At 38.4% G+C, this 120244-nt stretch overlaps 6 protein-coding genes and 1 pseudogene across 7 annotated transcripts; 4 read left to right on the plus strand and 3 right to left on the minus strand.

The window, feature by feature from the left end:
- Nucleotides 1-393: 393 nt before the first annotated feature.
- Nucleotides 394-41857, plus strand: LOC306845379 (acid-sensing ion channel 4-B). The gene is made up of 10 exons (XM_079378148.1): nucleotides 394-1574; nucleotides 29734-29878; nucleotides 36021-36148; nucleotides 36403-36556; nucleotides 36839-36892; nucleotides 38029-38182; nucleotides 38710-38801; nucleotides 40034-40113; nucleotides 40227-40406; nucleotides 40499-41857. Exons 1-10 carry the CDS (start codon nucleotides 987-989, stop codon nucleotides 40598-40600), a joined length of 1677 nt encoding a protein of 558 aa, XP_079234274.1. The 5' UTR covers nucleotides 394-986; the 3' UTR covers nucleotides 40601-41857.
- A 2330-nt stretch (nucleotides 41858-44187) lies between these two features.
- On the minus strand, nucleotides 44188-52072 carry LOC306845380 (chondroitin sulfate synthase 2-like; the record flags this gene model as incomplete). Its single annotated transcript, XM_079378149.1, has 4 exons — nucleotides 44188-45450; nucleotides 46634-46816; nucleotides 49307-49874; nucleotides 51771-52072. 4 exons carry the CDS (start codon nucleotides 52070-52072, stop codon nucleotides 44188-44190), a joined length of 2316 nt encoding a protein of 771 aa, XP_079234275.1.
- A 4094-nt stretch (nucleotides 52073-56166) lies between these two features.
- LOC306845181 (protein Wnt-6-like) lies at nucleotides 56167-61561 on the plus strand. The gene is made up of 4 exons (XM_079377828.1): nucleotides 56167-56634; nucleotides 57119-57339; nucleotides 58173-58498; nucleotides 59633-61561. Exons 1-4 carry the CDS (start codon nucleotides 56558-56560, stop codon nucleotides 60092-60094), a joined length of 1086 nt encoding a protein of 361 aa, XP_079233954.1. The 5' UTR covers nucleotides 56167-56557; the 3' UTR covers nucleotides 60095-61561.
- An 888-nt stretch (nucleotides 61562-62449) lies between these two features.
- On the plus strand, nucleotides 62450-63376 carry LOC306844821 (cyclin-dependent kinase 5 activator 1-like; the record flags this gene model as incomplete). The annotated part of the gene is made up of 1 exon (XM_079377215.1): nucleotides 62450-63376. The coding sequence occupies one exon, from the start codon at nucleotides 62450-62452 to the stop codon at nucleotides 63374-63376; it is 927 nt and encodes a 308-aa protein (XP_079233341.1).
- A 12452-nt stretch (nucleotides 63377-75828) lies between these two features.
- LOC306844976 (beta-crystallin A2-like) lies at nucleotides 75829-76972 on the minus strand (the record flags this gene model as incomplete). Its single annotated transcript, XM_079377446.1, has 4 exons — nucleotides 75829-75976; nucleotides 76089-76231; nucleotides 76457-76598; nucleotides 76812-76972. 4 exons carry the CDS (start codon nucleotides 76970-76972, stop codon nucleotides 75829-75831), a joined length of 594 nt encoding a protein of 197 aa, XP_079233572.1.
- A 10977-nt stretch (nucleotides 76973-87949) lies between these two features.
- On the plus strand, nucleotides 87950-110762 carry LOC306844901 (transmembrane protein 198). Its single transcript, XM_079377329.1, has 5 exons — nucleotides 87950-88352; nucleotides 102093-102370; nucleotides 104954-105535; nucleotides 107392-107594; nucleotides 108785-110762. The coding sequence occupies exons 2-5, from the start codon at nucleotides 102202-102204 to the stop codon at nucleotides 108938-108940; spliced, it is 1110 nt and encodes a 369-aa protein (XP_079233455.1). The 5' UTR covers nucleotides 87950-88352; nucleotides 102093-102201; the 3' UTR covers nucleotides 108941-110762.
- Nucleotides 110527-118893, minus strand: LOC306844900 (desmin-like; annotated as a pseudogene). The gene is made up of 9 exons: nucleotides 118235-118893; nucleotides 115927-115987; nucleotides 115714-115809; nucleotides 114580-114741; nucleotides 113395-113520; nucleotides 113086-113306; nucleotides 112928-112971; nucleotides 111530-111618; nucleotides 110527-110968 (listed from the first exon to the last, which is right to left on the minus strand). The product of its transcript is annotated as a desmin-like (transcript).
- Nucleotides 118894-120244: the final 1351 nt, after the last annotated feature.

Consider the following 120244-nt stretch of genomic DNA (forward strand, 5'->3'; position numbering starts at 1 on the left):
TTCACACCTGCTGAGTAAAAGAAAGATAAAGAAATAGCATAGAGAGTGGAAGAAAGAGAGTGTCGTGGAAGAGACAGTGAGTGACCGTTGTAAGTGGATGTAACAACCTGCTTCTGTGAGAGAAATAAAAGCTCTAGTGTGGGTTGGAACGGCTCTTCTCCACTGAAGGGGAAATAACCCCTGCCTTCTCTGCTCATGTAATATTAAATATCTCTCCTTCCACTTCTCTCTCTTCCCCTCCTCTTTCTTGTAGGGCATGTAGAAAGGGCAGCATTTGTACTCCCTGTCTTTAATATCGGCGCTCTCTCCGGTTCCCTTACTCTCTCCATCGCTCTCTCGCTCTCTTTCCCTGAGTGTGCGAGAGGAGTTCGGGTAGCAGCTACGTCAGCCGTCAGTGAGCAGCTGAGGAGAGCTGTGGAACTCACATGTGTGTGTGTTTCTCTCTCATCTTTCTCTCATAGTCTCCAGCTCATGCCTCTACTCTCTCTGGAGTCTACGGCTGTGGCACATCCTGGGGCACTGACACGGAGAACGAAGCACCTCCTCTTACCATCTGCACTCTGCTCCTCAAACAGCAGCAGACCACAGCACAAACCAAGGAGAAAAGAAGGAGAGAGTGGAAGCAAAGGATGGAAGAGAAGAAGAGAGAGATGGGAATCTGAAGGAAAAGTGCGGAGGTAGGAGAGACTCATGGACAGAGTAGAAAAAGTAAGTGAAGTAATAGTATTGGAAGAATGAAACAGAGATGAAGTGAGGAACGTAGAGCTGATAAAGTTGAAACTGAAAAGAGAAATATTTGTTGTAAATAGGAACGTAGCTGGGTCCGGGAAAGAAAAACAACCTAAGAGAGAAGATTTAGGAAAAAAAATGTTCAAACAGCTACAGCGTGGTTGAATATAGCTGGTGAAACGAAAAGAGCAAAGGCTCAGGGAGAGATCAGCAGGAGGGATCAGAGTCATTTGCAAAGGACAGCCCTGGCCAACCACATGCCCATCGAATTTGTTTGTAAAATCAAGTTTGCTGAGGGTGACGAAGCCAAGGGGGCCTCGACAGAAGGAGGCGGAACCGTTATGCTAGATGAAGGCCTTCGGCGGCAAAAGGGAGGCATGGCTGACCTGGCGTCCTTTGCAAGCGCCTCTTCGCTACACGGTCTGGCTCGGGTGTTGGGGACCTCAGGGCGCTTGGGGTTCAGACAGACCCTCTGGGGACTGGCACTATTGGCCTCGCTTGGTCTCTTCCTGTACCAGGCGACACGGAGCACGGCTACTTATCTAGAGCGACCCCACCTCGCAGCTATGAGGGAAGAAACCCGCCGTGAGCTCACCTTCCCGGCCATCACGCTCTGCAACGTCAACCGATTCCGCTTCTCAGCCCTTACTGACGCGGACATTTATCACTTGGCTAACCTCACCGGCTTGCCGCCCAAGAGCCGTAAAGGACACCGGCCAAGTGAGCTCCAGTACCCACCCCCTGACATGCTAGACATTTTCCAGAGGACTGGCCACCAGCTGGAAGACATGCTGAAGAGTTGCAACTTCAGCGGGCAGAACTGCTCGAGCGAAGACTTCAGCGTGGTGAGTAGCACAGGCTATGACTGGCTACCAGGATTGCTTGTTTGTCTTGAAAATCTTCTCTTTGCATGCATCTCTTTGTTTTGCCTCCTTTAGTCTTTTCTCTATAAGAGACAGCTAACTGCTAAACGATTTGTTTGGAAAGAGGAAATTAAACCCCATCCATCTGTGTCTAACCTCCATGCTGGGGCAACAGAGAGTAGAGCGATGCAGTTATTTGCCCTCTCAATTCAAGATCTGCCACATTTCTCTCTCCCCGCTTTCTACATCCTTTTCTTTTCCTGTTACATCATAGTCTGTCCCATCTGATGCCGAGTCTTATTTTGGCCAGAGAATGGATGAAAAATTCAGGAGAGGGACAAGCGACATGATTCCTGCATTAGCCCAATCAGCCTTGAGGAGACATGCGCTCAACTCTCCAAAGAAAGTTCCTTCCCTTACTTTGACATTTTTTGCTTGTCAAGATGGTGCAATTCTCTTTAGTTTTGCTGTTGTTGTTGTAATTCAGTCAGTAATTTCCTTTTAGGGCTCTTGCTATCAGTCTAAACAGGATTAGATACTTGAGATATCTGTGATATAGATCATGAGACTTCTGTCAAGGATATCAGCTCTCTCTAGAGTTCGAGCCCTCCTCATATAACTAATTTACTCCTTTTCTTTTCTCTGCTACCTCCTTCACTCTGTTTAGTCTTGGTTTCTTATGCAGAATTTTGAAATATAATCAATGTTTAGGCAGGTGATTTACTTTATTGTCCTGTTCACAAATTTGTTTGCCAGTATAAATTTTCATTGTGCCCCATGACCCGGGAGTTACCATAATTTCTGGTTTCTCTTTTCATATGGATATGCGCATCCAAATTGCTGCAGTTTTGTGCATATTGCTGACAATCTGTTTTTCAGTGATTGACATCGTAACCTGTGCTTATTAAAGTATTTTCCCATGTGTACTTAGAGAGCTATATCCTATTCTACAGATCTACAGTATTTTAAATAAGCTTGCATTTAGCAAAATCTTTGGAAGTAGTTTAACCTTAAAGTGTATTTTAATTGTTATATTATTTTAGAGATTGTTTTATTTTTGTATATTTGCATTATTATTTAGTTTTACCCCATTATAATGGAAAAAATATTTTTTGCTTGACAATTAGTGTCTCTCTGTTTGTATTTCTTTGGCTTGATTTACTCATTTAGATACATCAGAACAAATGCAATGGTCACCAGACTTATTTGCACATTGGGATTTAACCCCTTTATTATGTTGCAGTTGCTAAAACTGCTGCCAGTTGCTGTGTTATCGAATTACCAAAGCCAATTTTTATTCACATTTGTTGCTTGTTGTATGTTTGTTCTGTTGACATTCTATTTAGTTTAGCGTTTCATGCTCGTTCATCTTAGAAGTCACTAGCAGCTGTGATCTCTCTCTGATGTCTTCAGATCTTGATCCGTCCTTATTAGGCTCCTTTGTTGCTCAGTCATGATTTCCTGTTTTGTCAACAGTTCATGTAGTAGTGCCAAAACACATTTAATACAGTACCTGTGAGGTTAGCACATCATAGTTTTGACATAAAGCCCTTGTTATGTTCTGACATTGCAGCAGGATGTTCTAGTCATAAAGTCTGCAGAATTTGAGGTTGCTTGATGCAGTAATGCATCTGGAGACATCTCGTTGCACAGATATGAAATAGTGCTGCTATACTATTTGTTATTTAAAAATTAGGTCATAACTACATTCTGTCAAAATGAATGTCTGTAAATTAGGGCTTTAAAATGGAAGAAAGTTCCATGTGAGAAAGACTGAACATAAAAATCTTCTGCGTCGTCAATACAATCATTTGCTTAGATTGTTGCGCCATTACTGGCATGAGTTATAACAGCCTATCTATTTTAAAATCTACCTGCCTGTCATGTAAAAGAAAGGAACAATGATTGATGGTTTTGGTATACAGTATTGGATCAGCCTTTTCCTGTCAAATCGAAAAGTTATTGTCGAGAATAATGCTTTTGTCCGTTGAAAAGTCTGTTCTGTGTTACTGTAAACCACAGTCACATCTTGCACTAACCAGAAGTGCCAGATGTAAGCCAGTTTTGGCATAAACTATTGTTATCTGGGTAGTTTTTGTATCTGTTTATTTACTGGATGATCTAGTGCTGAATAAATGTGCCTTCATTTTTTTTTTTCAACCATCTAAGCTTTTTGGATCAATATTCAGTAGAGATGTGAAATAGACTTCTTTCTACAAGCCAAATGCTCTGTAATTTACACGTTGATCTATCTGTTCTCCTGTCTTCAGAGATCGTAATGGCCCTTTTTATGGCTCTTACACAAAAATTGCGCCTGTCTAGTTGTCCATCTCTTAGAATGAACCTATTAAAGTGCCTTTAAAATCATTATAATTTTTTCAGTTCCAAAAATAGACTGCTGTAAAGGCTTAAGGGTGACAAACTGTGCATGAACTCTTTGTCGACACCCTCGCTGACCAAAAAAGAATGTATGTAATCCAACCTTATGCAGTCCACCTGGCACTTCTAAAGAATGACCATCATGTTATTTAGAATCAATGAACATTAAAATTTCAAGTGCATTAAATAATAATAATAACAATAGGGATAATAATAATGCCTTATTTTATCCCTTTGAGTAAAAATGCATCTTAAATATGTATTTATTTACATATTTATGCACTGTAAAAAGTGATAAGTTGACTTAACTTAATCACTCCAAAAAGTGATAAGTTGACTTAACTTAAAAAAATTGAGGAAACCCCTTGCCTTAAAATTATCAAGTAAATAATAAAAAAAATACATTAAGTGAATTGTCAAGTTCACTTAACTTTATTTTTTAAAATGATTATTTACTTAAATTTTTTTAAGGCAACGGGTTTCCTCAATTTTTTAAGTTAAGTCAACTTATCATTTTTTACAGTGTAGGAAACCCGTTGCCTTAAAATTATTAAGTAAAAAATAAGTTAAAAAAATAAGTTAAGTGAATTGTACTGTATTAAACGGGTTTCCTAAATTTTTTTAAGTTAAGTCAACTTATCACTTTTTACAGTGTGTAAATGTATGTCTTAAATATTCCAAAACAAACAACCAGATATCTATAGTACACCTCTTGTGACACTAATGCTCCTACCCTTACAAAACATATAAGAATATTCTGGAATAGCTATATTAAATAATACATTTACATACAGGAAACTATAGTGCTTATATTATTCAGTGTACTGCAATATTTGCATGGACCATGTATGTAAATACATCACAGTGAAGACAATCCTGCACTATATTTTTCCTCACTTTAATGAAGCTCTCGATTATTTAATTTCTCTTTCACGAGTTAACACACGTTTAGATACGTACTGTAAAAAGTGATTGACAATTCACTCAACTTATTTTTTTAAAATGACTAAGTAAATAAGGCAACGGGTTTCCTACACTGCAAAAAAGTGATAAGTTGACATAACTTAAAAAAATTGAGGAAACCCGTTGCCTTAAAATTTTTTTAAGTAAATAATCCTTTAAAAAAATAAGTTAAGTAAACCTGACAATTCACTTCACTTAATTTTTTTAATTATTATTTACTTGATAATTTTAAGGCAACGGGTTTCCTCAATTTTTTTTAAGTTAAGTCAACTTATCACTTTTTGGAGTGATTAAGTTAAGTCAACTTATCACTTTTTACAGTGTATAAACGTACTCATATTTCAATTTATTGTTTACATAATTACACATTTCATATATGGAAATATATGTGATGTAGCCTATTAAAATGTGTCTATACTGAAAAGAAATATTAAGGTATATTTCAGTTTTTTTTTGGACAATTGGATGGATTTTATATATATATATATTTTACACACACACACACACACACACACACACACACACACACACACACACACACACACACACACACACACACACACACATCACATATACATTTCCCTCATAGTTGTTTATGTTGCACGTACATTTATGTAAATACATATAGTACATATATCAAATATATTTATATACGAACAGTACTAGATTTTATTACATTACCGAATACAAAATTACATACATTACAATGTATAGAAGAAAATATATTGTTTTTATTTTCAGTATATAAAAACTGGCAGTTCTTTATGTATTACTCAATGCATTGTAACATGTTAACACAATATATTATTCTGAATATTTTCAATATACATTAAATACTTTAATACATGAATGCCAATATATAAGGACATTTCTTAGCATAAGGGTGAAATATTCTTGTTACAAAATTTTCCCATACAGATACAGATCTAATTTTCATACACTCAACAATAATTAGATGCTTTATAATGATATGATATTATTCATCCAATAGCCAAAATGCATTATATGTAAACCAGTTTGCTTATACAGTGCCACTCAGAAAACACTTCCAATTTGCATTTCCATTCGATTTCCATTCAAATCAGACCGGTTGAAATTTTTTAAGCAGCCAGTGGTTCAGGTGCAAAGGTTGCAACATCCCGGTTGTCAGAGATAAATGTAATTACTATTTTTGGCATGCAAGAAAGTCAGCAGTAATCATTTCTATAAAATAATGACCACACAACGACCTTGGGGGAACAAGAATAAACAAGCCCACTGGAGGTCAATGGATCAGTTCTCCCTTTTCCCTCCATCCTTTAGCTCGGTAATGATTTTGCATGCTTGATTTTCCACAATAGAGTGGCATAGATTAGTGAAACTCACATGAAACATTCATCAGAGCTCCCAGCCACTGAGATGGCAATGGATGGCTCCTTCCTGCCACTCACTGGATTTAGCTGATCACTCACACATACTCGCCACTGAAACACTTATGCTGAACATAAATTTAAAGCAAGATTCTCTTGCATTAAACAAAAATCTCATTCCATGCATGAACATAAACATTTTTTTTTGTTCGCACAAAAACAAATAACTTACAGATCTCAGATGTGATATACCATAAACAGTTACTGCACTTCACACATTCTTTCCTCTCTTCTCTGTCTTTCTCCATTAATCTATGTTTCCACTTAAATATATGACTTTATCTCTAATGTAGTTTTAAGAAAAAAAAGAAAGAAAAGAAAACAACAAAATCTCCCAGCAGCAGATATGTCAGCTGTAGTCTCAGACTGCAGATGACTAATGTGTGCGCAGTGGGTGATGTTAACAAACTCTTTGGCTTTCACAGAGCTTTTACAGTTCAGTTAGTTCAAACATGAGACATCAAACTGAGATAATGTTTCATTTCCTTAATTTTCCCATCCAAGAAACAGATTTTACTTAAATTCATTTGTTTTATTTCTCATCTCAGAAACAGGTTTTCACATGGAGAAGTAATTGAGGGCTTCTGGTCTAAGTCCAGGGAATGTTAATAATTTCTTCCCATTAACGTCAAGAAAGGGAACTGTGTTGGACTGCTAGTTTTCTCTGACTTTAATGCTCTGCTGTTTTTTTTTTTTTTTTTTGGCAGAGGAGGTTTATAAAAATGTTCTGTGATGCTTTGATTGTTGAATAGTTATGAGTTTCACATAGCAAGGTTGCAAAACACTCTGTTTCGTTTTAGCAAAATAATAGATAATCTTGATTTTTTTTTTTTAACACAACAAATGCCATTTGAGATAATTTTGAATTATTGACATAGGACTTTATTGCACTAGGCTGGAGGGAGTCTGTGGCTCCTGGCAGGTTCAACCATACCATATTGGTCTTGGGTGAGGAGAGAGATGAAAGGCAGCACCTGGTCCTCCAGGTTGGGGGTTGTGCGTGGCGCTAACAACACCACCACGTAAAAAACCTATTGTTACAGAAACTACAATGAGCAATCCTACCGACATCAGGCCCGTAGTAGACCCTGACCACCCAAACTCTTTGGATGGCAGTATGACCACCTCTGATGAAATCCGAAAGGAAGTCAGGAGTACGAAAGAGGGCCTACTAGGTCCTAAAACCAAGATCCGCATTGGAGCATGGAACGTCCGAACCATGTATGCGACTACCAAGACAGCACAAGTCCTCAGTGAGATGAAAAGGTATCACCTGGACATCCTGGGGATAAGTGAGAGTCACTGGACCAGCTCCGGTTGTCAAGTCCTATATGATGGGTCTGTCATCCTCCATTCTGGACACGAGAACACCCATACACATGGTGTAGCCATCTTAATCTCCAAAGAGAAGGCAAAAACCTTGCTGGAGTGGGAACCAGTAAGTGAAAGGCTGATCCGAGTATGCCTCAACTCAAAGTTTTGTAAACTCACCATCTTACAGTGCTATGCACCAACCAACGAGGCTGAGGAGGAGGTCAAAGAAGACTGGTCTGAACAACTGCAAATGACGGTTTCAAAGGTACCCCAACGCGACATTTTTCTCCTAACTGGTGACATGAATGCCAAAGTGGGAACTGACAATTCCAACAACTAGAGGGCAATGGGCAGATATGGATGTGGTGAAAGAAACAACAATGGTGAACACCTTGTTGATTTCTGCACGAACAACAACCTGGTCATCGGAGGTACCATCTTCCCACACAAGAACATCCACAAGCTCACATGGCAGTCATCTGATGGTAGGACCATCAACCAAATCGACCATATCATCATTAATGGTAAATGGCGCAGGTCACTGCAAGATGTTAGAGCTTACCGGGGAGCAGATGCCTATAGCGACCACTACCTAATTGCTGCCACCATTAAACTCACGTTGAAGAGGTCATTCCCACAAGGCCATTGGCAGAAGAAACTGGACATTGCAAAACTCCAGTATCCAAAGGAAAACAAGGAATTTCTTTTGGAACTTAGAAACCGTTTCAGCATGACAGAGACCTCCTCTGAAATGGAAGAAGAACCCACCATAAATAGCAAATGGAATGCTATCAAGAACTACTCTGAAACAGCACAAAAGATCCTGGGCTTTAAATCAGCTAGCACATGGCAGAAAGTTGAAGAGAGGAAGCAGCTGAAGGCTAAGATGCTGAACTCCAAGTCCCAACGACTCCTCGAGAAAACCAAAATGTCCTATAAAAACAAGGACAGAGAGGTGAAGAGGAGTGCTAGGAGAGACAAAAGGGTCTTTGTTGAACATCTGGCAAGTGAAGCCGAGAAAGCTGCAGCCATTGGAAAGCTGGGCATAGTGTACAAAATCACAAAGCGACTCTGCGGCAAATGTACAAACCAAACTACCCATGTTATGGATAAGAGTGGCAACATATGTACATCAGAGAGTGAACAAGCAGCCAGATGGGTTCAACACTTCCACAAAGTACTCAATCTCCCTGAGCCAGAACAATTAGCCAACATTACAACAACAAACGATATCCTGGAAATCAACACCAACCCCCCTGACTCTGTTGAGGCTAAAGTTGCAATCCAAACCCTGAAAAGCGGTAAGGCATGTGGCATTGATGCTATTTATGCTGAGATGCTCAAGGCCGACAATCTAACATCTACACGAGTGCTGATGGACCTATTCCAAGACATTTGGAACAGTGATACCATCCCTGAAGACTGGTCCAAAGGTCTTATTGTCAAAGTCCCTAAGAAAGGCAACATTAAGAACTGCGACAACTGGCGTGGAATCACCCTTCTATCTATTCCAAGCAAGGTGTTTTGCAGAGTCCTTCTTAATCAGATGGAGACAGCCATTGACACCGGGATTAGACAGGAGCAAGCAGGCTTCAGGAAGGGAAGAGGATACATGGACCAGATTTTTGCTCTGTGTAACATCATAGAGCAATGTTTGGAATGGAATACACCCCTTTACATCAGTTTCGTGGACTTCAGGAAGGCCTTCGACAGTGTCCACCGAAACACCCTCTGGAAGATACTGCACTCCTATGGAATACCATCAAAGATCATCTCAATCATAAAAACATTCTATGAACATTTTGAGTGTAGTGTCATCACGGGAAATTACCTCTCTGAGTGGTTTCCCATACAGTCCGGAGTGAGACAGGGGTGCATTATATCCCCTATCCTCTTCCTGGTCGCCATAGACTGGATTACAACCAACACCACAGCAGACAGACCCAGAGGCATCCAGTGGACTCTGTTCTCCCAGCTGGAAGATCTTGACTTCGCTAACGATCTTGCTCTCCTATCAACCAACCAGTACGACATGCAGGTAAAGACTGATAGGCTGAACAACTTTGCTACACAAGTTGTGCTCAGTGTCAATACTTCCAAAACACAAGTGATGTGTGTCAACTCTGTCCCCACAGCACCCATACTTGTTAATGATGAACCACTTGAGTTTGTGGAAGATTTAACCTATCTGGGCAGTCTTATCAGTAAGGACAGCGGGGCATCTAAAGATATTTAAACAAGACTTGGAAAAGCTCAGGGTGCCTTCTCCCAACTCTGGCCTATCTGGAGACCAAAACAATACAGCCTTAAAACGAAGATGCTCCTATATAACAGCAATGTAAAATCCATTCTGCTGTACGGTTCTGAGAGCTGGCGAGCTGTCAAAACGGACACGAAGAGGAAGAGTTCCATAATGGATGCCTCCGACAAATATGTTACATTATTTTTGAATGAATAACATAGGCTTTGACACAACTTTTGAACTAGCAACAGTAGATCCTGAAGAAAGTAGTTCCACACACATTTTTTGTTGTTGGAGGGGTTGTACCTTAAATAGAGATGTGCATCTCCATAACTAAGGTGATGCGATACGCATCTAGATGCGAGCAAACGATACGATACATTAAAGATATATACGAAACAGCTATGCGTTACAATTCAAATGCAGTGTGATCCAATTTCGATTAGATTAAATAATTCAGTCAGTGCAATTCAATGCAATACGATGCAATAGAAAAAAAATATGATGCTATGCAATTCAATATGTTACAAATAGTTCACATTTATTTGTTTGGTTCAACAGACAGCATAAATTAACTTAACTGCCTTCTGACTTCTAACGCCTCGGTTGTAATACGTCATATTCACATAGAAGCAGTGGTAATAAGAGAATGCACTTGAAAAATAGTTTAGAGATAAACCAATCTACATATAAAATATTGGTCACAAAAAATAATAAACAATAAAAGTATAGCACATCTTCTAATAATTATATATAAATAAATCGATTTTTACCAGTGCAAATATGTTAGAAATGATGCATCGCGATACAAATGCCAACTTGTATCAGATGCACAGTTTTTTAAATTGATGCATCACATAACTTTTATGCTGATGCACCAATGCGAATCGGTGAAACTTACCATGCCTAGTATATACTTGTCTGTTGAACTATTGACTATTGTAAAAGTTAACAGATAAAAAAAGTTTAAGTTAACAGATAAAAGTTAGTGTTACGTGTGTGTTCTTCCTTAGTTTCCTTTTTGCCCTTATTTGGTATTTCCTGTTCTAGTTTCCAGTCATTAGTTAATCATTCATTCTATTCACCTGTTTTGTGTTAATTATCTTCTTTACTCCTTTGTTCCTGTTCCTTTATAAGCACTCAGTTTGATTTGTATCTTCGTCCTGTCTACACGTTTAATAAAGGGAAAAGAGTGAGTTGATGCATCATCGTGCTCCTTATCTTTCCTTATCCTACCTACAACGAGGTTGGAAATAGCCTCCATAAACGTGCGGCCCAGAGAAGAGGATAATCTTTCCGGGGGATGCACTATCTTTCTCTTCCAGAATGGACGGTGTGTGGAGGAGTACGTGGAGGAATTCATAGCGACAAGCCACCAAGCCTTCTGCAACGATCTCACGCTTATGGAGGGTTTTAGTGTCGGGCTGGATGAAGAAATTCAGATGATGATGCCGTTAGGTGATCCCTGCTGGTGTTTGGCTCAATATCTGAATATCGCCCTATGGATTGCCGGATCCTCATATCTAGCAGGGGAAAGGAAAGATCCACCAGCTCCTGATCCCAGCCCATTGACCGCCCATCAATCCAGCCCGTCTCATTCAAGCCCTGAACCATCCGTGATTCCCTCATGCCTGCCACCGTCCGAGGTCACCACAGTTCAGCCGCCGTATGCGGCAAGGTTAGTGGCCCCACCGTTCGCGGGGAAATCAAGCCCGCCACCGTTCGCGGCCAACACAAGCTCGTCGGCCGAAAATATGGCAAGCCCGCCGTCCGAAAATATGGCAAGCCCGCCGTCCGAGAATATGGCAAGCCCGCCGTCCGAGAATATGGCAAGCCTGCCGTCCGAGTATATGGCAAGCCCGCCATCCGGGAATATGGCAAGCCCACCAGAGAAGCACAAGTGCCCTCCAGTGCCTGCTCCTCGCAAGTGCCCTCCAGTGCCTGCTCCTCGCAAGTGCCCTCCAGTGCCTGCTCCTCGCAAGTGCCCTCAAGTGCCTGCACCTCGCAAGTGCTCTCCTGCGTCTCCGCTGGTCCCGTCCAGCTCTCCTGTGTCTCCGCTGGTCCCGTCCAGCTCTCCTGTGTCTCCGCTGGTCCCGTCCAGCTCTCCTGTGTCTCCGCTGGTTCCGTCCAGCTCTCCTATGTCTCCGCTGGTTCCGTCCAGCTCCACGCTGCCCAAGAGTCTGCGCTGCCTGAGTGCCCCAAAGAATACGCTTCTCCAGAGCGCCCTCGAGTGCCCGCTCCTCCAGAGCGCCCCACAGAACCCACTCCTCCAGAGCACCCCACAGAGCCCGCTCCTCCTCAATGGCTCCCAGAGGGGAACTTCCCCAAGAAGTTTTTTTGGGGGTGCCATATAGTCACGGCCTGTGTGGCCAGGCCAAGGCCACAGAGCTCCCTGATCCGCCATGGCCGTCCAAGCTCCCTGATCCGCCATGGCCATCCAAGCTCCCTGATCCGCCATGGCCTCCGAGTCTCCAGTCCCGCCATGGCCTCCCGAGTCTCCTGTCCCGCCATGGCCCTCCGAGTCCCCGGATCCGCCATGGTCTCCCGAGTCCCTGGATCCGCCCTGTCCCCAGAGGCTTCCCCTGTGTCCCTGCCCTGCAAAAGCCTCCAGGGTGCCCACCAACCTGGTGTTACTATTACCGCGCGGGACGCGCCTTCCGGGAGGGGGGAGTACTTGTTACGTGTGTTCTTCCTTAGTTTCCTTTTTGCCCTTATTTGGTATTTCCTGTTCTAGTTTCCAGTCATTAGTTAATCATTCATTCTATTCACCTGTTTTGTGTTAATTATCTCGTTTACTCTTTTGTTCCTGTTCCTTTATAAGCACTCAGTTTGATTTGTATCTTCGACCTGTCACCTACACGTTTAATAAAGGGAAAAGAGTGAGTTGATGCATCGTCTTGTTCCTTATCTTTCCTTATCCTACCTACAACTACATATCCCGTAACAGTTAGCAGCAGCTACCCTCTTCTCATCTTCCTTGATCCTGCCCGACTATCAAGTGAATTAAATTCACGTTTATTTGTATAGTGCTTTGCAAAGCAGCTTTACAAGTTTCTACAATATATTTATGTTTGGTCATCTCAGATCATTTAAGGGTTGGATCCAGACTGAAACTTCTAGTTACAGAAAATTCCTAGTTACAGAAACAGAGAAACAAATAGAGACATAATTAGCACCGCTGCTGTTCCATCAAAGCAAAAATGATTTGTTCAACCCCAGCTAAAGAATAATAATGTGTGTTTGATCAGATATAACTGCAGTACAAGATTATAAGATGCATTATTGGCTCGAGCGGGACGGTTTGGTATGCAATTATGTCCATTTCCATTGTCAGAAGTTGTGAATGGTACCAAAATAGCGAACTGTACCGTACCACTTTTTTGGTATCCTTCCATTGGGGTACCTAGCACAGCAAAGGGTATCAAAAGGGTGGAGCTAAACTCACTGCAGAACATTGATTGGTTTACTAGAATCGTCACTTTTGTGTGATACAAGGGGATAAAGCTTCTCCTTCACTCGTTCCGCTCTACTGTGTTTGGCTAATTGCATCAGAGTGCGCAAACATAAAAAAATATAAAAGTGTATTTTAGCATTTTATATTTTCACACAGACAATAGACATTTCTCAATATGCGTCTGTTCTTGTGGACTTGTGAAACGTCATTGCCCAAAAGCCCACGTAATTTTCAAAATATTACTGTTATTGTCATGAAATGTAGTTTTAAGAGTTTTTCAGGCGAGAATGTAGTTGTTTAAAACTCAAATCTGCGGTTTATTTATGAATATATAGCGCCTATTTGAAAATTTGCTATGCTCGAGGCGATCATCGGGTGCTCAGTGCTCATATATCCGCCTCGAGCAGCCTTACGCTCGGCTAGTCCTTCCCACATTTGCCGCTGGCTCTGATGTCTCTGTAGTGATTAGACATGAGATACAAATCGTTTTGTGTATATTTAACAGGCATTCGTGGTTTCATGAATCTATTATTTGTTCCTGGTCATATCATTATCAGGAAGGCTATTCCAGAGTTTGGGAGCCAAATGTGAAAAAGCTATACCTCCTTTAGTAGACTTTGCTATCCTAGGTACTACCATAAGTCCAGAGTTTTGCGACCTTAAGCCCGGTACACACCAAGCCGATGGTCGGCAATCGGGCAGTTTTTGTTCGTCGGCCGACAAAGTTTTCTCAGTGTGTTCCGTGGCGTCGGCTGAAGTTGGTCCTCGTCTGCTTTTTTTCGGCCGATTCGACATGATGAATCGGCGTCGGAGCTCGTTGGTGAGTCGGGTCATCTGATCATTCTGATTGGCTGTTCAGCTGGTGAACCAGTGCACGAGAAAAGCTCAGAACGGAGCGCTACTTGGCCGTCGTGTGTCGAGCGTCGGCTTGGTGTGTCAAGGCAACTTTGGACCCAGACGCTACCGATGTGAGCCGACCCCGCAGTCTGCTCTCGTCCAAACTAGTTCGTCGGTGTTGGCTTGGTGTGTACCGGGGTTTAGGAAGAGGGTTGGATTGTAGCATGGTGGAAGACTAGCTAGGTATGCAGGAGCTAAACCATTTAGGGCCTTAACGGCAAGTAATAATTTTTGTAATTGATACGGAACTTAATAGGTAGCCAATGCAGAGACTGTAAAATTGGGGTAATATGATCATATTTTCTTGACCTGATAAGGACTCTAGCCGCTGCATTTTGGACTACCTGTATCTTGTTTATTGAAGATGCAGAACAACCAGCTAGCAGTGCATTACAATAGTCCAGTCTAGAGGTCATGAATGCATGAATTAGCTTTTCTGCATCAGAAACAGGTAACATGTTTCGTTGCTTGGCAATTTTTCTAAGATGGAAGAATGCTGTTTTGTAACATTGGAAATATGATTTTCAAAAGACAAGTTGCTGTCTAATATAAAACCCAGATTTTTGACTGTAGAGGAAGTAACAGTACATCCGTCTAGTTGCAAATTGTAATCCAAGAGATTCTGTATACTGTTTTTTAGTCCAATAAGTAATATCTCTGTCTTAACTGAATTTAATAGGAGAAAATTATTGGTCATTTTTAACACATTCTGTTAGCTTAGATAATTTAGAAGTTTCATCTGGTCTTGTTGATATATATAGTTGAGTATCATTAGCATAACAATGGAAACTAATCCCGTATTTTCTAATAATATACCAAGGGGCAACATATATATTGAAAATAGCAGCGGACCTAGGACAGATCCTTGTGGTACTCCATACTTTACTGGTGAAAATTGAGATGACACCCCATTTAAATAAACAAAGTGGTAGCGATCTGACAGGTAGGATGTAAACCATCTAAAAGCCTGCCCTTGAATACCCGTATAGTTTTGTAATCGATCTATGAGTATGTCATGATCTATAGTGTCGAACGCAGCACTAAGATCAAGTAAAACTAGCAATGAGATGAAGCCTTGGTCTGACGCAAGAAGCAAGTCATTTATAATTTTAACAAGTGCAGTTTCTGTGCTGTGATGGGGCCTGAAACCTGACTGAATATCTATGTTTTAGCTCTGAGAGAACTCAAACAATTAGTGTTTGAGCGTTTGTGTGTCACATCCATTTTATACAATTCGCATTGCACATCACAAGTGTAAACTGCTTGATGGTCACGTCTTTCATTGAACTAGTTTGTGCAGCTTTTAAAAAAAACAAAAAAAACTTTAAATCGTTGTTTGCTTTTGCAGCTACTAAAGTGTGAATGTGTTTGCACGCATGCAAAATTCTTGTTGTTTTCTGACTGCTAATGGGAGTTTTGTTTGCTGTTTGATGGAGGGAGTGAAGTACAAATGCCATAACAAACTTCTGTGACTGAATATGTTCTTGTATGTCTTAGTATGTAGGGCATTTTAGGCTTTTTTATAATAAAATAGTCTTCAGTTACACATTAATAAATCAATGTGTTTATTGTACCTTTGTGTTTCAATTTGCAACAGACTTTGTGTTTAAAAGGAGCACAGAATAACTCATGAAATATTATACATTGTATTTGATAGAAAAACACAAATGTGTTCAGGGTACAGTGCATGTGTGCATAATTTAAGACAGAAAGTGAGCTGAAACAGCAAGCTTTCAGGTGCTTATTTCCCAGTTATTCACTTGGATGACACTTGGTGTGGTGAGTAATCTACACATTGTTTATGCACACTGAGCACTCTATACTTCAGTTCTCATAGCCAGAATCAAGCTATGTAGAATCAAATCAGTGATGTGGTATAGATGACTGGTGTTTTCACTCATCGTGACTCTGATTGGCTCAGCGGGATCTGTGATAGCATTGGTGACTAGGTAAGTCCCTGAGACAAGCTTATTGCATTACTGAGTTATTTTTGCATTACACCTGTGAGGGAGACACTGATCTCACCTGGTTTTCAGACCCACTTCTTACTCTCTAGAGCAATGTGACATACAGGTCCTTTTCAAAAAATTAGCATATTGTGATAAAGTTCATTATTTTCTGTAATGTACTGATAAACATTAGACTTTCATATATTTTAGATTCATTACAACACAACTGAAGTAGTTCAAGCCTTTTATTGTTTTAATATTGATGATTTTGGCATACAGCTCATGAAAACCCAAAATTCCTATCTCAAAAAATTAGCATATCATGAAAAGGTTCTCTAAACGAGCTATTAACCTAATCATCTGAATCAACTAATTAACTCTAAACACCTGCAAAAGATTCCTGAGGCTTTTAAAAACTCCCAGCCTGGTTCATTACTCAAAACCGCAATCATGGGTAAGACTGCCGACCTGACTGCTGTCCAGAAGGCCATCATTGACACCCTCAAGCAAGAGGGTAAGACACAGAAAGAAATTTCTGAACGAATAGGCTGTTCTCAGAGTGCTGTATCAAGGCACCTCAGTGGGAAGTCTGTGGGAAGGAAAAAGTGTGGCAGAAAACGTAGCACAACGAGAAGAGGTGACCGGACCCTGAGGAAGATTGTGGAGAAGGACCGATTCCAGACCTTGGGGGACCTGCGGAAGCAGTGGACTGAGTCTGGAGTAGAAACATCCAGAGCCACCGTGTACAGGCGTGTGCAGGAAATGGGCTACAGGTGCCGCATTCCCCAGGTCAAGCCACTTTTGAACCAGAAACAGCGGCAGAAGCGCCTGACCTGGGCTACAGAGAAGCAGCACTGGACTGTTGCTCAGTGGTCCAAAGTACTTTTTTCGGATGAAAGCAAATTTTGCATGTCATTCGGAAATCAAGGTGCCAGAGTCTGGAGGAAGACTGGGGAGAGGGAAATGCCAAAATGCCTGAAGTCCAGTGTCAAGTACCCACAGTCAGTGATGCTGGTGTTGGTCCACTGTGTTTTATCAAGGGCAGGGTCAATGCAGCTAGCTATCAGGAGATTTTGGAGCACTTCATGCTTCCATCTGCTGAAAAGCTTTATGGAGATGAAGATTTCATTTTTCAGCACGACCTGGCACCTGCTCACAGTGCCAAAACCACTGGTAAATGGTTTACTGACCATGGTATTACTGTGCTCAATTGGCCTGCCAACTCTCCTGACCTGAACCCCATAGAGAATCTGTGGGATATTGTGAAGAGAAAGTTGAGAGACGCAAGACCCAACACTCTGGATGAGCTTAAGGCCGCTATCGAAGCATCCTGGGCCTCCATAACACCTCAGCAGTGCCACAGGCTGATTGCCTCCATGCCACGCCGCATTGAAGCAGTCATTTCTGCAAAAGGATTCCCGACCAAGTATTGAGTGCATAACTGAACATAATTATTTGAAGGTTGACTTTTTTTGTATTAAAAACACTTTTCTTTTATTGGTCGGATCAAATATGCTAATTTTTTGAGATAGGAATTTTGGGTTTTCATGAGCTGTATGCCAAAATCATCAATATTAAAACAATAAAAGGCTTGAACTACTTCAGTTGTGTTGTAATGAATCTAAAATATATGAAAGTCTAATGTTTATCAGTACATTACAGAAAATAATGAACTTTATCACAATATGCTAATTTTTTGAAAAGGACCTGTACATCTTAAAACCACATAGGTTTTGTGCACCCTTAAACCTTAATAAAAAAAAAAATACATCATTGAATAAATAATACATATTTTATAATAAATAAATAATAATATATTGATATATTTTATTTACTGGTGGCCAAAAGTTTGGAATAATTACGCTTTGTAAATGTTTTTTGAAAAAAGTCAGTTTGATCAAAAATACTGTAAAACAGCAATATTCTGAAACATTATTACAAATTAAAATAAGTGTTTTCTATTTGAATATATTTTAAAATGCAGTTTATTCCTGCGATGGCAAAGCTGATTTTTTGTTTATTTTTTAATTATCAGCCATTACTCTAGTCTTTAGTGTCCCATAATCCTTCAGGATATGTTGATTTGGTTCTCAATTAATATTGGTGCTCATCTAATTATTATTATTTTTGCGGATTAATATTTTTCTGGAAACTGTGAAACATCTTTTTCAGGATTCTTTGATGAATAGAATGTTCAATGAATGGCATTTATATATATTTTTTGTAACAGTATAAATGTCTTTACTATCAAATTAATGCGTCCTTGCTGAATAATAGTATTGTTTTTTTGTTTTTTTTTATCGCACTTAGCCACAACTTTTGAATACAAGTGTAGCACAATTTCCATAAAAATATTATATATATATGTGTGTATATACACACACACACACACTGAAGACTGGAGTAATGGCCACTGAAAATTCAGCTTTCCATCAAAGGAATAAATTAAAGAAAATATTTTAGAATATATTCAAATATAAAACAGTTTAAATTGTAATATTTCACAGTAGTACGGTTATAACTGTATGTTTTGATCATATAAATGCAGCCTTGGTGAGCATAAGACAATTAAAAAAACAATTTAAAAAATCTTAATTTCAAAAACAAAGCAACATTCTCTCAGAATGATTTTATATATCTCTTCTCTAACTATAGGGTTCTGGATGTGGTAGTCTCAAGAAAAAGTGATTTGAGATACAGATGATAAATATGATAAAATGAGATAGAGATGATGAACATGGACAGATTATAAAGAGATAGAGCAATAAAGAACAATAAAGAACAAATCCTCAGGAGGTTAAATGCAGGTCAGTTTTGCAAAATGCACACCGTATGACTTTAATAACATAATTGAGATCACACAGTGGTCACTGTCATTTCATCTCTTTGCGAGCACAATCATGGAAATATATCATAGCAAAAACACACAGTGCTATGATTATAGCTCTTGGGACCAATCACAAAATGTATTAATTTGGCTTTTTTATTGCTGTATGATTGTCTCAGTTGCCGTAGGAATAACAGGGCAGCAGTGAATCCAGGATCCTGTCCTTTCCCTCTGTTTTGGACTTTGGAATTATGATGATTCCTCCTAGACGGTGCTCTTCACTCGTGACAACTTCAAAGGCAAACTCAGTATAGCAACAGGATTTAGAGATTACATTCTGGGCTTGCTCTAAAATCAATTGCGTGTTTGAAGTTGCTTTAGTATGAATGTAACGTTTCCCATTACTCAGCAACATGCAAATTGAGGGGCATGGAGAGGATGAGAGAGAAAGAGATGGATAGATAGATACTAAGCAAGTGTGTGAGAGAGATCTGATGAACTCTACCACTGCCTTTTGATGATTTAAAACACTAATCACATCTCCATCAAAGAGTGCTTGAGATAAAAGGAAATCACTTCGCTTTTATTAATACAATCACTTTCAATTGGCATCTCATTAACGTCTAATCACCTTTCATTATCTGAGGTGTCTGGAGATTTTATTCTGTAGTACAATGTTCAAGCCTTTTTTTGGCACATAGACATTTTTATGGAATAATGACAAAATTAACACATCACATTTTATTTCTTTTCCAAGACTCATCAATGGATTGAAATTTGTTTTTGTGTGGCATCTAAAGTGGTTTATTGACATTCTCTGTGTAAACAGTCTGAATGCGCAAACTAACTGCCTGAACAAATTTCCTGTTCCTCAATTCTGATTGCTTGTTTGATGAAGCATATCCGAGCATTTAACCACATGCTCGAAAATAAACTGTAATGTGGCACTAAATATCAGACTTGTTAGATAAATATCACACAATCACGTTCATCTGTTTACACGCCAAGACTGTCAATGTCAAATATATCAGAGAAGATATGTAACCACAGAGATATGAACAAATCAGTAAATAGAATTGGATGAAAAATATTCATTTGTTTATTGTAGAACATGTTATTATTGCTTGTTAATTAACCAACATGCTGTCATTTTGTGAAAAAGCAGAATGGGAGATGTATGGATGACATTTTGGTAAGTTTTTTTTGGTAACACTTTAGTATAACCAATTCACACGGTTAACAAGTTAAGCATGCCTATTTTTTACATACTGGCCGTTTATTAGTGCTTATAAAGTACATATTTGCATGACCATATTCTACATCCCTAATCCTATACCTAAATTTAACAACAACCTTACTATTAATAAGCAGCAAATTAGGAGTTTATTGGGGCAAAAGTCATAGTTAATGGTTTGTTAATGGCGAGAATTGGCCCTTAAAATAAAGTTAGTTAGAGAGAGAAAAAACCTTGATAACATCAATGTATTAGTATGTATTAGAATGATTTCTGAAGGATCATGTGACATTGAAGACTGGAGTAATGGCTGCTGCCATGACATGAATAAATTACAAATTTATTCATAAATTAATAAATACATTTAAATTATGTAAAACAATTTCAGTTTTACTCTTTGTACTGTATTTTTCATCAAATAACTAACTTCTTTCAGCAAATAAATAAAATCTACGACCCCATTCCTTTAAAGGTATAGTGCATAAAGGGAACATTTAAAAAAATAAATCATTGATGAAGTCGATAAAATTAAACTTAAAAGCCAGTTGTCAATTAACTTCCATGAACATCTATTGTTGTTTTTTTACAGTGTACTGTTGTTTTCTCTCTTTTTCCATTGACTTTGTTTAATCTGTTTTATTTTTGCTCTGTTTCTCATCGTCTTTTCTTTTAATAATCTTCTCCCCCCTTAGATATCAGTGTAAATAACCCATTATATCACAGATATGGCAGTTCGGGTGCTGCGGTATGCTGACACCCTCTGTCACCCAAATGGCCGTAACCAACCACGGCTGTCATAATTACACAGAAATGACCTGTCACCAAGCAGACGCATTATGCACGACACAAACACAAAAGATTCCACACTGTCATTGGGTGCTTTGATCTGTTTCCTGATATGTGGTGGAAAACGCTCTTGTTCAGACAGGTTTTAAATTGCTGAAGGAAATCATTTTTAGATCAAAACAAATTCAGACAGTTTTAATGTTTGGAGCCTTGAAGACGTCAGACATGAGCATGTGATTCACTAGAAGGAATTGAAGCAATACAGAGCTCTCTTTTTTCGTTATCTTCTACGCATGCAGCAGTAAATGTGGAGATTTTATGGTGTTATATGTAAAAGTCTCAGATGTGGTTCATGTGCTCGGTCCATATCACATTTCCCCTCCTCTCAGCGACAGGACAGAAGTGCTGACATTTCTTTTGACTCTAGGCTGATTCTCTGTGATGTCAGTGCAGTGTCCCGATTGGTTGGTCCCAACAGACAGGACAAATACATGTGCAGAATTTTATTTCTGCTGTGTCTGGTCTGCAGTATAGCATTATGTGTGTGTAATAAACATTGAGATGTAACTGACACTTTGTTAGGTCTAACCTTTACGTCAAATCGATGGGACATTATCTCTTTAATGAAAGGTTCGAAGGCTGAGACTGACAGATGAGATGATTGCTGATCTTTGTGCTCAGGAAAAAATGGCCAAAAAAATACACAACAAACACAGACAGATATGTGAGTAATAGCAAGCTGTCCCAGTGAGAGGTCATTATAAGGACAGGAAGAGAGAGAGAGCGACAGACAGAGAGAGTAAAAGAGGGGGAATGTGATCCAGGTGGTTTCAAAGTGGGACACTGAGGTGTTTTTGTACATCTCGCCAACTTTCCAATTGCAGATTGACAAATCTCTTGTTTCAGACTGCAAGTGAACATATCTAAACAGAGCCTACCGTAAATAAAAAGAAACAGGTCAAACAATGTCTCCAAATTTTATTGACTCTAAAAGACTAAGTAGCATTTCTGTCAACACCTGCCTGTTTCTGAGCAGTAAAAAATGAGCTAAAAACAAGCCCTCCAGCTCTGATGCAACATCTGTCTCTGAGTCCAGGATGTCTTGAACTGCCCAAGGCAAAATGAGAGCACATTTTCAAAACATTCAGCTCAAGGACAGGAACAAGTCATGAGAGGAGTAAACTACACATACACACACACAAATGCTTGACACACTCATTAACAATCAGACAGGTATAATCAAATTTTGATTATGGGTTGTTTAGACTCAGTTTGAGGCATTTATTGTTATTAAGTTATGAGAATCCATCAGTGTTTTGCATAGTCTCATAATAATTTGTCTATGGGAGATCATGATTGTTAATAAACAAAAGCCAGTGCTGTTTGTGTGTACTCTATTGTTCACATGACAAGTTGAAATGAAAATGATCTTACGGTCACACTTTATTTTAAGGTCCAATTCTTGCTATTAACAAACCATTAACTCTGACTTTTACCTAATATGTTAATAATAAGCATTCTAATAAGGAACTAGTTAATAGTAAGAACTGGTTCCTATACTAAAGTGTCACTGATCTTTCCTTTACCTTAGTATTACAGCAATGTTTTGAATTAGAAATGCCCCTTTGTCTTTTTCGCCAATACATTTCTTCATTTTTTGTACTTATAATTGAATGAATGTCATGTGCACAGTTCAAAAGTCTGAGTTTTTTAAAAGAAATTGATATTTTACTCAGCAGTGATGCGTTAAATTGATCATAAGTGACAATAAAGACATTTATAATGTTACTAAATGTTTTGTTTTAAGGAAATGACATTCTTTTAAACTTTTAAACTACTGTTTCTACTGTATTTTTGATCAAATAATGCAGGTAAGCATGGAAGACTTTGCCCAAAAACATTGAAAATCTTACCAATGCCAAACTTTTAAACAGTAGTAAATAAATATAAAAATACCAAATAAATACCAAAACAACCTTCAGCGTCATGCACATTTATTACTAAAGAAATGCATTTGAAACATTTTCTGTAGTTGTGCTGTAATGTATAAAGCACGCTCTGTATATAAGGTAAGCAGATGCGGTGCTAAACACAGCGTGATGTGTGAGTCAGGATGGCAGAGAGACAGAGGTTCTAACCTCAGCAGGGGATCAATCAAGCGATCATTAAGTGTGATGTTGTGCATTGATTAACCCCAGCATGTGGTCGAGAGAGTGATGGAACAGATTCCATATAACCTTCAGCTTTAAACATACACACACTGGTGGAAAATTAAACGGGTCAATGTTAGCTAACCTGAAGCAAAGCAAACACACACATATTCCTGCAGATATTCTCAGGCAGGCATATACATGCTTTACAGATGGTATGTATGATGGACAGACATGATTGACAGCTAGCCCACTCAAGCAGAAGGGGGCCAGAAGGCTTGTGCTGCAGTTGTGTGCTGCAATTGATTACTGGGTTGCTTTGAAGAATTAGCTACAAATAAAAGAATATTATTTTTTGAATTAATTGTACTAAGATAAGCAGCGTGCGTGTACAATTGCCTGCCTCTTTGTGACAAAATCTCAAGGCTGTTCACCTCCAGTATACAGTATGTTGCTCTCCTCAGACATTCAAGCTTTTAGCCTAATGGTGTTCATTAATTAAAATAGTCTTTAATTAATCAGATACGCCTACTTAGACGTGTCTTATTTGCACATTTCTGCCGTGACTCTCAATAGGGACCCAAACATGTGAATGAAAACCCGACTCCACTTACACCACAAAACTGCATGGCCATGAACATTCACAAATCTAAACTTTAATTGCACATCCAAATTCATTTTCATCATGGTAAATTGGGTCTGTACCTCTAGAGTGCATACAATTGAGGCTGTGAATGGTGATGAATGCTTTCGTTTGGGTTACTTTCTGGAATCCTCGTGACTTGTATATGTTATAGGCAGGGAAAAGAGTGAAAGATAGATACTTTCTATAATCGCAGGGCTCAATAACGTGTCTGTCTCCACAAATCTGTGGGCAGTCAAGCAGCTGGTGAACATATCTGTGTCTGTGGAGGGTTTTAGAGAACATGGAACGGAACTACCATTTTTCATTACAGTTGTTTAGATCACTGGAGCAGAAAACCTGAGGCAAGACGGCATGGCTGTGGATATGTGTACATGCCGGTGTGTGTTTGTTTATGTGTTTTAGGAGGGTGTGTGAACCAGTGCTGTACGATGTTGCCATTTCAAGCTTTTCGTCTTTTATGGCAGAATGAATGAAGGAAATATTTCAATTAATTAAAAACATTCTTCTAATATTCATTCAGATAAAATAAAAAAGTGAATTGACTTTGTGCTGTAAACTGTATAAATTAATTTTTTAAACAATCATGACAAATTTTTAAATTAATTTTAAAAACTTAAGTAACAACATACAATTCTATTATTAATTACTCACCCTCATGTTGACTTTTGCTTATCTTCAAAACACAATTAAAAGATGTTTTTAATGAAACCTGAGAGATTTCTGTCCCTCCAAGTCAATTCCACCTACATTTTGACACTTCAAAAAGTTCATAAAGACATCGTAAAAGTAATTCATATGAAGGTTTAATCGGAGTCTTCTGAAGGGATATGATCACTTTATATGATGAAAAGGTTTAGTTTAGGCTTTTATTTACATATATACAATGATTAATGCACATCCATTGAGCATATATCATAAACAGAGGCTCAACTGTACTTGCTTGATGCACGAGAACAAATCTCATTGGTTCTCATATGGTTTTATTTTATGATCTTTTACATGCCAATGTTTTGGTTTAATGGACTTTCAGTGGAGGGACATAAATCTCTTAGGTTTCATTAATAATATCGTAATTTGTGTTGCACAGATAGGCAACAGTTTTATGGCTTTGAAACAATGTGAGCAATTGGTGACTTTATTTTTTTATTTATTTTAATTTTTTTGGGTGAACTATCCTTTTAAGTCCGGCATGCATTGTGTCCCAAGCCCATAATTAAACAATTATTAAAAAAAATGTTTAATGGATAAAATGAATTAATGCTTTGGGTATGAATATTTAAGTCATGTAGTAATATAACCCTGACTCACTTGTAGCCTTTTAAAAGTATTATAGTTCATTTACATAATTTGGAAAGGAGTGAAAAAAATTCTAAAAATATATAGTAGTTGGACTGCACTGAATTGAACGAAAAAACAACAGCTTGTAATAAAGAGCTAGAAATGCGATGCTGTGTTAACAAACGTGAGGAGTTAATTAGAAACAGGAAATCACAAATGAAAGAGAACGCCTGAGGCAGACCTACTGGCAACAGTGGTGTCCTGTTAGTAACACACACGCACACAGAATCCATGTCTCCTTTGTTCACTTCCACCTGTTTTTCGAAACTACATTTAGCCAATTAACTTGTCATAACCATGAAAACAGTATTTCAAAACGTATAAAAATGATCTACGGTGTATTATGAGAATCTGTTCAAATACAGTATACAGTAAAGATAAGGCTGTTTTTACAATGAATGTAGTGCTTTGGTTATATAAGACTGTTAAGGTATGTTTCTGAGGAAACAGCACAGTGTACACTGGTTCCGTGAAGAACCTTTAACATCCATGAGATTACAGGTTCTTTAAGGAACCAAAATGGCTCTTCAATGGTATTGCTGTGCCCCTTTTTGGTACCTTAATTTTTAATAGTGTAAGTAAAGAATCATCGTTAGGACTCAAAAAATAAGACGGTCTGGGCCTCAGGTGCTGAGGGAATGTTATGCAGTTTGAGGTTTGCAGTGAGATATTTGTGTTTTGATATATATTTATCGTCAGCAGCACCTTCACAAACACCTGAAAGGAAAATCGCTCATAACAATAACAAGCATTGCCTCAGGCACAATTAAAGACTAAACGTAGGTCTGCTGTCAGAAAGCATTAATGTAAGAGCACACACATGCTCTGTCACACTCTCTTTCTTAATCTTACTCTTGGACTTTCTCTCTCTTGTTTTTTTTTTCTCTTGGAATTTCTCTCTTTTCTTTGAACCTGAACTTCTGACTGGAATACATTCACACGTTACCTCTTTGCAGTTAGCAGATTACTCATGAAATATGCATCTCACATCAATCTCTTTGTATCTTACACGAGAGTTAGTCATGTTGTTTTTCATACCCACACTTTTGCAGCTACGCTTAACCTGATTCAATCTTTATACCTCATGCGTCTTAAGTCAGTGTGAAAGTTTTTGGAGTTTTCTGGAGTAACATTACCATTTTTTTTTATTTTTTTTTTGTAGTACACAAGCTCTTTTCCTGACCTTCAGATTAAACCTTAGGTTAAGCTTCTCTTTCCTGTCCTTTCAATAACCCTGAAGAACAACTGCGTAGTTTGAAAAGGAAATGGGAGATGGCAGATACATATCAAAACTGATGCATTGATAAAAGTATAAATGTTTCAGATGCATATCACATCCTCAAGCTCTTGATTCTGAACTGGTGAAAAAGTATATATCACTTTGTGATTTTGTCTGTCAAAGAAAAGGGTGATCTAAGGATAAAAGATTAATGTAGCTAGGTCTATATTTTGTCTTCCTGCAGGAAGTGTGGTTTAATCCCTACTGTCTCACTCTGGATTACCACAGATGTACATAATTATCTGTCCAGACACATGCAGGTCACACACAAACATATGTTACACACAGACACACGTCACTCACATACATAAATACAGGTCACACACAAGAGACTAGCTATAGAGGACATGTTTAAATAATTACACAACACTTTTTGGAAATATTTCGTATGTACTGACCAAGGAGCTTTCCATTAATATTCCCATTCATTTTAATGGCACATTGACCAGCAATTGCAGGGCCCCTCAGAGGTATGTGATCTGGATGCTGCCATCTTGGCTCCTGGTGTCAGACCTTTGTCGTGTGTGTCATGTGTTCCTGCCTCTTGTGCCCTTATTTGGTTTGTTTCCTGTCCTTGTCTGAGGTAATCATTAGTTTATTCGTGTCTAGCCGTGTCTGTCTCATTATGCTGAGTATTTATAGTCCTGTGTGTTCAGTGTTATGTGGTCTGGTCTACTCGTTACTTCCCGGTGTTTGATGTCTGCCTTGCCCTGCCCTGCCCTGCCCTGCCCTGTCCTGTCCTGCCCTGCCCTGCCCTGTCCTGTCCTGTCCTGTCCTGTCCTGTCCTGTCCTGTCCTGCCCTGCCCTGTCTTCATTAAAGACATATTATTTAAGTTACATCCTCGTCTCCGTGTTCCTTGTTCCTCCCTGCTGTGTGCACCGTGACACCTGGGCACTTAGTTCCTGGTAACATTTGTCATGTGGCTGATTACTCGTCAAAGGCAGTGGGTAGAGAAAAAAAAAATCTATTTTTCAAAATAGCCAAAGGTCCCTGCAGGTTCTTAAAAAGTCTAAAAATGTCATCTGTCAAATGTCAAATTGTCCAATTTAAGTTCATAACAAATATCTTAAATGGTATGACAAAAGTCTTAATTGTGATTTTAAGAGGGATTCAATTTGGGGAAGGAAAACAGGAATCGTGATACAGGTTAATGTGTTTATTAAACTTCAAATGGTGACCTTCAGTATTTAATATTTTGAGTTAGAATAGTTTGCAAAACACAATGAGGCTGTGAAAGTGTACTAGTGAGTAGAGGAGTTTACCTGTCTGGTGTGACAACCTCTGTAGTCCCATTTAGTAACTTTTCAAGACAAGTAAAAGCTTTTTTTTAAAAATCCTATACTGTATTTTCGGATGTATTTTAAGTTGTAGAATAAAACATGAAAATATTTTGAGCTTATGTTTACCACAGACCTTGTTTCAAGTATTGAACCAAAAACCCATTCAGAAAACCCACTGACTTCAGGACGATGGAACCGGAAATGCTAAAATGTTAATTGGTTTTGGCCTACAAAAATTAGTCACCCTTGCAGCATTCATATAACATATATCATATAACATAAACAGGTGGAAATAGCAAAGCATGTCAAAATAAGTGTCTGGGTGTATTTTGGGCTTGTTTAGTTGAAAAATCCTAACCGAAAAATCTATCTATCCACATTTTACATGACAAAACGTTATGTTATGTGTATCTAGTTTTATACAGCATTAGTCGTGTTTTCTACACAATGTTTGTGTACATTTACATAATAGTGTCTCCTCTATCAGCCAAATCTGTTTTTGTGAACAATCTCTAGTTATATTAGACTTTTACACCCCATGTCTCTTATCAGAATGATTTGTGGGAAGGCTTCTGCTCTACATGAGTATTTGATTTCCTCTGGGGGGACGTTTTGTGCATTGAAATAAATTAATAAATAAAACCCTAACCAGCATGACATTGGCAAAATTGCTGCTATACTGGGTAGATATAAAATAATTGCTGTCCTGCATGTTTGTGTTTATCTGAAAATCTGTGTTTGAGTGACAGATGTGCACAGTATTTTATGCAATGTGAAAGCTGTTTCAACAGACTAAATTGGCCTTTTGAAGAAGGAAAAGTGTTCTTTTAGATTTACGTTCAAGGTATTTAGCAGATGCTGTTTTCCAGGGCAACTTACAAAATTGCTTTAGCATCGTGTATAAGACCATTGTTATCAACAGATGGCATGCATGCAATTTGGAAAGCTATCTACTAGAAAACAAGTGCTTCCTATACTAGTATGAAAAAACAAGATAAAAGTCAAGTCATAGGTCTGCATGGATTGGATGAACGAAGGATCTTGACCCTTGACTACCTTTATGCTAGGTTGTGTACTACAACTAATAATTTGAACTGTGAGTGTAGCAGCGGTGTGATGTGGGAGTACTTGGAAGTTCACAATGTTATTTTTGTCATCAGGAGAGAGAGAGAGAAAGGTGGAGGGCTGAGTAGGGAGAAGAAGGTGCAAAAGAGTTTCCTCAGGGCAGCAGCGTCAAGCTTTGTTCCATAGCTTTTCGGCAAGATTGGAATATGAGGTACATCTGGAAATCCCTTATGTGCTCTCTGAGAACCCCTGTAAGCTACGGAAACTTGTTTCTGTCACAGGGTAAAAATAAATAAATAAGACATGTAATTGTGATTTTATTTTCTTGCAATTCTGAGTTTATATCTCACAGTTCTTTGACAGAGAAAAAGTCATAATTGCGAGATATTTACTCTAATTGCAAGTTTATAAATTGTAAGATATAAATTTACAATTGCAAGAAAAAAGTCAGAAGGCTAAAAGGTTGGAATTACCTTATTATTTTGTATAATTTTTTATTACAAGTCATAATTCTGATAAGAGAAGTATGAAATGTGGTTTGTAAACTTGCAATTGTGACAAAAAGTCATTTGCAACAACAAAAAAATTGCAAATGCAATAAAAAAAATCTTAATTGCAATATAAAAAGTTGCAGTTATCTTTTTTATTTTTTATTTTGTGGCAAAAACAAGCTTCCAACCAGGCCTATTAGAGGAGGCAGAACAGAGAGTCAAAATAATGCAACAGTTGATGCTGCTGCTTCAATAATGGATACATCATAAGGTGCTGGTATGGTAAGGAAATCTGAGAGAAGTGAAGTGCCATTTGCTAACACTTTTGTATGAAGATATCGGTGTGGGTAAAAAAGACTAGGTAGAGGAGGACAGGTGTTGAGGTGTTTTCAGTAGTGCAAATATGTGTAATACATGTTTGTTTCTGTGGTCTGCAGGTGTATACACGGTATGGGAAATGTTACACATTTAATGGAAACAAGACATCACCCAAGCGGGTAAGGCAAGGCGGCACAGGAAATGGACTGGAGCTGATGCTGGATATTCAGCAGGATGAGTATCTACCCATCTGGAGAGAAACCAGTGAGTGACAAACACAATTGTTGCCATTTTGCGTCTCACTTAATGACTGTAGTTAAAATGATATTTGAAGAGTTTCAGTATTCATTTTACTCTTTACTGCTAAGCTGATTGTTTTGAACACTGTAATTTTCTTTATATACTACCATTTAAAACTTTGGGGTCGGTAAGATTTTGAAATGTCTTTTAATCTTACCAAGGCTGCAGTCATATATTTGACCAAAAATAGACAGTACAAACAGTAATATTGTGAAATATTATTACAATTAATAATAACTGTTTTCTACTTTAATATACACTCACCTAAAGGATTATTAGGAACACCTGTTCAATTTCTCATTAATGCAATTATCTAATCAACCAATCACATGGCAGTTGCTTCAATGCATTTAGGGGTGTGGTCCTGGTCAAGACAATCTCCTGAACTCCAAACTGAATGTCAGAATGGGAAAGAAAGGTGATTTAAGCAATTTTGAGCGTGGCATGGTTGTTGGTGCCAGACGGGCCGGTCTGAGTATTTCACAATCTGCTCAGTTACTGGGATTTTCACGCACAACCATTTCTAGGGTTTACAAAGAATGGTGTGAAAAGGGAAAAACATCCAGTATGCGGCAGTCCTGTGGGCGAAAATGCCTTGTTGATGCTAGAGGTCAGAGGAGAATGGGCCGACTGATTCAAGCTGATAGAAGAGCAACTTTGACTGAAATAACCACTCGTTACAACCGAGGTATGGAGCAAAGCATTTGTGAAGCCACAACACGCACAACCTTGAGGCGGATGGGCTACAACAGCAGAAGACCCCACCGGGTACCACTCATCTCCACTACAAATAGGAAAAAGAGGCTACAATTTGCACGAGCTCACCAAAATTGGACGGTTGAAGACTGGAAAAATGTTGCCTGGTCTGATGAGTCTCGATTTCTGTTGAGACATTCAGATGGTAGAGTCAGAATTTGGCGTAAACAGAATGAGAACATGGATCCATCATGCCTTGTTACCACTGTGCAGGCTGGTGGTGGTGGTGTAATGGTGTGGGGAATGTTTTCTTGGCACACTTTAGGCCCCTTAGTGCCAATTGGGCATTGTTTAAATGCCACGGCCTACCTGAGCCATGTCCATCCCTTTATGACCACCATGTACCCATCCTCTGATGGCTACTTCCAGCAGGATAATGCACCATGTCACAAAGCTCGAATCATTTCAAATTGGTTTCTTGAACATGACAATGAGTTCACTGTACTAAAATGGCCCCCACAGTCACCAGATCTCAACCCAATAGAGCATCTTTGGGATGTGGTGGAACGGGAGCTTCGTGCCCTGGATGTGCATCCCACAAATCTCCATCAACTGCAAGATGCTATCCTATCAATATGGGCCAACATTTCTAAAGAATGCTTTCAGCACCTTGTTGAATCAATGCCACGTAGAATTAAGGCAGTTCTGAAGGTGAAAGGGGGTCAAACACAGTATTAGTATGGTGTTCCTAATAATCCTTTAGGTGAGTGTATTTTAAAATGTAATTTATTTCTGTGATAGCAAAGCTAAATTGTCAGTAGCCATTATTCCAGACTTCAGTGTCACATGATCCTTCTCAAGAAACATTTCTTATCAACATTCTAAAAATTATTTTGTGGAAAAAGTGATATTGTACATGATTCTTTAAAAAACAGAAAGTTACAAAAAAAGAATAACAATCTTTTGTAACATTATAAATGCATACTGTCACCTTCCATTAATTTAATGTAAATAAAGCCATATATATACAGTTGCAAGCAAAAGTAAGGGAAATATTTTCAATTTCCTGGTTTTAAATTGGTCATTAAATATGATCTGATCTTCACCAAAGTCACAAATATCATCAAACACAATATTTCTAAGCAGATAAAACACAAACAGTCATGATCTTTCACATTTTAATTGAACACACCCATCAAACATATAAAGTGATGGTGGAATAAATAAGTGACACAGTGCTTTAATAATCGGCTGAAACACCTTTGACAGCAATAACCACAAGTAAGCACTTCCTGTAGCTGTGTATTAGACCTGCTCGATGTCCAGGAGTAATTTTGGACCATTCTTCCTTACAGAACTGCCTTAGCTAACCCTTAGGACGTCTGGTGTAAATGGCTCTCTTGAGGTCATTCCACAGTATCTCTATTGGGTTGAGGTCTATAGGCTTGATTGGGCCAATCCAAAGGTGGATTTTATGTCTCAGAAGCCATTCTGAAGTAGCTTTAGGGTTTAGGGTTATTATTCTGCTGCATCACCCAGGTTCCTCTGAGATTCAGCTTGCGGACAGCCACCTTGAGATTATCCTGTAGGATATCCTGATAAACTTGGGAATTCATTTTCCCCTCCACAATGGCAAGTGGTCCAGGTCCAGAGGCAGCAAAGCAGCCCCAAATCATGATGCTCCCTCCACCATACTTCACTTTTGGGATGATGTTTTCTTGTTGGTACAGCACACTGTTTTCTTTTTACACCATAAATAGAGCTGCATGTTCTTCCCAAACAATTCTGTTTGTCCACAAGATATTTTCTCACTAGTGTTGTGGAGTGTCAAGGTGGTCTTTGGCAAACTTTAGGCATGCTGCAATGTTTTGTTTGGAGAGCAGTGGCTTCCTTCTCGGTGTCCTTCCATGGATACCATGCCTGTTCAATGTTTTACGTATGGTTGACTCATGAACAGAGATGTTAACCAGCTTCAATGAATCCTTCAAGTCTTTAGCTGTTACGCTAGGGTTCTTTTTCACCTCATTGAGCATTCTGTGTTATGCCTATGCCACTTCTATGGAAAGTAGCCACAGTACCATATCATCTCCATAATTAGACAGTTTGTCTAACTGTGGACTGATGAATATCTAAAGTCATGCATATCAACAACTCTTGATCGTAGGTGTTCTGAAACATAGCTCACATCAGTTAATGCTACTTGTGAATAGCAAACTGACACTGTTTGGGTGTTTATATAAGTCAGGTCAGCTCTAAGCCACACCTTTATTCTCATTTCATTGATTGGACTTCTGGTTTGCCAACATCTGACTCCAGTTGGCATTTAGTGACACCAGAAGCCTAGTTTTTCACTTACTTTTTCACTTACTTTTTCCATCATCACTTTGTAAGTTTAATGAGTGTGCTCAGTAATGACATGAAAGATGATGATTGTTTATCAGCTTAGAAATATTGTGTTACAGTGTTGATATTTGTGACTTTGGTGAAAATCAAATAAAATTTCATGAGCAATTTATGCAGAAAAACAGAAAACGTACTCAGTTACTAACATAACCTCGGTCCCTGAAATATGTATGAGTGAGTACTGCGTCTGCAAAGACTCTATGGGAAAAAGTCATTTTTTCTCCTTACCCAAAGCCTTTTTTTAATAGCGCAGTGTAACTGCACGGCCATTGGTTTGTGCAGTAACTTAAAAACGAACCAATGGCTCGGCTGGCGATGGCTAAAATCACAGAGGTCATGCCCGGCCTAAGTGATCGCTCCAGAGGACTCTTACAGCCTTGGCACTCCAAGGGCCAAGAGCACACAAGTAAGCAGACCTGGTGAGTTTGAGCGTGTTATGGCCAAAACTTTAGCTAAGAGCTAGTTCTGCATAAAGCAAGTGTGTGCCCATTTAAGCAGAAAGGACCCCAGCCTGCAAGGCAATGACGTTCAGGTTGTAAAACCTAGCAAATATGGACGACGAGGCACAGCCTGCCGCCGCACAAATCTCTGTCATGGACACAACCTGAACGTCCCTGCCTTGCAGGCTGGGGTCCTTTCTGCTTAAGTGGGCACAATTCTGAATACCAATTCTGCCTCTGACTGGGCCAAAATGAGCCAGTCGTCGAGGTAGTTGAGAATGCGGATTCCCATCTGCCTCAGAGGGGAAAGAGCCACGTCCATGCACTTTGTAAAAGTGTGGGGAGCCAGAGACAGTCTGAAGGGCAGGATCGTATATTTATAAGCCACTCCCTCGAAGGCGAATCTCAAGAATCGCCTGTGATGGGGGGCTATCTGGATGTGAAAGTAAGCATCTTTCAGATCCAGAGAAAAGAACCAGTCCCCTGTGCGTTTCAGGCGTCTGAGATCGAGTGCCGCCATCCTTTTTGAGGACGAGAAAGTAACGGCTGTAGAAGTGTGACACGCTCTGAGCTAGAAGAACCATCTCTATGGCTCCTTCTGACAGCAGATTCATCACCTCGGAGAGCAGAACGTGTGCTTCCCTGCTCTGAACCGAGATGGGAGCCACACCACTGAAACGCGGGGGTCTTTGAGCAAATTTAAGTGAATAACCCCATTTTATTTTCCCCAAAACTCATTCTGAGACTCCGAGGATGACCTGCCAGGGATTAGTAGTTGGATTAGTTTGAGTGGCTGGTCGCAGCATGGGGACAGGGCACTCGTGAGGAATGGAAGAGGAAATTTGCTCTCTTTTTGAAAATGTTTTGTGCTTTATTTTCTCCACTATAACAGCGGATGGTTGCTTGGGCGCATGAACGGGCCCAGAAATCGCAACAGACACATTACTTTCTGTACCCAGAACTGAACGGGGTGATAGGAGGCTTAAGAGAGGCTGTTGGGGGGCTGGTCCGGCTGTAGCAAGACTTGGCCACCTTCTCTTCCTGTCCCACAGATCAGGATGATGTATGTGGCACCGGGTCCAACGCTAGCTTGGGCCGGGTTCCTTGGCGTTTCAGGAAGGGGTAGCGTCTGGCCCATCGGGAATGCCCTTGGGGGCTCAGGTTTGGCAGGCTGGGCGGCAGCGGCAGCAGGTGCAGGCTTCAAGGGCTGCTGAGTCGGCATAGACTTAAGGCGACTAGAGGCAGCTGCAGAGCTGGAGCACTTCGGCAGTATTACAGGTCAGGTTGTTTTGGGTTCTGTTTTGCTGTTGTTTTCTTAGTTTCTACAGATAGCCAGCTAAGGATCCACCTGTTCTTATTTGGAGGACTGGGAATTTAAGAGTCCCTTTAAGAGAGTCCCTTTTGTTAACATCCTGCCTTTGGGCTCTGCTGGACAGCTGGACCCTTTTGCCATTATCTTCCTTTAAATATTTTTTCTGTTTATTGTTCATTTATTTGCTATTATTAATTCTTTATTCCTATCTATAAACCCTAGACCGAATAAATGCTTTTGGCTTAGAATGATACTTTTGGCTGTATTATTTATTTTATTATTATATTATTTATTGTTGTTTACCAAGTCAGGATGTAGTGGGAGGAAGTGTTGCATGGCCTGGGACGACATCTGCGCCTCCGTGAAGCGCTCCGCGAAACCCTCAATTGCAGGTCTGAAGAGGCCAGTCGGGGAGATTGGTGTGTCAAGGAAGGGTACCTTGTCCGTGTCCTTGATTTCCGTCAAGTGGCGGACACCACTAGGCTGGCCATGAATCTCCCAATTGCCTATGCTGTGGTCTTAGTAATGACATGCTGTCATCAGCCAGTTCGTCGTCACTCCCACCAACCGAGACCATGTTGCTCATGCTGGCAGAGGGATGCTGGACAGGTTGAGTAAAGAGGACGGGGGAAGCCTCTCTGTATGGACTCCACTCCAAGCACTGAAGTCCTCTGCCCTGCTGCTTTTCCATCACAGGCTCCTGGGAGGAAGAAAACGGGAGGGCGTGAGGGGCGGAGTCACTTTCTTTTCTTTGCGAGCACAGAGAGGAGAGATTCATGTTCTCGCAATGTGAACAATCCGTTGCCATGAGCGTGGTTTCTGCATGGGATTTCCCGAAGCAGGAAACACACTCACTGTGGCCGTCATCAGCGTGCAGGGGGGACCTGCGTGCTGCAATAATGGTGCGGCATTTGAAACAACGCCGATTTGCTCTTTTAGAATCATCGCTGGATGGCGGCAGGGTAAACGTGACCTCTGCCGAGCCATTTGTTCATTTTTAAAGTTACTGTACGAACCAATGGCCATGCAGTTACACTGCATTATTGAAAAAAGGCTTCAGGTAAGGATAATAAAGGACTTTTTTCCCATAAAAACTTAGAAGACGCAGTAAGAGTGAAGTATCGATAGGGAACTGTATATATATTATACTGTATATATATATATTTACTCAGATTTACATCGATTCACCTTCAAAAGTGCAAACACATATAACGTCTGTCAGATTTTTTTACCCATACAATCGGTCCATTTTCAGATGAGACGACACTGGAGGCAGGTATTCGTGTTCAGATTCATAGTCAGAACGAACCCCCGTACATCCACCAGCTGGGCTTTGGGGTCTCTCCAGGATTCCAGACGTTTGTTTCCTGTCAGGAACAGAGGGTAGGTTTAACTGGGGTAAAAACCACCAAAACATTTTAAGGTCTGAATGTAACAGCAAGCTGTTCTAAACTCTTGAATTCCAGACATTTTAAATTAGGAGCTAATTTACAAAAAGTCAAAAGGATTTCAGGGCTGACTGGGATATTTTTTTAATTGAGACTGCATGTGCTAAATATTTCACTGCCATAGGGTGCACTCAGGCAGACAAAGAAGCAGAGACAGACTTTTTCTTTAAATGTCTGCTGTTTCTCTAGCTAACATACCTGCCACAGCCGTGGGGAAACTGTCGGGCTTCATCTGAGCCTGTGATCCCAGGATACGACACCTACAGCGTCAGCGCTTGCAGACTGCACTGTGAGAGCACACAGGTGCAGAGAGAGTGCAACTGCAGGATGGTGCATATGCCAGGTGCGTGCTGTAGTACAAGTGGGAGAGTTGTCATAAAAACTGTCTATATCAGTAAGAACAAATATGCCGTGTTGATACTTGTCACGCCACCACACAGCTCATCTGTAAAATTGTTCTTTAAACTGCTGACAGACTGGCAGCTGCATCACAGCATTCCTTGTTTCACTGTCGAGTCAGTGGTTTTCTTAGAAACCTTTATGGAGCAGACTTCTGTAAACAATCTACAAGCTCTCTTACTGATATGTTGGTTCAATTTTTTACACATCAAATATCTCTTCACAGGCAATGCTGATATCTGCGCACCCAGTAAAATCAAGTGTGTTGACAAGGCTTTAGGTAAGATCATCACAGACACATCTTAAATGCATAAATATTGATGCTGATTGATCATCTCAAATAATTGTAAAGTTTAAAGAGATAATTCACCCACAAATTAAAATTCTGTTATATTTAACTCACCTTCATATTGTTGTAAACCTGTAATTTTTATAAGATATTTTGAAGAACAGCTTTTTCCAAGCTATGAAAGTCAGTGCAGCCCAAATCAGCACTGTAACAGTTCGACTTTCATTGTATGGACAAAAAAGAAAAAAAAAAATAATATCAATATATTTTTATATGTACTTCACTACTATCTGTACTTGATTTGAGTTCTGTGAGTTCTTTAAGTCACATCCTTAAATCTTTTCCCATTTATTTAAAAATAAACATTTGTATTTTTCTTTATCCAAATGGGATTTTTGAAAGACAAGGATGAGTACCTGATAACTAATGTTACATTTTTTTTTTCAGTGAACTAGTCATTTTAGACATAGGCTTTGAACAATAGTAATGTTTTTATAATAGCCATTGATGTAGATGAATTTAAGTCAAGTGTGAATATGATTTAAGAATAGTATTGATTTTTCATTTAAAAATCACTATATTCAAACATCAAACCACTGTAAAAATTTAACTGAAAAAAAATATAGTGACAGGTTTCAGGATATTGGTTTTAGTTTATCACCCGCTCTGAGTTTTACATACAGTTGTCAGAACTATAAATAATGATTTTTGACATTTCTATATGGAGTTTGATGTTTTTTTTTTAATCAAAAATACTAAAATTGAAAAAGAAAAATCCGTATGTCTTGTTTTCTCAATTTAAACTCAATTTAAAGATAAGAAAAATGTTTATTTTTTTACTTTTGAATAGTCATTTAAGTCATTTAATACTTGAGTAAAATATTTGACATATTTCACACCCCTGGTAAATAATGAATAATCAGTCAATAATGATGATTTTTAAACAGTGATTATTCACAACTCTGCTGATTTGAAGTAACTGAGGTTTTAAAAACTCCCTATTGTATTTAAAACGATTGGACAACACTGAGAGCTTTATTATTGATGATAACAACAACACCATTTATTGCAGTTCCTGTCCTCAGCAAATATAATTCATCAATATTTTCTGTACACTTCTTTTGCAGCTTTACTCCAGAAGAGCACAGGTGACTCATGCCCCTGCGAGACACCCTGTAATTTGACTCGGTATGGAAAAGAGCTCTCTATGGTTAAAATCCCCAGCAGGGGCTCTGCTCGCTACCTTTCTCGCAAATACCAGAAATCGGAGGAATACATCAGGTAAGTCTAGTGTATAAACGGCCACACATACACACCGTCTCATGGGATAGTTTTCATTCTGCTGCTGAACATATTGAACATTATAGTTTATACCCTCGGACAGACCAGAGAGGAAACAAACCCAGCAGTTTTTTCATTGGAAGCTAAATGTGCTTCTGCAATGATACCTGCACAGCATTTATTTATTTATTTATTTTTGCAAAACATGCTTCTCTCACAAATTCTATCAGCCTTTTCTAATAATTATAGCAGGATTTCTATTGTGCAAACTGAGGCTCGTTTCTGTCAGTTATATAATGGGATGAAAGATGTAATTGTGGTCTTCCATTCATTGGCTCAATAATAGAAAAAAACTATTTTAATAGACTGCTCTATAATGACAGTCTGTGGTTTCTACTAATTATTATTTTTTAACTATTTTTGGTGCTAATCCCTTTCTTTCCATAATACAAAAAATAATGGGCTCATTTCCATACCGTTTCCCTGCAGGGAATTAAACATTTTTTATTAAACTTTCCATTGTGCAGAGACAACTTTCTCATCTTGGATATTTTCTTTGAGGCCCTTAACTATGAGACAATAGAACAGAAGAAAGCGTACGACATCGCTGGTCTGTTAGGTAGGTTTACAATCCCCACACACTATAAACATATATATTGCAACTGTTATTGTCATCAGAAGTACGGCACGTCCACCTTCTCAAAGATTCTTAAAGGGATGGTTCACCCAGAAATGAAAATTGTGTCATTTTAAACCTGTTTGACTCACTTGGCAACAAAAGAGAAGATGCTTTTCACACTAATGTCTCATGTTTGTGTTCAAATAATGAAAGTCAAAAGGATCCAATGTTGTTAAAGGGATAGTTCACCTTCACTTGCTGGTCCCCATTGACTTGTATAGTGTTTTTTTCCCCATACTATGGGAGTTAATGGGGACCAGCAACTGAAGGTGAACTATCCCCTTAACATTCAGAAAGAAATTCATACTGGTTAGGAATGTACAGGTTGCACTTTGAGACAAGAGGTCCAATAAATACTACGTCCAAAATTTTTGTGCAACATTGTACAGATGTTTTGAAACGAGCCCTTTTTTGCTAATTTTGTCTTCATAAAACTATACACTGAGTTAATTTTGTCATCTTGACATTATAGTTTGGTCAGTACTTCACATGTATCGGGGGTGAAAACAGTTTGGCATTTTTTTAATGGATGTCAATGGAGGACAGGCTTCAATATACTAAGTTCAGCACGCTGATCATATTATTGAACTGATGATAAATGTAATACAGTATATTTAAATCTGAGCTGTGATTTTGATAATCTTGCTCATTTCTGATATTGCTGTTTTGGCTAGTACAAGTTCTTAATAGCCGGTAACTTAGGATAGTTCACCCAAAAATGAAAATTCTGTCATTAATTACTCTCCTCATGTCTTTTCAAACCCATAAGACATTTGTTCATCTTCGGAACACAAATTGAGATTTTTGATGAAATCCGAGAGCTTTCTGACCTTCCATAGACAGCAACGCAACTGAAACATTTAAGGCCCAGTTAGGACATAGTTAAAATAGTCCATGACATCAGTGGTTCAACCATAAGTTTATGAAGCAACGTTTTGAAGATGAACGAAGGTCTTATGGGTTTGGAATGGCATGAAGGTAATTAATGAGAGAATTTTTAGTTTTGGGTGAACTATCCCTAAACATTTAGTAGCCAGATTGGCTGATGAGTAAAAAAAAAGTTTTAATTTTAAACCCTGATTACAAATCAATATTATACAAATACTAGACGATTAATACAGAAGAAAATACTTAATTTGTTTATGTCATCATTGTTTGGTTTCCATTTCCAGGAGATATTGGTGGACAGATGGGGCTCTTCATTGGGGCCAGTATTCTCACTATACTGGAAATACTTGACTATATCTATGAGGTATCTTCAGTTCGTAGTGAAAGGACAGTCCTATGACATTCACATAAACACATTATCATAAAACACACTATCTTCTTGTCCTTTCAGTCTGCTTTTAATCTTTCTCTCTATAGGTGGTCAAATACAAAATCAAGCAACACCTAAAACCAAAAAAGAGTCAGAAACAACAGAGCCAACGGAACTTGATCCAAGAGCAGATCCAGAGAACAAAGAACCTGCGAGAACAGAACCTGAAAGCTCAGCTGGCAGCCGGAACTATAGCTACAGTCAGATTTGAAGAAGTCAAAGTCAAGGTGAGTCAGAGAAGCATAGTGATTTTTTGATGGCTTATATGCATTGTACCTAATAACTGATGATCCGCATCATACGATTCGTTTCTTAACAGGCAGCTAATGAAGTGGCTCAACCGCACAGTGCACATCCAACTTCAATATTACCAAATCATCACAATGCACAAGCAGTCATACAACAGGACTTTGCTTGTTAAGGGACACCTCTTCTTCTCTGTATTTATTTTTCATATCACTGGACTTGAAATTGGGATCCTGAATCGACCCTGTACACTGAAATACAAATTTCATTTTTTCCACTTATAAAAGCTACAGCCAAAGCCTAATCCAGGACCTTATGTGAAACCGGCTCAAACCAGTCACACCGTCACTGTTCTCATTGTTCAAGTCAATACCAGATGAAGAAACCACACAATGCGTTTCACATGTGCTTTAGTTGATTTTTTTCCATCTGGATGGACCTATCATAGATTTCAAAGAAGAAAGGACCTGAAAGGATCAGATTCGGTCAGAATGTTGCATTTCACATAAATTACATATTTGACAGGACAAATATGGACTAAATGAAAGTTATAAAAGATGAAGCAACCATACAGCTGTTGCTTAGTGCAGAAAAAAGTTGGTTTCCGCGTGGTTCCTCCTAAGGTAATGTACAGTGCTTGCGCCATTTCACCTTTTCACATTTCTTAATAACATGAGACTTCTCAGTAGGAGAACAGCTAAAATATACCACTCGTTTCTCTGTGAGTAGGTGTTATGTTCTTTTTCAGTCTTATGTAACTTCTCCATTGTGTTGTAGTCCTTTTAATGAAAGAGTGTCTCTAGGTTTGAAACATGGAAAACATCACACTAGAGGACAAAGTTTGCTGAAATCATCTCTAGTAAAAAATAAATAAATTAAATAAAAGCACAACTAATATTCTTGATATGAATATAAACAGGTAGAGGTGATATTTATTTTGTATTCAAATACAAGCACATTTCAATTTGTAGTAATATTTTGCTGAATATCCATCATTTCCATCTGGTTATAAATCTAAAAAACAAATAATAATAAAAAAAATCAGTTTGAAAGGACTATAGAACACAGTAATACTGACTACAGATGAAACAAAACTGTCCAAGAATAACCTTAAACCACCATGAGTTCTTATTCTGTTTTTTATAGTTTCATGTCTTGAATAATGTATTGGAGACTGGTCACAAGCCAGAGCCTTCAGATTGAATATGCAGAATTTCCACAATTAACCTTGTACACGAGGACAGTATTTCAAGGAGAGAAAAATCTGCTTTTACTGCCATCTAGTGGGCTTAATACTAAAACACACCACTTTGTATGAACTTGTCAAAGTCTGGTGGCTCAATAACAGTGACATTCAAGGGTAGAAATGTTATATGGAATCATGCAAATTACTGTGGAAGTATTTGGTGAATAAAAAGTTGTTTTTTCAACAAAATATCTCATGGGTATGATAATGACTGTAATCCAAGTTGTGAGCAAATAGGTTGTGATCACATAATAATAATAATTATGAAAATGTACTGTCACCTACATTGACACACTTTCAACAAATAGAATTAGAGCCTCTTAAGCTCTTCATCTGTAACCATCTCTGTTAGCAGCAGAACAGCACACACTGTAAACATCTGCAGTGTGATGCACTAACTCTATAATCTCATTATAGCATGTCAGTTCCACAGAGCCCAACACCTGGTACTCTGCTCTCAAACATCTTTTTGTAAAAAAAATTATAATAATTATATATATATATATATATGGAAGGAAAAAATAAAACAAACAAACCACCTAAACATCATTTTGACATTATAAATATTCTTAAATATTTGGTACATGTGCAAATCAAAACACAACTAAAAAAAATGTTTGTGTGTTCATTTGTTTGTTGGTTGCATAGCTGAGAAGCATTTCACTGTGAAGGAGCAGATTTAAAGGCACAGATTTTTACATGGACAATATAGTTAGGTTGTCCCAGACAGCTACAGCCCACGGGAAAAGGAAGTGTGGGTGGAATACTGGAATGTATTTCTAACATGGGTGGATTCAGAAAACTTGAATAATGCAAAATACATTATGGAAATAGCTTTATACATTCGCCCTTTCTGAACTGTCCAGTATTGTTGTAAGCATACTTCATCCTCTCTTCCCTCAGCAGCAGACACAATAAAAATGCAAAGCAAATCCTTTCACTACAATTACTGAAAAAAGCAAAAAAACAATCTATTCACATTTTCTTTCTCAGCTCCATCACTAGCACCAAGTATACTTTGTTTTTACGTGAATGCTAGTGTATTCATAGGCATTCATTTTTTCCCTAAAACAGTTAAGCACAAAACCTTCAACACGACTTCATGGATTCAGTACAGAGTTTAAACGTAAATATAATGGATAGATTAAAATGGATACATTTTTAGAATTGGCTTTGGGTGGGGTTTGTGCTGTACTGGTTATGTGTACAGTGTCCGTGACAAATTTAATCATAAATAGATACATTTTTCCCATATGTATAAAAAAAAAAACTACTTTTTGGTAAAGCTCTATAAGCCATGAACAAAACCAACCCACTACAGGTGAATCCCAACATTACAAACTTAATTTGAAGCAAATAGTATTTGAAAATCAGACAAAAAGACAAACACATACAACACATTTATAGCGGCTTTAGTGAGGGAATGAAGTACAATCCCATGAAGCATTCCGAATGACATGAATTAAATATAAATATATTCATTAAAAGTTGTTGTTTAATTTAATAGAAACTATATATTTTAAGTTTACTGTAAAATATGAATATATACACAAATATTTAAGTTTTATGAGAGCGTAGAGAGACCGACTCTATGTCAGATTCTCTGATATGTCTTCTCAGAATTCTCAGACTTTTCTATACAGCATTATGGGTAATGTAGTTTTTCAGTAATTAAAATAAAAAAATTTTAATAGATGTTTTTACCTACAGAACTCGGCTGTTGCAGTCTAGTATCTGCATACTGTATGTACTCTGGCAGATATTTTTAACCAGGTTAACTCGCTTACCATGCACATGCACTTTGAATTTTTTTGCATTAATTAGTTTGTCCACAAGGTGGCAACACTGGCCCGGGCCATTTGTTTCACAGTAAAAAAAATGAAGACAGATCAACAACAACAAACTACTGGAGAAGGCAACAACAACAGATGCCTGCATTGACGAGCGCTTGTGTGAGGAGGTTAAGAGATACCCGCACTTCTAGTTTAAGTAAGTACAAAGACATTTTTATCTGTCATAATTTCTGGGGAGAAATAGCGCAGACACTTGACAAAGCTTAAACGTGTTCGCGCATGCTATCAGATGAAGTATACTTTGAAAGGCTATGGAGTTTGGCTGTACGCATATCGTAGCATCTGTAAGAACTGAAGAATACTTTAGGCTTAACTCCACCAGTCTGTAAGGTTAATTACATTTACCAATGAGGAATACAAAAACAATGGCAATTAATGAGGCAGCAACATGAAACGTGCCACAACACAAAATTCTAAAATTACTCAGAATAGCACAGTGAAAGAATTTTTTTGTAGTGCAATTACAGTTGTGAGTCAAGTGCTCACGGAAAAAATGTCTCTAGACATTTCTTGTTGAATGTCACAGAATGTTCTTTTCAGAACCTTTCTCTTTGGTTTCAGTAAGATAATCAAATAGTTTTTTAACTAGAGAACTGGTTGACAGATGTTAAAATGGACAAGGAGTGCTGCTAGCGGTCAGCCAGTTGCTTCTTTGGAAGCTCCTCAGGTGCTGTTACCTGGCTCTTGTTCAAATATCTGCACGGCGAGCTGGGAACGTGACCCCTGGCTCTCCAGAGTGCTCTGAAGACAGCGGTGGAACACGTCCTCACTAAGCCGAGGATCGCAGGTCCGGTTGCGGTACGCCTGCTGCAAAGCAGGCTCGACGGCACGGAACACGTGCAGCCCCGAATACTGCACAAACACGTCATAAAGATCCAGGCTCTCCAGCAGCTCCTCATTCTCCTGCAAATCCCCAGACATCCGTGTGCGCGAGGACATGTAGTCAGAGTTGTAGAAACATGCCTCCTCGAAGGTGTATCGGTCAAAGTGACCCGCTTCCCTGACCAGGTCTGGTGAGGCAGGAGGAACCTGGTCTGGATAAGCCACACTGGGGTCAAATTCTTGGAAATGGATGGGAAAGAAAGCCTGCCAGCCACTGATGGCATTCATACGACAGCGATTCAAGAACTCTGAGTTGAGTACAGTGTCAACGGTGACCAGGAGGAAGAGTGTTTCCACTGGATGCTTCCTAGATACAATATCCAAGATCCGCAGGAGACCCGGATTTTCTGTCTTTAAGCTGATCCAAGACACCTTCACGCTGGGATATCTGTGCTCGACGGAAGTGATCTTAGCCTTGACCTCTGCAAAGACGTCGTTTGTACTCACTTTTTGGGCCTCTGTGGGTTCATAGGTGAAGAGGAAGTTAAGAACTGCATTCTCACCGGTCTCAAACAAGTTGGAGGAACAGTGATCCAAGAAGCGCAGTGCTGCATGGGAGTCGTAACTGGTAAGGGGCAGGAGGATGTGGACTCGTGTAGCCTCGGTGACATAAGGCATTGGGATAATTTCTAATTGGCTGAGGGGTCGCACAAGGTGTACACGACGTGCGATAGATTTCTGGTGACCAGACTCAGTCATGGCCTGGAACTGCAGGTCCAAGGTGTACTCCATCCCTCGTGTATGGTCCAAGCGCCTGTAACCGTTCACCAGCCGTGGAGCGCTCAGCTGTACAAAAGGGTTGTATTTTTTGTTGAGCTCTTCAACAGCGACCTTGATGACATCAGTCACGTCATCACGATCAGCACCATTGAGCTGGCATTTAGGGGCACCGTCCACGCAGGAGAAAAGGTTATCTTCGGTAAAGTAGTCCCAACGGAGTACCTCAAAGCGGCTCTTGGGTTCAAAGGGAGGTGTGATGCCGATGGGCCACAAAGCATTCTTGTTTCCATCCACTGCTAATTCACTGACCTTCTTTATCTCAGACTAAAAGTGAAAAGTAAGATTCATGAAAAGCTGACAAAATCAATAAAAACAAACACGACACTGTATCTTTAGGAGAAAAAGCTTGTCACTGGGACAGTACACACAGTAGTTTCAATAATCTTAAAATGTGCATTTTAGTTGCTTAACAATATATTAAGGTGTAGTGGTTTTCAACCACTCAGCAAACTTTCAAGGCAGGTTCAAGATAACAAAACCAAAACATTTAGTAATATATTTCTTCTTTTTTATAAATATTTTAATTTTCTTTAGAGAACACGATTTTAGAAAACCTGGATATATTTTGAAGAGGGCTATTTTTTAAATTGTGGTTCATAGACCTCAAAAAGTCATGTAACGATTACAATCTTAAAATGTTATCATGTTATCACATTTGTCTAGTTATGCTAATTTCTAAAATATTTAGTAAATTAAAAAAATAAATAAATAAATGAACCCTTTCTTATCCAGTAAATAACAAACGTCATGGGGCCTTTGTATGGAGTTACTTTTGTGTCTTTTTTATTCAGTCAGACATACTGTGTTTGAGAGCAAAACTAATTATATTGTAATTAAAAAATTTTTAAGAAATTACAAATACAAGTCTTGTTAAGACTAAAGTAATCGATAAAACTCTGCATTGTATATTCTCTTTCCTTTATGCAGTTCCCACACTTTGCATTACACACCACCCCATTTTGCGCTCCGTTCTGCTGTCATTTTTTGTGGGTCTAAAATCTGTTGAAAAGCTACACACCAGAATGAAAGACTTGTTTCTATTGATCACTCTCGCTTTGTGCAATAATTTGGCCACACCCACTGCATGGTCCCGAACAGAGAGCGAGGTTGTGGCATGAAGAACAACACGTCATTGTCTAATGTCATGATCATGATCTTCTTTAGAACAGTTTTAAAACTTTTCAACTCGGAAGCAAAACTTTTCAACTCACAAATAAAGATTTTAGACCCACAAAAAAATTACAGCAGAACAGGAAGCAAAATATACGGGTGCATAATGAAAAGTGTGGGAACTACATAAAAGGAAAGAGAGTGTTTGTTTGCAATGCAAAGAGTTTTGACACAAAAGTAACTCCATACATTTCGAGATAGTTTTGAAAATTGGGGGGCATTTGAGTAAAAAAAAGAAAAAGAAATATTGTTGTTGTAGAGAAGTTGAAAATCTAACCTGTAGTTTTTCAATCTCTTCATAGGTCTTCTGCAGTTCTATTTCTGTGAAATGTTTGTGCAGACGAAACATAAGTTCTGCGCTGGTTACAGGATGAACAGTGAGAGCATTCTGGAATCCATCGTTCCCCATTCTGGAAAGGTCCATATTGTTTTCCATTGTAAAATAATTATAATTCAGGCCCTGAGGTAAAGCAAGATTAATATTAGGTCAGAATTTATTATTGTACATAAATATATTTATATGTATTGTGTTTTTCACATGCCTCAACATTTGGCACTGTGACAAGAATGTGGTCATAGTTTCATAGACAGCACCTCTAGGTTAATTCTGGTCAGTTCTAGTCAGCAGACCTTTGCAATTTGCAGTAATGCTGTTTAATGTCTTGTTGTAACCATGCTAATTAACTGCACAAATCGCAGCAGGTCTGCAGCTGGCCTGCCGAGAACAGGAAGTCATTTACTTTGTGGCTCAGCATCAGAAGAAGTACATCATTCCATTAAAGTAATCCTGGTTTCTGGACGCTCTCTTGTTTTATGCTGGATCCAAACAGCATGTTCAGGTCTGTGTGAATTACTGATGCTTTATGCTCAGGTCACTGCTTTTTACGTCAATGTTCAAAAGCTCCAAATTTGAACAACTAGACTGTCCTAAACACAGTCTAATGATATGTTGCCTCCGCATGAGACTGATAACTCACCTAATGAGAGCCAGTGATTTTGGTTTCTCTGTGGATCGTAGAAGAAATCATTATTTTGGATATCATTTCCACTTGCAGCAATAATTATTTATATATTTATTATTATTATTACGTTTTGCTTTTTTGCTTTTTAATTTTCTTTTTTTTACAGTTTTACAGCAATAAACATTTAGCTGTATCTGCTTCCAATCCATAATGCTTCCCTTAAACCAGTAAAGCACACTCTGTGTTGATTGTCTACACAACACTAAAACAAACATTAACCCCTAACCTAGGTAGCACATCCTAAGAGATACCATTACTGTTTGTCATGAATTGATCCATCCATGATTTTTCTGAAGTATGAACTTTTCTTTGACAGGTGACTGCGTAATTGAGTTAACCAATGAAAGCTATACTGGTTTGCTTCCAAAAATATAAAACCACTAATTGATTGCCACTTTACAGCAATTAGTCTGCTATTAAATATTTATATATATATATTTTTTTTAATGAAATCATGTAATGTCATTTTTAATTAGTCTAAATCTACAATGATTTTGCATTAACATATTTAAGTTTTCTTGAAATAAAAATAGCTATTCAAAAATGGTTTGAAAAGTAAAAAACAACTTTGTATCATTTCTGGCTGCATTTACAGTAGAACTAAAGCACGGTCATATTTTTGTGTCCCTGTAACATGAATCCTCTGTCATTGGGTTACAGATGTATTTTGTATGAGACATGTGGTTCAGAGTACCCATACTACCATTCAAAAGTGTGGGGCCAGAAAGATTTTTTAATGTTTTTGAAAGAAGCCTCTTATGCTCATAAGTTTTATTTGATCAAAAATATGACAGACGAAAGTTTCGGAGGCAGTGTGTAAGCGTGATTAACACAACGTGAGGTCGTATTTATTTTTCCACGTGCAAAAATTTCAGACTCAGTGTGCAATGGCCTTAAGTCATGCAGAAAACCTGAAACAAATCAGATCAGGCAATTAAGCTTTTCCATCACCTCTATGTCAAAGCACTTAAATAAACCAGCAGCCATCACTCATGTTTAATCCCATTTAACACATCAACTCACAAGCTATAGCTTATCACACTTACACCATTTGACCAAGCACACATTTTATTCTATACTGTCTCTGGTGCGGATTACGTGCAATACATGTTTTGAACATATGCAGAACATTTTCACATGACTGTGAGCTTGTTTGAGTATATCAATGTACCTGCCTCAGAATTTTCAAAATACTGTAAACTATTGATTATTTGGCCTCCCTGTTGCATTGAGCCCCTCAATATATAACAACACACCCTCTCAATAAAGCATGGACCCTTGGGTAATGTGGTTTCCTGTCGAAACTAGAGACCCTGGGTGAAAAATGTAGTCATTTGTGACCAGCGTAAACATTGCCAACTAAGGGAAAAAAGCTACATGAAGTCCACTTTATCAACACAGGCCTGTTTTTAGAGTTTGCCAGGATGATCTGTACATATTTCAGGCTCTGAGCCCCCCAATTCTCCCTCCTTTCAGCTTATTTCGGCACACATTTGCCCTGGGATAGATACTATTTTAGCTTGTGCCTAATTGGAATCTCATGATATGAGAAATGTAACTGCCTTGGTGATTACAAGGAATAAGCAGATGCAGAACTGATCCTGTTGAAAAATCTGTGTTGAGATTTAGTGCATTTCTTTAAGAATGACCAACAAGAGTGAACAAAACAAAAAAAGTTACACCCAAAAATGTTATGTGTTATGTGGAACTTTATATGCATGGATGGAAGGTTTCCAAAACTGCTTGTCCTATGCTGGAGCCTATCCCAGTGTCTCGGGCTGAAAATGTAATATGCTGGGGATTTAGTTTCAATATAGATGTATGAGGATGAATAAATGACGACAGAATTTTTTATTCTAAATCCTCATGAATATATTGCATAGATGTCATAACCCAAATTCAAGTCCCAGTTAATCATTACCTCTTACCTCATATTCCTCCACACAGCTCATGCCAGCATAATCAATGATACAGTGACCGAGCCACTCGTCAGGTCTGATGCTTACAATGTCAGTCCTGCACTGCTCCAAGAAAGGCTGGAGCTTCAGAAGTAGAGCACGGGATAGTAGAAATCCTGGTCCACTGTGACAGTACCTCCCCTGGGTTTCACCTCCAATGAACTCTCCAGGGTGGCCCATGTAAAGCTGAAGGTCCATGCTCAGGTGGCTTACTAAGGTCTTCAGCCTGTCCGGCTGGGTGTAGGTTTCATCCTGGACGAAGAAGAACCAATCGTAATCAGCAATGTGATGCTCTAGAAGATATCGGACAGATTGGAACATGTTTGGAACTGGACGCTCGTCACCATGGGCCACCACAAACAGTCCATTAGGGAGTTTACGATTGCGAGTGCCTGTAAAGAAGATGAGCCGGCCATCCAGGTGGTGGTTAAGGGTCCGGTTGATGGCCACAGCTAAAGTGCTTATGGTGGTTTTGGAGGTAAATACTGAGACAAAGAGACGTTCACGAATTCCAAGTTCTGTGCTGGCATACTTGGCTCTAGAGAGAGAAAGATTGAGGATAAAATAATAACATGAAGAGTAAAGAAATCAGAGTTGCATTAGGAAGTCACAGGCACAGCTGGGTTTGATGTGTCAGTTGGTTAAATAAACCAACCCAACCATTTATAAAATACCACACACAGAAGTCCAAAATAGGCAGCAGTTCTGTCATTATTTACCCATGTCATTTAAAACTGTCAATTTTTCCCATGAAACCCAAAATAATTTTCATGCAGTTCTTTCCATATGACAGTTCGTAGTGATAGGACAAACCAAAAGCTGAAACCATATAGCCCTTATGAAAAATAAATATACTAAAATGTATCTGAAATACATTTATTTCATGCTATGTATACTACAAACACATTTATGTACTTAATAAAAATATCCTTCAGTTGTACTTTTATTATACTAAACTTGTACATCTAAATTCTGCTAAATTAGAACAACTAATTTGTACTTAATGCACTTTCATTTTGTGGAAGTAGTGCTGAAGTCCAACTAAAGTTATATTAAGTATATTTGATTGTGCTAAGGTGGAAATATTGCATTTGTGTACACTTTAATTATCTTACATTTAAAGACCGGTGTTATTCAAAGATCATACAATCCTCATCAATAAAACACATTTTAGGCTTCATGTTAAGAAATGTGCATTGTGCACAAGTAGTACTCCAAAAAAAAAAAAGTTTAATTGTAATTTTTATATCAGTGTGTCTCAAGTGATATGTCAGTAAATAAGTTAACAGATTTGAACTATACTTAGTATATAGTATTTTAACTATATTGCTTTTTTAACTAAGGAGTAGCTTTATTTTGGCCAGAGTTAATTCAAAGAAAATGATCTGCCACTCTCAGATCTAATTCTCTTTTCCACACATTTGAATTGCCATTTTGTGTTCAGTTGAGACACAGATTTCAGAACTTTAGCAGAGGAGATTAGTTAATGATTTCACAATTAAATTTTATTTGGTTCTACATAAAGCTACTGTGTGCCTTCATTGTAAGCTTGAAAACCATGAAGCTTGAACAGCTTTACTCACTGTGGACCACTCTTCAAAAAGTACTGCTTAAAGGTTCTTCAAAATTCCTTTTGTTTGTTCCTTTTGTTTTGGCAATATGTCAAAATCTTTGAAAAAATGTTGACAGGCAGCTAGGTGTTTATTCCACACAGAATGTATTTTTTTCTGGCTTCTGAATATGCTCTATTCACTCAAACTTCAGATGCCATGTCCCTGTGATGGACTCACCATCCTTCCAGGACTTTTCCCTGCCAGTGGCCCAAGATGCTAAACTAATACTCCTATAACTTTATTAGTCACCACTTCAAATAAATACAATTATTATTATTAGGTTCTAACGCTACTTACCCACTATTTAATGTTAGTTTTTACCAGTAACCAAACTATATTTTTGTTTTAGCAGAAACTATTACTATATTACACTTTTTAAAAAATAGTTTTGTTTCTGCATCTCTGTATTAAGGACGCTGCTGACTTGTTGACGCTCTCATTGTAGTTCAGATTACTAAACCCCTGATCCATGAGGCCGCATCAGCTTCCAGAGGCCAAGGGGCAAGATCAGAGCCTTTGCTCTTTAAATAGAAATCGCCCTACTAAAATGTTCCCTTTTTTTGTGCATAAAAGACGAACCAGGTAACTTTAGTTTAGCTGCAGACCTCTTGCAGAAAAGCACAAAGAAAATAAATCTGCTTGAGATGCTGTTTTTATTATTACTACTGCTATTATTATAATTATCACCATTACATTTGTTTTTCTTCTTTTGTGCAAACTGCTCACAACCATTCATGCACACTTTAAATAGGCTACACCAGAGAGACTTCAGTCAGGATGCGCTCTATAGAATCACTGGTGGAGCTCCATGCTACACCTACCTGAAAACTTTCTTTGGAGGACCGTCCTGGGCAGGCTTGTTATAAGGTACTATTCTGGGCTCAAAGTCCTCTTTGGCATTTCCGTTGTCAGTTGTGCCAGTGGATACTGAACTAGGCTTACGGGCCCCTTTCGAGCTCCCAGGCTGCCCTATGAGCATCTCGTCAGCGGCTCCTATCCAGTCAGAGTCGCAGGACTCATCCACCCAGGTGACGCTGAGGAGACTCAGAGTGAATCCCAGAGAGATGCCCACAATAATCGGCCCGGTCGGCCTGATGAGAGACACTAACATTGCGATTCTCATGTTTTCAGTCGCTCCGAAGCACAATGAGGAGATGCTTTTAGCAGAACGAGGCTGGGGAATTGCGTTGCTCTCTCTCTTCACACCTATAAACACAGACGCGACTGTCTCTGTTGCCTTCTGACGTGTCATCGCTCCGGACTCCGCCCTTTACTAACCAGACGTCAGTCAATGCAAATTCTAAACGCTGATTACTGCCATTCGACAGAGGCATGGATGGAGGAGGCGCCATCTGCGAGACCGCAACAAACCTATCATTAACTCCAGCTATAATTTAGGGGTAAAAGCGAATTTGGTCGTTTGCCCTAGGATATTGCGAGGAAACCGCGTTTGACCTGGAAAGTTTATGATCTTTCTTTGTCTCACTAGAGGGCGACCATTCTGTTTGCGACTATAAATGTAATCCTACATGTGGCAAAGGTACACACACACACACACACACAAATACTCTCATTAGGTTTTATTTTAAACATTCAATTAAAAAGAAGAAGAAAATAAATTATTCTAAAAAAACTAGTTGAAAAAAAATATTGAACATGTGGAAAACACAGGCTAATAATACCAATACATAGCCTATATTATTATGTAAAAATGCCATAGATGTTAAATAATAATAATATATATATTAACATACATGACGGACAATGTGTGTGCATGTTAGTCACCTTAAACATACATAGATAGATAGATAGATAGATAGATAGATAGATAGATAGATAGATAGATAGATAGATAGATAGATAGATAGATAGATAGATGGATAGATGGATGGATGGATGGATGGATGGATGGATGGATGGATGGAAGATAGATAGATAGATAGATAGATAGATAGATAGATAGATAGATAGATAGATAGATAGATAGATAGATAGATACTGCCTTCTAACATGCATTAATTTCATCATGTGAATCATATTTTAACCAAGAAGTGAAATGTAAAAGATTGCTAAATAAATAAATAGCTTTTGGTCCCTATGAAACAGGAGCTATCAATCACATTATTTCCAAATACACAATCATACGTTGCACACACACCAATTTTCCCATAAATCAGCTATTCACAGACAAATATGTATACTACTCACAGACTTTTAATGTGCACAAACATGGTGCAATATACAGCAAACACAGCTCAGACCTTGCTTTCTCTTTCTTTCTGTCTTCCCCTGGAGCATCACATCTGTTCCTTCTACTGCATGCCTGCAGCCACAGCTGAAGAACACACAGTAGACTCCCCAAAGCTGTGCTGCGCCGTCTTTCTGTCCCACGGTTTTGACAAAAAAAAAAAAAAAACATTCTCCTTGTTTGTGGTTGTTAAAACAGTAAATATTCTGACAGTGGGTTGGGTTTGTTACACATTTACTTTCTGCAGATCAAGTGGAGCATGAAGTGTTCTCCCAGGGGTAATCATTTCTTTGGGGGTATAATGGTAGCCTAATTGTTTTTAGCGTGCCTTTAGTAAGAAACAACATAACCCTTTAATATTACATTTGATGTGATTGTGTGACCAGCTTTGTCATTTTCAACATTGCCTTAAATTTAATAGTGTATAAAGCTCTCAAAAACATAAGTTAGCTGAAGCAAACTTCATCAGACAATGTTAAAAATGGACAAGTACAAGAGAACCATTCATTGAAGTGTGTAGTATTTATTCGTCCACTAGGTGGCAGTGATTCGTTAAATTGAGTGCCCTCAAATGGCCCAATTAGATTTAGAAGTAAGATGTGCTTTTTGAGTGCCATTTTTAGAGATGCATCTATGCTTTACAATATTGTTTTAAAGCATAATGTGAACGCAGATATATGTTGAGGGAAAAACTTGAAATTATAAGAATTTTCATTCATTTTCCATATTATACTTCAAGACATATGAAATAGGCATATATGATTCCACTGTGAGTTGCAGCGGACCAACTGAAAAACTATATAACACCAAGGATTCATGACACTGTTTTATTCTTTCCCCCCCAAATGTCCACTTGCTCAATCAAAAACGTTCAGTGAATAAAACCATAGGGATAGATTTGAAGGTCAAGGGCCTTTCTGAATGGATGGAGATGATTGTCCAGGCCCACAGTTGTGGTATTCACAGTAAGTCATCATAGTGTATAGGGCCCTGAGCCAGGCATTGTTCATTCACAGCTCATAGTTTTCATCTGAACACTGAGGCTGTTTACTGTCTCTGGGATAAACGCAAGGAATGTATGGCAGAGTTTACTAAATAATGTCACTATGCCACCACCTCCCTCGGAAAGTCCGGATCACATGATCGCAGAGGCTTCTTCAACGCACCCAGTGTTATTTGCAGGACTCTGAAAAGCCATATTGATATAGAGCCTTTTATTATGGGTTTCCAAGTGCAAATTGTGTCCAATTACCTTTATATCGATACAGAAGATTATAGGCTATACTTATTTGGAAGTGAAAGTGATTTAGGGTAAATGCATATGAATATCATAAGAAATGTACAAACGAAGGCCACTGATGCATCACTTCTAGCATGTTCTACTCATGTAACTTTCACTGACAAGTGTATTTTATGTTCAAAATTAGAAAACAGATCATTGTAAACCTATTGTTATTTGTTTTGCCAAATAAGGCCCTACCTTTTAAAGTTCACAGTTCATCCAAACTGTGAACTAAAGTTTAACAGTTCATCCAAAAATGAAATGTTGCTGAAAAATTGCTCACCCTCAGACCATCCAAGATTTAGATGAGTTTGTTTCTTCAATGGAACTGATCTGGAGAAATTTTGCATTACATCACTTGCTCCCCAATGAATCCTCTGCAGTGAATGGGTGCCATCAGAATGAGAGTTCAAATAGCTGATAAAAACCTCACAATATTTCACAAGTAATCCACACGACACCAGTCCATCCATTAACATCTTGTGAATCAAAAAAGCCTCATGTTTTTAAGAAAGGTTTTTAAGACGTTTTAACTTCAAACCGTAACTTTCAGCTAAAATAAATCTTATTCATAAAATTGCTTTTTCTATGTGATGTTTTTATCAGCTGTTTAAAATCTTTTTTTAACGGCACCCATTCACTGCAGAGAATCCATTACTGACCAAGTTACTGCAAAATTTCTCCAAATCTGATCAGATTAAATATAATAATAATAATAATAATAAAATAATCTACATCTTGGATGGCCTGAGAGTAAGTTTAATTATTCCTTTAATTACATTCACTTTAAATTCCTAGATATGTTCAGCATACAGCAAGCATTTTGGAGAATGCATGCATGGACATAAAGTTTTTGTTTTTCCTTTCTGTGTTTTGTTTCTAAAACATGATCATTCAATTTATAAATACTGTATCAATATTTAATAATTAAGCACATGGTTTAGAAATATCATGTCAGCGATTCTAAGAATTCCTTTTTTATTATGAATTTCTAAAATGAAGCGTCCCTTATGTTGTGTGTGTCATGTATTATCAAACTAACCTTCTGCCAATTGATTAACTCAAGCACTACAACTAATTATGTTGTCATCTTGCAAAAAATAATAATAAAATAGAGGCAGATGCAAGAAAATATCAATGGCCATAAAAGGCTTCCCAATGCATCCAAAGATTGCTCTGAGAGAAAGACTAGAGCTCTTACAAGTTTTATCAAAGTTTGATATTCTAAACAAGATGATGATAAATCAACAAATCAATTTAATTTTTTTTCTGCTCTTGAAATTTGATGGGAAGGTTTGGCATGGACGTTTGAAATTCATTCTGTTTGGCTTGAAAATGTTCTGGCTGATAACACAGGATACTGATATAGCTGTAGGGCCAAGAGGACTGCCAAGGTCAACACAGGCAAGAGAACACTTTATGAAAAACATATCAAAAACGACAGCTGGACATCATAACACTAATTGAAATTTAAGGCCTGATGAAAAGGAGAAATAAAACGAAAACAAAGCCAGACGAGTTTTCTGGTTGACATAAATCCATGGGAATCATTTCTGTTTCCAAAACAAATAAGGGCTGTGCGGGTTTACATCAACTGAACGAGTGTCATGTAGGGTTTCAGCACCGTTTGTTTACAAGCTCCTGAACTTTTTTGACTTGACAGGGATTTTTCTGACGCTACGTCAACAGAGGTGGAATGCGCGCGTGCCAAGTTAATAAGATACGATAGACGCGCTGTTCAGAAGTGAGTTGCACGGGTTTTACTCAGTGAACGCTCTCGGAAAACATGCTTGTTTGATGCCAGTTTTTTGGTCTGACTACAGAAGTGGATTTTTATTTTTTTTGGATTGAGTTAAAAGCAGCGATGATTCATTTGTCTTCGCGTCCCTCTTGATTTGCGCATCACAGAGTCTTCACGCACTTTTAATCGCGTCTCAGCAGAGCATTTAAAACGTTTTCATGCTGTTCTTGATTACTGCTGGATATGATGCCAGTGCAAAGACTCGCCGACAAAACACGGACACATCGGTGGGACAGTTTCAGGTAGATTTGACCCGTTTGTGGATGTAAATCCCTGGATGATGCTCTCAATGCAGAAGAACGTCGTCTTGTTCCTTATTATCTTCAATACGACCCTCACACCTCTGCAACGAAGGTAAGCTGCGGCTTTATTCACGCCTGTTAATAGTACTTGTTATTGAGCTGCTCAAATATAGTTCTCTGAAAACTCATGCAGCATTGCTTCTAAAAATGTTATTTTGAGGTAATTAGGATTACACCAACAAACGCAGGAATTTATGACTGCGTTCAGGTTCAACAGGCCTTTTTAAATAACAAGAGGCAATGAAAGATGTGAAAAAACTGTTTTGTTAATGGCAAATAAGAGGGAGGGTCAAGACTTAAAGGATGAAAGGAGGACGGAAGAGAGAAAAAGGACAGAGTAAGCAAGAGTTTTAGAATCACATTTTTGTAGATTTCCTGAAAATTCCCCAATATGAATTATTTTTATTTTTTTTACAATTTCCAAGTTTCTTATTTGGGGAAAGGACTATCAAATTGAACCCAATGTCTCTGTGTGAGTGTGTCTTTGTTTTGAAGTGTATTTACTTTATATATATATCTATTTCTTTTTGCACCAGGGTGGATGGCAACCCTTTAGTGATGGATCCCAACAGTATCTGCCGTAGAACTAGAACGCTGGTAGGCAGACATGCTGACATGTGCCAGTCTCAGCCTGAGATAATTCAAGAAGTGGCAAAAGGTGCCCGGTTGGGAATGCGAGAATGCCAACATCAGTTCCACAATCGTCGATGGAACTGCAGCAGTCAGAGCAGAAACCTGGCCAAGATCCTGCAACAAGGTGAGGAACAATACAAAAGCTCCTCATGATTTTTACTTGTACAATTAAAACTCAGTTGATTTTCAATGAGGATGAAATGGATGCAGTCAGCCTTCTAACACTTAGATTAACAATGACCTTGTTCAGCAAAACATGAGTGAGTGAATGATGACAGAATTTAAATTTTTGGATGAAATATCCCTTTAATGAAGGCCTTCATTAACACCATGTTGTTAGCTGTATGTCCATTAGAGGGCATGGTTGTATCAATTTGACCATGAAAATAGTTACCTGACATAACATAAGTGAAGAAAACAGCAGTAGAGCTTATTCTTTTGTCAGTAGGTTAGCTTACCTTGTAGTGCATGTATCTAAATGAGGCTGCGATGAGGCATCTTGCCAGTAAAAGACATTTTGTTTGTTATGTTTGCCCCTTTTTTAAATCCAAACATTGCATGCCAATTGCCAAAGTACAGCAATTTATAAGTTAGACTTGTGTAAATGTTAATCTGATCCCAAGAGTGAGTGTGTCTTGGAGGAATCCTTTACACTAAGGGGAAAAATGCTCTTTTGGCAGGTCAACATGTATTGAGGCAGGTCTAGACAACGGAGATGTGTGAGGAATTTGAATCTGCTAAATGAGTTATTGTTAATGTGGCAATTCCTTAGATATTTAAGTGATCTTAGAAGTGAGATGGGGTGTTGTCCTGAAACAAGAGTTTAGATAAAGATCACATTCAAACACATACCATGAGATGATCCAAATGAAACAATGCACTTTTTCAGATGATCATGAGACAAAATATAAGGGTTGGATTTAGACAAACTTCCCTGTTTTTTTAACTGTTCTCTAGATATCCGGGAAACTGCATTTGTGTATGCTATCACAGCTGCAGGGGTGCTGCATGCAGTAACACAAGCCTGCAGCCAGGGAGCGCTGCCACAGTGCGGCTGTGTGACCCTTCAGAGTTCCTCTGAAACTTACCACGACTCCCCGGCAAAGGAGGTACTCATCCAGGCTTCACCTGTTCAAGATGGGCGCTGGGAATGGGGGGGTTGTGGAGATGATGTGGACTTTGGCTACGAGAAGTCTCGTCAGTTCATGGACACCAGACAGCGAAAAGGCAAGAGTGACATCAGGACCCTTATTGACCTGCACAACAACGAGGCAGGAAGACAGGTACGTTCACATTTCTGGGTTTGGCTTGGAACACAGAAGGATAGCATTTTACATGGGACAGTGTAGTAAATATAACTTTTGCAATAGCAATAGCAAAAGAAAAATACACTATTGCTTTTACACAACCTCCAAAAGAGGAAAAAAAAATCTATAGAGAGATATGGACAACAGTGAGAATAGAGAAATAATGTAAAATCTACATCACTCCTTCAACATCTGCAGTGATTACTCTTTAATCTCTTTTGTAGTCAAATCTCTTACTTTAAATGAAAATAATGAAAAAAATTTTTTTTTCTAAATTTACCATGTTGCTTATTGCGGATGTGCGTCATTGCAGTCTGTGAGGACATCAGTGGTCCATTCAGATACGGGCTTTACTGTTGCTAACTGCGGTGATTCATTAACTACAATCACTTCCACCACTTCACTTTTCGTACTTACACTTATGTAGACAAAAAAACAATTGCATATTTATCTAAGCAATATTACACGAGCAACAGTGTATTATTCAGTCATTGGCAGGATGCCGTGGGTAATTCAAACCAAGCAAGTATACTATTGCTTTGGCACAACAGTTTAATAAACAATAGGTTACTATATTGAGTCACTTACATTTTAGACACAATATTCCCAGATATTTTGTCTATTTTTGATCCTGCCAACAAAAATAGTTCCACAACAAATCAAAACAGATTCAACAGTGGCGCCTCGAACAGAACATCAACACAGTTTTGTTCCTGAATGAATCCGTTATGTGCAAACAACAACAAAAATAAATAAAAAATAATAATGATATTAATAATAATAATAATAATAATAATAATGATAATTAAAAATAAAAAACCCACAATAATTTCTGCAGCAATTAAAGGTAGCCAGTATGTGTTCTGCACATCAGCATTCTGGTGTCAAACCATAATTTTTGCACTTTAAATAAATTACATGGTTGTTTCACCTTTTTTTTAGTTTAATTGAGCTGAAAAATTACTATTGTCTTTTTGTAGAGCTGCTTTACATCTGAAATTTGCTCTTAATTTAAGAAACTGAATGAAATGCAGGACAGATGAACAGTTGAAGAAAAAGAGCAGATGTCGTCTTTTTTTCTTAATTCTCTCTTGTTTTATGTGCATGCAGGCCATACAGAAACAAATGCGGACCGAATGTAAATGTCATGGCCTTTCTGGTTCCTGCACACTTCGCAGCTGCTGGAGGAAGATGCCTCTCTTCCGTCAGGTTGGTGACTACCTCATGCAGAGCTTCCATAAGGCCGTCCGCGTGATGGGTGGGAATGATGGTAAATCGCTAGTCCCCATCGATCCAGATACCCCTCCCCTGGATGCTAACGTCCTTATCTATTCAGCTGAGTCACCTGATTTCTGTCAGGCCAATCAAAGGATGGGTACAGAAGGCACACAGGGTCGTGTGTGTATCAGCACAGAGACAGGGCATGGAGGCTGTGACAGCCTGTGCTGCGGTAAAGGATTTGCAGATTACACACTGGAATATGAGGAAAACTGTCAGTGCCGGTTTCACTGGTGCTGTGAGGTTCAGTGCCAGAGATGTTCTGTGAGAAAGGATGTCAGCCTTTGCTTGTGAAGTCCACTCAAGGAGTTAAAAAACAGAATGGCATCTATAGTAGTTGTGTTTGAGCTGGAGGAAGAGCACATTTGTTTTCTCTCCTATGCATAGGAGTGTCTTCTGTGCAGAATGAAGACTTGTGAAAACAGGTGCTTATCATCCTCTTGCTCACATGCATTTTTTGATGGTCCACAAGACTGAGCAATATCAAGTCAGCAAGTCAGGTGGGAGCAGTGTTGCCAGGTTTTGCTAGAGAAATAAGCGACCTGGTCTGAACAAAAAGAAGCCCAAAAATTAGAGACCTGGTCTGGGAAAACAAGCCCAAAATAAGCTACCCCTGGTTTTCCCTGGGGGAAAAAAGCACACACACGTCCCTTGACTGCCTAAAACTATAAGCAACTGTTTGAAAGGGCAAGCCCAAAGTCATTTATAATAAGTAGACTTGGCAACATTGGGTGGGAGTCAGAGCTTTTGTGGCTGCTTTTGAAAATGAACATACATCTTACTGCCACCTGCTGGTCCTTTATTAAGAGAAATTAGTGTGTTAAAATGAGTGTATTTCTCTACATTTTCAGAACACTGAGCTTGAGAAACATTAGATAAAAGCATCCTCTAACACACTCCCAAATTAATGCTATGTGGTTTGTGTATCCTTGGTATCTGAAAATGATCCAATGTCAGTACTGTCCAAGGTGCTGAACCCCTGACTGACAGATGCCTCGCAGACCTAAAGATGCAGTCAGTACCTGACTGATTGAGGACATTTGTTGGTCTAATTATGAAACATTGTCCATTGTTTAGCATCTTCCAGCAATTTCCTTCTGTACCTGCACATGCATTTTATTAACTGCATATATTTGTAACAAATAGTAGGCTATACACTGGAAAAATAGTAACCTAAAAATGTGCTTCATGTGGCAATATTTGATGTTCTGAAATATTTTCACAAACTCACATAGAAATAGATTGAAGGAGTGCTTAAATGTTTGAAAATTATATTTACCAAGCAAAAACCATGTTTACAGCATCAGAGATATATGAGAATTTAAATCACACTTAAAAAGAGGATATATTGTAGAGCAATAGGATACATTGTCTAAACAGCTATTTTTATAAAACCAAAATTTAGAAGTAGCATCACAATAAAAGAAAAGGAAAGTGTTTCAAGAAAAGAATGAAATATCTATTTAGGTAACAATTGCAGGTTTACCTCTTTTTACAGTGTGTAATAACAACATGATAGTGGGCTTTTTCACACGATTTTGCCTTATGTAAAGTCTACAAATGAATGTCCACAAGGTGGAGCAAAAACATGGCTCTTCAATGCTGCAAAAGTGTCTGAGGCTACTGTAAGCAATGCACCTGTACCACTAGGGTTTAAAAGACCATATTTGTGTTATGGTGTATATACAGATTTAAAAAGTATGAATGATCTAAATCATTGATTTTTTTTTAAGAAACAGTGTGAAATGAAATGACAAATTTAAAAAAAAAAAAAAAAAAAAAAAAACCCTTTAAAAAAAATGTTATATTTGTCCACTTATTGCCCTTATTTCTCTTTACTTTAGTTTTCTACCCTAAAAAAAAAAATCTGTTGGTGTTGTCACTCAGAAATTGCTAGTAATTTTCACAAATAATTACAAACAGCAAGTAACACTGAATTAAACATGACATTTTTAATGAGAAAGACTGACATTTGTTCCTGTAAAACTCCAATAACCTTTGTTTTATTTACAACTTCGAAGCAGCTGTGAGACATTTTGGGAACTGATTGTGTGTCCGTGTTTGTCTGAGAGATTTAGTGAGCTAGCTGACATGCTGAACAGCTGTAATTATGAGATACACTGTTTCGCGTCGTTGAGAAAAATCCACAAATACTCTCTGAACCGCTTGTATAAAAATAGAAATCTGAAAGAGACTGTCTAACCCATATACACGCTCATATAAGATGTGGGCAAATGTTTAAAGCTTCCGTGGTTGGTGATTGCAGACATCAGTCGTTTCACGTCGCGTCAGGATTGGCAGACGGAGGAGGCTTATCCCGGTTTACAGGTCTGTACCTTTAGTTTTTTTGCCCGGCTACACATTACAAGTCCTGCCCATTGCTCCCGCGGTCTGAGGCTGCGCGTGCAGTGGGATGCAGAAGGAGTGGCGGAGCGCGCGCGACTGAGGCGAGCATCTATTATTACATAGGTACGCTAACCTTATCAACTCAACAGCTGTTTTCCCCACTGTATACCCGGTGGTCACACGAAACATAAATGGACGTGAACCTGTGACTCTGAAGTCGCACCTCCCCGAGGCACTGAACGGGACGAAAGGCGAGACAGCGCATTCCGAAGGGCCGGTGGGTGTTGGTCGTCAGTGGAAAAGATGGGCACGGTGCTCTCGATTTCTCCCACGTCCAGAAAAGGAGGGATTCTGGATGAGAAGACGGATGGAGCTAGCGGCAAGACGGAGAAGAGCCTTAAGCGCCATTCGGTGCTGATATCGGCTCTGACGTGGAAGCGGTTAGTCGCTGCCTCGGCCAAGAAGAAGAGTGCCAAGAAAGTGAACCCAAACCCACCCGTTTATCAGATCACTAACCCCGTTGACCAGCTGAACACCGAAAATCTTAAGAAGTCTCAGTCAGGCTCCGAGCGCAAGACGAAGCCTGGGCCACTCGCAGTGCCAGTCCCTACAGTACCGGATAAAAGCCTTCGATCTAGTCAAACCCAGAATGCATCCCAAGACGGAAAGCAGCTCCTGTCGGTCCAGCGGCAACCGAGCAGCCGCTCCATCATCTCGCCTAGACGAGTCATCGTGCAAGCCTCCACAGGAGAGCTCCTTCGCTGCCTGAGCGAGTTCATGTGCAGGAGATGCTACAAACTCAAAGAGCTGAGCCCAAATGAGATCATCCTTTGGTTCCGAAACGTCGATCGGTCGCTGCTCATCCAAGGCTGGCAAGACCAGGGTTTCATCACTCCCGCCAACTTGGTGTTCGTCTACCTGCTCTGCCGGGAGGCGGTGACCGAGGATATTTCCAGCGAGTACGAGCTGCAGGCCACCTTTCTCACCTGCCTGTACCTGGCTTACTCTTACATGGGCAACGAGATCTCGTACCCGCTCAAGCCCTTCCTGGTGGAGACCAACAAGGAGGTGTTCTGGGAGCGCTCTCTGCGGATCATTGACAAACTGAGTGCCAAAATGCTGCAGATCAACTCCGACCCGCATTTCTTCACCGAGGTCTTCCAAGACCTCAAGAACGAGGGTGGCTCGAGCGATACGAACGGAAGATGGAATAATAACCTGGACCGCTAAGTTTGGCTCGTGTCAAAGGGAGAGAGAAGCTCCCTGATACCTCTCCACACCCTTCCTTTAAGGGTGAAATGAATGTAAGGCCCGACTGCTGAAGGTGTGAAGAGTGTTTCACTCTAGTGCTGATTTATTGGAAACGGACAGGGGGATTTCGCCTCACCTCCATGAGAGGGGGTTTACGCTAATACATGTGTAAAATACAACCTTCATGACCCAGTGAATGTTACGAGCGCGATCTGGGGTTTCTTCATAGTTTACTTAATGCATGCTTAAAATATTCTACTCGTATCATCATTGTGGTTTTTGAAGAAGAAGAAGAAGAAGAAGAAGAAGAAATGAATAACGCTATCTGGTGCCGAGCTAAAGTGAGAGATGTAAATTATTAGCTTGTGCGTCAGTGTTGGGGTCTTATTTTTCTATTAGTTTCAGAAACGATGTTGTCACCGACGCTGAGCTGTCCAGGGTGCTGGCCTGCAACAGACTCTCTCCTCTTGTCTCCTGTGGCGCCTGATGCTATCTATCTGAACGTTGAATGTACTGTTTTACAACAAAACGATTCTCTACAGTCATATGTGCCAATTGTCATAGTATAAAACGTAATGTTTTATAGTGTATATTTGAAAATATATGAATACAAATACCCCCAGACTCTCTGCCACTTCTTTATTGTTTTGATGATGAAAAGGGGACAGTCGATGCATCAGTTAATGATTGAAGTGTCCTTTTTGCTGCGTTTTTCATCTAGGCATAAATGGTCAAGGTTTTGCTGACATTGGCTGGCGCTGGCATAATACTGCATGCAGATAGAAATCTGGCTAGCTTGATTCAACTCAAAATGATTTGCATTTGATTTTCAATATTTTAACAAAACTCGACCATTGGTAAAATCTCAATTCAAATCATGCATGAGAGCAAGCAACAGTGTAGCCTAGGGATAGTGACTACGTCATTCCTGTGCAGGCAAATGACCGCATATGCTTGAAGATAATCAGTCGGATAAGCGGCGCAGTAACAACATAAATCCAGTGCATGGATTCACCGGAGGCTTTTCACTTTACGTCTAGCTGTGCAAAATCGTTTATGTTAATTCTGGACAACAGACACCTACATTTAATCAATCATTCGTGACTAAGTTCTGTGTATAAATATGTATCGGCTCCTTTTTGACTCATAGCTGGTTGCTAGCCGTGGTGCTGAAGCTCGCCTTCAGTTCCTGTGTTACTTTGTTAATAGGCCCACATAGAAACTATGTCCGTGACTAAATATGGGGGGACCTTGAACTTGGTAGATTATCTTACAAACCTCGACACGACTGTAACATGTCACGTTTCAGAAGTTAGAATAAATTAAAAATCAATATTCTACATGGTCTTTCAGTTCTAACAATTGGCTGTCACATAATGAAAACATTAGACTTCCAGACGTTAGGCAGGCTACGGTTTGATTACCTCAGTATCAGTTTTGTAAAAGAATCAGATAAAATTGGGATTTAAATATACATTTTAATACTATCTATTTATTTGCATTTATTTATGATATTTATATATATATTTTTTAAAATATTTAATTTAATTTTTTTAATAATATAGTATTTAATATACTTATTAAAACGTTCTCTATATAATATAGAGTATGTTAGCTTATATTTTACAAAAAAAAAAAAAAAAAAAATGCTGACACTGCTGGACACAGGGCTCTGACATAGGCTACTTTTCACTTTCCCCTATCGGTAAAGGGAAAGAGAAACGTCTTGAGAGTGAAAATTGCCTCAGGGGTGCATGAGTCATTGAGCGAGTAAGAAGCAGCTGGTTTGAAACGAGATAACCCCCAGAATTTGTGAATAAAACACGTGGTTCGGGAGCTCGAACATTTGATTGGCTGGATTTTGGTGCAGTCTGATAGAAGTGTCATTGTGACGGAAGGCTGCAGAACCGGGCCATAGGAATTCTGTGGGCGCATTCCGCTCCGTCTCTATGACAACGGCTATATTAAAGGGTCTGATCCAAAGCCCGAGCGTGAGAAACGCAAATGTAGTTATCTCGTACAACAGCTTTCTCTAAATATGAATCCGGACGCCCTAGAGTTTTATTATTACCTGCAATATAGCACCTATCATTATTGATGTGCATAAATGCCCTTCCTATTCAAACGATGCTCTTGACAGTGAAGCAGATGTGAATGTTAATGGGTTGGTATAGCCCTTAAGCCATATACAATGAAGAAATACACCAGCGAGCATGAATTAGGCAGCATTATTCCTGAATGAACCTTCAATGTGAAGATAATTCTTGTTAAGTAAGCGGTTTATGTAAGTGTATAGCCTACTGCTGTCTGCTGGAGCCGTAGCAACCACGGACGGATGCAGCCGTGTATACGGTTGCCGTGGAAACGCCAGCAGCGGGAAGCGAGATCCAGGGACCACAGAAAGGACGAAGCCGACCATTAATATTTTACACTGTTTCCTTCTGCTTTCTATTTTTGCCAGAGATGACTGTCAAACCTATGGTGGGAATGTGGGATTAGTCCAGAGAATGCCATAAGCTACATTGTAAAGAATCCTGATTACACTCTTAAAAATAAGGGTGCTTAAAGGGTTCTTCACAGCAAGAGGAGCCATTTTTGGTTCCACAAAGATCCATTCAATCAAAGATTCTTTAAAGAACCATCTCTTATACCTTTTATAATCTGAAGCACCTTCTTTCGCCACAAAGAACCTTTTGTGAAACAGAAAGGTTCTTCAGATGTTAAAGGTTCTCTGTGGAACCATTTAGACAAAAAAAAAAAAGGTTCTTCTGGCATCGTGAAGCACCTTTATTTTTAAGAGTGTAATACTGAATTCAGAAGGTATAGGCAAGAAAGACAACAAGAGAGGGAGGGAGATTCACTGGACAGAGATTCACTTCCAACCATTCATGTTTCCACTGAATCACAAATAAATGGATGCCCAGGCTACTTACTTGTAAACTATGTCATACTTTTGCTACAGTGTTTGGCAGATAATTACTGTAAAATAAGTTAAAGGTATAAATTGCTCCTAATCAGATCAATTGGACACATGTGGGTTCAAGATAACTTTTTTTTTTTTTTTTTTTTTGCTTTAAAGAATATCTAATAAATAGGTTTAATTTAGAGTAATTGTGTGTTTTTTCTGCTGTCATCTCAATGGTAAAAAGTGCCCAAATTTACCTGAATTTGCCCTTTTAAAAATGAAATAAAACGTATTTTTTGTAATTACAGAAAGTAAATATTTATTATAGTAAATATTTATTATATATTATAGTTTAAAAAATGCTACAGTTTTTGACAGAGAATTACTAGACATTTTATTAAGCTAAATTATTTTCTTTATTTTTTTTAACAAACATTCAGCATACATTTTCAAACCAAATGCATATTAAATGGTAAACTCAGCAGTTTGCTTTACAATTTTTTTTGTCCAACAGCAGGCAGGACACAGGTGGGCGCATGTCCCAAACAAAGTCAAACGATGCAATGATAACTTCTCAAGCATAACAAATGATTTCAGGCATAAAAAAATCTGCAAGCAGAATGTCCCTGTTGATGTCATTTTGTGAAGAGGTCAGGATAATTTTCAGTCTCTCTTTTCTGTCAAAACACAGACAAACATGAAAAATTCAGTTGCAAACACACTGACATCCTAATGAATTCATATAACACAGTTGATCCAGTGAAGTTGCCCTCCTGAAGCTGACATATCATGTATCATCCCAGTTAAATATCAGTTAATATCGTTCATTTTCTAGGTCATCAGCACAGCATTTGCAATAGTTTGCATATATTTGTACCTCACACCTTATTCAGGAGGGGGCTTATGTCTTTCTGTACTGCAGGCTATATTGGTATGGGCTAATCTCAGCTATGAGATTACTCTATTCTCCCTGTGCATGCAGTTAGCCCCTCTGAGACACTCAGCTAAAAGTGGAAGACGTAATCCACATCTAGTATGAAAATAACGTGTAACATGAAAATAAACAGTTTTTAAAAATGAACAGAACAGACCAAAAAATATGCCATTATATGCTAGCCCATGCCATAAAATTGTAAGTGAAATAATATGTGACCCTGGACCACAAAACCATTCTTAAATTGCTGGGGTATATTTGTAGCAATAGTCAAAAATACATTGTATGGGTCAAAATTATAGATTTTTTTTATGCAAAAAATCATTAGGACATTAAGTAAAGATCATGTTCCATGATGATATTTTGTAAATTTCCTACTGTAAATATATCAAAACTTCATTTTTGATTAGTAATATGCATTTCTAAAAAAATTGGACAATTTTAGAGGCGATTTTCTCAATATTTAATTTTTTTTGCACCCTAACCATACATCAGTGGAAAACCATACATCAATGGAAAGCTTATTTATTCAGCCTTCAGATGATGTATAAATCTCAGTTTTGAAAAATTGACCCTTATGATTGGTTTTGTGGTCCAGGGTCTCTCTCACACACACGCACACACGCACGCACACACACACACACACACACACACACACACACACACACACACACACATATTTACTTAGCTATCTAAATGGGGACATTCCATGGGCGTAATGGTTTTTATACTGTACAAACTGTATGTGCTATTGCCCTACACTAACCCTACACCTAAACTTAGCCCTCACAGGAGACTTTCTGCATATTTACAATTTCAAAATAACTTTGTTTAGTTGATTTTTAAACCCGTTTTACAAATTTGGACGTCCCCAAAGGGAGGATTTTGGAGATTTTATCAGGTTTACCTCACTTTTGGGTACAAATTTGTCCCCAAAATATGGTCAAGTAGGTACACACACACACACACACACACATATACGTATATATATATATATACACTGTAAAAAAACAAACAAAAAAAAAAAACAGTTGAGCCAACTTAAAATTTTAAGGCAACCAGCTTTTTTGCAGATTTTTGAGTTCTCTCAACTTATTTTTGTGGGAGATTCTCAACTTTTTGTTGTATAAACTTAAAACAACAAGTTGACAAAACTCAAAAATCTGCCGAAGCTGCTTGCCTTAAAATTTTAAGTTGGCTCAACTTTTTTTTTTTTTTTACAGTGTATAGCTATTTCCTCTTTTTGACAGAGGTGGATTTGCAAGCTTTTATTAACAAACTTGTGACACAAGCATTCATGCAAAATAAACAACGAGGCAACATTATTTACATTATTCCACCTCTTTTTCTTTGCAACAGTAATTTTTGTCCCCTGACACAACATTCGTGAAATTTTGCCAAGGACTTCAAACAAAAACAACTCGCCCACACGATGGTTAGATAATGTGAAAGAGGGGGAGTCATCAATGCAGCTTTGATGATTTCATACAAACATAAATGAGGATAAGGACTGAATCAGAAGACTGACTTGAAACAATAGTTATTATTAAAGATCAGTTACTTTGGAATTATTTTTTAGTATATGTAATAACATTGATAATATCAGTTACACCAAAAGACCCATTTTGCCTCAGCTGTGATAAAACACTGCACAGTTTTTACATTAAAAAGACCTCTGCACCAGCTGTACCCCGATATGTCCCTTTCCCTTCATTGCAAGTGACAATATTCATGTGTTTTGCTCCTCCTCGTGGCCTTTCAGAACCCCGCAGAACATTTCCGATGCTCCACAGTGAGACTCGATGCGATTGGGCTTCTTCCACCCACCTGGCACAATTATGATTAAAGACTCCCAGTGCTGAGAGATATGATTATATAAGCCCTGAGCATAAGCTCACTCAGCATCTTCAGGATTCAGCTTGTTCGTACAGGGCAAGTCAGGGCAGAATAGAGCAGCAGGTTACGTGTGTATGTTTTCAGCGGAGTTGAGCTTATCAGAAGGTTTTGTAAGGTCTTTAACCCTCTAAAGACTTTCTAATGCCTCTAAATTATCAACATGATCAAAACTCCCCCGACAAAAATCTTTACACAATCTATTACGTGCCCGATTGATCATTTGAGAAAGTAAAAGATCGATAGTATAATTCTAAAACTGTCTTCCTTTAGGTTGTGGTACGTATGTATGTATGTATGTATTTATTTATTCATTCATTCATTCATTCATTCATGTACTCATTTATTGTGAAATCTTTTATGAATGTTATTAATAAATAATAAATAAAATATAATAAAACAAAAATATAATTTCTTGATTGTCCAGAAACAATTTGTTTTAGAAAAATAATGTAAACATTTAAGTATCAAATATGATACATCAGGCTTTTGAGAAACATTTATCTGTAGCCTACCTCTCTCAGTTATCACTGTATTGTATTACATGTGTTTTATACAATAAATACTACAGAGCTTTGATCATAAAACTATTTTTTTTTTATCTTAAGACACATTATGTGACAACTGATATTTATATGGATTTTATGGAGTAGTCTGCTATACTGTTTTAAAGACCTCATTGATTTACATTTCAACTATTGGACTTTTATCTTACTTTTTGCCATATTTGCAACAAATTTGCAAGAATAAATTCAATTCAAAGTTTTTTTCTCCAAAAAGCTTTGATTTATCAAAAATGACACACATATACAAACTTAAAAAAATAGATTTTTTTTTAATAGACACATTTTGTCTAATAGAATAATTTTGTCTAAAGTTTTTAATAAAATTCTCCATTTAAAATTATATTTACAGCCTATCATTTCATATGTCAGACATCACATGGTTAAGTAAGAGTGTACCTGTAACGGGGCGAACAAGACGTGAGACGTGCGGATCCAAGTGCAAGCTTTTATTTATAAACAGTCAATAAACAGGCAGGGTCAAACAACGGCAAACAGGTATGGTACGGGCAAGACACAGAGCAATCCTAGGGCTAGCGAGAGTCGTCAATCGGCAAACAATATCATATTAATGTAAAACTAGGAGAGTTATAAATGCAGAACATTACTGGAACTAAACAAAAAAACACAGAATGGCTCGGTAAGGCAGCTAACACTAGGGGAGTGATAAACGCAATACAATACTCGGCAGAGAAGAAGAGGAAGTCCATGGTTTATGTAGGGTGTGTGATCAGTGCAATCAGCTGTGTGTCGTCAGTGCAATGGATGATGGGAATTGTAGTCTGAGGTGGCGTGCAACAGTTAGTGTGGTGCAAGAGTCCATGTGGTGAGCGAGTGATCTCTAGTGGGGAGTTAACGGAAGTTCATAGACAAGATTCATGACAGAGATGAACAAGCAGACAGTTCACAACCAGGCTCTCTGACTGAGACTTGACAGGTAGACAATTCAAAATCAGTTCATAAACAGACTCATTAAGGGAAACCGGACAGATGGATGGTTCAGCAACAGATTCAATGACTAAATCATGACCGACAGATAGTTCAAAACCAGAAACATTGGCAGGTACTGGATAGATAGACAATTCACCAGTGGTTGCTTTGCCAGAGACAGAAGTAATGGAGCAAATAGAGTTTCCATTCATGGTTGCAGAGTTCATAGCAAGTTCATTAATGACAGGACAGTCAAAGTTCGCCGGACAAAGTCCTTGGCTGTGATTGACAAGACTGAGAGTTCTGTGACATGTGTAAAAGAAGGTTCATTAATGGCCTCCGTGGCCAGTTCAAAGGAAGGCAAGAGTTCACAGATGGTCTCTATAGCCGCTACAGGGCAGGACAAGGATTCACAGACGGCCTGCATAGCCGTGACAGGCAGAACGAGGATTCATAGGTGGTTACCACTGACACCTCTGAAGGTTCTGCAGAAGATGCCGCCACCTCTGGAGGTTCTACAGTGGTAACATCAGGGAACAGGTAGAGTTCATTAACAGTTCCTCCGACTGTGATATGACGGACTGGACATGAATTTCTGGGTGCCACCACCATGCAAGGAACTGAAGAGAGTACCGCCGCTTCAGGAGGTTCTGCAGCATCAGCTGTCACCTTTGGAGAGACTGCAGCAGGTACCATCACTTCGGGGAACACGGCAACGAGCGCCACTACCTCAGGAGGTTCTGCAGCATCAGCCGCCACCTCTGAAGACATAATAGTGGCCACCATTACCTCTGGGAGTTCTATGGTGGTGTACGCAGCCCAAACACAACATAAAGTGATCCCCATCATGGAAAGCGCTTCGGACAGGGGAATTAGTGCAGGAACAGGAGGGGTAAAGTGAGCTGGTTTGGGGATACCAGATGCACGTGCAGACACCAGTGGTGCATCCCTCACACTGGACACCAGACTAGGATACCGAAAGACTGACCCTGAATATCTGGGTGTGACAGACAGAACGTGACAAGACTCTGGCTGCTCAGCTGTGACATGACGTGGTTCTGGATGGTTAGCGGAGACGTGGTGAGACTCTGGCAGATCCCCGGTGACCTTACTTGATTTATGAATGGCAGTAATGACGTGACCGGTGGTTGTGACCGCCATTTTGTGAGTGCGCTCTGGTGCCGTCACCATTTCAGTCATAGATGCGGTGTTGCGATTCTCATCCGCGACACCCACAGTGAATAGTGAGCCAACAGTCAACAAGGCAAAATGCAAAAAAACACTCAGTGACGAGCGCGAACCCTCACGTCTAGATGAGATTGCAATGGCTGATTAATGCCATCACAAAAAATGTCAATCAAGATAATGTCAGGTAAATAAGAATAATGAGCGATGGCTAAAAACTCTCTAATATGGTTCTCCAGCAATCGTGGGCCTTGTTTAAGGGCAAACAATAGTCTTGTAGTGTCCATACCTGACAAATGTCCGTCTGAAAAGTTGCTGGATCCTTGTGAGGCCGAGTATTCTGTAACGGGGCGAACAAGACATGAGACGTGCGGATCCAAGTGCAAGCTTTTATTTATAAACAGAGTCAATAAACAGGCAGGGTCAAACAACGGCAAACATGTATGGTACGGGCAAGACACAGAGCAATCCTAGGGCTAGCAAGAGTCGACGATCGGCGAACAATATCCAACAGGGCAAGGCAGAGAGATAATCCAGGTATACGAGCAGTAGTCCAACAGAGGTGCAAACAGAGTCCAAACGGCAAGGCAAAGGGTAAATCCAGGAAACACGGGCAAGAATCAGAACACTAGAAAAACACACAAGGCAAGACTATGACAACAAAGAGGGTTCCGTATTGCAGCTAAAACTAGGAGAGTTATAAATGCAGAACAATATTAGAACTAAACAGAAAAACACAGAATGGCTCGATAAGGCAGCTAACACTAGGGGAGTGATAAACGCAATACAATACTCGGCAGAGAGGAAGAGGAAGTCCATGGTTTATATAGGGTGTGTGATCAGTGCAGTCAGCTGTGTGTCGTCAGTGCAATAGATGATGGGAATTGTAGTCTGAGGTGGCGTGCAAAAGTTAGTGTGGTGCAAGAGTCCATGTGGTGAGAGAGTAATCTCTGGTGGGGAGTTAACGGAAGTTCATAGACCAGATTCATGACAGTACCTGTACCATGATGCTTATAATATGAAAAATAGGTCTTTCATATGAAAAGTTCATTTGCAAAAACAGATAACTCCGTTTGTAAAACTTTTCAAAGATAACGTTTTATCATTGTGCCTTCCAATTAATTTCATTCAAACTGCAGTTGGGTTATTTTGATTAGGATAAAAAGTAATTAAAAATACAGCTAAACACAAAAAACACAATAAAAACATGATAACAATAAAAAACAGGATTTTTGAAAATTAAAAAAAAGGAATCATCTGTTTTTGCAAATAATCTCTTCCCTTCATATCAATTTCGGACCATAGTTTGAGGAGATACAGAATATAAAAAAGATACACATATCTATAATGCTAAATTTAATCTTTAAAACACCAGTATAAATGGTCCATTGCTTACTATATCATTTTAAAATTCCTTGTTTTTATTATTTTTATTTCCATGTTTTTATTGATTTTTAATGTCTATTTCACTTTCTTTTATGTAAAGCACTTTGAATTACCACTGTGTATGAAATGTGCTATATAAATAAACTTGCCTTGCCTTGCCTTGCCTTACTGTTAATTGGTATTTGATAGAAAAGTGAATGAAAGACTGACACAATCATGACAAGGAATGATTCATGTGGGGTCATCAGCCCCTCTGCCTTCTAGAACACCATTGCCTGAGTGTTGCCATGGTAGCCAGCAGTGGCAGTAACAGCAAAGTGAGAAAAAAGAGTGAAAGATACTGGCAGCTGGGAAGGAGCGGGAAGAAGGAGGAACGTCTAGTACTGTTCAGAGCACAGAATAGAACAGAACGGAACATGAGAACATGAATGGGGACAGTATAATGATGGATGTACAGCACGGAGGAAATAAGCTCTGGAGTATGTTTTGGGGGGTGCTAGGCGGTAGGCATGATAGGTTGGTGGGAAGAGGGTGATTTGAGTTGTTTACAGCTGATTAAACTCTCCTGATGAAGAGACTTGTGTAATGGTTGGTATAATTAGTGTAGCAACGGGTGCAGTGTTAGTTCTTTAAAGTGCAGAGGCCTCATTCTGTTTTCACCAGGTCGATGAGTCTGCATCAGCATCCTTGAAAGCTTTTCACCCACTTAAGTCAAAATAGAATGTCTAGTAGAAGTTCTTAGAATCAGTCATCTGCTTTCTATATTACATTTGGGGTTTAAAAGACATTCAGTGATCAATTTAAAGGAATAGTTCCCAAACAATGAAAATGTGCTGTAAATTTACTCAGGCCATCCAAGATGCGTTTGTTTCTTCATCTGAATAGATTCTGAGACATTTAGCATTACATTATTATATAATTTGCTCACCAGTAGATCTTTTGCAGTGAATGGGTGCCGTCAGAATGAGAGTTACAAGTGATCCACACAACGCTTGTCCATAAGTTAATGTCTTGTGAACTGAAAAGCTGTGTGTAAACAAACAAACACACAAATAAATAAATCCATCCATCATTAAGGCATTTTTACTTTAAACCATCCATAATCCCATAACAGTGCTTCCTTCCCACATCAAATCCATTAAGAAAATCCAAAATTTAGTTGGATAATGACAGACTTTGCAATATTGAATTGATTTGAGCTAAATAATGACACTATTATCATCTGCAGAGCATTTTTACAGCTACAAACCAACTGTAGCCAATACCAAGTGTAAACTTGTAATAAAAAAAAGATAAAACGTATTTTCACCTTTCTAACAACCTAAAATGTGACAATAGATCGTTTCAATGCAGAGAGCAAGGACGCCATCCTGTGGCAACATTGAAGATTTGCAAATTAATTATTAATGATTAATTTAAAGTATATAACTTTGTCCTAATTTACACATTCGTATAATTAATAGCCTAATATAGTTATTGCATAGCTACACATTTTTATTTTAATATTATAAGGTTTTTGTATGTTGGTAATTACGAAAAAGTCCTAACTATATATTTCTTTGTCTGCCTAGATACTGTATATGAATTTTTGTATACATTTTTCTGAATCAATTTTTAAGGACTTTTAAACAAATTGCAAATTGTTAAACAAATAAAAATGTTAGAAATGTTTTTAAATATTGACAAACTGTTGTCTGCACCTATTATATACATGAAAACAACCAGCAGATGGCGCTTAAAGATCATTTTGTGTGCTGTTAACCTGCTATCTCATAATACTTGAATGCGCCTCGCTAAGCAAAATACTACATTTGCTAGACCTTTGTAACCGATTGTGTTGTGTTGTGCTGTTTTAAAGCCACCGTAGCTGTGCTTCAGTCATGCGTGTTGACTACATTCTTAATTTTCTTATTTAACACAATTCAATGAAAATCAAAAGGAAACTTTTGTGAAGTTTAGAAATTAATGAAAAAATATCTTACCAGTACACAAGATCAAATATTATGAATGGTTTGTTAGTCTTGCCCTTTGTTATACAGCTAGAAGATCAGCACCGCGGACAGCTCTCTATGATTTACTTACATATAAAATATCTGACCAAATCTGATCAAATAAGGAGATTTAAACCAACTTCTGTGTAGTATTCAAATAACCTATGCTGAGTCATCATATAAAACATTTTACGCAGCAAAACTCAATAGATCTGGCAACAGTGCACACCTTAGAAACACTAACAGCCATCCTCTCGTGCTTTTGTTTATTGAAAATAAAATACAATCTATTCAACAATATACATTCTATGTCTGACATTAAGAAAAAATAATAATAAAATAAATCTAAAATCTAATCTAAAAATGTCTAATCTGAATTGAAAATCTCTGTTAACAATATGCTAAATCAGTACAAAGGCTTGGATAGCCTTATAAGCTGTTGTCAATTTGTTATAAAATAATAACACTCCAGTTTTTAACGATCTAACGTTACATTTTCTGGGCACGGGTTGGATAAATCAAAGGAATGGCGACAAGCACACTCTTTTTTCTGGAGTTTGAAAAAGCGTTTATTGCCTACATCGTCTCAATATCATGCTATCGTTTGATACACAGTAGCCAATAGGAGAAGAGTGGGGGCGGACTTAGTGCTGAATTCTGCGGATTGATTGGATCTGATTGCTGTGGGCCTGGGTGCCGTAATCATTATAGGTCCTGTATTCTCCCTGACGTCTGTCTCTCTCAAAGATATACTGGTATCCACGGTAACCTGGAAACTGGTAGCCCACCCAGCTGCAGTAGGTGTAAAAACAACATATTATTATTGAGATGAATCTGTATGCAGAAAAAAGTAATACAAATATAACTTATAGGCCTACTGAAGCAAAACTGGAGGGTGACTTACGCTCCAGAGTTGACTTTCATAGAAGGAACCTCCTTACTGCACCAGCCCATGCCTTGAAGAGAGGGGTAGTCATCGCACATCTCAAACTTGCGTCCCATCATGTCCTCACACTCATACAGGGTAATTTTACTGTCACTGTGGTTCTGGAGATGAAAGAGGTCAAAAATTAGGACCAGAAAATATCTTTTGAGAGGTTTATATGTCAGATGCAAGATGTCATTTTAATAAAGTTAAGTAGTCTGTAAGCCTATTATTTCTTTATCACACATTGCTATTTTCAGTATTATCATAATGTTGTTTCACAAACAAATCTGATTTATTCTAAAAATGAAATGTAAATAAATGAGACACTTAAATGCAAAACTCACCGCACACTTGATGGGTCTGAAGGAAAGCAGGTGCTCAGTGCGGTAGCTGCTGTTTCCGCTCCAGGCCTGATAGCAGGGATAATCTCCCTTCTCCAGGATGAACTGCTGACCCTGATACTCTGAGTACTCATAACCCACCCAGCTGCAAAAATGAGCAAAAATTATTCATATTATCTCCCTGAAAACATCTTTACAAATATATATATATATATATATATATATATATACACATAATTCTTATAATTCTTTAGAGAGAGAAAGCAAGCAAAAAGAACCTCAACTTATGAAAAAAATTACACACGTAAAACTGGAAAAAAATAGAAAAATTAGCTTTCACAAACACACACACACTTACGGGCCGTTGTCCACCTTGATAGAGCGAATCTTTTGGAAATCCCTGTCTAGAATGTTTGGACACTCCAGCATGAACTCACAGCGCTTGCCCTGGAAGTTTTCCTCTTCCCACACTGTGATCCTCCACTGCCCCCGCTGCTCCATTTGCTCTCGCTGATTCATGATGGCCGCCTGTCTGCCCTCTCCAGCTACTGATAACATTAAGAGATAAAGTTAACAATACAACAACACCTACCCTCACCTGACAGATCACAAACATTCATTTTCAACATTCAGGCCTAACCTATGACCTCAGTGCTTTACGTTTAGTGTCAGGCTATCAAAAGAAAGATTACTGACGATGCAAGAGGGACCTTGTTTTAGGTCAGTTAAGAATAAATGCATTTTGTACAATTACGCCCTTTCAGTTTAGCTGCGACAAGAGAAAGGGTCCTTTTCTGACACGGTGCTTTCTTTGCACTAAAACAACCAGAGAAAATCAATAGTTTAAGTTTGCCGTCATAGGTAATAGGGCCCCATGAATCCAGCAATGGCTGAAATGACTCAATTCCAACATTGCAATGAAAATTAATTTAGTAACCACCAGAAATGGGTGATTTTTCAGTCCATGGAAAGATTCACAAAGGCCTCTATCTCCCGCAGCCATGACGATCCATGATGATCGTGTCCGGTCAACACAAATGAGCATCAGTTTATCCATTTTCACAGTTAAATCCGCTTTCATGAAGTTTATGATGTTGATTTTGGCAGCATGACGGCGACCCATACTCACATGCAGTTTGTGGGAGAGATTTGGCGTAATTAACGTTGGGGGTCGGTCCAATACAGGGTGTTTATATAGCTGCTGTCACTGCAGTTACTGCAGAATGTGCAGAGGGACTGCCAGCTCAGCAACATGTGTCAAAAGAGAGCTTAAGTCCTGTTATTGTCTAACAGGGGCTTCGGTTTTCTGACTCATCAGAAAAAACAAGGCCCAGCCATACAGTTTAACACAGACACATTTACACACTCTAAATGCCCTTGCAATGTCCACTGACTGCAGATGCATGGGGTCCGCTCAAGAAATAGTAAAATAGCGGCAGCAAATGAATCAAATCACTGATTGTGCAGTTTGTAGGGAAGCTTGCTTATTATTTTGTTTCTTGTCAGTTGATGCTGCACAAGTTTAGGAGAAGAAATAATAATCTCCTGGTAAAGATAGCAAACAACCAGTCGTCAATCTCAGCTAAAAGGTATTTTCAGCAACTCTTAGTGTCACAAAAAGGGGGAATCTTGTTTTAACCCTGTTGTTGTTTTTTTGACCATCCATCCATGATGTATATCCTCTCAAAGGTTCAGGAACATGATGCACTATTGTAAGAGCCCAAACAAAAGGTATTGTTGTTCAATGGCCCTCATCTTTTGTGGGGGTACAATCATTGTACCACCTACAGATGGACTACATATATTCATGTGTTTCATTTTTCTTCAAGCACGTTCTAGCATACATTAAAAAAGAGCTTCTGGGAACTGTTCTGAGAGAACAAAGAAATTCACTCTAAACTGAGAAAACATGCATTAAAAGTTTAATATTGCTTGCACAATTTGTATGCTGCTATTGTTTATACATCTGCTATATGGGTGTTTCTATGCTATAGGGGTGTTTATTTAACTTTTATGTCCCAGAGGCTAATTTATATTACTTATTAATCACATTAAAACTGTCTTGGAAGCTTTTTAATACCAATATAATTTCCTTTTGCCATTTTTCCAAATACCCTTTGTATGTAGACTTTGTTTTACCTTTGTCCTAAACCTAGACTTTCAATCTTATGAAAATCCATTATTATCACATGTTCAAAATATGAAAATATATAAACAGAAAAAAACGTTTTAATAATTTATTTTGTGAAAATTATATGAATTGCAGCCGTCCCACTGACTGTACCATAAGCAATAGGCTCTAATGAAGTTCAAAACTACTACTGTAACTGGTTCCCAAATAGACAACAGTCAAAAAGACCATGCTTGAGATGAAATATGAGACATGTTATGTGTGAAGACTAAAAACCATATATTATGTTTAATTGTGTATCATTTCCAAATAAGCTGTAATTCTGCCAAATTATTTAACTGTGATTTGGCTACATAAAATGCAGCCATGAGACAAATGGGAAACTCCAATTTATTATTATCAAAAAATCATGCAAAAAAAAGTACAATTTCATGGCTAGTCAATTTAATAGACAGTTTTAATATTGGTCCAACAAACATTGTGCAGATTGGGACAGTGTATGGATACATTTATACTGATTTTTAATACATTGTGATGACCAAGAAGTCAAAAGGATATTTGCTCATGGATTATATATTTATAAAAAATAAGTGAGAAGTGTTTTTATGCTTCTATGAGTGTGAGACAGGCAAGCTTAGTCAAGGCCACAGGCTAATCACATCTTTCCTTGCATCACTACAGCATTCATTTCACAGTAAAATGAGTCCATTTACATCCCAGGCCAGCCTACTCTCTCACACACACAGATAACCATTCAAAGTAGCACAGTGAGTCAGCCAGGTCTTTATGAACCAGATTAAGACAAGATAGTTAGCGTTTAAAATGTGCGGTAACAATTTCCAAAATTAGTAGTAGCATAAAATAGTTTTTTTAATTATTTTATTGAAAGAATTATCTTATGCTCATAAAAACTGTATTTATTTAATAAATAAAAACACAGTAAATAGTTTAAAATAACTGTTTTCTGTTTCAATATATTTAAAAATATAATTTATTCCTCTAAAGGCAAAGCTGAATTTATAGCAACCATTACTTCAGTCTTCAGTGTCACATGATCCTTCAGAAATCATGATAAGTAGGTGCTCAAGAAATACTCCTTTTTATTATCAATGTTAATATTTGTTGCGGAAACCATCACAGGAAACATAAAATTACATTTTAAAATATATTCAAATAGAAAATAGTTACTTTAAAATGTAATAGTATTTCACAGTATTACTGTTTTTGCAGGATTTCTATGAAATAAATGCAGCATTGGTGAGCATATAAGCGACGTCTTTCAAAAATTTTTGGAATAATCAGTTGTATACATAAACACTCTCTTATTACCCTAAAAATCATTCACTCCACCCACTCTTGGAGATAATCCCGGGCTGATCGTAGTCTGAATGTATTATATGAAGCTCAGTGTTCCAGGACCATCACCTGCTTCTCACTTCCCCGGTCATTCAGCCATTACACAGAACAAACAGGTAGTGTTTACACATCTGCCCCCGCTCCTGCTGTCTGCGTGCTACACCCTATACCTGTATGTGTGATGAATGTTTATTAGTGTGTATCTCATTCCGTGTGTGAACGACAGGGTCAGTTAGTATGCAAGCGCTGTGTGCGTGTATGTGCCTCTTTCATAAATCCATCTGTTCCATGGTAACACTCTTCATCCCCTGCTCTTTCTGCGTCTCTGTGAGATGGCATTAGCATCCTCATGTTGTCAGGTAGGCTCTGGAAAACAAGAGCTGTCTGGATGACGCACATCTCCAGGGCTGTTAACCAGTCACCTGTCCTTGGAACTAAATTCGGTGAAGTTTACACACACCTTGAATATAATATCCACCATACAGACACGCAGCACAACAGTTACACCAATTTCACTGCCAAATTTCTAATTTGCATTCATTTTAAAGATTCTATCTTTTATGTAAATGCAACAGACAAAGAAGTTGCAGTATGGATATGTTTACTGGAATGGAAAAATGGAACAGAAAGATATATATATATATATATATATATATATATATATAAATTAAAAATAACTTTATATATACAAAATAACATTTAAACCTTTTTTTCAGTATAGATACGGATGTATAGCAGATGCTTCCTTATCCAAAATGTAGTTTCTGTTTTATGGCTGTCATTTTGGGATATGGGACAGTGACAAAACTGGTGCCTTTTTCAGCTTGTAGTACAAAGCTGAGGGCCAAAACCACCTGCCACATGTTCACTAGCACCATGGAAACTAATCCTGCTCTGTGTGTGAAAAACAGGCCCTGACAGCTCAAACTCAGACATCTGCATCACCAACAAATATGCTGCGACTCTCACTCAGGATCTTTGTTTGAGTGTGTGTGTGTAGTTAGTGTGTTTTTTGTGTTTGTTTGCAGTTGTGTTTCTGTCACCTGCATGTTTTATTAGTCATAGTATATTCATATAAAAAATGCACTTTTTGAAAAAAAATAAATATATATATATTTTTGGGCTGTGACATTTAAAGACATTTATAATATTACAAAAGATTTCTGTTTTGAACTTCAGATTCACCACAGAATCCAAAGTGGAAAAATGTATCACAGTTTGCATAAAAATATTAGGCGGCACAATCATATCCACCATCATTTTTTGAACACAGCATATTAAAATTATTTGTGAAGGATCATGTGACACTGAAGACCGTAATAATGGCTGTGGATTCACCATCACAAAAATACGTTATTGTGAAATAATTCACAAAACATTGTATCAATATTTCACAATATTTCTGTTCTCATTGTATTTCTGATCAAATAAATGCTTGGTAGAAAAGACTTAATACACACACTCACACACAATATTAAGTGCACTGATATTCATGCAATATAAATCATCCATTTTCAAATGTAGCTTAAATGTCCAAATATATGTTTTTGAGACTTTGTATAGGGCTTGTATGTGTGCATGTCCATGTGTTCTATGCAGGTGTGTTTATGTTTGTTTACCAGATCAGTCAGTAAACTGTCCAAACAAAAGGTCCTTTTAATTGTTTTGGGCATATTGAATGTTGACCTCAATATTTGTCTAATTGGTGATATTGAAGATACTTGTATGTCCAATCACAGGCTGTGAGGCAGCCTAAAGGTACTTGCATATTTCATTAGTGATATTGTAATGGTCTTTGGCTGAAACACATGGCCCCTGGAGCGTCTTTAGTTGCAGTAACCTTCAGCATCATCAGAGCAGAACATGAAATTCTGATCTAATAACAGTCCTCTGATTTCACATCTGCCATAAACGACAATGTTTCGCTTTCAGCTAAACTGCTTTTGTCTTATTACTATGCTTGTATATAGTCTGTGAGCTTTGTGGTAGGGCTTAATAGAAGCAACAGATGGGAAAGAAAACAATGTGCCTCACACCATAACAATTAATAGAATGCATTTGTATGGTAAACACAACAGAGATGTGCTATCAAGGTACACTGCCAACCTAATAACAGCCACAGATGTTGAATGGCTTTATGTGTGTGCATCCAGAAGAGTTGGGGTAGTAATGGTCATTTATTTGAATGAATTTGACTTGAGAGATATGGAGTCCAGGGTGACTCAATGTGAGCCTGTGTGAAACAGCCAGGAGCAGATGGTCAGGCTGATGGAGAGGGAAAAGAGAGTCCAGGCTCCTCTAGTTAATGTTTTACCTGTTACCTATTAGAGCCGATTACCCATTACCCCGTCTGCACATCAAACTCTCCATTGACTTTCCATGGTAACCATATGCCTCCACAGTTACCAGGCTAGCGTACGTGTGATAACTCAACATACAAACACTGAGGAGTTATGAAGATCTTTATTTTGCCATTACATCACTGCAGCAGGAGAACTTCACCCTCATTACAGGAGAGAGGAAGTGGATTTCTCAACAAACATGATGTTGGATAACAGGTGGCATTGTAAATCATGACCATTGCAGAAGACAAATTATCAGTTGTGGCTCATCCATTTGTTAGCCAATATCTCATATCGCATTTGTGTGGTTTGGACTCTTATTTTCCATTTTAAAAAACAGTTCCAAACAAAAGAGCATAGCAGTTACTCTTGCTTTCGATCCAAAAATGTCACTGAAGTTTGGGACCGAGGAAGTTCTGCACTTGCTTAACGCGAGCCGAACGAACAAAACTGAATCCACATGTATTGTGCGTGTGGCTCAACGTAAAGCAAGTGCAGTTTATCCATTGAGGCTCTGGGGGTGCATTTGTGATAAACTCCAAAATTACTGTAGAAAATACTGTCAAAAATATGAATCCGTAGCTTTTCGTTCATCTCATTTTTCAGGTGTGTTCCCTGCCCATAACCTGCAAATAAGTAATACAGGAAATAAATATTAAATAGGATATTTTAGTATTACTGTACAATTGTTTTCGGATTTACAACATTCATATTTCATTACAACAACGTTTTTACATCCATTTAGCTTTCCTGACACAATTTCTACTCCAGTTTAATATTTTTTTACATTCAAACTGGTTAAAAAGCGCATTGGATTTTTCATTGCAGGGTGTAATTTTGGCAATACTTTCAATTTTACTTCACTGAAAGGTTTAATTTAATTTAATTTAGTTTAATTTTTTTTTTACATTGCCCTTTATTCAGAAAAGAAAGTTAAAAAAAGAACAGTAACAATATAATAATAATAATAATAATAATAATAATAGGTGTTGATATTGTGGTGTATATAGGCTACACAAATTCAAATTTCAAATTAATTAGAAAAGTATATTCTGCAAAACACAAACAGCATTCCTTTAGTAACAGTTAAATAATAATAATAATAATAAATCTGAATTTTACCCCAATCTGTCTATGTACGGACCGAGGGAGGGGAAAAAACACTTTGGATAGCATTAAAGCTTATTTTTGTTTTACCTGTCTTGCTCACCTCTGTAGTTTCACAGGTTGTTCTGGTGGAAGGCCTCTCTCAGTCGACATGCTCCTTTCTGTGCCTGCAGGTCCTATGAATCAGCCTGGCCAGTGACGGGTTTTTATAGTCGACAAAAATCATGCCCCCTCTCCTCTTCCCGCTGCTGTAAAGGTGCCGATCTGTCCACGCACCTGCCGCACTTTAGAGCAGGTCTAATGTTGACCGAGGGGCGGAGTGAAGGTCCCGCTGAAGTGTGGTTTGGGCCTCCAAGGCTTTAGATGCAAATTTCTTTTAAGCTACTTCTGCGATCTAAGATATGATATCGATATTTTATGCGGATCATCCGTGGTCGTAAGCGGTAGGCTACAAGTTTTTGAGTCATTCAGTCGCTGAATCATTACAAATAAGATGACAATGAAGCTGTTTCACGCAGGGCGGGTTTAATTTGCACAAAATTTACATGACACTTGCAAATGTCTCTTTTTTTCCTGATTCAGATCAGGTGCTGAAAGAGTAGTTACCCGATGGACGTCAACTAGGCTACTACTTTATAGCAATGTGCAAAGAAAATTAAATAGCAGCAGCCTCATATCCGTTTAACGGGTAGAATAAATAATCTTACATCAAATATGAGTTATAGACAATTACCCTACATATAGCCTATCACATAAACAAATGCAGTTTACCTCAGATTAAATATGTAACTTTTTTTCTGAGATGAGATTTATGTGTAACATCCAGAACCTACATTTAAGTTCTCGCTTCAGTAATTGTTCCTGATCGGTGCTTGTAGCAGGAATATGGCGCCATCATGTGTTGAACGATGGAAAAGACGTATTTCTGTGAGTCCATATGGCACAAAAAATGAAAACTTTCAATTTATGTGTTTAAGTAACTGTATGAAAGAACATTGTTGGCTGTCCATTAGGCCTACTGCTTGGGAACTAGATGTTGCAATCCCTAATTAATCAGCTTTGATGTCGACGGGGGAGGGAGATTAAAGGGAAGAGGGACATTAGAGGTTACTAACATCATCATTGGGATCATCAGGTGGGGACCCCCTTTCCTCTGTTTCAGTGATATGGCTACAACATCTCCAGCGGACTCAACAGCGAACCTTGCAGTCACATATTCTAGTCACATATAGCCCTTCTGTTTATAACCTTTTTTTTCAATTTGAGGCCCAAGTATAGTCCTTTTCTTTTCAACCATAGCCAGTTGCTACTTCTCTCAGCAGGTTTGGTAAGGCATCTGATAGCCTGCTGTAGATTATTTCCATCGACTGATTTGTTTCATTGGCTTGCTGGTGGACATACAGTTGCTATGAACCCTCTGCAACCTATTTCGATTGGAAAGACATGCGTTTTCTAACCCTTTTTTCTTGCCCCCTCTGCAGTGTCTGTGTACTTGATGCTTCCTCAACTGGATCTTCCCAAAGTACTATTAGCTCCACAATATATAACAGCCTGTGCGAGTATAAAATCTGGTCTGAGATTGATGGAAACAATTTTCCAAGATCAGCCTGCAATTCTAAATCTTGAACAGGATGCAACAAGATTGTTTCTCTTATTCTTGTTGAGCTATTCATGCTTTGCCTAGAGGATATTAATGCCACAGCATGCTTTTGACTGACAGGGGAAGTATATTAATGGTAGTATTACTTTCTTCCAGTGTAGAGGCTAACAGCCAAAGGACTTGCTTATGTTTCCAGGTAAAACGCCCTTGCGTGAGGCTAGTTGAAGCTAATAGCTGGAGTTTGCAGCAGGCATGATGGATCGTCTCCTATCCATTGGTTAGGGTTCTTGGGCAAGGGTAGTACATCGTAGATTTCTTTAATAATACAACTCAGGGACAGGTGCTTTTACTTCAGTTCCGCAGCCAGCTGTACAATATGTATGACAGCAGTTTTAGCACTCTCTACAGCTTCATCAGAAGTTTGACACATTTGGTTTCACTGCACTTGTTGCTGTGTCCCCATTTAGATGGTATCATTACTGATCTTGCTTTGGTACACTTATTTTCCTCCACTAGACTCGTAATAGGTAGGCTAATAAAATGCTCTTACCATAGTGTGCAATGTTACTGATGCAATGCGGGAGGTCCAAGCCATTTTCTCAAGTACTGGCTGATTGTCCTTTCCAACTTTTTTTAAATCTTTGTAATGGCAAACCCGTAGACTGTCAGAGGCCACAGAAGGCCAGCTTTAGTTTTCCAGGAAGAGAGGTTTTTTAGATGCAGATTAAAGTTTTATTAGTTTCTTCTCCTATATCTCTTTATACTGCTCTGTATTAATATAATAAACAAACACAAATAAACACAGAATTTGCAGATTCAACTTTAATCCCAAATGAGGAACAAGTTATTACTATAGATGTATTTACTACACAGCCATTTGTTGGTTGAGAAAATACCTCACCTCAATTTCATGGCATAGTTTTTCCATACATGTTTCCATACTATATGCTGATGACACAGTTTTTCTATCCTTGTTAACTAGTGCAGAATGTGATGACAGTAATGATCACAATGAGTTCTTTGAGTGGTGCAAAAAAGTTGAACTACAACTGAATATTACTAAAACGAAAGAGATGGTAACTGATTTTAGGAAAAATGCTTCAAAGGTGAAACCTGTGTACTTTTATGGAAAAGAAGTTGAAAGGGTACAGGAGGATAAGTATCTTGGAACTATCTTTGATACTACTTTAAAGTTCCAGCAGAACACAGAGGCTATTATTAAGAAATTGAATCAAAGAATGTATGTCCTTAGGAAATTGAACTCTTTCTGTGTACAAAAAAAAGATATATATATATATATATAATTTATATATAATGAGAACTTTTTATACTACCTTTAATGAGAGTCTCTTGAGTTTTTCTTTTTTATGCTGGTACTAGCTAATTAGTCAAGCTCCTGAAGTTTGTAGACGACACCACACTGATCGGCCTCATTCAGGATGGTGACGAGTCTGCTTACAGACAGGAGTTTAAGGAGCTGGCTGTCTGGTGTAGTTTAAATAGCCTGGAGCTCAACACGCTCAAAACAGGGGAGATGATCGTGGACTTCAGGAGAAACCCCCTTGCTCTCCCCCCACTCACCATCATGAACAGTACTGTGACTGCAGTGGAGTCATTCAGGTTCCTGGGCAGCACCATTTCTCAGGACCTGAAGTGGGACATTCACATAGACTCCATTGTCAGAAAGGCCCAGCAGAGGCTGTACTTCCTTTGCCAGCTGAGGAAGTTCAATCCGCCACAGGAGCTGCTGAAACAGTTCTACTCTGCCATCATTTAATCCATCCTCTGCAGCTACCAAATCATTTCTCAGAAGGAGGGTAGTCCGGACTGCTGAGCGAATCATTGGTACAACACTCCCTACTCTCCAAGAACTGTATTTATCCAGAGTGAGCAAAAGGGCTGGCAAAATCACTCTGGATTTACCTAGTCTACATTTCAATTGCACATAATATACCAGTACATAAAAAAACTGTCTACTGTTATATACCTGTACATACAATTGTCAATTTGTATATTGTTATTCCTTTTTAATTGTTTTCTTGTTATGTCACTGTCATTCTGTTGCGCTGCGGTTGCTTCTGTCATGAAAACAAACTCCTCGTATGTGTGAACATACCTGGCAATAAAGCTCATTCTGATTCTGATTCTGATAAGGTAAAAATAAATGCATATTATAAGACAATGAAAGTGTTTTTGTCCTTGCATGCATATCAACCTTTTTTGGGGGACTCCCAAAACCAAAATACGCCTTTCATTATCCATAATAGAGGCACTTTAAGTAGCCTTAATTTCCGCACTTCCTTGAAGTCTTTTGCGTTCTATGCGCCAGATGGCAGCAGTGGTATTGCACTTTTTCAAATTGATCACGTAATTTTTCCTTCGTCTGTTGGATTGTTGGGCTGGAATATTTGAGTAGATACTAATGGGGCAATAACAACAACATAAAAATTATATTATAGCCTATCCAGTGACACACTATAAACCTATGGGCTATTTGACAATCTTTGATAATGCACCTAAGCAACGTACTTGTCTTTTTGAACTCATTTGTGCCAGAGAGGCTACTAAATTCACACTAAATTAAATTAATGTTCCATCATCTGCAAATGTTCAGCATTGTATAAAATTGATTTGTGTACTATTATGTTGTTCTTTTGCACATGCATTTATTATAAGGACTCAATGCAGTTCATTACAAAGGAGAAGCAAACAGTTGTTTGTTAAATGAGGACAACAGTCTGAACGTTTTATTACAGACACGGATTACTCAGATATGAAATTGATTGTTTTTTATCAGATTTGCCCCCCGATGCTACCAGGAGTAGAGACTCCAGTCTCCCATTAATCGGAATGAATCTCATGGATTTGCGTCTGTGTTCATTCAAATCCTCCACTAGTAGCACTCGCGTGCCCTACATTTCTCCCTGACCCCGCCTGCTCAGACCAATACGGTCCGCCCCAGACTCAGTGTGAGTGGGTAACAGCAGTATTTATGTGTTTCGGCATCTTTTTGATCAGTGACTGTCATTCTTCTGAAGTCACTGCAGAAGTTGGTATAATGTAGATCCTGTAGATGCCTGATGACTCGTTCACAGATGCAAAGCAATAGTCGGTGCGTGGACTAATTGGCAGCACCCACGACCAACGAAAAGCCGACCGGAATCGAAGGAACCTCGGGAAGATCACCGGAGCTTTTTGTCAAGACAAACAAGTGCTTTGTATTCCCTATAGAGCTCAAGTGTGCAAGGCTGGATCGATAGGACTGGAATGCTGCTGTTTCGCCGGAGATTAGACTGTCGGACGAGCGAAGCCGAAGCACGGGACCGGGATCTGGGAGAAGCAAGATGCTGAACCGCGATCAGGGTGAGCGCATATGCCCACGTCTTGGCGCTTTGTTCAGAATAATGTTATGATCAATCGCGGCGTTGGTTTATACACGTTGACACTGGTTTATGCAAAAGTCACGCGTGTCAGTGCAAATGGCTGTAGCATAGGGGGATTTGTTTTGCCTGTAATGAACGCGATCATATCAAGAAAATTATGTCGTGGCCTACTTCGCTTGTCTCATCAGCACACACTCCAGATGAGTTTAATGCATGAGATTTTGTAGTCTATTTACAAGATCAGATGTTGTGACAACGGTATGGTTTTCCGCAGTCCGTCTCTGTGTATTACCTCTATTCATTTACGCGCAATAACGCACGGAAATCTCCTTGCATGTGTGTTCATACCTGCAGGTAAAGTGAACATGACTTTTTGTTGGATGTATGTGAGTGTTATATAGTTATATGAAATATAGTTATACATTATAGTTGTATGAAATTCATGATATTTTAGTACATCACCATATTTAACATAATTTTCTTGCTCCTGATAATATATAATATAATAAGGGAGGATTGGGAGATACATCATACACTTTTCTTTGGCATTTGGAACCAAAAACAGTTAGTTTTTTTTAAAACTGAAACATTTCTTGAATTCTGAGATTGGACAATGGTTTTTAGTTCCCTCAATGGTTCTCAAATATGCATTTATGGACTGTTCAAAAAAACTTTGACAGTGTAATTCAGATCTATTATCAAGCGTTACTACAACACCACAACTACTAAACATACATACAGTGCGAAACAGTAGGTCCAGTGTTGTCCGATTCCTAATTGCATTCGCTTATGAACTGGTTCTTTTCAGTGAATTCAAAAAAGAGAGCACAAGCAGTGCAGTCCGATTCAAACTAATTCAAAATTTACTTGATTCTTTTGAAATTATTTATGAAATTTACCAGCTATTTCTGAGTAAAAAAAAATATCTACACTGTATTTTTTACAGTATATAGATCTCTAGAATGCTTGATTCTGATTTAGTTTTTTGACACATTTTGCAGTAACATTTCTGAATGACAGCTCTGCGAAAGTGAAATGAGAGCTAGTATCATTAAATTCCTTACAATTCTCTTTGATTTTATATTTACAAACAGTGATTTTTCCAAAGAAGACTCTGTGATCTTGATCAGTGTCCTGTACTGTACACGTATATATTCTTGATCTCCAAAAGAACATGGTTATGTCACTAGTGCCTTATCCTGATATGTCATGTTCACTAGTTTTTTGCATCGTCTTATCACCATGTCCTCCTCTGATCCCATCAGTGTTCTCATGCATTGGAGACTTTGTTGGTGCATGCTATGATAAATGTACCAAAACATACTATATCAAGTCTGTTAATCAACAACAACACACATGCACACTGGCATTTGTCTTTCTAAACCGTCTGTTACATTCTCACAATCATTGTGGCGATCCAAGAAAATTGTAGAATTTTGCTTTAAATAGTTGATGGCTGCCAGCACGTGCGCTGACAGTTTTATTTGTGTCATTTGGCCTTTAGCCTTTATGGATGTTTCCCAGAAACATCTGGTATTGGCACATGTCACCCATCGATTGCAGTGGTACAGTATAGCAGCAGTGGCACAGTGCAAATGATGCCCCCAGGGCAGTCCCCATCATTTGTCCTGCATGTCAGCACACGCGTCGAATCAGAGTTAATTCATCATGGCTGGAGAGACTGTTCCTGTTGAGACCGCATCACATTTAGCAGAGCTCTCATGTGACACCAACAGATTTGAATGTGTATGATTGGAACTCGTGATTGCTATGCTTAGGTTACTATGATTAGTACCTGGCATGTTATCGATAATGCTTTGTTCTGCTCTGCTGTTAGATGTTAGCATAATTAATGTTGATAAATGATTAATTTATATTGATTTGGCTTGCCAACACAGACATCAGATAAGGGATCACACTCAAGTGAGGAAGCTTCAATACATGCGTGCCATTTCAGTCAATGCAGTGGTCAAGTGAAATCAAAGAATGAATGTGGTGTGACGTTATTTCAAACAAAATCAGGCATATAACGAAGTTTTGCCAAAGCAAACTTTCCAGAAAAGTTCACTCCGGCTAGTAAACACTTTAGAACTAGTCTGCTGAAAAGGTGTTTCGAACAACTTTTTACCCGAATGAAAATAACTTTGCTGTGAGTCAGAATTGCACAGATTTTCCAGTAGATTTGCCTATTGGCAATAGACAATAGACCTTTTTGCCTGGGAAATTTTAAATAAGTTTTCCTAATGTGAGCGCACCTTTAGTCTTCATTTTTGTACAACCCATTACTTTTCAAAGATTGGAAGCATTTAACCGAAACACATGTTGCTCATGTAACAGTTGTTTGTACCATCATAATTTGATGCATATTGCTGCAGATATTGATGTGGTTTAGCTCGGTTTACCCTGGCTCAACTTCCATGGACACAGAAACAGAGAAAAGTATTTTCCCCGGATGGACTGTATGATGAACAGACAGATCCATTGTCCTGCAGGCCTCTAGCTGGTTGGTCACATCTGAGTCTTTCCTCCTCACTTGTGTGTGCCACATGGGGATCCCTTTGTTCCATGTGCAAATCACCCAAAGACTTGCATTCTTTTGATGTCCACCAACTCTAACAAATATATGACTCACAGCCCATCTTATAGTGGGAAAACACAGATTTCAAGTTAAATTTGATCATAAAAAGCAATCTGAGCACAAAGGAAAAATGAACTCATTGCTTTGTTTTAAGAAGTCCCAATCAGTCTGAATGTTTATCCCCATGTTATTTAACAGTTGTATTGGTTGCAGAACAGATTATGTGGTAATTTCTGCGTGTTAGTGAAATGGGTGCTTGAGGATTTGTGTACTTCGCATTACAGGGTAATAATGAACAAAATGATGGAGTGAAATGGTGTGTGCAGCGAAGTCACAGGTGGTTAGGTGGAGCCAGTCCATAAACTCTGAACGAACACGATAGTAGAGAGCTGGAAAGACTGAGAGGTGCTATGGAGTTGGTGCTGAAGAAAAGACAAAAGCGTACAGAGAGGGTGGAGGGCGGTGAGGTCATAATACTAATAATCCATTCAATACAAGCCACATGTACTGCAGAATCTTATTAAATACCATTGTGCACACAAACACTTGTTAAACTAGCATCACACTTGCATTGTCACCATTGTGTTGTTATGAAAACTGTTACTTGTTATTGGATGGGACATTTCTGGAACTAGTTTGTTCATTCTAAATAGTCATTCATGAAATAATTATATGGACATGGGTAGGCAGCATGTGAATACAAGGCTTTGTGGGATGAAAGTGCAGTCAGTTTCAAAAGTTGAGAATCTTAGTGTAGATTATTCGGGCCAATAGAACATTGAAAATACATCTTTCTATGAACATCAGAGAACTTAAAGGAATCGTTTACCCAAAAATGAAAATTCGGTCATTGTTTATTAACCCTAACCATCATTTATTCCAAAACTAAGAGGATATTAAAAATATATTTTGAGAAATGAGATTGGTGGTCACCAAAAGTATTCAAAATATCTTTTGTGTTCCACAGAAGAAAGAAATGCATACAGGTTTGAAAACATGACAGGGTGTTAAAATTACTTTATGGGTGAACTGTCGCTTTAAGAAATCAAAACTGTACTGGAATAGACTCCATAATGTCTATTCTTTATAGCCTTGTTTTGATTTGTATAACAGAAATATGGTGTCTCTCCGATTAAGGTCCATTAAGGTGATGCTTTGCTTGGCAAGAATCAAATTATTCACATCCTTTTTCCGGCTATATGTTATTTTTTTGCATGCAATAAAATAACCTGTTGTGGAGCAGAATAATTTCAGTCTGATTCAGATTTGATGGAAAAACCTTAAATAAACTGAATACGTCAGGGATCTGATGTCCTTGTGTTTATTAGACTAGTAGCATTCCCATCTAAGGCCTGTCATCACTGATCAAGTCTGTTTACTACAAAACTCTTCCCTAGCTGGCTGTGATATTCAGTGGTCTGAGCAATGCCATAACTTATTTGTGTGGAGTTGTTGTAGAATAGGCACAAAAGCTTTTGTTTTGCTCTCTGTCAGAGCCAAGCATTGTAGTGAAATCTGGTGTGGTAATCTGAGGAAAGCCGATTTTTTTCCTTTCGTGTCAGGTAGATTTCATGTGCGTTGAATCTGTAACCTCACCCTGTTGGCCTGGAATGATCCGGTTTAATCCTTTTAGTATTGCCTCTGGACATTCATTTGACGACCAGATATTAAATTTAACACATTGTCCATCATTGTTACTTTTAAGGATAAAGTTGCCACCAAAATGGACACATGTTTGGGCCTGGATAGCCATGAATCGGTATAAAGAAAATGCATAAAATGCAAAACTTCTAATATTATCAACATATTTCCAGGTGATTCCAGCCCACAGTAAGCATTTGTTTTGCACGTGAGTCTCTCTTGTTTTATATTGATGTGACCTCTTTTGTTTTTTTTAAACTGTAATTGGCCTCACGTGACCATCCCTGTGTGTCCGATTACAACTATGACGCCAGAGCAACCTGAATTCAATCCAGAAGTCAATACAGAGGTTTCTGTAATGACAGATGTTTTCATTACCAGTGGTAGTTCAATGAGAGATTAGAGTGATAGTTAAAAGGAATATTATATGCTAGTCTGCTGTATTTGTTTGTTTGTTTTGGTTTGTGTATTTGCTTGTTGATTTGTTTTTTGTTGTTTTATTTAATATTTTTGTTTTGTCAAGATAGTTATTTATTTTTTTAACTATTTACATCTGTGGCATTTGCTTTGAAGTTGTCTTTGTTGTTTTGATGCAATGTGTTTCCTGTAGACTGAGCCATGTGGTATCAAGACTATGACCTCACTGGAGCCTTGTCGTGCTGGGAGGCCCAGAGTTTGGTGGTTTGAAACTACAGCAGGAGTTGCACTTCCTTGTCATTCAGAGAGAAAAGTTATTGTTGTTAAAATAAGTTCTTGTCCACGTTCATGCATTTTGGTCCAATTTGTTAAACTAAGTCTGAAGAGTTGTGAAATGTTTCATCTGACTCCATTTTCTACGTCAGCAGATACTGCAGGCGACACATGAACAGAATGAGCAGTGCATGACTGATCCATTATGAAGGAGTTATGCAAGAGAGGGTTCCATCTCTTACTCTTCCCTACACACACTTTCACTCTCACTCTAATCAATTGTTCTATTCTTCACAATGTATTCCCCTCTCAGTCTCTACACTATTTAAAAATCACCACTGTCTTTTCCTCTCTCTTGTTTTGCTCGTAGCCTTTCATCAATCTCGTTTTTTCCTCCTCTTTTTTTTTATTCCGTTCTCTCTATTCTCTACCCACCGTTCTTCCTCTGGTGTTGTTCCAGGCTCACTCACACATGCACACACACATTCACTCACACTGATCTTTTCCGGAGTGGAATTCTGTAACTCCACGCTGGGTGTTTGGCAGTGTCCAAACCGCAATGGGATGAGAGAAAAACAGCCCCTACAGGGTTTGGACGAGACAGCAGACTATTTTAGTCGCAGGCTGTGCCAAAGAGCACCTTCCGATTCATGAAAATAGGAAAATCTGCTAGTGGTGGATTATTGTTATGCTGGTGGTGTGTTGGGTGCTATCTAGACAATGTGTGAATGAGACTGTGCTTCCATGTCTGTGCAAATACGATACAGACTGTTTGTATGTGTTTTTAAATTTATTAAAACTGAGAAAATGTGTGAATGTTTGTGTAAGCAAAAGATAAGAGTGGTGGGGTGTAGTTTTTAGCATCTTTGTGAGGATATGATTGAAGTTTACTGCTGGACAGATGCTTTTCTGACATTTTGCAACACACCAAGACCAGAACACAGTACTGGAACAAAACCGAGAGTGCGAGTCCAGGAAGTATGCATTCATGAGGAAAAACTGGATAGAAAGTTGGAAGAGAAACAACTCTGGAGGCTAGATAAGATATGTAATACAATATGAGAAAACTATGATCTTGTTGAAGGGTGATGCATCAGACTAGAACTCTGTGCTCCGATGAACATACACACTGTTCAGCCCATCAGCCAAATTATTCAGAAATTGAATGCTTTCCAAACACGACACTGCCTAAAGCACGCACACACATACTCGCAATATTATCTGTAGCCAACGCATGCTGACGCTGCTGTAGGTGGGTTACTTCATAGATGATTGGTGTTGGGCGTGGGTGACTAAGGGAGTCGTGAGAGAACGTAGCCCACAGACAAGGCCCTGCTGCTGGGTAAGACAGGACAGCTTGTAGGGGGTGTAGCAGGTGGTGCCGGATCTGCTTCTGCAGTCAAATACCACTCACATAGTGCCACTCATTCAGTACATCATCAATCACGTACAAACAAATGACTAACATAGTTATTCATGTGTGAATCATTCTGGGATCATTTGCCCATTTGGCTTTCAATGGGGACATATTCCAGTATTGACTGTTATTATTTAAAAAAAAAATATGATATTCTACACTTTTCTACACTATAATATCATTAATTATCCAATGACAGTAACTTATCTGGTTGGCATTCCAACATAATAGGTGGCAATATTGCACTTTAAAGCTAGTTGCCACCTGTCATTAAAATGGGAAGAAGTCAAAGATAAATTTGACTTTATAGAAACATTTATTTATTTAAATGTTGTATCACTCTGGGTAAAATATGGACAAACTCATCAATTGGGTTGTTTTGAACCAGCGGTTGGGTTACTACCCAGAAGGTTGGGTTAAACATTTAACACAACTGCTGGGTTTGTCCATATTTCACCCAGCATTTTTTAGAGTGTTTACTATATATCGCAATAACATGTTATGGTGAATTCTTTTGGCCAGAATAATGTGTAATGAAAACCTGATATCATGACAATCCTGCTTTGCATTATATCATATTTTTCCCTGTATACATGTAAGTTATTTTGATTTACATGATTAAGTTAGGCCTTCTCTGACGTTTAGTATTAAAGGGATAGTCAACTGAAATTTCTGTCACCATTTACTCACCCTCAAGTTGTTTCAAACCTGTATGAGTTTGTTTCTTCTGTGGAACATAGGACAATGTTTTAAAAATGTGGGGGACCAGATATCAAAATATCTTATAGTGTACAGCAAAAGAAGGAAATTTATGCAGGTTTGGAACAGCTTGAGGGTGAGAAAATGACAGAATGTGCATTTTTGTGTGACCTATCCCTTTAAATAAATTTTTCCAACTGTATCTTTAAGACTTGTTAATAAACTCTGTGTGGCAATGTAGTTCACGCTGTCACTCATCAGAAAAGAGCTAGTTGCTGAATAGGCGCTGATTTGAGATGTGGGAAGTAATATGTAAATGTGTTCATGGTTTTAAAGTCAATAACGTGACAAATTCTAAATGACAAATTTTTGTTGCATAGTTTTCATAAATGGCCTTTCCAGACTAGGGAGGGAGTGATTTGTGACTATTGTCATATGCTGAGTGTATCAGCAGAGTATATCAATGTCTTTTATTTCAAAGAAGCTAGAAAATTATTTTTTCCCAAAATGTTCCCTTTAAACATTTTCTTTTCTGTGTTAAGTGGAAAGGTATAAACTTTAACTCTTTGATGTTAAATGTTGCATCTCCTCTGCCTGTTGGATGTTACACTTTTTTTTTTTTAATGGTAAAGACTGGACTATATCAGTTCACCAAAAAAATGATGGGAATGGAAGGGACAACAAACAAAACAAAGATATTTAATCTCATTGAGTTCTCAGCTTTAACATACAGTGGTGTAAGATAAATTGAATGTGTTATCTGAGATAGAATGGACCGGGTGGCTAATGTTGGACCAGCTGCTGATGAATCATAGTGTTTGTCAGTAATCTGATTATGTTGTTGCTCTGGTGGACAGATAAATACAAGAGTGTGAATGTGAGGTAACTCGAAGTGCGTTAAGGTGAGAAACAAAGGCACAGGTGTCCAAATCCACTAAAACACCTCCAGGGAATGAAGATGGGGGACGCTAAACCTCTCAGTTTAAATGGAAAGAAGTGCAAGTTGAGGTAAATGACCGCAGATGGAAGTAATTAATGATTATTACAGAAGAACAGCAAGGAAGGAAGAACAAAATACAGTTGGAGGCTAGGAGCTCAGCAAAAGGAAGGCAAACAGAAACAATAGGATAGATTGAAGCCAGACAAACCTAACAGCTGTGTCAGATTATGTTACCATATTTGCAAGTGTCCATCCCACTGGCTAACAACAGGCAGGGCAAGACTCTCCAGAGGTCATGATATCAGCACTACCAATAAAGAGTTGTTTTCTGTTTGAATGTGGTCATCCCTGTGACCTCAGGTAACCTCTGTATAAGTGACAGATTCAGAATTCACAGTTTGACTCATTTCACCGTCACCAGAGACCAGTGGAAGAATGGAGATAACTCAGCGGTTTGTTTTTAGCTTTGCACTAGAGAAAAAATAAGGATAAAATTGCTGAAGACAAAAGGCTCTTATGCTTCCCAAGGTGCATTTATTTGATCAAAAATACATAAACTTTGCCATAACAACAAAAAAAACCTAAATTTTAAACAGAAGAAATTGATACTTCAATTTAAAATCAATTTCTTCTGTTTAAAATGTAGTTGTTTTTTTGTTGTTGTTATGGCAAAGCTGAATTTAGCAGCCATTACTCCAGTCTTCAGATACTGATTTAGTGCTCAAGTAACATTTTTTATTAATATCAATAGGGGTGAGCGATATGACCGAAATCTTATATCACAATATGAGTAATTTTATTTTACGGTAACAAGATATATCACAATATGGTTATTTTTGCTTTGAAGGTCTTTAGGATAACACAATTTTTGCTACCATAGAAATTGTATAATTTTTGTCACCAGTGCCATTATAAGAAATAAAACTAATACGATCCTAAATAAAAAAAAAAAAATAAAAAAACCTCAGTAAACAATCAGCGATTAAATGGGAATAAGAAACTAATTGCAATAGGACAAAAAGTACAGTAGAAATGTTTTATGACAATTATGTAAAAGGATTTACTGTCGCTTTTTTGATCAATTCAATGCATCCTTGCTGAATAAAATTGATTTCATTTGATCCCAAATCTTTGAATGTATATATTTAAAATAAATGTATGACAATTAATATATTTTTTAATTATTTCTTATCGTCTTTTTTTAAATATGTAAACACTGTTAATTTTCTAGTGTGTAAAGTGCTTGTAAAGGGAATTATGGCAGTCTTTGAAAGCTTTTTACTTTCAGCACGTTTTGAAGGGCCCTCCTGAGGGAGTTGTACACACTTCTGTATAAAACAAATGGTGTTTGATGGTATTGCCACTTGAAACGCCTTTTACAGAGTTTTTAAAAACCTGCCACAGTCTGTGATGGCTTACATACATTATTCAGAATTCCTAATTCATTACAAACTGCAGTAGTTACCATGAGTCACTTTACATCCTCGCAGCCTCTTTCACATTTCACTTTCCGTTAAATAAATGCCAGTCTGCTGAGTAAAACATAAAATCATCTCTCTTCCCCAAACATTTTTCCATGTCAGTCTCCATCCTCTTAGGTTAGTGTTTAGGAGAGAAGTAGTGTATGTTTGTGCAAGCATGAATGAGGGTATGGTGGCCAGTTTATTTTAGTTCCTCAGGTTGAGATGATGATGCTACAGCAACACTTAGAAAAGCCCCACAAGCTAGAATACCTCTGATTGGCTCCTGGTCTGTTGCTATGGAGGGGGAGGCTGCCTTTTCTATTGGTTAATACCGCCTGGCCCTGAGCTGGTAAGCTTTGCATCTTTTCATTGTTATGGTCACAGACAGGAAGTGGAAGGTCATTATTGTTGGACGTCTGACTGCATAGGGTGATCTATTGATATATAATGAGGAAAACATGGCTGTATTTCTCTCTGTGCTGGATTGCAGTTTAGTTTGGCAGGGATTCTCTGCCACGTGGGGGTTGGCGTAAACTGAGCTTTGATTATCCCCAAGTTAAAGATAATTACTATTATTTTGTGTGACAGAGCACAGCGGGGGATATAATAGGGAGAGAGCTTAACCGAATGAAGAATGTTCTCACGTTCAACTCGGACTGGCTTCAGGGGAATTATGGGCTAGGGATATACAGCACTATAGTTTTGTAATCTACTCCTTTTCAGAATGACTAGTTGACTAGTCTGTCTTGAGGAATCCCTGTATAATTAAGTTGGTTTAGGGCCATGCCCACCAGATCAGATGTATTTCGTAGAATGTGTTTAGAAACAGCACAGATGTACATAACACTGCAGAAAGAAAAAGGAAAGCAGCACAGCTTTTATGGCTGTTGTGGCATAAAGTTTAAAGATTAGGGTATAACACCCTAAAATCCATTTTTTTTTAGCTTTTAATTCACATCCTTTAAATTGCAGCGCCTGAAGTATTAAAGATAAAACTAACATTTATATATAAGTGACTTGATTCAGTCAATAAATTATTGTTACTATTCAACTATAGAAGTCAACTGATTGCAATAGCAATGAATTTAAAAAATGAATTCAAATGAATTTTAGTATAGTTCATTGCAAATTCAAAGGATTTTATGTTCTTAATGGCTGTTTTATTATAACTCATGGTTGCAATTAATTGAAATGAACTGTTTAAAAAGAACCACTACTGGTTAAGAGTTCTGACACATCACTATTTTTCACTGCAATGTCAAAGTGCATTTGCATAAATTAAAGAGATGGATAAAGAAAAAGTAGAAGAATTAGAAGAACTGATGTTGTCTGAGTTTCTATAGTAAACAGTGCCAGAACAATTGCACCGCTGTCAGAGGAGAAGTGGCCATTGATTAGATTGCGATCATTTAGAGAAAGAATACCTGACCGCAGAACAGTTATTAGGCATCCTTAAGCACACAATGAACCACAACTATGTGACAGAGGAGAGGGGCATGACTGAACAAGCGGTGGAGGTGAGGAAGTGAGTGGGGGAGATAAAGAAAGCGAGAGAATGAAAAGTAAAGCAGAAAATAAATGGAACGCAAATTCTGTGAGTAAGTTATGGCCTTCTATGTCAGTAGTGTCATATGGATATATTTGTTTAATAAAAGTAGCCTTACATGACCCAAAATCCTTTCCAAGATGCCTCACACACAATAGTTAAGTTCAAGGGAAAGGGTAAACAGAAAGAGAGGGAGAAAAAGAAAACAAGAACATGAGATTCTCTCACCTCTTCTCTGTTATGGATTGGGAGTGGAGGGAGTATAATTCTAAACCTGTAAAACTTGAATACTGTGCTAGAAATAGGCCTAGCTAATTGTTGTACAAGGGAGGGTTTTTACGTTTGATTTTATATATTTCTACATAGCAAATCTGCTTTATAACATCCAAAAATGTAAAAAATAATTCAGCAATTTATTAAAATTGGGATATACAGGATAAATCTTGCATTACCTGCATACATCAAATAAAGCAGTATGTGCACTTTTAGAAAAAAAGTACAAAAGCAGGTAATTAGGTATGTAGTTAGGTACTAAAAAGTACACTTTAGATATGATGTACATTTAAGGTACCAACATAGACCCTTTAGGTATAAAGGTGTACCTTTTGAAATGGTACTGGCACCAGTGACCGCTTTTGTGCCCTTTTTTTTTTTCCAGAAAGTGTACTGTAATCTTAGCTGCATAATTGTTTATATCATAACATGGAAACTGTGTCATCACACAAGCTGGATATATATTATATCCAACTTAATACGCGTGCATACAGTACACTCACATAAAGCAATATACTGGTGCATCTCAGAAAATTAGAATATGGTGAAAAAGTAAAAAAAAAATCTTGTAACGTATTTCAAAAATTGAAACTTTCATATATTTTAGATTCATTACATGTAAAGTAAAACACTTCAAAAGTTTTTTTTTTTTTTTGATAATTAGAGCTTACAGCTAATGAAAGTCAAAAATCAGTATCTCAAAATATTAGAATATTTACATTTGAGTTTCAATAAATGACCATCCCTACAGTATAAATTCCGGGTATCTCTTGTTCTTTGAAACCACAATAATGGGGAACACTGCTGACTTGGCAATGATCCAGAAGACGATCATTGACACCCTCCACAAAGAGGGTAAGTCACAGAGGGTCATTACTGAAATATATGCTTTGATACTTTGATACAGCACTCCTTGAACAGCCACCCCGCTGTTCAAGGAGTGCTGTATCAAAGCATATTAAGTGCATAGTTGACTGTAAGGAAGAAATTGGTTAGGAAAATGTGCATAAGCAACAGGGATGACCACAAGCTTGAGAATAAAGTCAAGCAAAGCCTATTCAAACACTTGGGAGAGCTTCACAAGGAGCGGACTGAAGCTGGAGTCAGTGCATCAAGGGTCACCACGCTCAGACGTCTTCAGGTAAAGGGCTACCAAGCCACTTCTGAACCAGAGACAACGTCAGAGGCATCTTACCTGGGCTGTGGAGAAAAAGAACTGGACTGTTGCTCAGTGGTCCAAAGTCCTCTTTTCAGATGAAAGTAAATTTTGCATTTAATTTGGAAATCAAGGTCTGGAGTCTGGAGGAAGACTGGAGAGGCACAGAATCCAAGCTGCTTGAAGTCCAGTGTGAAGTTTCCGAAGTCAGTGATGATTTGGGGTGCCGTGACGTCTGCTGGTGTTGGTCCATTTGTGTTTTATCAAGTCCAAAGTCAATGCAGCCGTCTACCAGGAGATTTTAGAGCACTTTATGCTTCCATCTGCTGACAAGCTTTATGGAGATGGTGATTTCCTTTTCCAGTAGGACTTTAGCACCTGCCCACACTGCCAAAACCACTTCCAAGTGCTTTGCTGACCAGGATATTACTGTGCTTGATTGGCCAGCCAGCATGCCTGACCTGAACCCCATATGGAATCTATGGGATATTTTCAAGAGAAAGATGAGAAACAGTCAATCCAACAATCCAGACGAGCTGGAGGCTCAATAGTGCCTCAGCAGAGCCACAGACTGATCGCTTCCATGCCACACCTCACTGATGCTGGAATTTGTGCTGAAGGAGCCCCGACCAAGTATTGAGTGCATAAATTAACATACTTTAAAGAACTTGATCTTTTCTGTTTTGCAAATCCTTTTTTTGATTGATTTTAGGGAATATTCTAATATTTTGAGATACTGGAGTTTTGACTTTCATGAGCTGTAAACTCTAATCATCAAAGTTAAAACAAAAAAACTTTTGAAATGTTTTACTTCACATGTAATGAATCTAAAATATATGAAAGTTTCACTTTTTGAAATAAGTTATAAGAAAAAATTAACTTTTTCACGATATTCACATTTTTTGAGATGCACCTGTATACTATAGCAAATCTATATAGATTGTAACTAAATTATTGCCCAGGTCTATATCTAAGTTGGATATATAGGTATGTCCAATGTTATACTCAGGGTACATACAGTGTATTTGTGTAGGACAATATATACTATATAGATCATCTCAACTGCTTAATATTGCTTGTATTGTCACAAAATTGTAAACTATATTCACCCACGTTTAATCTGCTAACTTTTAAATGAAGATAAGATATTTTAAACATCATTATTTTCAGTAAAGCTTTGAAACTGTATTTTGAAAAGCTCTATACAAATACAGTTGACATGGCTAGAATTTCCATGTTGAATTTGTGACTTCTAGTCTTCCAATATTATGTTTTTGTGAGCTATAACATTTTATTCATTTATTCTCTCTCTTACAGGTAGATTCATGTGGAGGCAAGGTGTACCCTGATTTCCCAGCCCCTCCCCCTTCCCTCAGTCACCCCCTCCCTACAACCTGTTCACTCCATCCAGCACACTACGGTCACCATGACGTCCACCTTGAAGACCCTAGCCTTTAAGCTGGCCCCTCCCTCAAGAGAAGCTGGACCAGAGCAGTTGGAACCATGTAACGACAGAGCAGGGCGACATTATGAGGTGGTCCCCTCAGTGGTCTGCTCTATGTGCTGTCTCTTCGGAATCATCTATTGCTTCTTTGGTGAGTTGAGTCTTCATGTTTACTTATGCATCACCCCGAGAAAATACTTGTATGTATTACCACAAAATGATGTTATTATTTTTATAAGTGAAAACCTAGAGATAGCATGTGATTAGATTATTCAGGGTTGGTTTTTAATTTTTCAGTGTGTTTCTGTGTCGAACCCATGTTCTTATTTCTAAAACTTTCTTTTTGCCCACTTTTAAATATTTCATGAGGTTCTTAATAAGGTCATGGCTTGTATAACTGTTCTGCACTCTACTTCAGATGGGCACAGATTTAAAGGGGACATACTATTCTACTCTTGTGTACGATTTATTTATTTTTTTTCTCTAAAGTCCTCTTTTCTTGTTAGTCATCAGCTGTCATGTACAATTTAATGGGTGTTTTTGATATTGTACCTTTAAGCCTTCCCTATCATGAATGAGAAATGCAAACAATAGCATTGAATGGGCATTGATAAGAAAATGTGGGTGATCATGTGTTAATATGCACATAGTTGTAACATAAAAACCATGATGATTTCTGTATTACTGTGTAATAGTGATACCTAATGGGGGAAGTCGTGGCCTAATGGTTAGAGAGTCGGACTCGTAATCGAAAGGTTGCGGGTTCGAGTCCCCGGCCGGCAGGGATTGTAGGTGGGGGGAGTGAATGTCCAGCGCTCTCTCCACCCTCAATACCACGACTGAGGTGCCCTTGAGCAAGGCACCGAACCCCCAATTGCTCCCCGGGCGCCGCAGCATGGCTGCCCACTGCTCCGGGTGTGTGTTCACGGTGTGTATGTGTGTGTGTGTGTGTGTGTGTGTGTGTGCATTTGTTCACTACTCACTGCTGTGTGCACTTGGATGGGTTAAACGCAGAGCACCAATTTCGAGTATGGGTCACCATACTTGACAATACGTCACGACTTTACGACTTTACTTTTACTAATATATCAGTACTCTATTGTTATCAGCTATATTAGATTTTTTTGATTTATAAGTATTGGTTTTTTTTTTCTCATTTTTACATTTTAGATCACCTTTCATGTCATCTAATGCTTGCTTAAAGTTAACATTTAAAAACAATTTAATTTAATAACACTGTTAACCCTGTAAAGGGTTATCATATTTGATATATGAATTTTTAAGGCATCTTTTTTTAATAACATGATTTTTATCTAAATTTGTTGCACAACCTACTACATGCCTTCTGCTCATTGATTGATAGTTTAGACTTTTTTTAATGAGTAAAATATTCATTTTTATAATGGACAGTGTAATATTGTGATGCCTAAATTCACCTGTAGCATTTAAAATGAATTTTATTTTATTTTTTAGTGATTTTATTTTTGTTTAATATTTGCATAGACAACACTGTATAGAATTTTTATATCTACATAACATGAAAATAATAATGGTCTTGTCTGTATGGGGTATCTATCAGCCAGAAAGAATATCCCTACTGGGAAGTTTTGAATGTTAGAGTTTCAAATCAAAATATTTTATAAAAAAATAGTGAGTGAAGTGAAGTGTGAGTGAGTGAAGTGACATTCAGCCAAGTATGGTGACCCATACTTGGAATTCGTGCTCTGCATTTAACCCATCCAACGTGCACACACACAGCAGTGAACACACACACACCGTGAACACACACCCGGAGCAGTGGGCAGCCATTTTATGCTGCAGCGCCCGGGGAGCAGTTGGGGGTTCGGTGCCTTGCTCAAGGGCACCTCAGTCGTGGTATTGAGGGTGGAGAGAGCGCTGTACATTCACTCCCCCCACCTACAATTCCTGCCGGCCCGAGACTCGAACCCGCAACCTTTGGATTACGAGTCCAACTCTCTGACCATTAGGCCACGACTTCCCACATAAGACTTCCCACATAATAATAAGCTACACTTAAAAAATAATAATAAGCTACACTATTATTGTGGGGAAGTCGTGGACTAATGGTTAGAGAGTTGGACTCATAATCCAAAGCTTGCGGGTTCGAGTCTCTGTACCAGCAGGAATTGTAGGTGGGGGGAGTGAATGTACAGCGCTCTCTCCACCGTCAATACCATGACTGAGGTACCCTTGAGCAAGGCACCGAACCCCCAACTGCTCCCCGGGCGCTGCAGCATAAATGGCTGTGTGTGTGTGTGTGTGCACTTTGGATGGGTTAAATGCAGAGCACGAATTCCAAGTATGGGTTACCATACTTGGACGTATGTCACGTCACTTCACTTTTCACTTTTCACTTCGTCACTTAAAATAAATAATGATATGTCCCCTAAACTTGTTTTTTTGGCTTTCCCTCATGTTTGTACAGTTTGTAAGTTTTACGATGGTGTAGAGCTGGAAATATACGTGAAAGGTATAATCCTGAGTGAATCAACCTCAGTCACTTTTCCATATTGAAAGTGTTGAACTGTTAATAAACTGAGCAGAATTGTGGTCTCACACTATTGTGCTATTCTTGAGCTGTGAAATCAGCCACTCTATGCATTTCCAGTATTTATCTGTCTAGCTATTTTTATCTTTTTCTTCTCCCTCCTTCACTTTCTCACATTTTTTCACTCACTCGGTTCTCACCTCCTGTTCTTTCTCTATTTTGCAGGTTACCGCTGTTTTAAGGCTGTACTCTTCCTCACAGGGCTCATGTTTGGTTCTGCAATCATCTTCCTGCTCTGTTACAAGGAGCGAGTATTGGACACACAGCTGAGCGTTGAGGCCAGCGTGGGCATCGGCTTGGGCATCGGCACCCTGTGTGGCCTGGTGACCATGTTGGTACGCAGCGTTGGGCTTTTCATGGTGGGGCTGCTCCTGGGCCTGCTGGTGGGCATCGGGACCCTGATAGGAATGGAGGAGCTGTCGTCCAACCCCCCGCGGTCAGTATGGGTGCCCCTGGGCGTCCTGCTGGGGCTGGGCATGCTGTTCGCCGTCCTCACCCTGCAGTGGCAGAGATTCTTCACCACCCTCTCCACGTCCGTGTTTGGGGCTGCAGTGATAGTTGTGGCTACGGATTATTTCGTGGAGCTCTTCGCGCTGGTCAGGTACATTTACGAGCGGGTGAAAACGGGCCCCCGGGAGCCGGTGTGCTGGACGACGTGGGTGGTCCTGGGAGCCTGGCCTGCTCTCGCCCTGCTGGGTGTTTTGGTGCAATGGAGAGTGACGGCAGAGGGCTACTCCCACACGAAGGGTGAGTCAGGGACAGACAAAGTGTTGTTTGGAATATATGACACACTGTTCTTGTGGATTTATTGTACCGGATAGGGAGAGAAGGTTTTATGAACGTGTGCAACTCAGCAGATGGTTCCTGTCTGTCGGTGTGCTGTTAGGGCTGTGTGACTAATGATCACAGAAACAATTGTGCAGAGCAGAGTATCAGTTCATGGAGAGGCTCTCTCTCTCTGTGTCTGTCTGTCTGTTTCCAGTACAGTAAAGTTGTGCACTGAATGGTTTATAATGTCCATCTTCTTCAAGAAATAGTTCACCCAAACATGAAAGTTTGGCACAATTTCACCCTCACGGCATTCCAAAACTGTATGATTTCCTTTCTTCCATGGAACACATGAGAAGTTTAATAGAACGTGAAAAGTGCTTTTTTGATAGTGAATGAGCACAGATATTTCAAACTCCAAACAGTAAAATTAAAAGTAGTCTATGCAAGGGTAGTCTAATGCTATTCAAAATTAATTGAAATAAAATAAAACTGGCTTACCGCGATTATAATAAGTTAACAAATAAGTTAAAGGCTGCGATTTAATTAAATAAATATATGCCGTGTGGCACTGTGTTTATTTACACACATGCAGTTTATGATTCAGTGTTTTCAATGTTTCAGGAGCATTGATAAAGAGAAGAAGCTTTTAAGTTAGCATGAAATGGTAACACGTTATAGATCTTAGTGTGAAAGGTTCATCCATTGCATATGTTTAATTTTCACCTTGTACGTTTTTACACCTTAATCAATGTCATAAATGTACCTTCTAGTGAAAATGACCCCTTCTCTCTGATGATGTATGCAGAACTTCTCACCAAACTCGCAAGCTCGTGTTCAACTGCATCCACTTTCAATCCACATCTCAAAATCTTTGTCAACAATTAATGCATAGAACCAAGTCTCGCCTACTTGTTTCTTTGTTGATGGTCCATTACTCACATGTACTGTACATCACAATACAGAAGAAAAGTTCTGTCGCTGTTTCAGTTTCATCATGTCTTAGTTTAACATTTGAACAGTTGTACTGGGGGAAAAAATGTAGTAGTTGTAGTGGTGTAGTAGTAGCATGCTATTGTTCTTAAAAGAACATTTAAATAGTGAATTTCTTATTTTGTTTCAATTTTTTTATTTCATAATGTTCATTATTATTATTAATATTATATGATCACAAACTTTTGAAACAAATTGCGCAGTCCTATCCTTTTAACAGAGCATTTAGTGACTGTAACATATACTGTCTGATTTCAAGGTTTTTGCAGAGAGCTGCTTTCTGAAGCATCATTTAAACCCAAAGTGTTTTCTTTATGCCGTTTTAAGGTTTTAAGAGAAAGTGTTACACCTAGGTTTGTGCCAGAGAACAGCTTATGTGGCCATTTAAATACATATGTAGGTTTTTAAAGAGAGTGTATGAGTGTAGAGAAGAACGGATAACTAAAGTAAAGGAAAAGTGTGGAGAAAGCCACTTACTGGTAGATACACATATATATGCAGCTTGGTAACACCGTTAACACAGTGCATGTAAACATGAACACCGCTTTCATGTCTTAAATTTATTGCAAAAACCGCGGTATGCATATAAACATACTCTTTCTATTCATCACATGAACTATTGTATGGCTTCAGACTATATATCATATGAGTGCTGTTCAAATATACATTTGTTTCCATTCACTTTAGAAAAGCAAACATGAAGCAATCTACAATTTTTATTTATTTTTTTGTGTGTGTGTATGTACGTGAATGATGAAAGTTTTAATTTTAGTATAGACTAAAAATATAATGTTCAGTATGTATGTTTCTGTTATGTACTGTATTCTCTCTCTCTTTCTCAGTGATGATCAGTCGCCAGCAGCGGCGAGTTCAGCTTATGCGTATACGTCAGAAGGAGGAGAGGAGGGAGAGCAGCAGGAAGAAAAAGAGGAAGCAGCCGCAGAACGCACACCACACACATGCTGCCAAAGCCCTGCACCCAGAGCCCGCCTACCGCAGGAAACCCAACCCTATACGACGCTTTGATGGAGATGTCCTTTCTCCTGTGAGTCCATCCTGTACACCTAACTACTTGCTCTAACTTATTCACATCTATTTCAGAGCAGGGTGGAAATTAATGGGAAAGTGACAAAAACGCCTCCAAAATTTAACATGTGACTGCAATGTCCCTGTAATGAATTCCTTGTTTTTGTTAACACTATTTTTTCAGTCTAATTACTTTTCTAATTATCTGGATGGAGAATTTATTTAACCCTTTGATGCATACGATCCACACCGTAATGATCACTCTAGGCTGGTCCTTGGCTCTAACAATCACACCAGTGGGATTAGAACATTTAGTACATCACGTGATCAACTGCTAAATTCAAATCTGCTTTTGTGCTTTGACTGGCACTGAGACAGAGAGAGGGATTTATCACAACCGTTTAGTGTTTTCAACCACATAATGTTTGTTTTAGGTTTAAGACATTTAAGTACTACCAAAAACATTTAGAGTATTTAAAATACATACTGTTGTCTATGGAAGCAGAAAACTTATTTGAAATAATAATAATAATAATAATAATAATAAAAATAATAAACCCTTTCAAACTTAAATTGATTGTTCTATTCATGTTAGAAACACATTGTGTATATCCAATACCAGTCAAAAGTTTGGAATATTTAAGATTAATTTTTATGTTTTTGAATGAAGTCTTTATGCTCACCAAGGCTGTATTTATTTGATAAAAAGTACAGTAAAAACTGTAACTTTGAATAAATTATTCCAGTCATCAGAGTCACAGGATTTAGAAATTATTCCTATATGCTAATTTGATGCTCAAGAAACATTGCCTATTATTATCAATGTTGAAAACCGTGATGCACTACCATTCAAAAAAAAAAAAAAAAACGGAAAGAAAGTGCTTTTATTCAGCAAGGACCTATTAAATTGATCAAAAGTGACAGTAAAGACACTTATAATGTTACAAAAAAAATATTTTGGGAGACGTTGCTAAATTTACCTACCTGATCTACAGACTCTGATTCTATGCATTGCAACATAAAGTAACATGATTTTAAACTTGTGTGTGAGAGTTAAAAATACCTCTTAAAAATTGTTGTAAATTTGAAACTTTTTGTCCTACAAAGCTGGTCACCTGATAAACATTTACTTAAAGTAACTTTAGTCTTGTTTAATAATGTAGTAATATTTAGTTTTTTGTTCTAATTATGTGTTTTTCTCTCTGGCAGAGCTACATCCAGAGTTTTCGGGAGAGACAGGTGGATGGACGTGCTTATCCAGCGGGTGGGCTGATGGCTGCGGGTCACACAAGTGTGGATATGGACTATGACTGTGGATCCAGGGTCCCTCTCACTTCTGGGGTCGGACCACATGTTCGGGTCTGACCACACTCACTTCTTCACAAACCCCCCCGCCCCTTAACACACTCTCATTCGGTGCTGACCTGACCCTGGGTCCCACACACACAGAGGCTTGGGTCTCCTCACCATTCAGAACTAAAAAACGAAAGCACTTCTAACTATAATACTGGATGCATCATTCCGAGACCATGTTTGTTTTTAAAGAGCTGCTTTCACAAACACGATTACACTAACACACTTTACCTGAACATGTGCCTAAGATGCGGCATTCTGTTCACCTAATACAGAAACCGTAATTATGAGGTGGTTTAAAAAAAATTATAATCTGGGCTCCATTCTGTCAAATTATTTTCAAAAAACCGTCTGTGGTGAATTAGTGTGTTGCCCATTCATCAATGTTTCACGATATTGCGTTTCTGTTTGTGACAAATTCATCAGTTGGTGCTGAATCTTGTCTTTGTACCACAACGCTGTCATTTTGAAGTCAGCCGTTCCTCCTCTCATCGTAAAGTCTGTGGATTCCACCAGTCAGTGTTTGTACTGTGAGATCCCGCATTCCGGCCCAGGACTGTACCAAATACCGTCGAGCAGGGGTGCCTTCGAGACACCACTAAGAAACTCTCTCAGGAGAATCCAACTCCTTAGCCTTGTTTCAGAAAGGCTGTAGGGCAAAGAGCCATATTACTGCTGATCAGAGCCACCTGGTCCACTCTGGGATGCAGAGCTGAATGCCTGGTGATGAAAAGAACGAGGACAAGGTGGAGGAAATGAGCGAAGATGATACTCAGGGACAGCGTGACTGTTTTGGGAGTGCTGGGGGAAGAACTATAAAGTACATGGACACAGAATAATGATGCAAAAACTGTAGATTTGTCCCCTCGGAGACGAGCGCAACGGATGGCACCATGAGCGTTCAGTTACTGCTGTGTATAAAAATAGTTTGCAAGTGAACATACAGGGGGTGCAGGAAGACGTGATGGTTGAGGAGCAAACTTCCTTCTTAAAAGATCCCCACAGTCCTTTGGGGCAAACTGCATGACATAAACACCCCCATTTTCCTTTCCACAATGCGTTTTCAGGCCCATCTTCATACATACAATTGAAATGAGCAATTTCTGCCATGGTGTCTCTATTTTTCTCTTTTTTAATTTTATTCTGCAAAGCAGAAAATCTGTTATGTACATAAAATGCACATTTAGTATATCCATCAACATGGCCACTCATATTTATTAGATATTGGTTTATTTTTAATTAATTGTTTTTCGAGGGATCCTGAGTCCCGACAGGTGAATGGATGGTGGTATTTATTAGTTTGTTTGGTTTTACATGCACAGTCATGTTTTCTTTATAACTTACCATCTGATAACAGAGTGTAGTCTTAAAGACGGAAACTCTTCATGCAATGAAACCTTTGACAATCTGACATTGATTTGTTTTTTTGGACACTGTACAACAGCATGTGTTTGTATGGGCCTGGTTATTATGGTAAACTTTGTGAATTCACTGTGTCTCTTGTGATCTGTGATTCATCTCTCGATTTCTGTTTGGGTGTATTTATACTCATGTATAGGTTAACAGACACACACAGAAACACAAGAGAAAACATTAATGGAATGTGTTGGCTTGGGTATCTTTAATTTATTTTTCTTATGCTTGGCACCATCCTCACAGTTCTCTTTATCATTTTATGTTTTAGTCTGCTTTCTTCTGCTTCGTTTACTGCACTCACCTTACTGTTTCTGTCCTTCTTTTACCTTATCTGAAACTTATAGTTTAATCTACCTTACATTATTCCAAACTGACATATAGTCTATACCTGGACTAAAAATGCTTAAAAATACAGATTTAAAAAAGAATGTGATTGCTCTCTTCTCCCGCTCATGCAGATGTGCACATATCACTTTTATGATGTGTGGAAAAACAAAAGAAACTACAGATTAAGAAAGTCTGTCCTAAAGGTTTTATTTTTATCTTGTTTTGATTCTTTGGTTGCAGCTCCTTGTCCGAGGTTTACATGATGTCCTTCTGGTGTTGTGTAGATTCACTCACCACCTGTAGGGGCAGTAGACTGATTTAATTTCAAAGACAGACTTCATCAGCTCTTTGTCGACAGGCAGCCAATTTGTGAGGAAATCACTCCTGCAAAGCATTTTTCCCAATTTTATTAAATTGGTTTATAGAATTCCATTACTGTAATCAAATATTTAAAAATTTTAATAGTGCATCTAATATTGCAAGGGATGTTGAGGTTCTATACGGGAGGGAAAGAATGAAGAAGACAACACTGGGATGGACTGAAATGTTTGTGTACAGGTTTATATATTCCGGTGGGGACTTAAACCTGAATACACACAGACTCATGGGTACTCGTGTCACGGTGGGGACTTAAATTGAGGTCCCCATGGGTACAAAAGCTTATAAATCATCCCGAATGAGTTTTTTTGAGAAAGTAAAAAGGCACAAAGTTTCCTGTAAGGGGTAGGTTTAGGTATAGGGTTGGTGCAGAGTGATAGAAAATACGGTTTGTACAGTATAAAAACCATTACGCCTATGGAGAGTCCCTAGCTGACCTGTGTGTGTGTGTGTGTGTGTGTGTGTGTGCGCGTATCACACCTCCCCATCACGCGTCTCAATGGTCTTGATCAGGACGGTTTTCTTTGAGTGCATTTCAGATGCTCTCTGTTGGTGCTCTGGACTCGTCTCTGTTGAAAATTATATTTAATAAAAAAAAAATATATATATATATATATATATATATATATACACACTACCATTTTAGTAACATACATTTTACATGCATAGACTTTAGTAATACCTTACATTAAGGTCCTATATTAGTAAACATTAGTTAAAGCTTTAACTAACATTAAAAATGTGGAATACATGTCTTAATCTTTTAAAACTTTTTTTTACGTTATCTCAGTTCCATTAACAGATACAACTTTTGATTTTAGTAATGTATAAAATGTTGAAATTAACATTAACTGAGATTAATAAACATTTTAGATGCATGTTTCATTGTTAGTTAATGTTAACAGAAGAAACCTTATTACAAAGTGTTACCAACATTACTCATTATTACTTATGTAGAAAAGAGTTCTGCTTAATACTAAAAATAAAAGAAAATAACTAAAAATATAATAAAATACCTAACTACATAATACTATTATTGTTAGAAATTGCAACAATATAAAAATAGAAATATAATACATTTATACATTTAAAATTTTATTTAAATCAATAAATAAACAACAATATCCTGGCCAGAGGAGAACTGGCCCCCCGACTGAGCCTGGTTTCTCACAAGGTTTTTTTCTCCATTCTGTCTCAGAGGGAGTTTTGGTTCCTTGCTGCTGTCGTCTCTGGCTTGCTCAGTTGGGGACACTTAATTTCTAGCGATTATCGTCAATTTGATTTCACAGATACTGTTTAAACTAAACTGAGCTAGACAATGACATCTCTGAATTCAATAATGAAATGCCTTTAACTGAAAATTGAGTGTTTAATCTTATTATTATACATTACTGACACTCTATCCTCCAATTTGATACTGTTAAGTGCTTTGACACAATTTGTATTGTTAAAAGCACTATATAAATAAAGGTGACTTGACTTGATATTTTCGTGGAAACCTTTATACTTCTTTTTTTTTTTTTTTTTTTTTTTGAGGATGCAGTTTTAGGATTCTTTGATGAACAGAATGATTAAAAGACTAGCATTTATTTGAATATATATATATATATATATATATATATTAGAAACCAAACAAATATGTGCATCTGCTGAATAAAATGTATTACTTTCAAAAAAATTACCAACCCCAAATATAAATATTAACATTAAATTATACTACCTGCTTTTGACTTTGATTTAAATCACGGTTTACCTCATGTTTTATTTCATTTTAAATTATTCACAAGACACAAATAGCAGGAACCTGTGCAGGTAGCATCTGAGGAAATGCATCTACAACATTTTTAGTACCAGTATATCACAAGGTTTTCATCTTACCTCTAAAGCCTATGGTGGAATATGACTGCATGGGCATCACAATCCTTTAAAGTGAGAGAGGAAGAAAAGTAAAAAGTAATAAAAAGCCATCAGAATAATCAGAAAGGGTGGAGAATGTTAAAAACAAGGAGGACAAATCTTTTTCATTTCCTTTGTACCTGCTCTCCTCTCCTTCCAGCAGCTTCCTGTAAGTGGCGATCTCCACATCCAGGGCCATCTTAACATTGAGCAGGTCTTGATATTCTCGCAGGTGACGTGCCATCTCGTCCTTCATGTTGGCAATCTCTGCCTCCAGCCTGGCAATGTTGTCCTGGAAAGCACCGGCCTCACGACCGTGGCGATCCTCCATATCTCTCATCTGCCTCATGAGAGACTCATTCTACAGAGTGAGAGACAAAGAGATGAATGCCACATGGAGAAAGACAAAGAACATGTATGTCCACATCAGACAGAACAGATAGACATACGGTGCCCTTGAGGGAGTCGATCTCACAGGTGTAGGACTGGATCTGGTGTCTGTACTCCATGGAATCCAGCTTGGATTGTTTGAGAGCCTCGTTGTTCTTGCTCACTGCCTGGTTAAGATCTGACACCTGATGGTGAAAATACATCAATCAACAGGTTTTCCTTTCAGTTATCTCACTCAGTTCACCAGTGTTATGGAAGCTACTTTCCCAGTGAAAGCTAAACTGCTTTCAAAAAATTGCTTATACATTTCTTGGTATTCAATCTTAAGACCAAATGTTGCATTCAATCTTTTTTCAACTACTTCTTTCAATTAAAGCAGGTTTTGTATTTCTTTTTCGACTCTTATTGATCATAGGCCTGACTGATTTATCCAAAGCGACTTACAATTGGGGAATACATAAAGCGATTCTTCTTAAAGAGGCAAGCAGACACAGGAAGTGCTCATAATACCAAGTTTCAGGCATTGTTCAAATAAGTATAAGATAGAAAGGGAAGGAAGGAATAAAGAGAAAGACAAAGTTTTTTTTTAAATTTAGGATTAAGTCAAGTAGCTTAGAAAGATGAGTTTTCAGCTGTTGCTTGAAAATTGTCAGGGATTCAGCATTCTGGATAGGGGTGGGAAGATCCTTTCACCAGCCAGGAACAGTGAATGAGAATGTTCTGGAGAGTCATTTTGAGCCTCTCTGTGATGGTACCATGAGGTGCCGCTCACTAGCGGATCTCAGACTTCTGGAGGAGATGTAGATTTGTAATAGTGAGTGGAAGCAGGTGCTGAGCCTGTGGTTGTTCTATATGCAAGCATCAATGTCTTGAACTTGATGCGACCAGCAACTGGTAGCCAGTGCAAGGAGATAAAGAGCTATGACATGGGCTCTTTTGCGCTCGTTGAAGACCAGTCGTGCCGCTTCTTCAACTCGTGGATTATTTTGGCAATGTACACACAAAAGTGAGCCAAATAAACTCTGATCAGCGGGACTTATGGTCAATGAGTCGAAACCGAAAGACATACAAGAGTATAAATTTATTAGCGTTGCTTGAGACACTTTGGGGATACGTTGCCAGAGACAAGACCCTGACAGGTATCTTAAGTCAGGTGCATAGGGGAATGTATAAAATGCAGCTGTGATACCTAATGGTGAAAATGCAAAATCAATAGGTTCTTTTTTTGCTGTCTTCTGTCTCACCTTTGACTTGTACCAATCCTCAGCCTCTGCGATATTCTTTGCAGCGATGCCCTCATACTGAGCACGGATATCCCTCAGGGCAGCAGTCAGGTCCGGTTTGGACATGTCCATCTGGATTTGGACTTGAGTCTCTTGCATCTGGGCCTGCAACTCACGAATTTCCTACACAGAGAGAAAGAAAAAGCTTGTGTGTATATGTTTGTGCTTGTTTTAATAAAGCAGCATGGCATTGCTGATAGGACTAGTGGCAGAACTAATCTCAAACATCCACACACAGCTGGCCCTGAAACAGAGGCTTGTCATGCTGTTTTAAAGTAGCTGTGTAATCTCCAGGAACAGATGCAGCTCTATAATAGAGCTCTGAGATGAGATTCACTCAGCTCAGCAGTGTTGGGGAAGCTACTTTGAAACTCTAGCTTTCAAAGCATTAAGCTACTTGCAATTGAAAACTACAGTGAAGCTACTTCTTTTTTTTGGGGGGGGGGGGATCTACACTACACTACACATTACTAACTAAACCCCACTTTATCTTAGGCATCTTTAACTACTGTGCTACTATGTAAATATAATTGTGCGGTATAAATGTATTTACTGTGTTCTAAACACTTTTGTTGTTACTGAGATGGAATACAGTTAAGGTTAGGAATGGGTTTCATGGTATGGTAGGGTTTAAGAGTGGGTTTAGGGGTGGGGTTGGGTCAACAGTATAATTATGGATGTAATTACATTAATGTATTTTTAAAATGTAAGTACAATGTAAAAACATTTATGTACATAATACAAAAAAGCAGAGGAGCATTAAAAAGTTTGGGGACAGTAATGTTTCTTTTATTTTGGAAGAAGTAATTACTTTTACTTAGTAATGCAATTTATTTATGAACTAAACTGAGAAAAAGTGACAGTAAATACATATCTGATGTTACAAAATATTTCTAGAGATTAACTTGCAGGAGCTGTCTAACACACTGATTCACTAAAATGAACTGAATTTTCAAATCTAAATATTAAAATGAATCATTTTGAGTTTGTACAAGACTTGACAATGACTATCTGACTCACTGATTGTCTCATGAATCAGCCTTAGAAATAATTATTGGCACACAATAAAAATGAAACGTCCTTAAATGTGCTAACCTCTTCATGGATCTTCTTAAGGAAGGCAATCTCTTCTTGGAGAGTCTCTATACGTCTTTCCAGATCCAGGCGGGCAAAAGTGGCAGCATCCACATCCTGAAATTGGATGTAATATCAAAATAAAACTAAGCCACATTTTATTATTCATTACTAAAGACAAAATAAAATGGAATGGAATTCAAGAGAGGGGGATTTGTGTTTTAGGGGACTCACCGCTCTGAAAGCGGCCAGATTATTGTCTGCCTCTTCCCTCAGTGCAATCTCCTCCTGAAGCCTAGCGAGAAGAAGAGGGAGAATGGGAGAAGGGAGTTATGTATCTCATATTTATTACAGCCAGCCTATTTCCTTTCCTTTTATAGACTGAGGGTTTACAGCAACCTCACACAAAGCTTTTCCCGCTGGAAGATGGAGTGGGGCCAGCACATTTAGGGTGACTAACTCCTGAATAGGAAGTAAAGCTAGACTATTGTAAACAACATGCTTGAAAAGACAATAGCTTCCTTTATAAAGGCGGTTTCCTTAAGCCTTTAATAACCTCTCTAGACCTGATATAGCATTTTATTTTGCTCATAATTGGTTAGTAGACCAGATGAAGTCATGTTTAATCATTTCTTAGCTTGGTTACTACAGAGACAGGCAATTTGAAACTCTTTTCAGCATTAAATAAAGAACACATTAGAACTCTCCAGTGACCCTGAAACACCTGTGCCCAGAGGTCTCTCAGTGGTCTATCAAACTGATTATATAAATGATCTTCCTTTCCAACTGCTTTTATTGTCCATATTGAGAAGACTGTCCCTACAGTGGTCCAGTAGTGCACAATGCAACAAAATCTCCATAACACAACGAAATCGTCACAATACAACGCATAGAACTAATTTTGTTGTGTTGTGCTAATTTCGTAGCTTGCTTCCATTGTGTTGTTAATTTCGTTGTGTTGTAGCTTGTTTCCATTGTGTTGAGGCTTATTTCCATTGTGTTGTGCTAATTTCGTTGTTTTGCGGCTTCTTGCTGTCATGTTGTGTTAATTTTGTTACGTTGTGGCTTCTTTCTGTTGTGTTACGGCTTGTTTCCATTGGGTTGTGCTAATTTTGTTGTGTTGTGATTTGTTTCTGTTGTGCTGCGGCTTCTTGCTGTGGTGTTGTGTTAATTTTGTTATGTCATGGCTTGTTTCTGTTGTGTTGTGCGAATATTGTTGTGTTGTGATTTGTTTCTGTTGTATTGTGGCTTGTTTCTGTTGTGTTGTGGTTTGTTTCCATTGTGTTGTGCATGTTTCCTTTAGGTTGTGGTAATTTCGTTATGTTGTGGCTTGTTTCCGTTGCGTTGCGGCTTGTTTCTGTTATGTTATGGCTTTTTTCTTTTGTGTTGTGGCTTGTTTCCATTGTGTTGTGCTAATTTTGTTGTGTTGTGATTTGTTTCTGTTGTGTTGTGGCTTTTTTCTTTTGTGTTGCACTTGTTTCCTTTAGGTTGTGGTAATTTCATTATGTTGTGACTTGTTTCCGTTGTGTTGTTGTGGAGATTTTGTTGTACTGGGCCACCATACTATTCTGGACAAAGTAATTTTTTTCCAAACTTTCCAAAAGACACTTAATGAAATAAATTACCAGTACATGCTTTTAATATAGCAGAACCTTTACTCATTCAATAAAGAAATGGCTATAAAGCAATATTTTCAATACATGAAACACGTTTCATTTTAACTGGTCACTTTTCTCTCCTCCATTTGTTAAATAGCTCACAAGAGTAACAAGTGCTCCTGTTGCTGTGATATAGACTTCACGTTGTGTTATGTGTGAATGCGATGTTTGTTTTTCTCTCAGATTGTGTTATCTTCACTGTCTGGGACAGCTGAATGTGTGTGAGGTGTTTGCTATGGGGAGAGATTATGTGCATTCCCCTGTTGGCACTGAATGTCTCTGGATTGTTATGTAATGTACTGTGTGTTTCTAAATATGAAACTCAAGAGTGGGTTGACAGCTTCAGTACCACAAAGAATACATGAATAAAATTTGCATGTATTTTTGAATAATCAAATAATATCTGTTTCCAAGTGTACTCCTTTAAGCCCCTCTTTCTTTTGTATCATGCAGAAAAAGTTTCAATAAGCTGGTTTGCTGGCCTGGCCAAGATGTTCTTCAGATGATCTTTTTGGACTCCCTGTCCAAAAGTCTTAAATATAAAGGTTCTTTATTGGCATTGATGGTTCCATGAAGTGGAAAAGGTTCTTTAGATTATTAAAATGTTCTATCACTAAGAAAAAAAAATTTATTTTAAGAGATGTTGACTGAAAGATTCTTTGGGGAAGACAAAATGGCTCTTCTGTGACATCATCACTGCAAAAAATCTGTTTTGAACCTTTATATTTAAGAGTGTCAGCAACAAATTTCTCATAGCCTGACCACCTGGAAAGAGCCTAAGACCCATCTAAAACAAGCCAGACAACCCCAACTAGGCTGTCAAACCAATTTAGGCTAGTTTAAGATGTTTCTTCCAGTAGAGATTCATGCTTCATGCATCTCACCTGAGCTTCAGTTTCTGCAGGTCATCTGCCAAGTTATCCCGCTCCACCTCCACACGTGATCTATGACTGGTGACCACTTCGATCTCTCTTCTCAGCTCCCTCATCTCATCCTCATACAGGTCAGCGATCCGTGTGGGCTCCCGCCCCCTCAAGCGCTCCACCTCAATCACCAGCACCTGGTTCTGGTGCTCCAGCATGCGGACCTTCTCAATGTAGTTGGCAAATCGGTCGTTTAGGTGCTGAAGTTCAGCTTTCTCACTGGTGCGTGTTTGGAGAAACTCCTGATTGAGCGCGTCAGCCAGGTTGAAGTCCAGCGTTTCACCCATGCCACCATAGGAGCGGGTATAGCCCGCAGACAAGTTGGGCATACTGTAGGATGAAGCTCGATAATTGGAGAATCCAGGAGAGGAAGTGGAGGATTTGCTGACCTCGTAGACTCTGGAGCTGACCCGAGAACTACCGGTCCCCCCGGTGGAGGCTCGGCCGAACATTGCACGGGACATTGGTGGTGTCAGGTAGCCAGGACCACCAAACATTCGACGGTATGATGAAGAGGGCGAGGAAGAGGCGTAGTGGCTCATGTTGGAGCACAAGAAGGACAGACCAGATGAATACAAACACCCTCCGGAGAGGACAGAGATAGAATGAGCGCATGGCATGCTCATCTGTGGCTATTTGTAGGTTTCTGCCCCCTCCCTTCCCATCTACCCCAAACTACTTCAGCCCACTTTCTCTCTCCCATACCATCTTCTCCATCCTACCCCTGACAAATAATTTCTCCTATCTTATCTCTTTCACTCATTGCCAAGCTGTTCCAACTTTTGGCACAATAATATTGAGCTTATTGACTATGAACTGAAACAGAGAACCAACTGTGCCCCTCATCACAGTGGTGATCTCATCATTGAAACTTAGCTGACTCTCTGGTCCAGATCAAGCTTGGGAAATAGCAAGTATGATTTTTAGCCTTTTTTTATTATTATTAAAGGGATAGTCAAAGCAAAATGAAAATGGTGTCATAATTTACTCACCCTCATGTAATTCCAAATCTGTAAGACTTCCTGTCTTCAATAAATAAATAAATAAATGTCAAATGATATTTTAGACCCCATCAACTTTCATATATGCCAGGTTCATAAAGTCAACTAAAAAGTTAACTAAAACTAAAATCATCATCAAAAAAAAAAAAATGATAAAATCTGATTTTATTTCAGTTAGTTGCCAATGCAACATTTCTTAATTTTATTTAGTTTAACCTGATGTACTAAAATAACTAAAACTAAAATAATATCAAACAAATTATATAGACATATTTGAAAAGATAAAAAAAAAAAAAAAGTAATAAAAATGAAGACAAAAACCCCACAACAAAACTGCTAAAACTAATCAACATTAAATTGGAAACTCAAAAAAATACAAATAAATACTCAAAATTCTAAATATTAACACAAACTAAAGTAGTATCTCAACGATACTAAAATAACACTGGTATGGGCAAAAACATATCAGATCTTTCTTTTTAAAATATGTCTAATCTTTTGCAGCAAGTCAGACTGGTTTGGAAAGACATGAGGGTGAGGGTAATGATGACAGAATTTTCCTTTTAGGTTGAACTATTCCTTAAATTTCAAATGCAAAAGGTCACTTTGAGAATTAAATCATTCCTCAAAGATGTCTCATTTATTTATGAGAAAAATTAAAAAGCATTCACATTGGAATTCCATAAATTACCACACTGATGTCACTGTATTGCTCTGTCATTTGTAAATGTCCTGCTAAACAGCTTGAGAAAATGTCACATTCTAATATTGTTAGTGCAGCACCTAAAGCTGGTAAACAGATGAGCACAGATTCAGCAGAAGGTTTATTTAAGCTGCCTTAAAAAGGAAAGGCATGAACAGTAGAGGAGAAGATGCAACACTGTGTACCTTCTCTGGAAACAGCAGGGGAGATGATCCTCTCCTCCTGCATTGGTAAACTCATTGCGTCATTATTGACAGTGGCATTTCC

The sequence above is a fragment of the Barbus barbus genome (assembly GCF_936440315.1).
Source record: "Barbus barbus genome assembly, chromosome: 25".
NCBI lineage: Eukaryota > Metazoa > Chordata > Actinopteri > Cypriniformes > Cyprinidae > Barbus > Barbus barbus.

What these genes read in the sequence shown, in the direction of transcription:
- LOC306845379 (XM_079378148.1), top strand. Translation starts at nt 987, where the DNA reads ATGCCCATCGAATTTGTTTGTAAAATCAAGTTTGCTGAGGGTGACGAA. An exon ending in CAGGATGGTGCATATGCCAG is followed by an intron (nt 36,557 to 36,838) that starts GTGCGTGCTGTA and finishes ATCTCTTCACAG; the next exon opens with GCAATGCTGATATCTGCGCA. An exon ending in TTGAAGAAGTCAAAGTCAAG is followed by an intron (nt 40,407 to 40,498) that starts GTGAGTCAGAGA and finishes GTTTCTTAACAG; the next exon opens with GCAGCTAATGAAGTGGCTCA.
- LOC306845181 (XM_079377828.1), top strand. Translation starts at nt 56,558, where the DNA reads ATGATGCTCTCAATGCAGAAGAACGTCGTCTTGTTCCTTATTATCTTC. An exon ending in CTCACACCTCTGCAACGAAG is followed by an intron (nt 56,635 to 57,118) that starts GTAAGCTGCGGC and finishes TTTTTGCACCAG; the next exon opens with GGTGGATGGCAACCCTTTAG. An exon ending in ACAACGAGGCAGGAAGACAG is followed by an intron (nt 58,499 to 59,632) that starts GTACGTTCACAT and finishes ATGTGCATGCAG; the next exon opens with GCCATACAGAAACAAATGCG.
- LOC306844901 (XM_079377329.1), top strand. Translation starts at nt 102,202, where the DNA reads ATGACGTCCACCTTGAAGACCCTAGCCTTTAAGCTGGCCCCTCCCTCA. An exon ending in AATCATCTATTGCTTCTTTG is followed by an intron (nt 102,371 to 104,953) that starts GTGAGTTGAGTC and finishes TCTATTTTGCAG; the next exon opens with GTTACCGCTGTTTTAAGGCT. An exon ending in GGGCTACTCCCACACGAAGG is followed by an intron (nt 105,536 to 107,391) that starts GTGAGTCAGGGA and finishes TCTCTTTCTCAG; the next exon opens with TGATGATCAGTCGCCAGCAG.